Below are 144,179 nucleotides of genomic sequence, written 5' to 3'. Positions count from 1 at the left end.
TTTAAAAGGCTTGAGACATATGTAATTTCCACCTTGAAATTTCAGACTTGATTTTCCCTTACAATAATGTGCATTCATTATAATCCACATAATCATTAACATTTCCTGTAGCTGCAGGATTATTTTCCTGCTGTAGAAACATTTGCTCAAATTAAGATCCAATATCTGTTAGCGTTCAGAGATTAAACTAACACCATGACACAACACACCTTGATACAACTCACACTGCATTTACATGCATTGAAAGCAAATATTAATTACAGTGCAGTTATTCATTTTAGCATGCAAGTAAGCAAACATTAAACTATCAGCAGTATGGTTCAAATTCATTCATCATTAAACCGTTGAAGGAATTGGAAACCACTAGTTCTCTTCTCTCTGGCTGGCTTCAGACTCTGAAACAAGATTTACCCTCCCTCTCGGAAAATGTCCCTGTGTTCAATAAAATCTCTCTATTTTCTCCTTCCAGCTGTCCTGTCGGTCATCCTTCATCTGCCACATCCCAGAATAGAACAGCCCACTGGATGAATCAGATGCTCCAATGCTTCGTTCAGTGCTTGAAGGAAAACGTTATTTCTCTGTTCTCTGCTCTCTCGTTCTGAATTCTGCAACAGTCCACATGAAAGTCAATTATCCTGTTTATGTTTTTTTCAGACACTGTTAATGGACAGCCTTCTATGCATGCAGGGAAGTTTCACACAGCAAGAGGGTGAAGGCTTCAAACAGAAAAATATGAAAAAATAAAACATTGTGTTTTTACTACAGTATTCCTAGCCAGGAGTCCCTGGTGCAGAAACCACCGTGGCCCAACCAACCTAATGACCTAATTGCTTCACGGATGGCTTAGGAGGCAGAGCAGCCCAGAGAGCCCAACTCAAACCAGCCAATCTAATTGGCCATCTTGAAGCAGCTTGGCTCACAACATTCCAACTACGATGTGGAAATAAGTAGTACTTCCAGAGTACTTCTAGAGAAACAGATATAGAAGACAGAACTGTGCGAGTTATGGAATCCAAACCACAGAGACAAACATCCTACCTTGCTTCCTCATACTTCAGTGTCTAATTGTTCAATCTGATCTCTAGATCATGTTGCAAAAAAAATAATGAAGGATCTAGAATTTACTAGATAGTGAATGACGGCCTGGAGCATAGTCTTTTTAGTTCTTTCACCATTTCTCTAGTGGCTTGTGTCTCAACAGGTAGCCATGTTGATTCATGTTGTCTTCTCAGGACATCTGTGACCAAAACAAACCCTGTTAACCCCTACCCCCTACAAACCCCCCACCCTCCTTAATCCTCCCTGACCACGCGCTCCTTCTGGGGGGTCGGCTAATTCTCCTTCATCTAATTGGGGGGGGGGGGGGGGGGGCTGTTTGCAACAAAGGTGAACAGTAGAGGGAGCTCCTCCCCTCTCTCAGCCTTCTCTCCCTCTCCGGCCTCTTGTCCTTCTCTCCTTCTACTCCCTCACCTCAGAGTCCTCAAAGTTTCTGTCCAAAAGTTGTCAAAAGGGCTCCTAGGGCTGTCTGAGCCCATCTCATTATAAACTCTATTATCCCTCCATTCCTCCATCATTCCCCTCCTCTCTGACCTGAAAACATGTGGTCATTGAGACATAATCCTTCTTCTTTGGTTTAATACCTTGCACGCCACCCCGACGTCTAAGATCTGATCCGACCACCTCAGCTGTCAGAGACAGATCGATTTGAGGGTTGTTGTTAGCACCTACAGAACAATACTTCCATAAGTACATTTCTGGCAATAGGTGTGATTCTGAGAACAGGTGTGCAAAATGACCATACAAGATAAGATACAAAATGACCATACATTAAGAAATATTTGTTACAGTAGGCCTATCAGTGTTAGCCACATGTTGATTAGGCATCAATTGGACCCCCACCTCTCAATCTCAATACACTCTGCTTTCAGTGTATGTGTGCACACGTGTATGTGTGTGTGAGATAATGGGGATGGGGGGGACACAACATTATCATGGTCCAAACACACCAAGACAGTCGTGAAGAGGGCACGACAAAGCCTATTCCCCCTCAGGAGACTGAAAAGATTTGGCATGGGTCCTCAGATCCTCAAAAGGTTCTACAGCTGCACCATAGAGCGCATCCTGACTGGTTGCATCACCGCCTGGTATGGCAACTGCTCGGCCTCCGACCGCAAGGCACTACAGAGGGTAGTGCGTACGGCCCAGTACATCACTGGGGCCAAGCTTCCTGCCATCTAGGACCTCTATACCAGGCGGTGTCAGAGGAAGGCCCTAAAAATTGCCAAAGACTCCAGCCACCCTAGTCATAGACTGTTCTCTCTGCTACCGCACAGCAAGCGATAACGGAGCGCCAAGTCTAGGTCCAAAAGGCTTCTTAACAGCTTCTACCCCCAAGCCATAAGACTCCTGAACAACTAATCAAATGGCTACCCGGACTATTTGCATTGTCCCCCCCCCCCTCTTTCACACTGCTGCTACTCTCTGTTTATTATCTATGCATAGTCACTTTACCTCTACCTACATGTACATATTACCTCAATTACCTCGACTAACCTGTGCCCCCGCACATTGACTCTGTACCGGTACCCCCTGTATATAGCCTCCCTAATGTTATTTTCTTTTCTTTTATTATTTTTTTCTTTTTTACTTATCTCTTTTTTACTTCAGTTTATTTTAGTAAATACTTTAACACTTATTTTTCTTAAAACTGTATTGTTGGTTAAGGGCTTGTAAGTAAGCATTTCACTGTAAGGTCTACACCTGTTGTATTCGGCGCATGTGACAAATACAATTTGATTTGATTTGAAACCTGATCATATCACTCCCTCTATGTACACAAAAACGACCCACATTCCCCCTTCACCAACCTACAGTACCTAGCTCACCCTATAGAGTCAAAGCACATGCATTAACACATGCAATCCACACTTACATTTACTTTATAGTAAATATTTATTTACTGCCTGTAAGATAGAAATCTTTGCCTGTGCATGTGAGTGTTTAGGCTATCTGCCCCTCCCCCATCCGAAGCATAGGCTACTGTACTGACGTTACAATCGGAATTCAGAAGATAGGTAGAGACATTTTTAATTAGTGTCACGACTTCCACCGAGGCTGCCTCCCCTCCTTGTTCGGGCAGGCTTCGGTGTTCATAGTCACCAGCTTACTAGCCACTGCCGCTCCATATATCATCATTCCATTTGTCTTGTCTTGTTAATTACACACACCTGGTTCTTATCCCCTCATTAGTCCGTGTATAAGTGTTCCCTCTACCCCCCTTGTCCTTGTGGGTGATTGTTTATTCGTGAGAGTAGTGTAGCTCGGTGGAGCTACTCGTACATTGTTATTGCCGGGGTAGATATTTCCCCTGTGCCTGTTATTGTTGGAGCTACCGTTACCTTGTATTGCCAGGGTAGATTTTCCCCTGTGCCTGTTTCGTTTGTCGCTATCCAGCGCTATTTGTGTACGACGGAATAAACTCTCTGCCTGACTCCTTCTATCACACTCAGCACAGAATCACCCACCCGCTATGGAGTCAGGGGGAGAAGAGCGCATGCCTGGAGTCGTGGCACGGGTCCAGGAGCATTCCACGATGCTGTCCAGCTTGTGGGAAGCGATGGATCGGGTTCTTCAGGTCGTCCAACGCCTGGAGAGGAGAGGACCTGATCTGTCGAGACCAGCTAGCCAACCGGATTCAGCCACCTACACCCCAAAACCTGGAGGGATCCAGATGTCCCGACCACAGGCGTTCGACGGGACGGCGGCGCTCTGCCAAGGATTCCTCCTCCAACTGGAGCTTTACTTCTCCAGCATCAGGCCGGCGCCATCGGAGCGGGAGAAGGTGTCCGTTCTCATTTCCTGCCTCTCGGGGAAAGCCCTGGAGTGGGCCAACGCGGTTTGGAACGAAGGAGGAGCCGCATTGGGGGACTACGGGGAGTTCGCTCGCCTCTTTCGGGCGGTCTTCGATCACCCGCCCGAGGGTCTAGAGGCGGGCGAGCGGCTGGTCCACCTGAGGCAGGGGACGAGGACCGCGCAGGACTTCGCGTTGGAGTTTCGGGTGGAATGAGCAGGCCCTGATCTATCATTTCCGGTGCCATCTGCCGGAGGACGTCCGACGGGAGCTAGCCTGCCGGGACACCATGTTGTCTTTCACGAAACTGGTGGACATGGCCATCCGTTTGGACATCCTGCTGGCAGCCAGAGGATGTCCTGGTAGGGGTCTGCCTGTTTCCACCCCGGACGATGGAGCTGGGTGGAGCCGCCGTCCGAGAGAGCGGAGGACGACAGCGACAGTGCCACTCTGGTGGCACGAAGGGACAGTAAACCACACGTCGTAGTCAACGCACTTTTGGGCCTAGAGGCAGCAGGCAGGGCACTCTCGCATCACCCCAAGTATCGAACACCCACACTCGTTCAGAGCCCTCTGCTGTGCACTGTACCCTACCTATCCACTTTCCCGATCACATGCTAGTGTAAGACGCTAGCCGATTCAGGCGCAGCTGGGAACTTTATGGACAGGGCCTTTTCACGCCTTCAAGGCATTTCATTGGTTCCCCTATCCATTCCACTCCCCATCAGAGCACTTAATAATCGACCATTAGGGTCCGGGTTTGTAAAGGAAGTCACTGTACCAGTCACCATGATCACCCAGGAGACTCATTGTGAGCACGTTACTTTTTCGATTATTGAGTCTCCTGCTTTCCCTGGGGTATTATGTATCCATTGGCTAGGACTCCACAACCCCACCTTCTCATGGCCGCAGAGGGTTCTCACAGGGTGGTCGCGAGAGTGTCAGGGTAGGTGTCTAGGTGTTTCCGTTGGCGCAACCACGGTGGAAAGTCCAGACGGTACCTCCACCGTGCGCATTCCCCCCGAATACCATGATCTGGAGCACGCATTTTCTAAGACACAGGCGACTAAATTACCACCTCATCGGGCGGGGGATTGCGCGATAAACCTTCGGGTAGACGCTGTACCTCCCAGGAGTCATGTGTACCCCCTGTCGCAGGCTGAAACAGAGGCTATGGAAACATACGTCACCGAGTCCCTGGGCCAGGGGTATATACATCCCTCCACTTCACCCGCCTCCTCGAGTTTCTTCTTTGTGAAGAAGAAAGACGGCGGTCTGCGCCCGTGCATTGATTATCGATCACTGAACAAGGAGACTATAAGATTTAGTTATCCTCTCCCCCTCATTCCTTCAGTGATTGAGCCAATACATGGGGCACGCTTCTTCACCAAATTAGATCTCAGGAGTGCATACAACCTGGTGCGTGTTTGGGAGGGGGATGAGTGGAAGACAGCATTCAGCACAACCACGGGGCATTATGAATACCTGGTGATGCCCTATGGTTTGATGAATGCTCCATCCATCTTCCAGTCCTTTGTGAACGAGGTGTTTCGGGACATGCTTGGTCGCGGTGTGGTGGCCTACATCGATGACATCCTGGTGTATTTTGCTACGCGCGTGCCGAGCATGTGTCCCTGGTTCGCAAAGTGCTGGCCCGACTGTTGGAAAATGAACTTTATGCCAAGGCAGAGAAGTGTATGTTTTTCCAGCAGTCCATCTCCTTCCTCGGATACCGCATTACCACCTCAGGTGTGGAGATGGAGGGAGATCGCATTTCAGCCGTGTGTAATTGGTTGACTCCAACCACGGTTAAGGAGGTGCAGTGCTTCCTTGGCTTCGCCAACTACTATCGGAGGTTTATCCGGGGCTTTGGCAAGGTCGCAGCTCCCATTACATCCCTGTTGAAGGGTGGGCCGTCCCGGCTCCGCTGGTCTGCTGAGGCTGACCTGACCTTCAGCAAACTGCGGGGTCTGTTGACCTCAGCCCCGGTACTGGCCCACCCCGATCCATCACTACCGTTCGTAGTGGAAGTGGATGCGTCCAAGGTAGGGATAGGCGCTGTCCTGTCTCAACGCTCGGGCACACCACCCAAGCTCCGCCCCTGTGCCTTCTTCTCAAAGAAGCTCAGCCCGGCAGAGCAGAACTACGACGTTGGTGATCGGGAGCTGTTGGCTGTTGTCAGAGCTTTGACCGTGTGGAGGCATTGGCTCGAAGGGGCGAAACACCCTTTCCTCGTCTGGACGGACCACCGTAATCTGGAGTACATCCGGGCAGCGAGGAGGCTGAATCCTCGCAATCCTCCGGGCACCTAGGCACCTCCCAGCGGATAAGTTACAACCTTTACCAGTTCCACAACGACCATGGTCTCACCTATGTGTTGATTTTTTGACTGATCTTCCCCTCTCCCAAGGTAACACCACCATCCTGGTCATTGTGGACCGCTTTTCAAAGTCCTGCCGCCTCCTTCCTCTGCCCGGTCTCCCCACGGCCCTGCAAACTGCGGAGGCCCTGTTTACTCACGTCTTACGGCACTACGGGGTACCAGAGGATATAGTGTCCGACTGAGGTCCCCAGTTCACGTCCAAGGTCTGGAAGGCATTCATGGAACGTCTGGGGGTCTCGGTCAGCCTGACCTCTGGGTTCCGCCCCCGAGTCAAATGGGCAGGTGGAACGGGTAAATCAAGATGTGGGTAGGTTCCTGCGGTCCTACTGCCAGGACCGGCCGGGGGAGTGGTCGGTGTTCTTGCCATGGACAGAATATGCCCAGAACTCTCTCCGCCACTCCTCTACTAACCTAACGCCATTCCAATGTGTTTTAGGTTACCAACCGGTTCTGGCACCGTGGCACCAGAGCCAGACCGAGGCTCCTGCGGTGGATGACTGGTTTCTGAGTGCGGAGGAGACGTGGGACGCTGCCCACGTTCACCTCCAGCATGCCGTGCATCGTCAGAAGGCCAACGCTGACCGCCACCGCAGTGAGGCCCCGGTCTTCGTACCGGGGGATCGGGTCTGGCTCTCGACCCGGAATCTGCCTCTCCGCCTGCCCTGCCGGAAGCTGAGCCCGCGGTTTGTAGGGCCGTTCAAAGTCCTGAGGAGAATCAACGAGGTCACTTATAGGTTATTACTTCCCCCTGATTACCGTATGAACCCCTTGTTTAATGTGTCTCTCCTCAGGCCGGTGGTGGTTGGTCCGCTCCAGGAGTCTGAGGTGCGGGAGGTTCTTCCACCTCCTCTGGACATCGAGGGGGCCCCGGCGTACTCTGTCCGTTCCATCCTGGATTCGAGGCGTCGGGTGAGGGGCCTTCAGTACCTCATGGAGTGGGAGGGGTACGGTCCGGAGGAACGGTGCTGGGTCCCGGTGAGGGATATCCTCGATCCCTCCCTGTTGTGCGATTTCCACCGTCGCCATCCGGCTCGCCCTGCTCCGCGTCCTCCTGGCCGTCCCCGAGGCCAGGGTCGGCGCGCTGCTGGAGCTGCGCGTCAAGGGGGGGTACTGTCACAACTTCCGCCGAGGCTGCCTCCCATCCTTGTTCGGGCAGGCTTCGGCGTTCGTCGTCACCGGCTTACTACATTTTACATTTTTTTACATTTTAAGTCATTTAGCAGACGCTCTTATCCAGAGCGACTTACAGTTAGTGAGTGCATACATTATTATTATTATTATTATTATTATTATTTATTTATTTATATACTGGCCCCCCCGTGGGAATCGAACCCACTGAGCTACATCCCTGCCTGCCATTCCCTCCCCTACCCTGGACGACACTGGGCCAATTGTGCGCCACCCCATGGGTCTCCCGGTCGCGGCCGGCTACAACAGAGCCACTGCCGCTCCATATATCATCATTCCATTTGTCTTGTCTTGTTAATTACACACACCTGGTTCTTATCCCCTCATTAGTCTGTGTATAAGTGTTCCCTCTACCCCCCTTGTCCTTGTGGGTGATTGTTTATTCGTGAGAGTAGTGTAGCTCGGTGGAGCTACTTGTACATTGTTATTGCCGGGGTAGATATTTCCCCTGTGCCTGTTATTGTTGGAGCTACCGTTACCTTGTATTGCCAGGGTAGATTTTCCCCTGTGCCTGTTTCGTTTGTCGCTATCCAGCGCTATTTGTGTATGACGGAATAAACTCTGCATTCGGTGATTACCCTCCTGCGCCTGACTCCTTCTATCACACTCATCACAATTAGCTAGAGAATAATGGATTTTTGAATGCTAGGTAAGGATACAATAGGCCTAGTAATCACGTTCACTTTGGATTTGTTAACTACAAAAAGGTAAGACGTGTTTTAATTCTGGTGCTGCTCTGCACACACAAGGTTGTTAGGTATAGTACTTCTGTTCAGAACTAAACGATTGGAAAATAATTTTGGTTCCAACCCCTGCCTATAGCACATTCCTGCTTCACGCCCCCAAACTCTCCTGATCACTATTATACTGTAATAACTCATATGGTGTCAATATATAGCTAATCCAAACAAAAACTTAGACCGCATTTTTTAAAATCATAGACCTTATAGGTCTCTCGTGTTTCATTACCAGCATTCCACCTGGTTCTCCTCACTGCTATACCAAGCACATGTGACAGACACACACACACATTCATACACACACACACCCACACAAATGCATGCACACACACACACTCCTAACTTGCTGTTACCATGCTCATGTGAAGGCACCTGATGCTCTACCGTAACCCTGTGAACTACCATCAGAAAAACAGTCACAGTCATGGGACTCTGGGAAAATGTCTGTACCGGCGCCAGATCGGTCACATAGGTCACATACATATAGTCATATACACTGAGTGTACAAAACATTAGGAACACCTGCTCTTTCCATGACATAGACTGACCAGGTGAATCCAGGTGAAAGCTATGATCCATTATTGATGTCACCTGTTAAATCCACTTTAATCAGTGTAGATGAAGGGGAGGAGGCAGGTTAAAGAAGAGTTTTTAAGCCTTGAGACAGTTGAGACATGGATTGTGTATGTGTGCCATTCAGAAGGTGGTGAATGGGCAAGACAAAATATTTAAGTGCCTTTGAACGGGGTATGGTTTGAGTGTGTCAAGAATTGCACCGCTGCAGGGTTTTTCACGCTCAACAGTTTCCCGTATCAAGAATAGTCCACCACCCAAAGGACATCCAGCCAACTTGAAACAACTGTGGGAAGTATTGGCGTCAACATGGGCCAGCATCCCTTGTAGAGTCCATGCCTCAACGAATTGAGGCTCTTCTGAGGACAAACGGGGGTGCAACTCAATATTAGGAAGGTGTTCCTAATCATTTGTCCACTCTGTGTATATTACAAGGTTACGTATTATCACAAGGAACACTAACCCACATATTACAGTGTATGGCAAAGAGATATGTCCGAATATTCATTGAGACTGACATGATGTTATGAATGATCAAGTCTCTATATTGAAAAAAATATATCTGAGTTTATTTGACAATTTTAGAGATTTCAGTTGAGAATCTTTAGAGGTAGAAGATAGCCAAAGCTATCTATTCGAAATGTACAACGTACTTCACACGATAACTATGTTAACCCAAAAGGAAAACTACAAATTCCACAGCTAGTGAGCAAGACTGGATCAACAGGTGTCGCTCACTCACTCACAGGGGTGGACTGGGACCAGAAATCGGGTCTGGCATTTCTAACACGCAGACAATTTTTTCCGTTGAGGCCCCCACAACAGCCAATTATTTTCCTTGAGGCCTCCACACTGGCCCATTTTATTCCTTGAGGCCCCCATTATTAACCTGATAATGATAATTTTGCACAAAACAAAATCTAGATAGACAGGCCCACTAAGCTCAAAATGGACCAGCCCATCTGGCATTTGCCTGAAATGCCAGATGGCCAGTCTGCCCCTGCTCACGCTTAATCTAAAAACAAACACATGCCTGAGCCCACATTGTCAAGGCCCCTGCCATCGGTATTGAATTATACCCTAGTACAAAACATTAACGAGTTTGCCTAGAGGGTAGAAAAGACAAAACATTAGTTAGGCAAGATAAGGTAGTGTGGTTTTTGACTCACTTTCATCTGGTAGAACTCTACACAGCTCCCAGACCTGTCCCTCTCGGGTTCTTCAGGATTGCCGTCTCCCAGTAAGAGCTCCATGTCAAACTTATTTTGTACCAGTGGCATCGCCCCTGGGCATATCTCTGAGTTTCTGTGTGTGTAGACATAGGTTCAGTCACAGGTAAGTTGAGATTCAGCGAGTTTGAGATTTAGTCTGTCTAACTTCATTTCAGGAATTCCTTCCTCCTCTCTTCTTCTTCTTCTTCTTCTTCTTCTTCTTCTTCTTCTTCTTCTTCTTCTTCTTCTTCTTCTTCTTCTTCTTCTTCTTCTTCTTCTTCTTCTTCTTCTTCTCTTCTCATCTATCACCTCTCTCCCTCCCTCTCTCTCAGGTGTTCCCTACCCACACATTCACACCAACAAGTGTCTGTGTGTGTGTGCTGCCTCAGGTCCTGGTAGCAAGCAGATAGAGAGGATATCTGAAGCTGAGCCCTATTACTCAGAGTCCTCCATTAGTAGATGGAGAGAGCATGGCTCCACTCTTTGGCTTGCCTGGCTGTCTCCTGGCTCCATGCACGGTATCCCGTCCAGAGTAGCCCCACCGTGGGAGGGTGAGTCAGGCAGTGTGCAGCCCTGTCCAGACTAGCTCTGTCTGTCCCTCTCAGCTCAGCATTCTGTCAGGTGGAAGATCTGCTCACACAGGTCGGGGGGAGAGGATAGGGGAGGGGCTCAGGTGGTAGGAGGTGGGGTTTGCGGCGCCCTCCAGACATATTTAAAAAAGGAGGAAAGCAGTGAGCAAATGATTGCAAATCCCCAACACCCCCCTCTCTCCGCCACCCCTGCCTAGTTCACTCTTAACAGATTACCCTCTATCTCCAAATTCCACATGTTACTCTTCTCCACCTCTGGGTGATTTCTCATAGAACTCCTCTATAGCCAGTCAGCTCTTCAATCACTCATCTCCCCTCTCCGTGTCGTCTATTCCCTTATCTCAACCTCCTCCCGTTTATGCCTGGAGGTGAGAGAGACCAGGGAGAGGAGAGGGGAGGAGATGGAGAGGTAGAGGAGATGGGAGGGGAGATAGACTGATGGCTAAAGGCTGAGGTCAGAATAACAAACAATGGAGAATTGTCTGTCAGTGTCACCCAGGGCTGCTCCCTGTTCTTGGGCTCCTTCACACCCAGCACTGATTCAATGCCCATTCAAATTCAAATTGTCTATGTTGACATGAAAATAGATGTAATTGTTTTTTCCCAAGGAGCACAAAACACCAATGAAAGTGAAGACAGGCGGTGCTTGTCTTCTGGTTTGGCACTGCCAACTCTTTTATGCAAGTCACACGTGTTTGACTGAGAGTATGTGCTGTGTCTGTTTATTTGTCTGTCAGGCAGTATATGTATGTGTATGTGTATGTGTATGTGTATGTGTATGTGTATGTATGTGTGTGTGTGTGTCTCCATGTACTGTATGTGCATTGTGCGTGTGTTTACATGCATGTACAGTACCATACAATTCAGAACAGTGCAATGTCTCACAGAACATGTGCCAGGTTTGACAGCCAGTCTGTTGGCACAGAAACAGGGTAATAAAACACATCCTGTGTCTCTGAACCTGTCTGTCAGCAGGGAAGATTAGGGGATCGCACCAGTGCCTGCCTGCCACCAACACAATGTCAGACTGACAGCCATGGTTACGGAGGTTTAGTGTAGAAACCAAAACACACAGAGGTGCAGGAACTCTCGCTCTCTCTCCCTCCTTAACCTCTCTCTCTCTTTCTTTCTCTCTCTCCCTCTCTCCCTCCCTCCTTAACCTCTCTCTCCCTCCTTAACCTCTCTCTTTCTCTCTATCCCTCCTTAACCTCTCTCTCTTTCTCTCTGTCCCTCCTTAACCTCTCTCTCTCTTTCTTTCTCTCTCTCCCTCCCTCCTTAACCTCTCTCTCTATCCCTCCTTAACCTCTCTCTCTTTCTCTCTCTCCCTCCTTAACCTCTCTCTCTCTCTTTCTCTCCCTCCTTAACCTCTCTCTCTCTTTCTCTCTCTCCCGCCGTATCCCCCTCTCTCTCTCTCCCTCCTTAACCTCTCTCTCTCTTTCTCTCTCTCCCGCCGTATCCCCCTCTCTCTCTCTCTCTCCCTCCTTAACCTCTCTCTCTTTCTCTCTCTCCCTCCTTAACCTCTCTCTCTCTCTCCCGCCATATCCCCCTCTCTCTCGCTCTCTCTCTCCCTCCTTAACCTCTCTCTCTTTCTCTCTCTCCCTCCTTAACCTCTCTCTCTCTCTCCCGCCATATCCCCCTCTCTCTCTCTCTCTCTATCCCTCCTTAACCTCTCTCTCTCTCTCCCGCCGTATCCCCCCCTCTGTCTCTCCCTCCTTTGCTCTGCACCCATCTGTGCGTGTCTCCAGTAAAAGGTGTGAGGAGACGTTTCAGTGAAAGACAGAGGATTAGCTACTGCCACTCAGCCAGAGACATTTAGAATGGCTTCAGTCTCACTCACAGCAAAGAGCAAATAACCCTGGATAAACTAAACTAAACCAAAACAGTGAAAGAATAATCCCCAGAGGGCTAATAAGGAGGGCTAATAAAGACTAAGCTGGACGAAGAAAACGTGCACACTTTATGCAAACCTGAGTGTGAGATGTTGAGAGAACGAGGCTGGCTCTATATATAATTCTGTCACACAATAGAGATATTTATGATTGCAGGCTTTTGTTAGTGTGTTGTCATGATGCAAACATACACACTGACATTACTTTATACGGTAATGAAGCCAAGGATTCTAACCCTAGAGCCAAGGTCTCCCTGACAACACTGCAAAGTGAACATGGATGGAAGGTTTGCCAAGACCACCTGAGTATTTGATATTCACCATTCATAACGTTTCTCAGTACAGAATCATACTTTTGAATTTAACTGAAAGTAAACTAGTCAAAAATAACAGACCACTTGGCCTTAACCAGTCAGTCTTTCTAGAAGTAAACCTATTTCTGAGACAGTTGCAAGAGAAAAGATCTGTCTTGGGAAAGAAGGCCATATTTTGATGACATTTGACTGTTCTGTGTATACCGTGTTGATTAAGTACTGTACCATTAGTATAAGCAAACTCTTATCACAACATGCACATGTTTATGTTCTCCAATTTCAATGGTTTATGAAAGCAATGTGTGTGTATACGTAAGGATTACACTCTTATCAGCATGCTAAGGGACAAATATAACTGTTTATGTAGTATAGTCATTTATTGTGATGGGGATTTTCTCTGCCTTAAGTTTGGACAGTTTCACTAAATGCCAAATGCATGAAATGATGCCTAAAAACTATCCTTAAACACACATTCACACACAAATATGTACACAAAAACATGCATATTTTCTATCTCATATGCATTTCACACCAACAAGTGTCTATGTGTGTGTGCTGACTCAGGTCCTGGTAGCAAGCAGATAGAGAGGATATCTGAAGCTGAGCCCTATTACTCAGAGTCAACCCAGTATCACAGAATATTGTGAAATAGACACAAATTGCTTATTGGAAATTTGTGACTGTAAATTTTTTTGTGTGCAGTACACAATTTTGTATACAGAGCATTTCAATCACAGATAAAGACAGTAAGTTACTTAAGACAGAATCGATAGGAGGGAGGTTGGGTGGGCCTATAATGTGGAAGTCTAGCAACCTAAAGGTTGTGTGTTCGAATCTCATCATGGATAACTTTAGCATTTTCGCTAATTAGCTACTTTGCAACTACTTACTACTTTTGAGCTAACCCTAACTTTAACCCTTTAACCTAATGCCTAAACCTTTAACTACTTAGCTAGCATATTAACTAGCCCTAACCTTAACCCCTAATCTCTAAACCTTAACCCTTAGCCTAGCTAATGTTAGCCACCTAGCTAGCCTAGCTACCGTTAGCCACAACAAACTGGAATTTGTGTAATGTACACGAATGCGTTATGAAGAAAGAAAATCGTGTAATACCCACAAAATGCATTGTGATGAAAATCATGTAATTCTTCGTGTGCCTGTCATGAATTTCGAATAAGTAATTTGTGTCTATTTCACAACAAGCTGTGATAGTGTGTTGGAATTTACACAACATGCTGATGTGGAGATTTACTCTAAACAGCTTTATCATCTAGCAGCACCAGCATTCTCTCGCACCACATTTTAAATAATCACCTTTGCTCGTGTCTTTTTCACTAATGGGATCATGGCCCATTGAAGCTTTATTAATCCCTAGCAGCCAGCTGACAAGTCGTGCTAACAATGAGTTTAAAGGGAGAGGGAAATAATACATCCAATTAGGCATCTGTCTGTCTAGGCCACCCACCGCCCACGGTCACCCCACCACACCGTATTTTCATTTAAAACTCCTCATGATATTCTCATTATTTTCCCGCGGGAGAGCTAGGCCATTAGACAGAGCATGTTCTCAGACCACAGGGTGGTTGTTAGTGTAGCACTAGGCTAGCCGACCTGATTAGCACATCAGGAGACAAGCAGGCAGGGTTCCAAGGGGTCATCCGTAAGGTATGCGTTCAATCAGTTGGCTATGCTATAGAACTGTGGTGGGGTTATGAGATGTTTATGTAGCTACAGGCCAGTGGTACTATGTTTTCTTTTCATGGGTCATGTGACCCGTAACGTTGCTGGATGCAGGCCTCGCTCTGCTCCGTTGTCAGTGAATGCATGATTCACAAATCTGCAAAATGTGGACAAATTCATTATTTTATTGAAAGCGTACAGCTGAATTAGCTCTTTTTGTAAAAATTACTATCGGCTTTGAGTCAGGAAATGTGTACTTTTCAATCGAAAACATTGTTTTATATCATTATTTTATATAGCCGACTGCCACAGCAGTGGAGATGGGTAACAACTGTGCATGTGCGCCCTTGTGGGGGAAACACTGCTCACGATATGCCCTTATATGGAGCTTGATGTCACAGCTTTATTTGGTGGGAGAAGGAGCTGGTGCAAAAGTTGATAGAGTAGGCCTTTCTCAGGTAAAGTTAGTTACACAAAATGGAAAAAGAGACGGTAGCAAGAGAAGGCTGGTGTTCGGTCCCTGGCTGTACTTTATACATGAGAAAAAAGAAGAAACCCGCACACTGCTCTTGATAGTGTCACACGCTGATCTGTTTCACCTGTCTTTGTGATTGTCTCCACCACCCTCCAGGTGTCGCCCATCTTCCCCATTATCCCCAGTGTATTTATACCTGTGTTCTCTGTTTGTCTGTTGCCAGTTTGTTTTATTTCGTCAAGCCTACCAGCGATTTTCTCCTTGCGCCTGTCTTTGTCAAGTTCCTGTTTTCCCGGTTTTGACCATTCTGCCTGTCCTGACCCTGAGGCTGCCTGCCGTTCTGCACCCTGTCACACCACCCTGGATTATTGACCTCTGCCAGCCCTGACCCTGAGACTGCCTGCCGTTCTGTACCTTTTGGACTCTGATCTGGATTACTGACCTCTGCCTGCCCTTGACCTGTCGTTTGCCTGCCCCCTGTTTTTGTAATAAACTTGTGTTACTTCGACACTGTCTGCATCTGGGTCTTCTCCTGAAACGTGATAGATAGTATCACTGCTCTTTAATAAGCTTTATGTATTAAAGAGCAGTGTGCGGGTTTCTTATTTTTTCTCATCTTATTCAACTCTTACCATGCACCTGCAAAAAAGATAGCTGAGATGTGCGAGTGCCTTTTGAATTTTGCACTTTATACATGAAATCAAGGGAGGAAGGCACCAAATTTCACAGTTTTCCAGTAAAAGATACATAGAGATGCAGAAAATGGTTAGTAGCAATAAGAAATAGTAAATCCGAAGTACAAACTCCTGCCACCAACCTTACATCGCTGCGTGTGTGAAGCAAGCACTTCAGCAATGATGCATACGAATGAGATATGCGATCTGAAATTATGGGGACAGAACACCGAATGATACTTAAGCAATAAGGCCCAAGTGGGTGTGGTATATGGCCAATATACCACAAACCCCCGAGGTGCCTTATTGCTATTATAAACTGGTTACCAACAAAGTTAGAGCCATAAAAATAAATGTTTTGTCATACCCATGGTATACGGTCTGATATACCACGGCTTTCAGCCAATCAGGATTCAGGGCTTGAACCACCCAGTTTATAATAAAAGATACAGCTGTTGGCCTCCTGAGTGGCGCAGCGGTCTAAGGCACTGCATCGCGGTGTTGTGGCGTCACTACACCCTGGGCTTTTTTTTTTACATTTATTGAAAGCAGTAACTTCTCTCAATGTACTCTGAACATTTCATGACTCTATACCCAAGGAAATGTATTAAAAATAGCTTCTGTAGTTTCATAATTGTATGTTTGTTAATGGGAAAATATGGTCATTTTTTCAATTTCCTGAAAAATGTATGTTTTGGAGATAAGAGGTTTTCATCAGACAGCAACGATATGTGCCCTATGTATTTATGACAAGGGGTGTTGAGGAGACAATAGACATTGTGTCACCTTACATTGCAGAATAGAATGTCCAAAAAACATTGTGATAAATAAACATAGGCTATATAGTGGTTTGGGCTAATGTGAAAACATAAACCCACTAACGGCCCAGCGGTTTATGATAAGCAATCATTCAATAAAGTAAAGTTTAGCTACTTATTCTTTGGATAACTACCCATTTGGCGGAGCTGGAACAGGGTTGTGTCTCCAATTCCGTTTTGAAATATGGAAAATGTTTCCAGGACAACAGAGTTTTTGTGGGCAGCAAAATCTATGTGGTCGCAAAAGCAAACTAACTACTCCTCATCATCATCATCATCATCATCATCAATAAGTTCCTCCAATTCTATAAGAATTGTAGTCACATATTCAAATTCTCTGCAGCACAAACATTCCTCATTTGTTGGCATTGGAGTGCAATTGCCACAACTGCACCACCAGTCTGTGTTGATCCTGGGGATGGGTTGGGGCTCTGTCCAGCTGTTGCTGCGGCCTCGGTTTCTAAAACGGTGGCTGCCATCTGAAATTCAATTTGCCCTAATTCTTCCTCAGAATAGTCTATTCTGGCTCAAATAAATAAGGTTTGACAACATCGACGCCCCTCTAGTAGGCTACTCTTCCTCCTCACTCGCAACTCTTTCATCGTCAGCATATTCTCGGTTGTTTTTTCGCAAGAGAACTGTACTGTCTTTAGTATCCTCACTACTTCTACCCCCCCAAAAAAAATGTAATCTATGACATCGAGCATCATATAAGGGCATATCGTGCAGTTTCTACGTAGCAGGGTTTCCGACACGAGGATTCTCATGCGCAGTTGTTACCCATCTCCGCTGCTGTGGCAGTCGGCTACATAAAATAATGACATAAAATAATTGCAAATATTCTGACTCAAAGCCGCTATTACTTTTGACAAAAATAGCTAATTATTCCGTACGCTTTCAACAAAACAATGAATTTGTCCACAGTTTGCGGATTTGTGAATCATGCATTCACTGACAACGGAGCAGTGAGGCCTGCATCCAGCAACGTCACGAGTCAGGTGACCCGTTTTTGCAGCGGTCTCAGTTCTGCACTCCAGAGAGCGAGAGAGGGGGAGAGGGCAAACTCCACTGAACTACAGTGGTTTCAATGTATGGAATCACTTGGGAGATTTTGGATTTGGGTAAACTTCTCCTTTAATCTCGAAATCGTGGCCTAACTGGCCCCCAGAGCACATTAAAACCACAGCACACAAAAACAATAGTTGCGGTCTGTCAGTGTTGCAATCCCCGCCTCAGTGATTAGGCAGGCCAGGGGTATCAATCCTTCACTCACATGACCATGTTGACATAGTGATGACTGTAAGAGACAGGCGTGATCCTAAGCATGTTGAAGAAATACCACACATGCCTTATCACCCCAGATCCAATGTCAGAAAAACGACAAGTGAAAGGTTAATGTTATTCTTGGAGATGAGTGGTTTTAGCGAGGGCTTGGCAGGTGACCTGACCTCACCTGGGCCGGTCGTCATCGACAACGCTCCAGGTAAACATTCCTGAGTCATGATTGGGAGGAGAGAAGGAGGGGGGAGGGAGTCAGGGGGTGCAGTCATCCAGTAAGAGACCACACACAAAGCACTGAATGTCTGCCGTTCATCTGGCGTTCATCTACCATTCGTTCGCTTGTTCACTGCGCGGTATGTTTTTGGCATTTAAATGCCGTCTGATTTTGGCCATTACTACATGTAGAATTGCTTTGCCCTTCGGTAGAGACATTTTTACTCTGCATCAATCAGAGAAGGAGATTTATTTTAAAGAAAAAAATAGGGTACTTTTCCCAGTGACATCCACCCCCTTGCAGCTTGATAAATGAGCACGTCACACTTCATATGCAATGAATGGGATGGTAGCTAGTTAAGTGCACAGACACAATGCACACAACACTAAATCCTCATCTAAGCTAGCTATCTGGCCACTGTAACTAGTAACATTATAATTCAATCACAATGGATTAGTTTCATGAAGCAGCTGCCTGTTAGCTGCCGATCGAGTCAGTGGAGTGTCTTTAGCTAACTAGCTATGTTGTGCTAGCTAGCGAATTACATGCTAACCATTAAGCTAACCTTAGCTAGCTAGCTAGCTAGAAATGTGCCAAATTGGGCTGGCACTGGCAGTATGGGATTATGGAGAGTGAATTAAATTATTTAATCTTCATCATCTTGCTAGTTAGCTATCTAGCTGTGGCCATCTGGCTAGTATCAACAAGGGCTTTCTACAACACAAGCAGCTAAGTAGTTAGCTGACATTGGCTACGTACAACTAGCAACAAGGGGAAATGCCAAACAAAGCTTATGAAAGCAACACTACTGCCAATTTCTGGTTTGGAGTATTTTAACAAGGCTGGCGGATGATGATCTGTGCGGATCTGTGCTATGTGAAAACAAAAAAGATTGCCGGCATTCTGTTCAGAGGTGCTAAGTAGTCCTACTCTCGGCAGGCAGATGCTCGACAATCCTACCGGTCTGTCTGAGCCCTAAGGTATGCAGTCAATCAGTTGGCTATGCTATAGAACTGTAGTGGTAGTAGGTCTCTGTAGATTGATTAATGAACAAATCCACTGAACAGTTGTCTATATGCTTTGCAGAGATGGTTTGACAATACCTTTAGTCTATGAAAAGTTAGACAGTTTTGGTAAAGCTCGTGACAAAAAAAAAATGAAACACAACAATCCTTAATCTCTAAATTGTGGCCCAACTGGCCCCCAGAGCACATTAAAACCAGAGCACACCAAAACAATAGTTGCGGTCTGTCAGTGTTGAAATCTGCGCCTCAGTGATTAGGTAGGCCAGGGGTATGTATCAATCCTTCACTCACATGACCGTGTTGACATGGTGATGACTGAAAGAGATAGGAGTGATCCTGAGCACGTTGAATAAATACCACACATGCCTTATCGCCCCAGATTCAATGTCAGAAAAGCGAAAAGTGAAAGGTTAATATTATTCTTGGAGATAGGCCTAAGTGGTTTTAGCGAGAGCTAGGCTTAGCGCATGTTTAGGGATATCTCTATCTCATCTCCTCTGACCTAATCTCTACACATCTGCTCTCACATGGAGTGGAGGGCAAACACAAGAAGTGGAGGGCAAACACTGCTCTCAAATGGAGTGGAGGGCAAACACTCTCTGAGGAATCCATGTGTGCACCCCCCTGCATCCCCTTCCACTCACACACCTCTTTCTCTCATTCACCAGGCATGAGCTAGGGCTGAAGTCACATGGGACTTATTAAAACCTTATTTCATTTAACCATTCTTCAACCAGTCCTGAGGGAACCTTGAAAAACAACAGGTGAGTAGAGAAGAGAGAGCGAGAAAGAATGTGTGTATAATCTACCCATCCATTAGTCTTTTGAGTCATCTTGAGTTGTGCTCTGCATAGGAACAAAAGCCGCTGTGACTCGTGACTGTTGTGACTGTTGTTGGTACAGGGCACGTAGCAGGCTGGCACTGCCAGTAATCATACTGATCGTAATAATCTAGTAATCTGCTTCAGTTTCCAGCGCTCTCTCTCTCTCTCTCTCTCTCTCTCTCTCTCTCTCTCTCTCTCTCTCTCTCTCTCTCTCTCTCTCTCTCTCTCTCTCTCTCTCTCTCTCTCTCTCTCCTCTCTCTCTCTCTCTCTCTCTCTCCTCGATGTACTCTAGGAAGAGTAGCTGCTGTTAATGGGGATACTAATAAAATCCTAAATACTGTCTTCCTATGTATCTCCCGAACGCCCTATCTCCATCCTCCCTTCTCATTTCCTCCCTCTCTCACATCTATTAATGACATGTACACAATGTCCTCATACAGTAATTTGGGTTAGATTATCACTGCTCATGCTGCATTATGGAACACAACTGATCCCGCACATACAATTACAATTAGAACACATTTAATTTTCCATGATCTAGCATGTAATGTACTACCAAGAATCTGAGGGTGACTATAAACCCTAGAGTCTGATATCGCCAGTAGCCAATAATTCCAATTACCCATGGCCTCTGGAAGCGGACTCCCTGCTTCTGCTCTGACTTCAGTTTGCATTCACCCATATTGTGTTTTATATACACGCTAAAGTCATCACCGTCATCATTTTATTATCAGTTTATATTCTCCCTTAGCTTCGTGCTGCTAGCGTGTTGCTAACCTAATTCTGAGGCAGTAGATTCATTCCTGTTGGGTTCAATCCTCTCTCAATCCTCTCTATGGCTGGCATACAGTATGATGCAGGGTCTCATTGATCTAATTTATAACAGCCATCATCACGCCGCAAATTGGCCCCCTTTGTGAGAGAGGGTTCTCTGGCATCAGTGCTAATGGGAGAATTTGCGTCCTCTGCTAACTTGGCTAGCTCGAAGCGTGAATGAGGGCTATTCATCTGCAATGGAGACATCAGGGAAAATATTATCATAACACATACCGCTAACTGCTAATAGCCTAGCTCGCTAAAGCCAGGCAGGCAGCCATCAATAATCAGGAGGGGAGAGGATCAGCTGGCTAACCCAGCGTGATTGGTCATTAAAAACATCACAAATGTCTAAGGATGCACAGATTGATACATAACATCTGCAAAAATAAATTGATGGTTGAGTAGTCAACTTTAGTGTAGAAAAGAGACACATGGCTTGTCATCACAACATCTAGTAAATGTCAGAAGAAATTGGTCAGAAAATGTGTTTTTCACACCAATCTTGCTGATACTGGGGAAATAATTTGATCCCAATTGACCTGAAATAGCTGATTTAAAGTCACGTTTGTTCATTGTATGAGAGAGAGAGAGAGAGAGAGAGAGAGAGAGAGAGAGAGAGAGAGAGAGAGAGAGAGAGAGAGAGAGAGAGAGAGAGAGAGAGAGAGAGAGAGAGAGAGAGAGAGAGAGAGAGAGAGAGAGAGAGAAAGAGAAAGAGAAAGAGAAAGAGAAAGAGAGAGCGAGAAGGGAGCAGTCCCTTTTAGGAAATATTGCTTGCTTGTGTGTGTGTGTGTGTGTGTGTGTGTGTGTGTGTGTGTGTGTGTGTGTGTGTGGTGTGTGTATGTGCGTGTGTGTGATGATGCTGATGATGATGATGACTCAAGTCTGCTTGGAGGGCCAGCCCAGCGCCCAGCACTCCTTTTCTGTCAACTACAATCCTCCTCTCATCCTCCACTCCCTGCCAGCACGTCACATGGCCTCTCACTCTGCATCTCTTGCTCAATACTCTGGAAATACAATTTCAGCTGTGCTGTGGCCTATTTCAAAACAACACGGTCAGAAATTCCCCCCTATACAGCAGTACTCTCTCAGACTGACTAAAGTAAACTTGTCCATGAAGACCAAATAAACTGTTTTCAGATGATTGTACTAAAAATCACAATATTTGTTTGTATCGGTCGTGTGGCAGGAAATGTGTCACTTTGGATACATTGTGCTGTTTGTTAGCCTAAGGCTGGGTCCTGCCACAGATACAGCTAGATACCTCAAACTGAATTAATGGTGAAGATGGACAACGTATAAATGGGTGACATTAGGCGGTGCCTATCTTGCTCATTTGTTTGGTAGGCATAGCTGCAAGTATAGCATGGATCTGCACAACAGATGGCATTGGCCGTGGGCTCATCTTAACATTAAACCACTTTTGGGGTTGGTACCAAATGAAAAACCAAGTTTTGAGTGAGCTATCACTTTAAATCTTGTTGACAACTTGATGGATACTTCAAAGCATGTGAACTTTTCACTCATGAAGGAAAGCATGTGCAACACACTTACTGATACAGTAGTAGGCCTACATATCAAGTATATGTTGAAGTGTATGTTTAGGAGAATATTAGACAGCCAGCACATACTTCAACACACTAACCATAACAGTAAATCTCCCTGACATCACATTTACCGTACCTTGATGCACGGTAGAAATGTAGGCCATACAATGCAGGAAATGTAAAACTTGTAGTGTATTTGAGGTTTAAAAAGGCTTCTGAAGTTTGTTATTTCACTTTGAAGTTTCAGACATGATTTTCCCTTATGAAAAATGTATCAACCCCTACAAAAAATTTCCATAAATTATAATCCACACAATATTTCACCTTTCCTGTTGCTGCAGGAATATGTTCCTGCTGTAGCAAACTGGCTCGAATTAAGATCCTACATCTGTAGCTAAAAGTAATATGATAACGATTCTGTAATGTCTTACTTCAACACTGTCTGTTCTATATGACAGATTTACTGTACATGCCCCTCTGTAGCGACATGAGAATAATGTGATTTATTTGCATGTATTTTCAGAAGTTTCTTTGATGATTTTGATGTGGACAAGGGGGCACACTCACGCTCCTAGTCAAAGATACTTCATTCACAGTAAACTATTTTTTAGGCATACATTAACTTTTCACTAATGAAGGACCATGCAACATTTTGAATTATTGTCATAAATCTCTTCCCTTGCTTTAGGCCCTTGCTTTATTCAACTCTAAAAACACCCATATATGTCTGTAGTGCTTGCTCCGTAGCACATTCACATCATAACCTTGAACATATTTACACACCATTGAACATGTAACCGAGTTGATTTATGTAGGTCACTCTGTAGAATGATGTCCTTGAAGATGCCATTAGAATAAGTATACTAGGAGCATTGGGATTCTCTGGTGGAAACAGTCCTCTACTACTATAAAGCTTTCTGTCCAGCAAAGCCCAGACCAGCCAGGCCTGGCCCAGGCTGAATCCCGGCAATTCCCCTTAGCCCAGCACAGTGGATCCCAGATGGGGAATCCCTGAGCAGGAGAGGGGGGTGGTGAGGTCTGGAGACCTGTGTGTATCATGGTGAAATAGAGCAGATCTAATTCACCCAGGGGGAGGGAGGGATGGGAGAATGGAGGAATGGAGGGAGCATAGGAGAAAGAGAGATAGATACTCAGCCCCATGTTGTTGATGTTGTTTATGTTGGCTGATGACGTCTCTAGACAGTCTCCGTGTCCATGGTTATGTATAGCCGCTCTCTTTCTCTCTCTCTCTTTTTCTCCCTCTGTCCCCATATCACCCTCCCTCTCTCTCTCCTCTGCTAACCCCACACTCCCTGGATAGTTGATTAAATACCAAGTCTCCATCTGCATATGAGCTCTCTATCATAGCAAGTATGCTACTATTCATACACTATACATTTCTGTTTTATTGGAATTAAATTGGATAATTGCACATAGAAGGCAGTACTTATTAACCAAAATAAAGTGAGGCTTTGTAGAATTATATAAAACTACCACGGACAAATCAGGGTTCTTTTTTTGAAGCAATTTCCTCTGGGTATGATGGGATTCAGAAATATCTGTGGTAAGTTGGGTTTCTCTGGTTCTTTTCTGTGTTTGTGGCAGGGCTGTATTTTGGGTATATTCACATACTGTACATCCAGAAGGCACTCATCAAGTTAACCACAATCCCAGACACCTCCAGGAAGCACTAACATGTGGCCGCTCCAAAAACCAGCCAGTTGATTGGCTAAGAGGGTAGCTAAAAACAGCCCACTGATTGGCTAAGAGGAAAACAGGAAGGAGAAAGGAAGGTGGGGACAGAGATTGTATACGTTAAGAGAAATTATGATGGAGACCAAACCCAATCTTAACTATGGTTTCAAGCAAAACATTGCCTGCATGAAGGAAGACATTTTTTGTTATGTAATATCCAAGTCACATTCAACATCACACACATTGATGTGTTCTCCTCACGGAGTAATGGCCTTAGCCATCTAATTGTATTGTTTTACAGAATGAGTTGTGGAGACACCACCGAGGGGCAAATACCAACATACATGAATACTAAAGGGACACACAGTGTGAGTCAAACCTCTGAGTCTATATGACAGCAACGGAGGATGATGACATGTCTGGCTAACCTAAAGTAGCAAGCGTAGAAAGACACCAGAGCGGAGACCCCACTTCCATTTTTCAGGGAAATAGAAGTTAGGTTGAAAATACTGTATCCCTGAAAACCAGAAACATCCATTTTCTGCCAACGCTGCCAAGGGTGTACTCTGACAAACAACCACATATTGCAAACGTGGTAAGTATGACTGAGTCCAATATAGGTGCACCATCATAATGGTGATTGCACAACCCCATGCTGACATGGTCATGATGAATGCACAAGTTTTGCAAATAAAATGGTTATTCACTGCTTCTAAAGGTGTAGAGGTGTTCAATACTTATGACGGTGTTGTTCACTTCTTATGAAGGTGTATTGTCTTATCAGGTCAGGTAGCGCGGAGAATCATCTGCACTGATTGGTTGAGGGACGAGCATTGTGTAGGAGTGACGCTACCTTTGAGAAAAACAATGATGTTTAAGGTGTTATGTTGTTTATCTGGATTTAATCAAAACATCCTGTCTCAGTTACATTACAAGAGCTATGCCCGTCCCTTAACTACTTGTTTCAGATGCTGTTTATGTCCTCCTGTGTACTAAGTAAATATGGCAGAAGCTCTATGACGTAAACAGCATTCCTGCCTCCATATTATTAGCAGTGTTTGTATGTGAACTGTACGGTGGGTCAACCGGAAGTGGCACTAAGGGATGGACAGCGGGCGCTGAAACATGCTGTTCTTTTCCCATCATCCCCCAGCCTGAGTATAAAAACATGTGGCGATCTAACCCCCCTATGGTGTATCTCCTTGGCACGACCACAAGGACACTAGGTAAATCTATTATGTTTATACATTTGTTTCTCTGTGTGAGTGTGTGTGTGTGTGTGTGTGTGTGTGTGTATGTGTTTGTGTGTGTGTGTGTGTGTGTGTGTGTGTGTGTGTGTGTGTGTGTGTGTGTGTGTGTGTGTGTGTGTGTGTGTGTGTGTGTGTGTGCATGTTTTTTTATTGGGAGAAGAAGGGGCCAACCCCACTTTTCAATTGACCCTATTTGGAAGTCTTGCCTGAATCTTGCCTCTCCCTATTGTCTCCCAGCATCAGTAGCCTAGACAACAAAGGGCCAGTGCATCCTCAGCGGTATATTCTCCCATTACACAACCAATACAGGTTGTCATTGGAGAGAGAGAGAGGGGGGGGGGGGGTTAGAGAGAGAGAGAGAGAGAGAGAGAGAGAGAGAGAGAGAGAGAGAGAGAGAGAGAGAGAGAGAGAGAGAGAGAGAGAGAGAGAGAGAGAGAGAGGAGATCAGCTGGGCTGCTTCCTTCCTCAACTAAATTAATTTTAAATGCTGAGGCTTTGTGGCTGAAGCTAGCCTGTGGCTAGGAGTTAGCGGGGCTTAGCGTAACTTAGAGCTATAACCTCCACCTGTCTCCTCTCCTCTCCACAACATCCCCTCAGGGACCCTGGCTGCTGCCGCTACATGAAAGCAACCTCAGGTCAAGCATAAATGTCAGAGGAACATCGTGGAAAATATGTTATAGGGGTGGACGGTGGAGTTCTGTGGTTTTAAATGTTGAGAAATGTTGTTTGTTGCTATGTGACATTTACCCAAGAGGGAACATGTGGCGCATTAAGTAATGTAAGACTGTTTGTTTGTAGATACGTGGTAGATAAACATTGATCAGTGCTAGAACAATCTAACGAACAGCAGATTGTCCTTGAATAGCCTTCGTCAAAAGGTGAGAGGCCCAGGGATTACATTTTACATTTAAGTCATTTAGCAGACGCTCTTATTCAGAGCAATTTACAGGAGCAATTAGGGTTAAGTGCCTTGCTCAAGGGCACAGACCAACTGTATATTTGGTCTGTACCGTTAGTTCAACATTAATTTAATTGAAATGACGTGGAAACAACATTGATTCAACCAGTGTGTGCCCAGTGGGTTGTCGTCATTCTCAGTCTTTGCACTTGGTAAACAACAAAGATTGAGTAAATGACAAACAGAAAAGTCCTCTCCGACTTAGAGCAGGCAAACAGCTGGACATGATCTGACCGAAACTGGTATCAAACATCCATCTCCCCCAAGCACACATGCACACACACGTTCTCTGTCAGTGAAGAGATGTGGTTTGAGTTCTTTCTGAGTTTTGTTTGTCACATCCAGATGGCAGATGAGGCAACTATTTGGGTCAGTGATGTTTCACATTTGCTTTAATCAAAAAAAGGCCAATTACATCAACACTTGTGGGAGCTCTGAAGGAAGGGGAAGTCTTATAGGAACTAAATCACACAATCCTACCAATGTGACCAAACTATGATCACGTCACGTTTAACACACTTTCAACATAATATATTTTCCCAAAAGATGCAGCCGGCATGGGCCTAGGCACTTAACCAAAGTGTTGACTGTAGATCTGTGAAACTCTGTGTACAAAATAGACAAGTGATTTTTAGCAGATGCTACATCTTTTTAAAATCAAGCAACATGTTATATACTGTAACATTATATTTAATCTCTCTCCTTCCATTTCAATTATATTCAAAAGACTGGACACTACTTTACTGAGGGGCGGAGGTCAGCAACTGTGTACACAATGACAGCACTGGTCACGTCTTATAACAATTAAGGAAATGGCTGTTGTTATGAATTAACCATTAACATCAGGGTATGGCTATCCTCTTCTTTACAGTTTATTTGCTATTGACAGAGCTTGGCTTTTTCTATTTACAGAATTATCTGAGCAATGTGCAACTTAATTGCGCATTGATAACCCATTTAGTTGAATGCGTGGGGTCAAAATAAAAGCCCACCTAGCTAAGACTGCAAGAGAACACCTTTGAATTCCTGAAGTTATGTAGACAAGGATGAACCAGTTCAAACAGAAAGTGTGTGTCTGTGTGTGTGTGTGTGTGTGTGTGTGTGTGTGTGTGTGTGTGTGGTCAGCCCTCTATGTAGTTCCCACAACAAACAGTCTCCCATGCCTCCTCTAACCTCAGCACAAAGTGTCATGCAATGGTCTGATACCCATCTAAGGTGTAATTTATGCAAGGAATTATGTAAGGTCATTCTATTACAAATCCTAAACACCTAGCACAGTCCATAGCACATCTTATCTCTGTCACTGACACACACACACACACACACACACAGACAAACAAACACACACACACACACAGAGGTCTAGTTCAGGTTCAACACAGAGTGACGTACACACTGTATAGCCCTGTGCACATAATTTCAAGATTAACATGAGCTCCATCTCTCCCCCCGCTCTCTCTGCCCCTCTCTCTCTCCCCCCGCTCTCTCTCTCCCTCTCTCTCTCTCCCCCCGCTCTCTCTGCCCCTCTCTCTCTCCCCCCGCTCTCTCTCTGCCCCTCTCTCTCCCCCCTCTCTCTCTCTGCCCCTCTCTCTCTCCCCCCCCTCTCTCTCTCCCTCTCTCTCTCTCTCCCCCTCTCTCTCTCTCCCCCTCTCTCTCTCCCCTTCTCTCCCGAATCAACCTGCACTCATTTCACAGTCCTACTTCTTCTCATACATGTCTCCCCTCATACAGCTCATGTTTGAAGTTAGTCTAGAAATGATGTGCACAGGGATATCAGTGTGTCAGGTTTACTGCACGTCACTCTGTGTTGAACCTGAACTGGACCTGTGTATGTGTGTGTGTATAGGGAATGCACGACGGCTGTCTTTAAGCGGTCGAGCCCAGTAATCCGGTATGGCACACACACACGTTGCTGCAGGGATGAGGAGGCTCCATATGTCTTTATTAAGGCTGTTTCACAGGCTGTCAGTGTTCATTAACACACGTCCACACACACACACACGTCCACACACACAACATGTCCACACACACACACACACACACACGTCCACTCTTCCTCATACAACACCGACGCTGCTTTCCAACCCATGTGTTGTCCTACGTGCTCTCTCTACTTCTCCCTCATTTCCACTTCATTCACATTTCACACTTCTCCCACCTCTGTCAACCTGACATTTCATCCCTCTTTCACCTCTCCTCTATTCCCTCTTTCATCACACCTATTTCCATGCTTTAGTCTTTCACTCCACAGTTACGATGCTTGATCATGTTTTTAAGTGCCGTTAGTCAATAGTATCAGTTCATCTGTTTAAAGACAACGTTAATGTAACGGTGGCCATTGGTTTTCAGGGACCTGTCACCAACAAGCACTCTTCAGCCACAGGCTTGCATGGCTTATGTGTTTTGGCATCACAAATGTAGACAGACCCGTACAGAATATTCTTGTTTAGTGAACACCAATAGAACATATATTTTGGACCACATGAGTGTTATGTGCTGCATCGGGACACCTGGTTGGAACCGTAACCATACTGTAACTTTGCTGCACAATTGTGTGGTCAAAAAAGCGAGCAAAATCCAAACTGATAAATGGAGTCCCGTTATGAGGGAATAGGCCTACTGTACATGTGTTCTCCACGATGGTCTGTGGAAGCTTGGAGCATTGATGCTGCATTGGCAGAGCACTGCTCTGAGGGGGAGGATGCCTAAACATTCTGGAGACGTATGGGGGAATGGTCTAAGATCCCTCCCAATGTGTTCTACAATCTCATAAAACATTTTAGAAAAATGCTCTGTGTCGTTATCCTCCGGGGGGGAGGGGGAGTTTGCTGGTGTATTGAAAACGTGGGTGCCAATAATTTGGACCCCCCCCCCCCTGTTTTTTATTACTTGTTAAAGAAAATCTATTTCTCTGAGCAATTGCATTAGTATAAAATAATATAATTTCCCCATTTGTTTAGCATACAATATAGCTCAGTTTTGGTATTTTTTGCTAATCTTTATCAAGGGTGACAATAATTTTGGACCTGACTATACCTACTTTCTGTTATACAAATTCAAAAATTACTAACTCATGGAATTCACGTGTGTCACACGACTGTAATGACGAGCTTTGACCAGGTATCTTCTTCACACAGTATTTGAGCATTTAGAAATATAATTCAAATTCCCTGTGTTGAATAGTAAAAAACTGAATACTCAACTGAATACTAAACTGTAGTACTACACTGAACACCCACTATCCGGAGTATGACAGAGATAGGTATGCATCATCACTATGCGCCCATGGCACATTCCCTATAATTATAATTTTTTTAAAGTGGGTTGCCATTCCTCTTCATCTTTCCAATGCTATTCTGAGGGGCCATGATGTTAATATCATCACCATACTGTATGAAGCTCTGGAACCGGTAAAGCTATGTCAACAGTGTTTCTATATGTTTTTTTCTGTCCTCAGCACATGCAGAGTGAATTTCCACAGAGACTGATAAAACATGATTATGGAAATGGTACCATGTGAGGAGCCTGGTACAGGGAGACAGACCACCATGGCATTCTCTGTTTTAGCTAAAGTTTGAAGTTTACTCTTACGCAATCTTAATCAGTTAATGCCTCATCGTTCCTGACATTGACTGGGCTGTTCAGCTCTGAGGGAGGTTGCTGTTTTAGATGTGGTCCTTTTTCTGGTCTTGGTTCCAGCACCAGTCATCCTGGCTAATAATCATCTGTCTAGGCACTGTCACTGAGGCCCGGAAACTATCTGTCCTGGTCCATTAACCAGGCCCGAACATGAGGCCAGAATCAGGAATATCAGCTTCGCAGACATCCATGTCAAATTCTGTTCCCCTTGGTTAAAGTGTACATTCTGTTAAAGTTTCTCCACCATCAATTCACCTCAACATCACCTTAACAAGCCCTTATCTAACTTCTAACGTATCTATCTCCCTCCCTCTTACTGTACACATACCGTACTTCTAACATCCCTTTATTTTCATTTAGAGCTAAAGTTAACCAGGAAGAGGAAGATGTCAGCTTGACATAGAAATGTCAGTCACCTGTTCTCATCCTGTACAATGGATTAAAGTGAGCTAAAATAAATATCTATAACTTTTTTGTTGAATACTCCAACTCCTTTCTGCCTCGAATTAGTCCTTTTGGAAGTTATTCTTGGTAAACCTTGTCATGATTTGTGTCATTGTTGTTGTGCACCCTTCCTTTCCTTTGTTTGCTGAAGCACGAAGGCCCACCTGAACCCTTTAACCATTAAACACCCATATTGCAGATAGATTGTGTCTTCTATTAATGTAATTGTCTGCATCATTTCCAATCCACCATATATATATATATTTTTTTGTATATATATATTATTTTACATATATATATTTTTTAAATATATTTTCCTTCTTTATTATTTTCCCCTAACCCTATCACCCCTCCCCTAATTGGATTAAACTGATGGACAACAATACTTAGGCTTCCACTTCCAGCTCATACATACTACATACATTTCACCGACAGTATATTTTACATTAATTCTCTTTTGTTCGTTTTTAGACCCAGCCTTCAGCTACCCTCAACCCCTCCCATCTATCTCTGAAAACCATCCAGTTTTGATTTCTAGCTGCCATATATTTTAAATATACTTTAAATTAAAGATAAACACTTTTGCTAAGAGTATTATTATTTTATTGATCGATTGAATAATTACTTATCAAATCACCCAGCAGTGCTATTTGCAGAGTTAGCTCCAAGTAAATGTAGCATTTTTTCAGCCATTTCTGAACCTGCGACCAAAAACAAGCTACATATGGGCAGTACCAAAACAAGTGATCTAATGATTTCTGTCTCTTCACAGGAAAATCTGCAGAGCTGGGATGGTTGTATCCCCCATTTATACAACGGGTGGGTCTAATCCTGAATGCTGATTGGTTAAACCCGCATTCCAGACGGTGTCTATTCCACAAGTTACCACCGGTTAAATCTATGATGTTAAAATGCCTATTTGCTCTGTTCAATCTGACTGTGCAATCCACTGTCTCATCAGCCCAGCCAAGCAATTTATAAACTTGATCTCCACTATAAAAAGCATCTCACATTATCTCACATTTCTTTTAGACTAACATTTAGTTTTCAACAGCTGAGATTTGTACAAACCTTGTTGTCTGTCTCTCCGACATTTGCAACATTGTTTCAATATTAAAATTCAATCTCCAGCTGTCCCATAGTAATGAACGTGTCGGGAGTCGGAACGGGACAGACAGGCAGGCAGCGTTTCTCAGCCAGTCGAAATCAGCTAGCCAAATTTTTTATAGATATATATAAAGAAATGTCAATTGAAAAAAGGTAAAACTAAACGAAGCGCAGCTAGTTTGCAGTCTTTCCAACTTGAGTTTGAAGTGATTGTGTTAGCTGTGTTGTTGGCAAGCTCCTCAACAACAGTGTCCTGATGAGTGAGCAAATGTTCTATGCCAGGTGAAATCGCACTTCATCAGCTCATTGTTATGGATGTATCCAAATAAATGTCACTAGAAAACAGCTTAAACAAATGCAAATGCGGCTACTTTGCTGTTATTTTGGCTGCATTTTTTTTACGTGACTGTAAGTTAGCCATAGTTGGCTAGCTAGGGATAGCAAGGGATAAGAACATTGCCAGCCAGTATGGCAATGGAACATTTAGAACAAACGTCCATAGATACAGAACAAAAAGACTGAACGACTGGGTCGCGTCTCTGGCAACCGAACCGATAGAACGAATGACCAGCCGGCTTGGGTAGCAACCCTAGATTTGTGTCTCCTGAGTGGCGCAGTGGTCTAAGGCCCTGCATCGCAGTGCTAACTGTGCCACTAGAGATCCTGGTTCGAATCCAGGCTCTGTCGCAGCCGGCCGCGACCGGGAGACTCATGGGCGGCGCACAATTGGCCCAGCGTCGTCCAGGGTAGGGGAGGGAATGGCCGGCAGGGATGTAGCTCAGTTGACAGAGCATGGCGTTTGCAACGCCAGGGTTGTGGGTTCGATTCCCACGGGGGCCAGTATAAAAAAAAAAATATGTATTCACTAACTGTAAGTCGCTCTGGATAAGAGCGTCTGCTAAATGACTAAAATGTAAAAATGTAAATGTGTCAGTACTATATCTTGTGGAAGGATGAAATAGTATGAATAAATTCATCAAAATAAAGTTTTTTATGAAAATATGTCAACCATTATTTGAATATGTTGGTAACCTGTTAATAATGAACTTGAAGGCATTATCATTATTCATATGTATATACTGTATTCTATTCTATAATATTCTACTGTATCTTAGTCCATGCCGCTCTGTCTTTGCTTGTCCATATAATTCCATTCCTTACTAGATTTGTGTGTATTGGGTATATGTTGTGAAATTGTTAGATATTACTTGTTAGATATTACTGCACTGTCGGAGCTAGAAGCACAAGCATTTCGCTACACCCGCAATAACATCTGCTAAACACGTGTATGCGACAAATACAATTTGATTTGATTTGATTTGATTATCGTCTCGGGCCTAACAACACCCGTGCCAATATATCCTCCAAACACCGGCTTCTTGGGCATTATCACTTAAATATCTAACATTCTATTGGTTGCAAGAATGATGTATAATAATTTTAATTGAAAAACTCTTAAGTTTTGAATCTGGCGTTGTTTTGTGTATCAGTTCATAAACCATGTGCCATGGAATCGGTATATCAAAAATCTCCTCCCAACTATTTTCCAACCTGTATGGTGCAGCTGTCAATTTTTTGTCCTTAAATTAAACTGGTATACTTTTTTTATTTATCACAATTTTCTTCAGCCAATTTTGGTCTTTAATGCAGGGCCGACGGAGTTCAAGTAACAGACACATCTCAACATCAACTGTTCAGAGGAGACTGCGTGAATCCGGCCTTCATGGTCAAATTGCTGAAATGAAACCACTACTAAAGGACACCAATAAGAAGAAGATACTTGCTTGGGCCAAGAAACGAGCAATGGACATTAGACCGGTGGAAATCTGTTCTTTGGCCTGATTAGTCCAAATTTGAGATTTTTGGTTCCAACCGCCATGACTACCTCATGAAGCTGGTTGAGAGCATGCCAAGAGTGTTCAAAGCTGTCATCAAGGCAAAGGGTGGCTACTTTAAAGAATCTATAATGATTTGTTTAACACTTTTTTGGTTCCTACATGATTCCATATGTGTTATTTCATAGTAGTAGGAGTGTCCAAACTTTTGACTGGTACTGTATATATTTTAAAAAATCGTCTACGCATAATTTAATTTATTCCCACAATTGACGAATAATATGCGTAATAATATAAGCACCTCTACGAAGGATTGTTACCCATAACAAAAGATGTGGAATGCATACACTCACTCACCCCACCCACCTCTGCCCCTCTCTCCCCTTCCACCCATAGATCGACCTACACCCCCCCCACACACACACACACAAACACACACACGCACACACGCACACACGCAAACATGCAAATGTTCAACAGTTGTTCCATCCCTGAGCCCAACTCAAGAGAAGACTTGATGTGTGAATGTATATACAGATTGGCTGTTTAAGAAGGCAAATTGCCAAATTGAGCAGGAATGGGAAGATTTGATTAACCAATATCTAGTCCTAGCTGATGGAGCTTGGATACCCCCCTTCGCCCCAACACCCACACACGCTGGTCCCCCGTTGTGACCCATCTTCCCAAGCACCTCTGTGCAGTCAGACCGTTTGATTGTTCTATGCTGCCAGGGCCACAATAATATGCCACCTCTCTGATTGTCCGAGTGTGACTCCCTCCCCATGGGTTACTGCAGCCAGTGTTGCCAGCATTCCACTACCTGGGTGGGGTACTCCACCGGAATTCCTACCGGATAGGTGCGAGGTCGTCAAGGCTCTCATTAGCAGCTTTAAAAAAAATCCTTGTATGTTATGCTCACGCATCCGGGGCTTTGGCTTTTGGACCAACCCTGCCAGGCAGGCTCAGACTCTTGAGGGGATGGTGCTTCTTTAGTGGGTCTCTGACCGCGTTCACCTTTCTGTCATGGCTGCGTAGGCTACTTGCAGTAGGCCTATAAAACGTATAAGGACTTCTCCTTAGTGGGTGGATCGCTCAGGGTCGGTGTCTAGGATATTTTGGTTGGCACTGTTCCATCATGATAGGACTAAAATAAACAAACTATATATTTTCATAAAAAAGTGTATATCCCATATCTGCGCAAAAGTGAACTCTCGCTCTGTCACTCCTGCTCGCAGACACACATGGGCTAAAGGATTGCAATATTTACCTGGAGCTAACCCTGCAGATAGCACTACTGGGTGATCTGAAAAGTCATAGTCAATCGATCAATAACATAATAATACTTTTAGCAAAAATGTTTATTTTCAATTTACAATCTGTGGAAACAATGAGAATAGAAGGGTTCAGATCTTTTGTAAAACATCACAGTACAGTTGAAAAATATATGGCAAATAGAAATCCAATATGGATGGTGTTAAGAGATAGATGGGAGGTGTTGAATGGAGTTGAAGGATGGGACTAATAACAACTAACAACAAGATAACTAATGTAAAGCATACTGTGTCCATAATAAGTATATAGGTTATAGGTTGAGAGCTTTTGTGAAAGAGCACATTTAGAAAGATATGGCATAAAGAAGCAAACCGGATGGACATCATAAAAATGATCGGAGAGGTTGAGGGTAGAGGAAGTTCAGGAGTAAAAACAAACAAAATGGAATAATTGTAAAATTGACTGGGTCCATATAATGTATATAGTATGTATAAGCTGGAAGTAGAGGCCTAAGCATTGTTGTTCACTAGTTTACTCCAATTAGGGAAGGGGTGGTGTGGTTGGAAAGTAATAAAGGGAAATATATATATTTTTTAAGGATATGTGTGTGTGTATATATATATATATATATATATATATATACATATGTATATATATGTGTATGTGTGTATGTATGTATGATATGTGTATATATATACATATGTGTGTGTGTGTGTGTGTATATATAGTTGAAGTCGGAAGTTTACATACACCTTAGCCAAATACATTTAAACTCAGTTTTTCACAATTCCTGACATTTAATCCTAGTAAAAATTCCCTGTCTTAGGTCAGTTAGGATCACCACTTTATTTTAAGAATTTGAAATGTCAGAATAATAGTAGAGAGAATTATTTATTTCAGCTTTTATTTCTTTCATCACATTCCCAGTGGGTCAGAAGTTTATATACACTCAATTAGTATTTGGTAGCATTGCCTTTAAATTGTTTAACTTGGGTCAAACGTTTCGGGTAGGTTTCCACAAGCTTCCCACAATAAGTTGGGTGAATTTTAGCCCATTCCTCCTGACAGAGCTGGTGTAACTGAGTCAGGTTTGTTGGCCTCCTTGCTCGCACACGCCTTTTCAGTTCTGCCCGCACATTTTTTATAGGATTGAGGTCAGGGCCTTGTGACGGCCACTCCAATACCTTGACTTTGTTGTCCTTAAGCCATTTTGCCACAACTTTGGAAGTATGCTTGGGGTCATTGTCCATTTGGAAGACCCATTTGCGACCAAGCTTTAACTTCCTGACTGATGTCTTGAGATGTTGCTTCAATATATCCACATAATTTTCCTTCCTCATGATGCCATCTATTTTGTGAAGTGCACCAGTCCCTCCTGCAGCAAAGCACCCCCACAGCATGATGCTGCCACCCCCGTGCTTCACGATTGGGATGGTGTTCTTCGGCTTGCAATCGTCCCCCTTTTTCCTCCAAACATAACGATGGTCATTATGGCCAAACAGTTCTATTTTTGTTTCATCAGACCAGAAGACATTTCTCCAAAAAGTAAGATCTTTGTCCCCATGTGCAGTTGCAAACCATAGTCTGGCTATTTTATGGCGGTTTTGGAGCAGTGGCTTCTTCCTTGCTGAATGGCCTTTCAGGTTATGTCGATATAGGACTCGTTTTACTGTGGATATAGGTACTTTTGTACCTGTTTCCTCCAGCATCTTCACAAGGTCCTTTGCTGTTGTTCTGGGATTGATTTACACTTTTCGCACCAAAGTACGTTCATCTCTAGGAAACAGAACGCGTCTCCTTCCTGAGCGGTATGACGGCTGAGTGGTCCCATGGTGTTTATACTTGCATACTATTGTTTGTACAGATGAACGTGGTACCTTCAGGCGTTTGGAAATTGCTCCCAAGGATGAACCAGACTTGTGGAGGTCTACCATTTGTTTTCTGAGGTCTTGGCTGATTTATTTTTGATTTTCCCATGATGTCAAGCAAAGAGGCACTGAGTTTGAAGGTAGGCCTTGAAATACATCCACAGGTACACCTCCAATTGACTCAAATTATGTCAATTAGCCTATCAGAAGCTTCTAAAGCCATGACATCATTTTCTGGAATTTTCCAAGCTGTTTAAAGGCACAGTGAACGTAATGTATGTAAACTTCTGACCCACTGGAATTGTGATACAGTGAATTATGAGTGAAATAATCTGTCTGTAAACAATTGTTGGAAAAATTACTTGTGTCATTCACAAAGTAGATGTCCTAACTGACTTGCCAAAACTATAGTTTGTTAACAAGAAATTTGTGGAGTGGTTGAAAAACAAGTTTTAATGACTCCAACCTAAGTGTATGTAAACTTCCGACTTCAACTGTATAGCTTGTCGACTACGAGAGCACTGTACATTCTTAACAAAATACCAAAAGCTACAGCCAACTCCTCTGTGTCAATATCCTCAAAGGCTAAATAAACTGGTCCTGATTTCTGCATTGCTGAAGCATACAGTACTGTAAATACATACCTCTAGACAAAGCCCATGAGTACAATGGAGGATTTAAGTCAATGGGGCGAAAAATCACGTTGCCACTTCCTCTTTTGCTGAAAGCACAATCCACATATTTCTGGGCATGCTACCTGAATTGACAGATGGTTTTATTCCAATCTTGAAGTTGAAATGAGGGGATTAAGAAAACTTGAGCATTGGATGTGGTCGTACAGGAATCAAGTGAATGGGGCAATGTGTTGACATTATGGTCGGTCTGAAAACATGTTCTGCTCAATCTCCAGTCCTATTGACTTATATTCACAGAGAGGAGAGACCGACAGTGCCGGAGCCAGGTGCAGGAGGTATGGCTGGATTCCCATCTGGCCCAAACAAAGCAAAGACACACAAAAACGCACATCGCTCAAATATTTAGAGTCTGAAGGTTTTTTTACTCCACTGTTTTAGTCTGTTTGAAAGGAAAGAGTCTATAGAACACAAACATATTAATTCGCTGAGCCGACTATGGCTCTTGTGCAATATCTTAAAACACTCATTACATTAAAGTCTTAATGGATGTCACAGATTGAGCCGCTGCACGACACCAATGAAATAAAAATATATTTCCAGCTAACATTCAGAAAGTGTTAATCAAATCCTGTTCCCCAATAAACTGGGAATACCTCAACACGATATATCGCCATGGTAACCCATTGGTTTACAAGATGGTGGCGGTATCCAACGGGCGAGGTCATTGGTGTGGGCAGATTAGTTCCACATGTAAATGACTCAAACCCAGTTGGATGGAGAGAGACATCATCAGTCCTATATTGCGTAAACAACGGGGTGTAGTCCCAGGCTGATGGTCTATGTTAGCATCTGGCAAATATATTGCAGTAAAATCCCAAGCACACGACATCAGGGTGCAGGGGTAGAGGGAGACATTACAAGAGGCAAAAAGTGGCCTAACAGCCTCACTTAGAGGTATCGTCAACATGACCACCCCTCAAGAGAAGGCATGATTTGACAAGCTCTTCATCAGTCAGTACACAAAGAGAACTGTGTCTTACTGCCAAAGTATGTTAGTGTTGATCTTTTCATTACAGTGACATCCATCCCTCTGAGTCAGTACTACTGAGCCTGTGTGTGTGTGTGTGTGTGTGTGTGTGTGTGTGTGTGTGTGTGTGTGTGTGTGTGTGTGTGTGTGTGTGTGTGTGTGTGTGTGTGTGTGTGTGTGTGTGTGTGTGTGTGTGTGTGTGTGTGTGTGTACGTGTGTACGTGTGTACGTGTGTACGTGTGTGCATGCCTGTGTGTGTGTGTCTCCCTGTTTGGTTGAGTGCTAATGCAGCGCTGCGTCACCTAGAGCAGTGTCTTCTCTCATTAGGAAGTAGTGTGGAGCCTAGAGCCCAATGGTAGGAGCTAACCCTTAGTGGATTAACATGAGGGGACGTCCATGGTCATGAGAGTGTTAGCGAGGTTAGTGGTTATGCTAATGCCAGGAAGTCAAAGGGCCATTTAAGGCACCATATGAAATGTGACTAGGGAAGAGTGATCAGCGACAGTGAAGAGAGAGACAGGAGGCAAGATAGGGACAGAGAGGGCAAGCCTGGAGAGAGAAGAGAAGAGGGGCGGAAAAGGGATGGAGGGAGGAGAGATAGAACATCAAAGACTAGAGGGAGTGCCTGCGTAGGGCATTGGAAAACCCGGCAGGGTGAGGGGGTGACACAACGGACAAAGGAGTGAGCGTGTGTGTGTGTCCATGCATGCACCTCCAGATATCTGCCAGTCAAACCATCGCTTGGTTGAACCCATGACCTCAATTAGATATGTCTACCAAACATTGATGTCATTCATTAGAAAATCTACAAACAAACACAAGACTACCAAGCATCCAAACTGTTAGGCTACAAGTGCTGTGCGTTGTGCTCTCCATGTATTTGAGAAAAGCACAGGCTCGTGGCAAAATAAACGGAGTGCAGAGAGAGCTGGTCATAAGAGAATACAAAACCCACTACATGCTTTGATAAAGAACTTCAATTTGTCTTAATAAAAAGTATGTTATCTAATATCTATTTCCACAGAATGCCTCTTAGTTTTATATACAACCTTGGCATGCCTTTGTAGCTCAAGCCTGGGTGTAAGATTTATCTTACACAGGCCAAACATTCTCCCTAACTAGAGCTGAAGTGACTTACTGCATATCTCAGGAAGCTATTCATTACAGAGGACATGGAACCTCTTCCCTGTAGATAAGATTTCTCTCTATCCTGAAACAGACTAGAGAGAGTAGGCCGGGGCTCCATCTTCAAATGTCCAATCAGAATGACTATGATGATGGAGAAATGTATGGAACCAATAGAACCAATGCCAATGCCTTCCTTGAATTTGACATGCTTCAAGAACTATCAAGATGCAGTGGGATTTCTGTTTATAAATAGGTTATAGTGCTTGCATGGCACTTTGCCTAGCTAACCAACATTGTGGGGTTTTTTCATCACCTAAGACACATTGGAAGTGTTTTTGCAACAGAGTACTTAGTGTTTTCATCATGTGTTGTGTGTGTGATTGAGGAGGGTCTCATCTCCTGTACTGTAGGTGTGTAATTGTGAGTAGCTTTGCATGTGGTAGAGATGGCAGCTCTGTCATTGTGCTGTCAGTTGGATCTCAGTGATTCAGTGAATACACAGTTAATACATACCGACTGCATTCCTGCTGTTTATGGAAGGGAATGAGGAGGGACCAATGGCTTTTCAAATGACAAGGCTGTCAAGCTGGAATTCTGGTAATGTGTGTGTGTGTGTGCGTGTGTGTGTGTGTGTGTGTGTGTGGGTGTGTGTGTGTGACCTTCCTAGAGACACTGACGACATCTGTTGCATCATTTCTCAAAAGCGTACAGACACTCCATCTCTCTTCATTCAATGACAGAGACACAGTGTACAGTAAGGTCGAACCATTTGCACTATGATGTCCCCGGAATACAGTAGACCACATAACAGATCTGTCCCACACTCTGACCACACTCTATGTGATGATAGACACACAAAGATCATAAGCCTTGAACAAGAGTCAAGACAGACAAACCAGGCTATGAGCATCTATACTGAACATTATTGAGTAACAGCAATAATGTAGTGCCAGTAATGCCATGTGATATAGGAGGATTACATTTGATTAAATATGATTAATCTAGGTTAAGATTATGATTTGGAGAAGATATGTTGATCCTACATCTGTGCCTGAAGACAACATCTTCCCAGAGCCATGTGAAGAGATCCAGAGCTTCTACTAGAGACTGATGGATCACAGCAGAGCAGCTTATTCCAATATTCCACTGGACCATCTTACCTCACAGGCCTAACAGAGAGCCAGAGAACACATATCCCACTTGAGCCTATATCCATTCTCTTCATATCCAGCGGATTTTCCATTCATTTGTCTCATCTAGTTTGGCTGGGTCTCCACCAGACCAGGTGTAAGCCTGAGTCACAAGGCACAAGACAGCACACCACACCCCTCTATGAAGATTCATAATAAACAGTGGTCTAAGTAATATGGACTCCAATCCACTTTGGTTTATACCAGAGCAGAGCTGGGAGCTTTAGTAGACAGTGGGAGAAGGTATAAGTATAGATTAAAGGACCAATCTGTGATTGCTATATATATATTATTATTATTATTATTATTACTATTATTATTTACACTCCCCTCCATATGTATTTGGACAGTGAATCTATTAGTTTTTTGTTTTTTTGGGGGGGGGGGCCTCTATACTCCAGAATTTTAGATTTGAGATATAATGCTTCATCTTAGGTTACAGTACATAATGTCATCTTTTATTTGAGGGTATTTTCATACATATCTGATTCACTGTTTAGAAATGTAAGCACTTTATGTATCTAGTCCCCCCATTTGAAGGTGTCATAAGTATTTGGACAAATTCACTTATATTGTATTTAAGTAGTCTAAAGTTAAGTATTTGGTCCCATATTTTTTGCACGCAATGACAACATCAAGCTTGTGACTCTACAAACTTATTGGATAGATCTGGGTTTGTTTTGGTTGCGTTTCAGATTATGTTTTGCCCAATCCTGAACTGAATGGTGAATGTTTCTGAACCCTTATAAATTAATCCCGATAATGCCATGATTAAGAAAAATCATGAAGGAATCATGAATAATGATGAGTGCGATGTCGTGGGATGGAGTTAACTTTCCAGATGTTTACGGAGTAAATGGAATGGTATCAAACACATCAAACACCTGGTTTCCATGGTTTCCACGGTTTCCATGTGTTTGATACCATTCCATTTACTCTTTTCCAACCATTATTATGTGGAGGAGAGACATGTAGGCCAAATGTTCAAGTAGTGAGTCATCATCAATAACACACTGTGGTGTGAAAACCAAATCATGTTCTGCGTCAAACTGTATTTATGGACCACAATTACTGGTACACATGAAGAGTTTTGATTACAATCTATCTGCGTCTTCCAAGTTTTCTAAATAAATAGTGGTCATAATATTGATGTTGTGACTAGTGAGTCATGCATAACAATGCCTGAGAATTACATAATCAAAGAGATTACGAAGACCAACAAAAACGATAATTCTGTTTGATGAAAGTTTGTGTTTCTTACAGTACTTATAGTGAATGGAGAATCTCCGACCCCTATACCTCCTCACCTCTCTTAGTCCTATCATCCACCCATGACTCATGGCCCACAGAGCCAGGACTTCCACCACAGAGCAGCTGACAGACAAAACACACATACATTCATACTCTCTCTCTCTCTCTCTCTCTCTCTCTCTCTCTCTCTCTCTCTCTCTCTCTCTCTCTCTCTCTCTCTCTCTCTCTCTCTCTCTCTCTCTCTCTCTCTCTCTCTCTCTCTCTCTCTCTCTCTCTCTCTCTCTCTCTCTCTCTCTCTCTCTCTCTCTCTCTCTCTCTCTCTCTCTCTCTCTCTCTCTCTCTCTCTCACTCACTCACTCACTCACTCACTCACAAACACACTGAAACATACTAACTCCTTCACACACACTGGAACCCTCAGAGACGACCCCCACCTCGATCCTGAGAATGTGTATCAATGCTGAGAAGCAGGTCAAGCATTCTGAAAGTGCAGCAAAGTGAGATAATTGTCACACTGTGATTTACCCAGACGGCTTAGGGCTTACCACTCAGATCCACCCCCACTTCTAAAGACCCCACCCTCCGCACCCCCCGGCCCAGTACCATTCAAAAGGCCACTGTTTCAAAGGCAATTGTCCCCAATCAGAGGGGGCGGGGGAGTAATACCTGTTTATGACTGACAGGCTCTGGGATGGTTGGCGACAGTGTGATTAGTGCCCTGGCGATCGAAGGCCCTCTAATGTGGCTGTGTGTGTATTAGGGCCCCCGGTCACTCCTAAATACCCCCTTTAGGTCTGACTGGTACCTCCACCTCCCAGCACTGCTTTGAAGACAGGGCCAATGAAGAGTGGAGGGAATGGGGGCAGAAGGAAAGCCCTGAGAGAGAGAGGTCCAGGGGCGCTGAGGGTTCACACAGAGTAGTATGTGATGGCATTCACTTCTTCAATTCAAATTAACTTGGAGAACTTAGTTCACAACTTAAAAGAGAGCAATATTTTCCAGAAACTTCAAAATATCATCTCGCATCTAACAATATTATATACTGTACAAAGAATAAATGAATCACTGTTGGTTGTTAAGAGCCATATTGGCTTTGAAATATGAGGCTGTTCTTTAAAGACTGGATGAGTGTATTGTGGGGATACAATATGGCCCTCTGTATCTCTCCCATTACCTTTTATGCAATAAGGCCATTAGCACAGCTCATTTCCCAAAAAGAGCAATCCTGTTTGTGTCAGCTGACCTAGATTTACTGTATGTCTCTATGTTTCCTTTCCAGCCATTGGAGATATCTACAGATTTAGACTAATGAGTGGTAAAATCACAACAAAATCGTAGCACAAATCTATTTTTCTAAATACTGGTCAATACTGTATAATGTTTGTTGTTTTCATCAATACAGTAGGAGTGCCTATGCAGTTTGCGCATGGTGGAATCAAGTGCTTTCAGGTCAACAGCTCTTCCTTTTGAGTGCATGGCAAAGGGCTTTTAGAGGGGAGGACAAAGAGGCTGAAAAAGGTAAAGAGACGTTTGTTCATTCCTTGCCCCTGCTCTTTTCACGTCGTGACCGACTGGCCCAGAGAGTGGGGCGGGGGGGGGGGGGGGGGTACTTAGTACCAAACCCCAAGTCCCAGAGTCTCCTGGAGTGTCTGCTGACCTTTTCATGTGTTCCAGAGACACAGGCCTGAGCAGGGAGGCAAGTGCTGTTAGAACACCACACTGTCAATCCGATGAATCCAATGAATTATTGGGTATTGGGTATTGGGTATTGTTGGTATGAAACATGGGGTATGAAACATGAGGTGGGTGGCGCGGGGGGTTTCACCCGAGGATGGGTATTGACCCACATTTGGAGGAAAGATGGGGGGTCTTCCCCCGTCGACCCCCAAACCCCCCTGGGCAGCCCACCTCATTGGTTCATTACCCGCGGTAAGCACGCTTCTCCCCCTGCCAGTCTGTCTACAGCTAGCCCTGGTAAATACCATAGGCCAGATTCCTCCACAGACACAGACTCTACACTCTATGCATCTGTCTGATAGGATACAGTCAGTAGGGTGAACCCATGCCTCTTGTTTACCATGCTTACCCTAGGGCTGTGACGGTCATGGAATTTTGGATGACGTAATTGGTCAGCCAAATGACTGCAGCCACCGTTATAACTGTTCTAATAGCAAAAAAAATAGTGTTTTAAGATGCACATTTTCTCCTCTACTCCGCTCCTGACTACATGTGCTGCTGCTGCTGCAGGGAGGGGGGCATTGCCTAGGCAACTGAAGACTCGTTTGCTACAACACCTTGCTTGTTTCAGCAAGGAGCAACAAAGTTTCATCAGGTTGTAGAGTCCATGTTACAGCAGAAACAGACTCAACCGCACGAATGCCCGGCCGTCCCGTTTTCAGTCAGCTGTAAAACGGTTAAGAAAAAGCGGTTAAGACGGTTATTTTACTTTCATGACATCGGTTAAACGGTAATTATGCCAAACCTAGCTTATTCTACACTAGTCTGTCTGACGCCTAACTCAAAGTCTTCCTGACTTCAGAGTCTGGAAAAGCTCCTTTGATGTTGTAGTGAAGGGGGCTGTGCTTTTTTACTGATTGGTTCTCCTCTGTGTCTTTCTCATTCAAACACCCACATGGACAGCCACACACAGCTCACCAGCCTCACCTGGTTGAATGTAGGGCCTAATTTCTTTCTTTACCTCAGGCTGGTGGACGCAGGCTGAAGGGCAAAGTTGTTGTATTTGACTGTGTTTACTACATTACCTATGCCGCCTGGCCTCTCTGCTCCCGGTAACTTGTCACTTCCCTTTATTCGGCTCCATTGCACAGCTTGCGCTGCCCTCAGGCACCGGGTTTGGAATACTGCAGCTGCACACAGATCGAAGTGATGTCTCCTCAGCCCCAGTGCTGCACATTAATGAATGTATACTGTGGGAATTAAACAGTTGGTCACAATGATGAGATTTAAATATACAGACATTAGATCAATTAGGGCAATTTACATGTAAAACTCATTTTAAACTGTCTGCCCCAAAGCACTTGTTTCACCTATAGGCAATAACATTTACATGATAAACATATTCATACAATCAATTTAAATATTATTACTCATTTTAAATAGCGGGTTTATGATAAGGCTAGCCCAAAGGCATTAGCCACTGCAACATGGTGGTGAAAAATATACGCCCCATAGCAGTCCTCTCAAAATGGCTGATTGCAGTTGCCTTATGGCTGATTGGGATAGCTGGTAATTGATGAAACCGTTTTATTACTGCACCATAGGTCCCACCTGTTACATTAGGTTTAGTAAAGCCTAGCAAGTGGTTGAAAAAAATGCTTGATCTGAGTACAGAAGTGTCATATCTGTAGACTAGCATACAAACATGTTTAAAATTAATTGTTATCATTATGCACTTGAGTACAAAAAAGTGTCGTATCTGTAGACTAGCATACAAACATGTTTAAAATTAATTGTTATCATCATGTACCTAACTGTGCATAAATGTCAGCGTGTTCTGTGTGGACCACAGGACTCACAGACTACATCAGCGCAGGGTGCAGGCTGAAGGCCAGGGATTGCTATGATATGGCGCCCCCAAGTGGGAATACTGGAGAAAAAAGTTACCTTTGCTCTGCAGCCTTTTCCATCCATCCTGTCGTGTCGAGCATTTCCATCTGCTCGTGCGTGCCTGTATGAGCACGTGACATAATTGGAGGCGAAGAGGACTTTAACAGAACATTCTTTCAATCGACGCTTTGTGAACCGAAGTCGTCACGTCAGTTCAAAAATGTCAGACAGATCAACTCGAGCCGACAACCCGAACTCTGTGGTTTGTAACATATGCGGTATTGCTTACACTTTACCAGGTACATTTATTGTAATAATTATCCTTTACCAGTCCACATATTGTCATTCATGTTGTTTAAAGTTTTAGCTATATCTAGCTAACGTTACCTGTCAAATTGCACACATGTTAGCTAGCTTCGGACCACGTTGTGGCTACCCAAAGTTATACGGTCCGTTTTGTTTAGTAAACAGGAGAACTGTATTTTTACAGTAACGTTATAGCTAATAATGCACAAAATGACACGTTTATAGAATGCGTACATTTTGTTGACTTGAAGAAGCTTCTCAAGAGTTTGGTCCGGACACATCACCTCATTCTGCTATAGCCTGCCACAGTGCCAATACGTTTGGACTGGACCTTTATGGCCAGAGAGGAAGTATCTTCCAGTATCTCTGTTATGGCACAGGAAAATATTTAGTTGCAAGTTTAGGCACTTCCTTCCATCAACCTAAACTGCACAGAGCGTTATAAAATACATATGAATGCCATTCATCTTTTCAGAGGACGAAATCGTTGGCAACCTTCCCAATGTCCTCCTGTGTTCCCACATCTTCTGCACTACCTGTCTGCGCTCGCTGGAGTTTAACAATGTAATTCTGTGCCCTGAATGCAAGGTACAGTACAGTACTGGCACCTGATGTCAGCCATACAACAAACACTACATGAAACTGATGGTCACATACATAATATTTAAAAAGGGGTAAGGCTGCAAATGTAATGGTGAATGTATACATTTCCCTGTATATCTATAGGCCCTATATTTTCAACATTTTCACATTTACAGTAACATACTTTTGGTAATGTAGTGTATGTGGACACCTGCTCGTCGAACATCTCAATTCAAAATCATGGGAATTAATATGGAGTTGCCCCCCCCTTTCTGCTATAACAGTCTCCACTCTTCTGGGAAAGCTTGCCACTAGATGTTGGAATATTGCTGCGGGGACTTGCTTCCATTCAGCCACAAGAGCATTAGTGAGGTTGGGCACTAATGTTGGGCAATTAGGCCTGGCTCGCAGTCGGCGTTCCAATTCATCCCAAAGGCGTTCATGGGGTTGAGGTCAGGGCTCTGTGCAGGCCAGTCAAGTTCTTCCACACCGATCCCGACAAACTATTTCTGTATGTACCTTGCTTTGTGCATGGGGGCATTGTCATGCTGAAACAGGAAAGGGCCTTCCCCAAACTGTTGCCACAAAGATTTCCCTTCACTGGAACTAAGGGACCTAGCCCGAATCATGAAAAACAGCCCCAGACCATTATTCCTCCTACACCAAACTTTACAGTTGGCACTATGCATTGCGGCAGGTAGCGTTCTCCTGGCATCCGCCAAACCCAGATTCACCGTCTGACTGCCAGATGGTGAGGCGTGATTAATCACTCCAGAGAACGCGTTTCCACTGTTCCAGAGTCCAATGGCGGCGAGCTTTACACCACTCCAGATAACGTTTGGCATTGCTCTTGGTGATCTTAGGCTTGTGTGCGGCTGCTCGGCCATGGAAACCCATTTCATGAAGCTCCCGACCAACAGTTCTTGTGCTGACGTTGCATCCAGAGGCAGTTTGGAACTCGGTAGGTAGTGTTGCAACCGAGGACAGAATATTTTTACGCGCTTCAGCACTCGGCGGTCCCGTTCTGTGAGCTTGTGTGGCCTACCACTTCGCATCTTAGCCGTTGTTGCTTCTAGAAGTTTCCACTTCACAATAACAGCACTTACAATTGACCGGGTCAGCTCTAGCAGGGCAGAAATTTGACAAACTGACTTGTTGGAAAGGTGGCATCCTATGACAGTGCCACGTTGAAAGTCACTGAGCTCTTCAGTAAGGCCATTCTACTGCAAATGTTTGTCTATGGAGATTGCATGGCGGTGTGCTCGATTTTATACACCTGTCACCAATGAGTGTGGCTGAAATAGCCAAATCCACTAATTTGAAGGGGTGTCCACATACGTAGGTATGTATATATACACTACCGTTCAAAAGGTTGTGATCACTTAGAAATGTCCTTGTTTTCCATGAAAACATACATGAAATTAGTTTGAGTAGGAAATATAGCAAAATGAATAGGAAATGTAGTCATTGACAAGGTTAGAAATAATGATTCTTAATTGAAATGATAATTGTGTCCTTCAAACTTTGCTTTTGTCAAAGAATCCTCCATTTGCAGCAATTACAGCCTTGCAGACCTTTGGCATTCTAGTTGTCAATTTGTTGAGGTAATCTGAAGAGATTTCACCCCATGCTTCCTGAAGCACCTCCCACTAGTTGGATTGGCTTGATGGGCACTTCTTACGTACCATACGGTCAAGCTGCTCCCACAACAGCTCAATAGGGTTGAGATCCGGTGACTTTGCTGGCCACTCCATTATAGACAGAATACCAGCTGACTGCTTCTTCCCTAAATAGGTCTTGCATAGTTTGGAGCTGTGCTTTGGGTCATTGTCCTGTTGTTGGAGGAAATTGGCTCCAATCAAGCGCCGTCCACAGGGTATGGCATGGTGTTGCAAAATGGAGTGATAGCCTTCCTTCTTCAAGATCCCTTTTACCCTGTACAAATCTCCCACTTTACCACCACCAAAGCACCCCCAGACCATCACATTGCCTCCACCATGCTTGACAGATGGCATCAAGCACTCCTCCAGCATCTTTTCATTTGGTCTGCATCTCACAAATGTTATGCTTTGTGATCCGGACACCTCAAACTTCGATTCATCTGTACATAACACTTTTTTCAAATCTTCCTCTGTCCAGTGTCTGTGTTCTTTTGCCCATCTTAATCTTTTCTTTTTATTGGCCAGTCTGAGATATGGCTTTTTCTTTGCAATTCTGCCTAGAAGGTCAGCATCCCGGAGTCGCCTCTTCACTGTTGAATTTGAGACTGGTGTTTTGCGGGTACTATTTAATTAACTGCCAGTTGAGGACCTGTGAGGCGTCTGTTTCTCTAATGTATTTGTCCTCTTGCTCAGTTGTGCACCGGGGCCTCCCACTCCTCTTTCTATTCTGGTTAGAGCCAGTTTGCTCTGTTCTGTGAAGGGAGTAGTACACAGCGTTGTACGAGATCTTCAGTTTCTTGGCAATTTCTCGCATGGAATAGCCTTCATTTCTCAGAACAAGAATAAACTGACGAGTTTCAAAAGAAAGTTATTTGTTTCTGGCCATTTTGAGCCTGTAATCAAACCCACAATTGCTGATGCTCCAGATACTCAACTAGTCTCAAGAAGGCCAGTTTTATTGCTTCTTTAATCAGCACAACAGTTTTCAGCTGTGCTAACATAATTGCAAAAGGGTTTTCTAATGATCAATTAGCAAACACAACGTGCCATTGGAACACAGAACTGATGGTTGCTGATAATGGGCCTCTGTACGCCTATGTAGATATTCCATAAAAAATCAGCCGTTTCCAGCGACAATAGCCATTTACAACATTAACAATGTCTACACTGTATTTCTGATCAATTTGCTGTTATTTTAATGGACAAAGAAATTGAATTTTTTTTCAAGGACATTTCTAAGTGACCCCAAACTTTTGAACGGTTGTGTGTGTGTGTGTGTGTGTGTGTGTGTGTGTGTGTGTGTGTGTGTGTGTGTGTGCACACATATATGTCAATGCCAGTTCATACTACTTACCAGCAGGCTAAATGGCTGCAGTGTGAATAAGGAATGTAGTTGTATGAAATGCAGTGGGTGTCCCTGCAGGTTGAGTCCACTCTTCCTGAAGGAGGGGTGGAGGGACTGCAGGTGGACAGCAGAATCATCGGCCTCATCTACACAGCCAAAATGAACAAAATGAAAAGGTATATAACAATTTATTTCACACACTTATAAATACACACATGCCAGCCACCATGATTCACTTTGGCAGTTTACAGTACAGAAACGGAATTGCTGTCCAGTTGAGCTTACACACATTTTAAGAGCATGATTATAAATAGAAAACATTTTCAATGTCATTTCCCCCTATTCTAATTTAGCCGCTAACTCTGAGCTAACACTCTCTACCATTCTCCTCAGACCATTATGGATTCTTTAGTTGGGAATCAAAGAGGTTCTGTCTCGACGCTCAATGATGAACAAACACTCCAAACTGGAAATGCAGTGCATTCGGAAAGTATTCAGACCCCTTCACTTTTTCCACATTTTGTTACGTTACAGCCTTATTCTAAAATTGATTAAATTCATTTTTTCCCTCATCAATCTACACACAAAAACCCATAATGAAAAAACTGAAAACAGGTTTTTAGAAATGTTTGCAAATTTATTAAAAATAACAAACAGAAACCTTATTTACATAAATATTCAGACCCTTTGTTATGAGACTCGAAATTGCATCCTGTTTCCATTGATCATCCTTGAGATGTTTCTACAACTTGTATGGAGTCCACCTGTGGTAAATGCAATTGATTGGACATGAACAAAAACCAAAGCCATGAGGTCGAAGGAATTATCCGTAGAGCTCTGAGACAGGATTGTGTCGAGGTGTCATACCCAAGAAGACTCGAGGCTGTAATCGCTGCCAAGGGTGTTTCAACAAGGTACTGAGTAAAGGGTCTGAATACATATGTAAATGTAATATTTCAGTTTTGTATTTTTCATTATGGGGTATTGTGTGTAGATTGAGAATCCATTTTAGAATAAGGCTGTAATGTAACAATGTGGAAAAAGTCAAGGGGTCTGAATACTTTCCGAATGCACTGTTTGTAATTGTTCTCATTCTGTAGAAAACCTTTGTTTTTGTTTATTAAAACTCTGGTAGAGACAGACCAAGGCATCACAGAGTCAAATCCTCATCTTCACCTGTCAAGGAGGACACAAAACAGGTATGGTTTAACGTTAATACAAGTGTGCTTGGCCTGTCTGATCAGTAATATCCAAGCTACAGTATCTCCTGGGAGTCGGTCAGCCAAATACACAGATGCAGGGCATTATTTAAAGAATAGTGCAGAAATGGACGAATTTCCATTGTTTCTGTGTAGTAGGCGATAGATGTGTTCTGTTCTAGGGTCCAGATGTAGAGACAGCACTGAAAGCAGTAGAAGAGGCTCTGTCTCAGGCCTCCGAGAACATGGCCAATCTGGACAACATCCATCAGGTGAGAGACAACAGGACTGTCCCACATCTCCTGTCCTTCCATCTGTACTGATCCAAAAATACTATGGCCTGTTTTCCCAGACACAGATTAAGCCTAGTCCTGGACTTAAAAAAGCACATTAAATGGAGAATATCCATTGCGCATGCTTCGTAGTCCAGGACTAGGCTTAATCTGTGTCTGGGAAATCAGTCCTATATGAAAGCAAGCTGTAAGCTGTAGCATACCTGCTCTGTTGCTTTTCTCTGCAGACTCTGGTGAAAGGTCTGACGGTGCAGGTGAAGAGAGAGAAGGCCAGACTGCTGATGGAGATAGATGAGGCTATGGACAGGGCCTTCACCATCCTTAAAAGAAGGTGCACTACTCTACAACCCCCTCACACCTTCCTCTCACTAATGGGCTAGTGTGTAATGTATTTGTGGCTTCTGCTGCTTATTGTGTGTTTATTGGGCTTGGCTGTAATGCCTTTTATCAGGGCTGATCAAATAGGAGACGTATACAGTGAGTGGACCCTATATTATTTTTCTGGTTTCATGGGGGTGAGGTGTAATTCCTGCATTGTCAGGAAGGGGGCGTTGGTGGCGGAGCTGACCAACATGGAGCAGCACTTCCCGTCCAGCAGGAGGGAACTGGGCCGGGTGGAGGAGAGGATGAGGGCCCTGGACACGGCCATGCAGAAGGCCAAGCAGGTCGGACAGCACCCCTCCCTGGAGAGCTACTGCGACTTGGAGCAGGTACACACACTAAACTGCACCTTGTGGTTGTAGAGTGACACTTCAAGGAATACGAGGTGTGTGTGTGTGTGTGTGTGTGTGTGTGTGTGTGTGTGTTGAACAGTTGCTGGAGACCCTGCAGGCGCCTGTGGATGTCCAGTTGTTTGACCTGAAGTGTCTGTCTCTGGGCTCTGGACTGAGGTGAGTCAATAAAGTTGACCTGAATTACAATTTGAACCCCCGTAGCTATGTGGCCTGACCTGAACTCTGCTACTGTAGTTTGAACTCACATCTTACCTAAGTCGTGTGTGTGTGTGTGTCAGCTGCATAGCTCAGCAGGATGCACTGGGCAGGAGTCTGAAGGCGTGTCTGAAGATCAACATTGGGAATGCCAAGATGTAAGTCCTGTAATTGACTACAGATATATATTTTTCTATCTCTTTATTTACATGGTTTAACTGCCTTTTGAATTTCCCCTCAGTCTGACAGAAGAGCCAATCCACAGAGACAGAGGAGACCGAGAGAGGCCCCAGGAGCAGCAGGAGAGCCAAAGGATGATGAGGCCTCCCCCGCCCAGCACCAGAGAGCCTGTTCCCCCTCGCCAGGAGCAGGACAGCCTGAGGATGACTAGGCATACCCGGGGCCTCTCTCCCAACCCTGGCCCTCGCCCCTTCCCCAGCTCCAGCCCTGTCTCAGACTCCGGACCCAACGTCATCATAGAGGAGATTATAGAGGAGATTGAACAAGGAGGAGAAGGGGAGGACGAAGTCAGTTTGAAATCCTGCCATCAAGTCACCACAGCCTCATCCAAAACCACTGCAGCAGGGTTCTCAACTGGAGGTTAGTGACAATCTCACAGCAACATTTAGAGAGCACGTCAGTGCATGTCTGCTGAGGTAAACCGCATCCCCATTACCCATAGGATAATAATGGTGTTTCTTGGTTCCTGCTTTTAGTTGTCCCAGCCCACCGGTCTGAGCTGCAGCAGGCCAGTGAGAGACAGAGAGCCCAGAGGAGCAACAAGAAGATCCAGGAGGAGCTCCTCCATGTCAGTCAGGGGAAAGGTAGAGGAAAGGAGAGACAGACGTCTAGTCTGGACACTGTTGATCCGCACAACACACATTTCACATGATAACATGCAGAACAGTTATGTCCACGTAATCTATAACTTGATGAATAGAGACACATAGAAACTGAGTGTGTGTGTGCAGTGTTCCAGGAGTGGGTGATGGTGACCCATGTGGTGAACCCTAACCACTTCTACATCCGCCACGTGGCAGAGCAGAGGGCCTGTATTCTGCTGTCCAAGAAGATCAACTCCCTCTGCTCTGGAGAGAGAGGACTGTTCACAGCCAGCGACATACTGGAGACTGGTGAGATCACTATGTGTGTTACCTTACTGTGGGTATGTCCCTCTCTCTAGGCTCTATGATGTTTGTGAAATGAAAGCAGTGCGATGTTCCACTCTGACTAATGCGTGTTTGTGTCTCCGTCAGGCTCCACAGTGTTTGTGAAGTGGAAGGAGGGGATGTGGTGTCGGGCCACCCTGACAGAACTGTTCCAGAGAGGTCACCTGGACCCGGTCCGCAGCTGTCCTGTTCCCGAACTTCACCGTATCAGAGTCTACTTCCAGGACTACGGCTTCTGCCAGGGAATCGACATGCAGAGGTACACACACACACACACACACACGAAAAGGGATGAAAAACCTAGTAAGCATGAAAAGGGACAGAACATTGATTAATGTTTTCAGTCACCCAGGTCTGTCTTTCTCTTCCACCTCTACTTACCTTTCCCAGTGAGGAGGCAGGTCCAGACCTGTTCATCAGGGACATGAATGAGCGTCTGAGAAGAGTGGACGTGGCCGGCCAATCAGAAATGAGCCGCTGGCTCCCTCAGGCTATCAAGTGTTCCCTCAAAGACATCGTGCCTGCGGACCTGGTAAGTCGAGGACATCGTGCCTGCGGACCTGGTAAGTCGAGGACATCGTGCCTGCGGACCTGGTAAGTCGAGGACATCGTGCCTGCGGACCTGGTAAGTCGAGGACATCGTGCCTGCGGACCTGGTAAGTCGAGGACATCGTGCCTGCGGACCTGGTAAGTCGAGGACATCGTGCCTGCGGACCTGGTAAGTCGAGGACATCGTGCCTGCGGACCTGGTAAGGGGCATACATTTGCATATTGTGTATATTCGGACATAACATTTGTGTATGTCGCCATCCATCTGTTTCTTCAAGTGAAGGGCTGTATAAGTGACTAGGATGAGTTTAGATGTGTTTTCTTACCTGCATCCCCCTCCCTTCTCTCTCCCAGACTAAAGGCTGGAGTGCGGAGGCCCAGGATGAGTTTCGTCGTGTGGTGGGCTCAGCCTCAGTAGAGATGCAGGTGTTTGGTCAGGAGAGAGATGCTCTGCTGGTGGACCTGAAGAAAGCCCCCATGGACAGCGGTTCCAGCAACATGCCCATGTCCCTCCGAGAGTACCTGGTCTTCCTCGAGCTCGCCAGGTACATACATACATACATGCATGCATGCATGCATACATACATACTCAGGGTGTTTTCCAGGCCTGGAAAAGTTTTGGAAAATGATCAAATCTGAAAAGTCATGGAAATTTATGTAATCATTAATGTAATTTATTTAGGCACAGTTTTTTAATATTTTATCAGTCAAATAAAAATCCAGATGTCAGGATGGGAATGACACTTTAGCACGGCTGTGTTTACGCGCATCACCTGCATGTGTGCGAGACGAGAGCGCGAGACAGTCGAACATTGCAGCAGCAGGTAGGCCTATAAAATATGATCGAGAACAGACTAATAACTAGGTAGCCAATTCAAAACATATTGTACTAGTTAACTATTTAGTTATTATTAGCATGTATTAATGTTTTCGCAATGTCCAAAAAAACATATCACCGACACTTTTTGTTAGATTAATTTGGATTTTAAGAATAATGACTAAAGAATTTCACCCCAAACACAGTATAAATGTTAGAAATATCATGTAGTGTCAACCCACTAACAGAGGGGGCGTTACTAACCATTCAAGGGGGAAGGCGGGAACTGTTTAAGAAAGCCACCTAAAGGTGGGAGGAGCATAGTGTCTTTGTTTGTCAAGGGGTATAAAAACAGTATGTTTGCGTTTTTGAGCAGAGCTCTCCTTGAATAAATTTACCGATAATTACTTGTGGATTGTGGACCTTGAATCATTGATGATTAAAACCAGAGCTTTACAACCTCTGGTAATGATTCAAGCTAAGGTTGAATTAGAGATAGAAATTCACATGACACTTTTTTTGAACGATTCATTTAAACGATTATTTTTTATGAAACTAACGATACGCTTCACCATTGTAGTAGTTGGGATTCGGTTCAAACGCAGTGAATCAAAATAAGAATTTGTGAATCGTGAACAGTAATTTTAGGAAAAAGGATTAGATGTAGCCTTTCTTTTGGATTATGTGGCTTCAAAACGTGTAGATACTTCCAGTTGATTTGGGCATCCAATGTATGGGACATTGCAACTCAATAGATGCTAGTCAGCCTGCAAAGTAAACACTTCTAAGGTAACTCAAATAAATTAGAAAAGGTCAATTTCCTGAAGAAAATGTGTGGGCTTGCTTTAGCCGAATAAAAAGATTTGTAGCCTACCAAAGCCATTTGATCTTTTGATATATTGAATGAGCAAATTATTTCAAAAGGCATAAAACATATTTGGTTGCAATGTTATACATCAAGGGTGGTCAACCATCCTCCAGGAGAGCTAATGGGTGGGCAGGCTTTTATTCCAGTCCCCCTCTAACAAACCACATTTTAGAAATTAGCTGCTGAACCGGACCTTGATAAACTGTCTCTGTGTTTGAGCAGGGCTTGATCAAAAGCCTGCACACCCAGTAGCTCTCCAGACTGACCATGTGTTTTATACAGTTGCCTAACAGGTATTCTACTTTGGGGGGGGTTAAGTGCCTTGCACAACAACAGGAGATGGTACATGGGAACAGAGAGCAGCCTCCCAGTGTCGATACCACATTACACATACTTTTTTATACGTATATAGAGACGCCGCCAATTGTTGGTCATGGAAATTTGGTTAAAAGTCACAGAAGTCTTGAAATTCCATCTGTCAAAATGTGTATGAACCCTGCATACTGTACATATCCAGTGTTTCCCCTATATGCATTTTGCAGAAGGCTGCATCAGTTTCTTCCTTGTTGCCATGGATAACCAGTAGTAATATGTTCGTTCTGCTGCTGTAGGTTTTACTCTCCGGTGGCGTGGAATGCCAAGACTGTGCCGTGTGGCAGGAGGCCTCTCCAGTTCTACCCTCCTGTCTTCCCTCGTACCAACGTAGAGCTCAATGCTGTGGTGTCCCACATAGACACACCCTCACACTTCTACATCCAACTGGTGGGCTACACATTCCACACGCGCACATACGTGAAAGCATTATCAGCTGATATTCCAGTGCCCTCTCTAACTCCTCCCCCTCGCTGGTGAAGCGCAGGTTGACAACATGGAGTTCCTGCTGCTGACAGCCAAGCTGCAGGAGTGTTACAGCTATGACTGCCCCAGCAGGGGGACCAGAGGAGAGGACCAGGACCTGGAGGTCTACTGTCCTATCCTGGATCAGGCCTGTGTGGCACGCTTTGACGACAAGGTCTGGTACAGGGCCCATGTCATAGGTCAGTACACAGTGTCTGTTGCGGTGCGGTGACTGAATTACAGCCACACCGGCAGTCATGAGTCATGACCGCAGTCAAATTCCACGTGACCGCTGAGTCATGGTAATCTCCTCCTATTCTGCTCTCTGTAGGCCTACATGAATGGCGCTGATGCGTAAGGTAGTATAACTAACTCCCTAATGAATGGCTTGGTACTCAGGGCTCTATTGTCCCTCTAATCTGAAAGATGAGGATAAATGGTGATGGGAGTTAGCGGTCCCATTCCAAAATGGCCCCGGGGCTTTCCCAGACGGACACAATATGCACAAGTACATTTTTGTAACATAGAGACCCGTTTGGGTCCACAACCTTGCACGAGAAAATCCAATTGTTTTGGTACTTTATTAAGCGGAAAGGAGAGGGAGAGAAACAGAGCGAGCATGGCGCTAGGGAGGAGGGGGCGTGCGGTGTGTTCGTGCGCAGTGAGTGACATGGGAGCAGGCACAGAAAGAGCGCGACGGCAAGCACTGTTAACCCGCGCTAGTATACTTACTTCTTGCTGGTTATTTATCATCCCACCTGATTAAATAGTACCTGTCTTGACTGCATCAAACCAAGAGAAGCTAGCAAGCTAGGCTAATTGAGGCTAGCCTACATAACGTTACTGCGCTTCTCCCCTTCCTTCAGTTACAAATAACTCCATTCAGATTAGTAAGGAGCAGCCTACCTGCTTTTGGTTGTTGTAGCCTTCTCATTTCACTTTTAATTCTGTCATTTTAATTCCATCTTCTATTGATTAGATATATCCTAACTTGCTTGCCACACAAGCAGAGCAGCAATGCAATTTTATCTCTCTCCGCGGGAAGCGCAAGGAATAGAGCGCATGCCTTTTTTGTGACTTTTTCTTAAATCGTCAATATAGTCACATGCAGTCCATATGTTTTTATTTCTAAGACATTTTAAGGTTTGTAGGCCTATCACAACTAAAGTTACCAGTTAACTCTAAATTAAGCTTACAGGACCTGTTTCAAATGATCACTTTCACGCTCAACACAGAACAGCCGCTCCATGTGCACACTCGTCTGCAATCGTTTGAGAATAATATTATTTATATTATATACAGCGATGTTCACTTATATTCTTCTTACTATAAAATCATATTTTATTTATATATATATATATATATATATCTCGTATGCGTGGAAGCCAGGAGATGCTAAACGTGTTTAAGTTAACGGTCAATTACCGTGAGACTAGCAGTCATTGGCATGATGGTTACCGACTGACAACATTTTATGTCTGCCACAGCCCCTAGGTACACTCATTGAGGTCACAATGTTTTTATTTTTTAAGGTATTGTCCCCTTAGATCAGTGGTTCTCAAACCTCTCCTGGGGGCCTACCACCGTTCCATGTATTTGATCTATTCCAGAACTAGCACATCCTAATTTCAAATTGTCAACTAATTATCAAGCCCTTGACTAAGTGAAATCAGGTGAGCTAGTTCAGGGTTACAACAAAATAGTGAAATGTCTGGGGATCCCGAGGAGAGGTTTGATAACCACTGCCTTAGATAAAAAAGTATATGCAAACCCCAAAAATGTATGGAAAAGTGTCTACCTAAAGACTAGAATGTAAATGTTATTGTGTGTGTAGGTATTCCCGGGGGCAGGAAGGTGGAAGTCCAGTTTGTAGACTTTGGCAACAAGAAGATTCTGTCAGTCAACGACCTGAGGAAGATCAAGGATGAGTTCTTTGCCCTCCCAGCCATGGTGAGGTCACGCTACACTAGAGTATGTTGGATGGAGGATTAATAAGGCTGACTGTATCCATATACCATCCCAGCATTAACTGCTAGGGTTGGTGGACAGGGCAGGGCACTCATATTAATCAACTGGCTCTCACATTACCTCTTCCCCCCCCCCACCCAGGCCATCCAGTGCTACCTGGCTGATGTGATTCCTCTGGAAGAGGCTGAGATGTGGAGCGACATGTGTACAGAGAAGTTCAAGAGTCTTGCTGACCAGAGACTGGTGACCGCTGTGGCCACAGCTAAGACAGGTAGAACTGGAGAGTTTTCCTTTCACACAGAACTGTCTTGGCATCCCACGACAACCGTGGAGACTTATGTAGTTGATTGATTAATTGTGTGTGTGTCTTCTGAACCACAGAGGCTGGTCGAAGGGGCAGGGGTCTGCCAGTCAGGCTGTTTGAGACCAGTGATTCCAGCGAGCCGTTAGCAAACATCGGAGATCTGCTGGTCAATGACCAGCTGGCCTGCTTCAAGAAGGGGTGAGTGTGTGTCTGTCATCTCACTGCGGGATACTTCATGGGTGAAACAAATAACAAATCTTATGTGGATACCTGCACACACAGATGTGGGTATGGTTTCCAAAAGGAGACGTTTTGTTTTACCCCATCTCCCTTCTCAGCATCAAATCTAAGGACACCCAGGCCCCGGTGGTAGACACCACAGTGTGGGACCCTCCATTCGAGGGTCTTCTGGGTGAGTCTGAGCCAGCCCCTGCCTCGCTGGGCCAGGAGACCCCAGAGCAGGACCCCCAAGAGATCCAGCCCTACCTGATGCTGCCTTCCAACCTGAAGGACATGAAGGTCCGGGTGACCCACGTGGTCTCACCCGGGAGCTTCTACGTCCAGCTGCTACAGATGGACACCCAGCTCAAGAGGTCAGCCAGTGGGGGTGGAGAGGAGGGCAAGGAGGGACAGAGAATGGCTTACTGAAGCCTCACTGAATCCAGCAGAGAATCCTAGGCTGCATTCACACAGGAATCTTGTAACTGTAGAGTGGATTGACACAGACATTGACTTTATTGAACTTGATTTTCTTTAGAATGTGTGACTTTAGAATGAGACTCTGATGAGAGGTCAGTGTCGCTTAGTTTCTCTCTCTCTCTTTTTTTTGTTCAGGGTGTATGAGTTGTTGAAGCAGGAGTATGCCCGTACAGAGCCAGAGGAGATGGAGTGGAAGGCAGACATGTACTGTGCTGCCTACAACAACGGGGTCTGGGAGAGGGGCCAGCTCTGCTCTCCTGTTTCCCTCGGCTACATTGCTGAGGTAACACACGAGCACACACACCTATCCTTTAAGAGCCACAGAAGTGGACTAGGAGTGGATTTAGAAGTAAAAACATTGTAGCAGCCGATTTGTCATTACTGTTTCATCAGTGATTGACAGACGGGTTCATCCAGCTGTAACTGCAGTGTGGTGTTCTGTCTCCACATGGTGTTAGGTGGTACGCTGTGATTTTGGCAACAAGGTGAAACTCCACGTGAACAACCTGAGACCACTGCTGCCCAGTCTGGTTGGCTGTCAGGTGCTGGAGTGTTCCCTCAGTGACATTAGGTGAACACACACACACACACACACACACACACACACACACACATGCAGGTAAATGAAGGGCCGACCTCAAACACTGATGATACCTGGCAAAATGTCCTGAATAGTAGGCCTTTCACTGAAATAGATTCTGACAGGTTTCCTCAGGGCATGAGCTGTTTCTCACACCTATCCTAATGGTGGAGCAAGGGGCATGCTATCCTCCTTAGACCTCAGTTCAAATCTACTCTCACTCTCTCTCACACACTCACTCGCTCAATTTCTTTCTCTCCCTCTCAGACCTGCGGGTGGTCGTTCCACCTGGACAGCCACAGCATGTGATTTCATCTCCTACTACCTGACAGGAGCCATGGCCATCATGACCATCAAGGTGACGCCACATCACACACCTTCTCCTAGCCCTACCACTTTCCGTAGCCCTTAACCACTTCCCCTAGTCCCCACAGTTCTGTGAACACCAAGCAAAGAGGACTGGGGGTGGAGCTAGAGCCTAGTCTCTGATGCCTCACTCTTGAGTGTTGCATATTTGACCATCCATGGTTTTACATGTACCAACCTTTTCCTCTTCTCTCCAGGAAAACACAGAGCAGCGTCCGGTGCCGGTCTCTCTGTACTGCTCCAACCGGGCCGGGCAAGACGTCAGCATCGCAGACTTCCTGGTTAGTGAGGGCCTCGCCCTGAAAGAGAGGAAGCCACGGTGAGTAACAGAACTCTGTGTGTGGATGTATGTTTCACAGTTCAGTATAAGATAATTCAGAGGACCCATGTCTATCTGCTGGCTCTACATATCTCCCTGTGTCCTGTGCTACAGAGCGTCCCCCATGCCTAAACTAGAGGAGTTATCAGACTCCAAGTTCAAGGGCCTTCAAAACAGGACACCTAACACAGAAAACCAGCCCACTGCCCCTATGCCTCCCAAGCCGGCCCCCCGTACCAATCCCTCCCCAGAGAAGGTGAAGACCCATGCCTACTGCCCCCCTGAGCTGCCCCACTGTGGACGCACTCAGATGACCATCTCTGCCATCGGAGAGGACGGACTCATCTACGCCATGACTCACCACGCAGGTACTCTCCTTTCTACTCCTGTTTACCCCTGCTCCCTCTACCTCTCTCTCTTTCTCCCACATACACATACACTGAGTGTAGAAATTATGACACACCGACTTTCCATGACATAGACTGACCAGGTGAATCCAGGTGAAAGCTATGATCCCTTATTGATGTCACTTAAATCTACTTCAATCAGTGTAGATGAATGGGAGGAGACAGGTTAAAGAAGGATTTTTAAGCCTTGAGACAATTGAGACATGGATTGTGTACAGTGGGGGAAAAAAGTATTTAGTCAGCCACCAATTGTGCAAGTTCTCCCACTTAAAAAGATGAGAGAGGCCTGTAATTTTCATCATAGGTACACGTCAACTATGACAGACATATTGAGAATTTTTTTCTCCAGAAAATCACATTGTAGGATTTTTTATGAATTTATTTGCAAATTATGGTGGAAAATAAGTATTTGGTCAATAACAAAAGTTTCTCAATAGTTTGTTATATACCCTTTGTTGGCAATGACACAGGTCAAACGTTTTCTGTAAGTCTTCACAAGGTTTTCACACACTGTTGCTGGTATTTTGGCCCATTCCTCCATGCAGATCTCCTCTAGAGCAGTGATGTTTTGGGGCTGTTGCTGGGCAACACGGACTTTCAACTCCCTCCAAAGATTTTCTATGGGGTTGAGATCTGGAGACTGGCTAGGCCACTCCAGGACCTTGAAATGCTTCTTACGAAGCCACTCCTTCGTTGCCCGGGCGGTGTGTTTGGGATCATTGTCATGCTGAAAGACCCAGCCACGTTTTATCTTCAATGCCCTTGCTGATGGAAGGAGGTTTTCACTCAAAATCTCACGATACATGGCCCCATTCATTCTTTCCTTTACACGGATCAGTCGTCCTGGTCCCTTTGCAGAAAAACAGCCCCAAAGCATGATGTTTCCACCCCCATGCTTCACAGTAGGTATGGTGTTCTTTGGATGCAACTCAGCATTCTTTGTCCTCCAAACACGACGAGTTGAGTTTTTACCAAAAAGTTCTATTTTGGTTTCATCTGACCATATGACATTCTCCCAATCCTCTTCTGGATCATCTAAATGCACTCTAGCAAACTTCAGACGGGCCTGGACATGTACTGGCTTAAGCAGGGGGACACGTCTGGCACTGCAGGATTTGAGTCCCTGGTGGCGTAGTGTGTTACTGATGGTAGGCTTTGTTACTTTGGTCCCAGCTCTCTGCAGGTCATTCACTAGGTCCCCCCGTGTGGTTCTGGGATTTTTTCTCACCGTTCTTGTGATCATTTTGACCCCACGGGGTGAGATCTTGCGTGGAGCCCCAGATCGAGGGAGATTATCAGTGGTCTTGTATGTCTTCCATTTCCTAATAATTGCTCCCACAGTTGATTTCTTCAAACCAAGCTGCTTACCTATTGCAGATTCAGTCTTCCCAGCCTGGTGCAGGTCTACAATTTTGTTTCTGGTGTCCTTTGACAGCTCTTTGGTCTTGGCCATAGTGGAGTTTGGAGTGTGACTGTTTGAGGTTGTGGACAGGTGTCTTTTATACTGATAACAAGTTCAAACAGGTGCCATTAATACAGGTAACGAGTGGAGGACAGAGGAGCCTCTTAAAGAAGAAGTTACAGGTCTGTGAGAGCCAGAAATCTTGCTTGTTTGTAGGTGACCAAATACTTATTTTCCACCATAATTTGCTAATAAATTCATTAAAAATCCTACAATGTGATTTTCTGGATTTTTTTCCCCTCAATTTGTCTGTCATAGTTGACGTGTACCTATGATGAAAATTACAGGCCTCTCTCATCTTTTTAAGTGGGAGAACTTGCACAATTGGTGGCTGACTAAATACTTTTTTTCTCCACTGTATATGTGGCATTCAGAGGGTGAATGGACAAGACAAAATATTTAAGTGCCTTTGAACTGGGTATGGTAGTAGGTGCCAGGTGCACCGGTTTTTGTGAAGAACTGCAACGTTGCTGGGTTTTCACACTCAACAGTTTCCCGTGTGGGTCAAGAATGGTCCACCACCCAAAGGATATCCAGCTAACTTGACACAACTGTGGGAAGAATTGGAGTCAACATGGGCCAGAATCTCTGTGGAACCCTTTCGACACCTTGTAGAGTCCATGACCCGACGAATTGAGGCTGTTCTGAGGGAAGAAGAGGGGGGGTGCAACTAGTGCTGTGGCGGTCATGAAATCTTTCAGCCGGTGATTGTCAAACAACTGCCGGTCTCACAGTAATTTACCGTTAACATTTACATCTACATCAGTTAGCAGACGCTCTTATCCAGGGCAACTTACACATTTTGTCAGCCGGTGATTGTCAAGCAAATAACCTCCAGTCTCACTGTAAATTACCGTTAATTAACTTAAAAACATTTAGCATCTCCTGGCTTCCATGCATAGCTACAAGCCACTGATGCAGACCTTTTGGAACATCTACATTTAAAAAAAGTCCAATAAATCAATTTAATATAGCCTACACCATCACAATAAATCCATTTTGGACAGGTCTAAAGAAACATGATATGAAGAAAATGTAGTCTATTTCAGAAGAACAGAATAGCATACTCTTGAGTTGGCCCTGATCTGGCTATGCCAGATGGCTGTGGGCTACACTAGATAATTTATCAGACAAGATTTGTTTAGAATTCCGTGGCATCGTTTTATATTATTTTATAGTAATGAAGAATACAATAGAACAAAGCTGAATAAAAAAGAAAGGACATTTTCTCCAAATGATTTGAGGGAGTGCGCACATGCGGCTATTCTGTGTTGAGCGGTTAACAAAGAAACAGGTCCTCCTATATGCTTAATTTAGAGTTATTTATGCAACTTTAGTTGTGATACAAACGTTGGGCTATATGTTTTGATTTGTAAAAAAAATTATAAGGCTCCATGATGCGACTCTAATGATGATTTGAAAAAAGTTGCATGAGTAGGGCTTTTGCGGTGACCGTATTACCGCCACACCGGTAATGAAGGCAGTCAAATTCCTAAACAGTCACGGTAATTAGGCTTCTCCAAGCTCTGATTCTGCTGATGGTCATTAGTAGCCTACCAAACCTTCTGCCAGGTACTCGGCACTCTATTGTCCCTCTAATCACTCTGACATCAATGCAAATGTAATCGAAAATGTAATCAAACACTTAATGAGAGCCCATGAGCTCATGTTCCACAACATTTCTATAGGCTATGGAATTGTGTGAGAACATCGTGATGGCCTCTATTAAAAAGAGGAGGATCCCATCAGCTTTCTATAGGCTAGGCCTACTATATATTTTTTTCTCAACTTTCCTAATATTAATCACATTGCTTCTCTTTAAAACAGGAGTATAGCCTACCTGGCTGGCATGAAAATGAACCACGGGAAAAGCGGTCCTCCAGTCGCTATTTAAGTGCATAGATGACATGTCTTTTTTCCCCTGCCCCTGTTTCGAGACGGGTGCATGATAATGGTCCATTCTAAATCAAAACAAATTTCACACACAAATTATTTAGTGTATATGTAAAGACAAGATTAAATCAAGAATAGTCTGAGTGACAATATTAGCCTATCACTTGTGAATTATATATTTTTGCGACTTATAATCAGTCGCACACCTCGTAGCCTAGCCCAGTGATATAATTTTTAAAAATACATTATTTTGAAAGGATACCGCTTATTGTAGCTGACTTAACACATGCAGTGCGTCCGCAGTGGTGAAATGGCTAGCTACGTTCGGACTCGGGAGGGTTTTCACGCTGCACTCATTCACTGACCAATACAATAACGTTTTCGCCCCACACACACTGATCCAATGAAATGACAGATTTCTCGACACACACAAGCATTTCGCTACACCCGCAATAACATCTGCTGAATATGTGTATGTGACCAATAAACATTTGATTTGACACACTGATCCAATAAAAATGTCATTCTGCAACATTGTTTTGTTTTAAATGTGACACTTCCAATCAGATAATACAGTTCTTCTGACAGCTAGCTTGATTGACAGCTAACTATGCAGATGTGTTCTGCAGGCATTGCACATGTGGATAGTTAGCTGTCATTTAACTCATGTAGGCTAGCTGTCAGAGTAAAATAATGGAGACGTTTTTAAAACGTGCAGCTCCCTCCTCTACTACGGTCTCCTGAGTGGCGCAGTGGTCTAAGTCACTGCATCGCAGTGCTAACTGTGCCACTAGAGATCCTGGTTCGAATCCAGGCTCTGTCGCAGCCGGCCGCGACCAGGAGACTCATGGGCGGCGCACAATTGGCCCAGCGTCGTCCAGGGTAGGGGAGGGAATGGCCGGCAGGGATGTAGCTCAGTTGATAGAGCATGGCGTTTGCAACGCCAGGGTTGTGGGTTCGATTCCCACGGGGGGCCAGTATAAAAAAATATGTATTCACTAACTGTAAGTCGCTCTGGATAAGAGCGTCTGCTAAATGAATAAAATGTAAATGTAATGTAATACTGCTGCTTCCAATGTCAACAACAAGGCTGACAACTCAGTCCCTGTCAAGAAGAGAAAATATGACCCTGACTTCATCAAATATGGTTTTGCATATATAGAAGACAGTCGGGATGAGTGTAGACAGCAGTGGGTCCTATGCAACGAGCTGTTAGCTAATGAGAGCATGAAACCCTCCTAAATGAAAAGGCATCTGGGCACCAAGCATCCAAGGCACAAAGATAAGACAGCTGACTTTTTTAAAAAGGAAATGTCAATATCTGGAGGCCTCACAAGATTCATTGAACAACGTATGCACGGTACAAGGAAATGCACTTCGCATCATACCTTGTGGCCCAGCGTATTGCTAAGTGCAAAAAAGCCCATACCAGCGCAGAGGATCTCATACTCCCTGCTGCGATTGATATGTGCACTGAAATCGTGGGAGAGTCAGCCGCCAACAAACTTAAAACCATACCTCTATCCAATGACACCATGAGGAGGAGAATCCATGACATGTCTGAGGACAACTCGCCAGACATCAGAGTGCATCAGTGCAAATGGCCAGATGTGTTCTGCAGGCATTGCACATGTGGATAGTTAGCTGTCATTTAACTCATGTAGGCTAGCTGTCAGAGTAAAATAATGGAGACGTTTTTAAAACGTGCAGCTCCCTCCTCTACTACGGTCTCCTGAGTGGCGCAGTGGTCTAAGTCACTGCATCGCAGTGCTAACTGTGCCACTAGAGATCCTGGTTCGAATCCAGGCTCTGTCGCAGCCGGCCGCGACCAGGAGACTCATGGGCGGCGCACAATTGGCCCAGCGTCGTCCAGGGTAGGGGAGGGAATGGCCGGCAGGGATGTAGCTCAGTTGATAGAGCATGGCGTTTGCAACGCCAGGGTTGTGGGTTCGATTCCCACGGGGGGCCAGTATAAAAAAATATGTATTCACTAACTGTAAGTCGCTCTGGATAAGAGCGTCTGCTAAATGAATAAAACGTAAATGTAATGTAATACTGCTGCTTCCAATGTCAACAACAAGGCTGACAACTCAGTCCCTGTCAAGAAGAGAAAATATGACCCTGACTTCATCAAATATGGTTTTGCATATATAGAAGACAGTCGGGATGAGTGTAGACAGCAGTGGGTCCTATGCAACGAGCTGTTAGCTAATGAGAGCATGAAACCCTCCTAAATGAAAAGGCATCTGGGCACCAAGCATCCAAGGCACAAAGATAAGACAGCTGACTTTTTTAAAAAGGAAATGTCAATATCTGGAGGCCTCACAAGATTCATTGAACAACGTATGCACGGTACAAGGAAATGCACTTCGCATCATACCTTGTGGCCCAGCGTATTGCTAAGTGCAAAAAAGCCCATACCAGCGCAGAGGATCTCATACTCCCTGCTGCGATTGATATGTGCACTGAAATCGTGGGAGAGTCAGCCGCCAACAAACTTAAAACCATACCTCTATCCAATGACACCATGAGGAGGAGAATCCATGACATGTCTGAGGACAACTCGCCAGACATCAGAGTGCATCAGTGCAAATGGCCATTACGCATTGCAGCTTGATGAATCCACAGATGTGGCTAGCCATGCAATGCTAATGGTCTATGTCAGACACGTCTGGGATAATAACTTTGAGGAGCAGTTCCTTTTTAGTGCTGATTAGCCCACCACCACCACTGCAGAGGCTGTCTTTAATACAATGGATATGTACCTGGCTCCGTGGGACTGGCCTGGGATGGGTGCGTCGGTGTGACCACTGATGGGGTAGCTGCCATGACGGGAAAGCACCCTGGAGTAGTAAAGCGGATCCTGGAGAGAGCACTGAGTGCAACGTTGAACCACTGCTTCCTACACAGGGAGGCATTGGCAGTGAAGTACATTGTGCCTGAGCTCCACACCACTTTCCAGAATGTTATCAAGTGTGTCAACTATATCAAAAAGAGTTCCACGAAAAGCAGGTGTTTCCAGGCCTTCTGCAGGAATATGGGGAGCGAGCACCAGCAGGTGCTTTATCATGCAGAGGTCTGCTGGCTTTCCAGGGGTAAAGTGTTGGGTTGCTTTTATGAGCTTCGAACATTTCGATTGTGAGGAATGGCTCGCGCAGTTGGATATTTTTGATCATCTGAATTCGCTCAATGTGTCAATGCAAGGGAGGGGGCACAATCGATTTGAACAGAGGGACAAAGTGGATGCCTTCAAGATGACGCTTACCGTTTGGACATGTTTGTAACGGGAGGATTGACATGTTGCCCGACGCTGATTACGACATTCAGAATCTGATCAACATAGCGCACACAAAAAAATATAGAAATAAAAATCCTTAAACAGCTTCTTTAAAAGCTGCAGGGAAAATTTTGCGACGACTTCCCGGAGGAGAACAGGAGACTAGACAACTGGACACGGGACCCCTTTCGAGTGGAGATGGGAAGCGTCATGTTGCCAAGCAACGAAAAGGATCTGCTGGTGTTGTCATTGATCGCGGACTGCGCATGCGGTTCCCGGAAATGACACTGGCACAGTTCTGGTGCAGCATAATGGGAGAGTATCCTGCTCTCGACTCTCATGCAATCAGAATCATGCTGCCGTTCAGCACTCACAGCACTCCGGGCCAAGGGCACAACGGTCACTGGTCGGAAAAGGCATGGATCTTTTTTGGGTGCATTACGGCCACACAAAGGGGATGCCGCCGTGAAATTCAAGGCATTATCAAGTGCTTATCAAATTGTGGATGAGAGACTGATGAAGTGTGTACAGCCTGCGCAAACGACTTTTTTCAAATCATTTTTTCAAATTAGTCACATCATGCAGCCTTATGATGTATTAAAATTCAAAACATATAGCCCAACGTTTGTAGAACAACTAAAGTTACATTAATAACTAAATTAAGCATATATGAGTACCTATTTCTTTGTTAACCGCTCAACAAAGAATAGCCGAATGTGCGCACTCCCTCAAATCGTTTGGAGAAAATATCCTTTCTATTTTATTCAGCTTTGTTCAATTGTATTTTTCATACTATAAAATAATGCCACGGAATTCTAAGTAAATCTTGTCTGCTAAATGAACTAGTTTAGCCCACAGCCATTTGGCATAGCCAGATCGGGGCCTAACATACGGACAACTCAGTATGCTATTCTGTTCTTCTGAAATAGACTACATGTTCTTAATATCATGCTTCTTTAGACCTGTCCAAAATAAATAGTGGATTTATTGTGAAGGTGTAGGCTATATTGCATGGATTTTATTAGACTTTTTTAAATGTAGATGTTCCAAATGTCTCCATCAGTGGCTTGTAGGCTATGTGTGGAAGACAGGAGATGCTAAATGTGTTTATGTTAATTACCGTGAGACCGACAGTTATTTGCTTGACAATCACCGGCTGATGAAATTTCGGGACCGCCACAGCCGTAGGCATGAGCTCTGCTTTGTTTCTTGAGCAGGCTGCGCACACACATCAGTCTCTCATTCACAATTTGACAAGCACTTGATAATATTCTCACCAGGCCTCGAATTTCCCGGCGGCATCCCCCTTGTGTGGCTGTAATGCCCCCTAAAAAAATGATTGCCTTTTGTGGCCGTTGTGCCCTTGGGCTGAATATTACAATTCCCGGCTGCCAATCGCCATGCTCCGAAGCACCTCTCACTCACATGGCTCTCTCATGATATCTCAATTCTTATTAGCCAATGCCCGTCATGTGATTGGGTCCTTCTCACAGGCATCTGAGTTCCGAAGGAGGCTACAAGTGAAGAGCGACACATCGGGGTCGCAACTGCACCCGTCCTTATCGAATTCCGAGGCGCATATTGAAGATGTTAGAAGAACTCTCCACATTTTACTTTTCGTCAGCCAACAAGATGAGTAGGCCTAACGAACAGTAAAAGCACTAGCCTATGTCAATCTACTATCCCCATAGTACAACAGTTGACCTATTCTGTGCGAGAAATACATATTCCAAACAAATTCTGGGACAGTTGTTGGATGCGATCGATCCCAAATTAATAGAACCACTAGCATCAAAAAACCTTTGAAAAGCAATGAGGCTGATGCAACAGATAAGAACGTTTAGCTTAAAATGTTGATAAACTATTAGGCTATTTGTTCACATAAGCGCAGCAATGCACACACGGCAGTAGGCTATAATTTTTTTATTTTTTATTTTTTTATTTCACCTTTATTTAACCAGGTAAACCAGTTGAGAACAAGTTCTCATTTACAACTGCGACCTGGCCAAGATAAAGCAAAGCAGTGCGATAAAAAAACAACAACACAGAGTTACATATGGGGTAAAACAAAACAAAGTCAAAAATCAAAAATACAGAAACAGAAGTACATATATATACAGTGTGTGCAAATTTAGCAAGTTATGGAGGTAAGGCAATAAAATAGGCTATAGTGCAAAATAATTACAATTTAGTATTAACACTGGAATGATGTGCAAGAGATGATGTGCAAATAGAGATACTGGGGTACAAATGAGCAAAATAAATAACAATATAGGGATGAGGTAGTTGGGCGGGCTAATTTCAGATGGGCTGTGTACAGGTGCAGTGATCGGTAAGGTGCTCTGACAACTGATGCTTAAAGTTAGTGAGGGAGATAAGTGTCTCCAGCTTCAGAGATTTTTGCAATTTGTTCCAGTCATTGGCAGCAGAGAACTGGAAGGAATTTCGGCCAAAGGAGGTGTTGGCTTTGGGGATGACCAGTGAGATATACGCATTGAAGAATGTTCCAAAATGCAATCAATTAGCGGAAAAACACCATTCTTAAAAGTGACTGCAGCATAATGTGTTTTAATTTTTAGAAGTTATTTGGTTGTGATACAAACCTAATCAACATACAGTGCATTCGGAAAGGATTCAGACCCCTTGACTTTGTCCACATTTCAAATCAAGTTTGATTTGTCACATACACGTGTTTAGCAGATGTTATAGCGGGTGTAGCGAAATGCTTGTGCTTCTAGCTCCAACAGTGCAGTAATATCTAACAATTTCACAACATATACCTAATACACACAAAACTAGTAAGGAATGGGATTTAAGAATATATACTTATATGGACAAGCAATGACAGAGCGGCATGGACTAAGATACAGTAGAATATTATAGAATAGAATGCATTGGAATGCATACATATGAGATGACTAGTGCAAGATATGTAAACATTATTAAAGTGACTAGTGTTCCATTTCTTAAAGTGGCCATTGATTTCAATAGGCAGTAGCAGCCTCTAATGTGCTAGTGATGGCTATTTAACAGTCTGATGGCCTTGAGATAGAAGCTGTTTTTCATTCTCTCGGTCCCAGCTTTGATGCACCTGTACTGACCTCACCTTCTGGATGATAGCGGGGTGAACAGGCAGTGGCTCGGGTGGTTGATGTCCTTGATGATCTTTTTGGCCTTCCTGTGACATCGGGTGCTGTATGTGTCTTGGAGGGCGGGTGGTTTGCCCCCGGTAATGCGTTCGGCAGACCGCACCACCCTCTGGAGAGCCCTGCGGTTGTGGGCGGTGCAGTTGCCGTACCAGGCGGTGATACAGCCCGATAGGATGCTCTCAATTGTGCATCTGTAAAAGTTTGTGGGTTTTAGGTGCTAAGCCAAATTTCTTCAGCCTCCTGAGGTTGAAGAGGCTCTGTTGCGCCTTCTTCACCACACTGTCTGCGTGGGTGGTCCATTTCAGTTTGTTGGTGATGTGTACGCCAAGGAACTTGAAGCTTTCCACTGCGGTCCCGTCAATGTGGATAGGGGGGTGCACCCGCTGCTGTTTCCTGAAGTCCACAATCATCTCCTTTGTTTTGTTGATGTTGAGTGAGAGGTTATTTTCCTGGCACCACACTCCCAGAGCCCTCACCTCCTCCCTGTAGGCGGTCTCCTCATTGTTGGTAATCAAGCCTACTACTGTTGTGTCGTCTGCAAACTTGATGATTGAGTTGGAGGCGTGCTTGGCCACGCAGTCATGGGTGAACAGGGAGTACTGGAGGGGGCTGAGCATGCACCCTTGTGGGGCCCCAGTGTTGAGGATCGGCGAAGTGGAGATGTTGTTTCCTACCTTCACCACCTGGGGGCGGCCCGTCAGGAAGTCCAGGACCCAGTTGCACAGGGCGGGGTTCAGACCCAGGGCCTCAACCTTAATGATGAGCTTGGAGGGTACTATGGTGTTGAATGCTGAGCTATAGTCAATGAACAGCATTCTTACATAGGTATTCCTCTTGTCCAGATGGGATTGTGCAGTGTGATGGCGATTGCATCGTCTGTGGATCTATTGGGGCGGTAAGCAAATTGAAGTGGGTCTAAGGTGACAGGTAAGGTAGAGGTGATATGATCCTTGACTAGTCTTTCAAAGCACTTCATGATGACAGAGGTGAGTGCTACAGTGCGATAGTCATTTAGTTCAGTTACCTTTGCTTTCTTGGGTACAGGAACAATGGTGGCCATCTTGAAGCATGTGGGAACAGCAGACTGGGAAAGGGAGAGATTGAATATGTCCATAAACACACCAGCCAGCTGGTTTGCGCATGCTCTGAGGACGCGGCTAGGGATGCCGTCTGGGCCGGCAGCCTTGCGGGGGTTAACATGCTTAAATGTCTTAATCACGTCGGCCATGGAGAAGGAGAGGCCACATTCCTTGGTAGTGGGCCTCGTCAGTGGCACTGTGTTATCCTCAAAGCGGGCTAAGAAGGTGTTCAGCTTGTCTGGAAGCGAGATGTCTGTGTTGGCGACGTGGCTGGTTTTCTTTTTGTAGTCCATGATTGTCTGTAGACCCTGCCACATACGTCTCGTGTCTGAGCTGTTGAATTGCGACTCCACTTTGTCTCTATACTGATGTTTTGCCAGTTTAATTGCGGAGTGAGTAGCTACACTGTTTTTATTCTGCCATATTCCCAGTCACCTTGCCATGGTTGAATGCGGTGGTTCGCGCTTTTAGATTTGTGCGAATGCTGCCGTCTATCCACTGTTTCTGGTTAGGGTAGGTTTTAATAGTCACAGTGGGCACAACATCACCTATACACTTCCTGATAAACTCAGTCACTGTTTCAGTGTATTCATCTAAATTATTTTTGGAAGCTACCCGGAACATATCCCAGTCCGCGTGATCAAAACGATCTTGAAGCGTGGATTTCGATTGGTCAGACCAGCATTGAATAGTCCTTAGCACGGGTACTTCCTGTTTGAGTTTCTGCCTATAGGAAGGGAGAAGCAAAATGGAGTCGTGGTCAGATTTGCCGAAAGGAGGGCAGGGGAGGGCCTTATAACCATCCCGGAAGTTTGAATAGCAATGGTCGAGTATTTTAGCAGCGCGAGTACAACAGTTGATATGTTGATAGAACTTCGGCAGCCTAGTCCTCAAATTTGCTTTGTTAAAATCCCCGGCTACAATAAATGTAGCCTCAGGATATGTGGTTTCCAGTTTGCATAAAGTCCAGTGAAGTTTTTTGAGGGCCGTTGTGGTATCGGTTTGAGGGGGGATATACACAGCCGTGACTATAACCAAAGAAAATTATCTTGGGAGATAATACGGTCTGCATTTTTTATTGTGAGATATTCTAGGTCGGGTGAACAGAAGGACTTGAGTTCCTCTGTTACTACAATTACACCATGAGTCGTTAATCATGAAACACACACCACCGCCCTTCTGCTTCCCGGAGAGATATTTATTCCTGTCTGTGCGATGAACTGAGAACCCATCTGGCTGGACCGATTTCGACAGAATATCCCAAGAGAGCCATGTTTCCGTGAAACAGAGTATGTTACAGGCCTTGATGTCTCTCTGGAAATAAATCCTTGCCTGTAGTTCGTCGACTTTGTTAACCAAAGATTGAACATTAGCGAGTAGGATACTTGGAAGTGGTGGGTGGTATGCGCGCCTCCTAAGTCGAACCAGCAGGCCGCTCCGAGTGCCTCTCCTCCGCCGGCGATGTTTTGGGTCAGCCGCTGGAATCAGTTCAGTTGCCCTGGGGAAAGCAAACAAAGGATCTGCTTCGGGAAAGTCGTATTCCTGGTCGTAATGCTGGTGAGTTACCGCCGCTCTGATATCCAATAGTTTTTCCCGGCTGTATGTAATGATGCAAAACACTTTCTGAGCTAATAACGTAAAAAATAATACATACAAAAAAAAAATACTGCAAAGTTTCCTAAGAGCTAGTCGCGAGGCCGCCATCTTCGTCGGCGCCAGGATCACTTTTGTTACGTTACAGCTTTATTCTAAAATGGATTACATTTTTTTTATCCTCATCAATCTACACACAATACCCCATAATGACAAAGCAAAAACTTGTTTTTATAGATTTTTGCAAATGTAAAAAAAAAATGAAAAGAAACAGCAATACCTATTTACATAAATATTCAGACCCTTTGCTATGAGACTGGGACCTTATAGAGACACACCTGTCTCTATAAGGTCCCACAGTTGACGGTGCACGTCAGAGCAAAAACCAAGCCATGAGGACGAAGGAATTATCCGAAGAGCTCCGAGACAGGATTGTGTCGAGGCACAGATCTGGGGAAGGGTACCAAAACATTTCTGCAGCATTGAAGGGCCCCAAGAACACAGTGGCCTCCATCATTCTTAAATGGAAGAAGTTTGGAACCACCAAGACTCTTCCTAGAGCTGGCCACCCGGCCAAACTGAGCAATCGGGGGAGAAGGGCCTTGGTCAGGGAGGTGACAAAGAACCTGATGGTCACTCTGAGAGAGCTCCAGAGTTCCTCTGTGGAGATGGGAGAACCTTCCAGAAGGACAACCATCTCTGCAGCACTCCACCAATCAGGCCTTTATGGTAGAGTGGCCAGACAGATGCCACTCCTCAGTAAAAGGCACATGACCGCCCGCTTGGAGTCGCCAAAAGGCTCTAAGACCATGAGAAACTAGATTTTCTGGTCTGATGAAACCAAGATTGAACTCATTGGCCTGAATGCAAAGCGACACGTCTGGAGGAATCCTGGCTCCATCCCTACGGTGAAGCATGGTGGGGGCATCATCATGCTGTGGGGATGTTTTTCAGCGGCAGGGACTTTGTGTCTAGTCAGGATCGAGGGAAAGATGAACGGAGCAAAGTACAGAGAGATCCTTGATGAAAACCTGCTTCAGAGCGCTCAGGATCTGACTGGGGCGACGGTTCACCTTCCAACAGGAAAATGACACTAAGCACACAGCCAAGACAACGCAGGAGTGGCATCGGGAAAAGTCTCTGAATGTCCTTGAGTGGCCCAGCCAGAGCGTGGACTTGAACCCCGATCGAACATCTCTGGAGAGACCTGAAAATAGATGTGCAGCAATGCTCCCAATCCAACCTGACAGAGCTTGAGAGGATCTACAGAGAAGAATGGGATAAACTCCCCAAATATAGGTGTGGCAAGCTTGTAGCGTCATACCCAAGAAGACTCGAGGCTGCCAAAAGTGCTTCAACAAAGTACTGAGTAAGCGTCTGAATACTTATGTAAATGTGATATTTCAGCTGTTTTCTTTTTATACATTTGAAAAAAAATCTAAAAACCTGTTTTTGCTTTGTCGTTATGGGCTATTGTGTGTAGATTGATGAGGAAAAACAATTTAATCCATTTTAGAATAAAGCTGTAACGTTACAAAATGTGGAAAAGGTCAAGGGGTCTGAATACTTTCCGAATGCTAGGATACATGAGGTGTGTGACTGATTTGAAAAAGTTGAGAAAGAAAAGGCATGTGCTGTTTCTTGCCTTACTGCACATGCTGGGCATCATTCACAAGTGAAATACTAATATTGTCACCCATCAGACTGTTAATTTAATCTTGTCTTAACATATGCTAAATAATATAGTGTGAAATTAGTTTCGATTTAGAATGGACCATTATCATGCACCTGTCTCGGAACAGGGGCAGGGGAAAAAAGACATGTAATCTATGCCTTAAATAGCGAGTGGAGGATGCTTTTCCCGTGGTTCATTTTCATGCCAGCCAGGTAGGCTATACTCCTGTTTTAAAGAGAAGCAATGTGCTTAATATTAGGAAAGTTGAGAAATAAATATAGTAGGCCTAGCCTATAGAAAGCTGATGGGATCCTCTTTAATAGAGTATACATCTGGCCCTTCATTGGACACTGTGTTAACAAACCTCCAAACGAGCTTCAATGCCATACAACACTCCTTCAGTAGCCTCCAACTGCTCTTAAACACTAGTAAAACTAAATGCATGCTTTTCAATCGAACGCTGCTGGCACCCGCCCACCCGACTAGAATCACCACTCTCGACGGGTCTGACCTAGAGTATGTGGACAACTACAAATACCTAGGTGTCTGGTTAGACTGTAAACTCTCCTTCCAGACTCACATAAAGAATCTCCAATCCAAAGTTAAATCTAGAATCGGCTTCCTATTTCGCAACAAAGCCTCCTTCACTCATGCTGCCAAACATGCCCTCGTAAAACTGACTATCCTACCGATCCTTGACTTCGGCGATGTCATTTACAAAATAGCCTCCAACACTCTACTCAGCAAATTGGATGTAGTCTATCACAGTGCCATCCGTTTTGTCTCCAAAGCCCCATACACTACCCACCACTGTGACCTGTACGCTCTTGTTGGCTGGTCCTCACTACATGTTCGTCGTCAAACCCACTGGCTCCAGGCCATCTATAAATCACTGCTAGGCAAATCCCCGCCTTATCTTAGCTCATTGGTCACCATAGCAGCACCCACCCGTAGTCTGCGCTCCAGCAGGTATATCTCACTGGTCATTCCCAAAGCCAACACCTCCTTTGGCCGCCATTCCTTCCAGTTCTCTGCTGCCAATGACTGGAACGGATTGCAAAAATCTCTGAAGCTGGAGACTCTTATCTCCCTCACTAACTTTAAGCATCAGTTGTCAGAGCACCTTACCGATCACTGCACCTGTACACAGCCCATCTGAAATTAGCCCACCCAACTACCTCATCCCTATATTGTTATTTATTTTGCTATTTTGCACCCCAGTATCTCTATTTGCACATAATCTCTTGCACATCTAGCATTCCAGTGTTAATACTATTGTAATTATTTTGCACTATAGCCTATTTATTGCCTTACCTCCATAACTTGCTACATTTGCACACACTGTATATATATTTTCTGTTGTATTTTTGACTTTATGTTTTTTTACCCCATATGTAACTCTGTGTTGTTTTTATCGCACTGCTTTGCTTTATCTTGGCCAGGTCGCAGTTGTAAATGAGAACTTGTTCTCAACTGGCTTACCTGGTTAAATAAAGGTGAAATAAAAATATATAAAAAATTAGAGGGACAATAGAGTGCTGAGTACCAGGCAGTTAGCAAGTTTGGTAGGCTACTAATGACCATCAGCAGAATCAGAGCTTGGAGAAGCCTAATTACCATGGAATTTGACTGCGGTCATGACTCGTGAATGCCGGTGTGGCGGTAATACGGTCACCGTAACAGCCCTAGTTGACACTCAATATTAGGAAGGTGTTCCTAATGTTTTGTACACTCAGTGTACATGCATAACTACTTTGTTTGTCAGGGCGCCAGTTTGAGCAGCTGCGGGAGCGTCTACAGCAGCACATAAAGACCCTGCCCAGGCTGAAGCCCTATACCTGGAAGAGTGTCCTGGGCTGTGCTGTCATGGGCTCTGACATGCTCTGGTACAGAGGAGAGGTGCTGGAGGTCATCGGAGGTCACGTTAAGGTACAGACACTTTTTGTGAAAAGATGAATACTGGGATTTTGAACAGTTTTATACAAGTTATGTCTACACATATGGTAAACTTACGAGACCCCAACCTATACGTGTGTGTGTTCCAGGTGCGCTACGTGGACCAGGGTCTAGTGGAGAACATCCCAGTGTGTCACGTCTACCCCACGGTGCTGTGTGAGGACATTCCCCAGCTCTGTATGCCCTGCCAGCTGCACGGAGTCATCCCTGTGAGTGGACTAGACTTCAGAATCGCAGTTTTTCAGTGTTCCATCTTAGTAGCTTCCTCTCCTTCATCTGCAGTGATCTGAAAACTCAGAATAGGTGTAAGCAGTAACTTGGAGGGGGCTGAAAAGGAATCTTCTACAAGGTGAGGTCTGACCCCCCCCCCCCCCCCCGTCTGTCTCTGTGTTCAGGTGGGCAGGACGTGGCAGTGGGATGCTGTGGCTCTGCTGAAAGAGCTGCTGCTAAACCGCTGTGTGGACATGCAGGTCATGGTGAGGTGGACACTACACACACACACTCAAAGATGGTATGTTAGTGCTTGGGGGAGATGAGGTGATCCTGTCAGTTTGAGTAAGTGTAAGTGTCTTAGTATAAGCTGCAGGCAAGGCCCTGTATCAGTTGTGCATGGACTCACTGACCTGATGTATGATGAAATGTGACAAAAATGACTGTGTGTGTTAGGAACTGCCTGAGGACCCTCTGGGCTGTCTGACAGTACAGATCTCTCTGGATGGCATGACTCTAAGCAGAATCATGGTTCACCACCAACACGCCTCTGTAGACCAGGCTATTGCAGCCACGCAGGAGGTAGGGAGGGGTGGGTATGTTACATTAACATTAACCTGGTTTCAATCCTTCCTCTTTTTTTGAAGAAGTCTTGATCCAACACAATTGTCTAAATCAACGTCTGTGATTTTCCTCAGGAGCTGGTGGTGTCATCTCGCCTAGATCTAGACGACTGGGACATTGACACAGAGGTACGTTGGTTATTCAGTGCCATCTGCATAAGATGTTGTTTGAAATTGCCAGTATGCACACTGCGATATAACCTGCCAATTACATTTGTTTATTTGAGTGTGAGATTGTCAGTCATCCCCACTGCTCTGCTGTGTTGTCCTGTCCTATGTAAAGGGGTTGGAGGACCCAGAGCCAGTACTAAGGGTGTTCTCATACCCAGACCTGCCTGAGAAAGGAGAACGCTTCCGGGTCAGGATCAAACACCTCCGGACCCCCAACGAGGTACTACTACTTCCCTACCCAACTGTAATGTCAACTCTGAAATGATTTGTTATGCCTTTGCAATATTTTTCACTTTCTCTACTGTGTGTGTGTTGGAGGTGTTCCTGTACCCCTTAGATGGCAGTAGTTGTGAGGAGTCTGGTGGGGAGAGTCTGGAGGAAGCTCTGAAGAGAGTCCATGACAGGATGGACCGTCTGGCCATGCTCTCGGACTTCTCCATTGGTAAACCACAAGCACTTTCCATGGACTAAACTTCACACTTAACCCTTAATGCTTTTACTAAATCATTTTCATAGGGTCTTGTAACAGGGACTTATAACGAGCTAGTTGGAGTGGTAATGTGCTGACTTGTTGATCCTGTGTGTCCATCTCTCCAGAGGCCCCGTGTCTGGCAGAGTACAGTGATGGGAAGTACTACCGGGCCAAGCTGCTGGGCTTCGCTGGCCTCAACCCTGTCAAGGTCCTGGTCAGACACGTGGACTTTGGCTCTGACGACACCCTGCCCACACACAAGTAAGACTCATACTTCACCGTTGCCCAATTCTACTGGAGATTGGAGCATAAGTAAATCCCATTTTTGTGCAGATTGTCTATTATATTGACAAGATAGTAAAATGACCGCTCTAACAATGGAAATACATGTCCTCAAAGATGGAAGGCAGGCTGAAAGAAGGCGAGATCAGGTGGGACCATTCTAGCCAATGAGAGGGCAGATATGCATGTGAACAACAGGCAATAGAGAGAGCAGTGGTTCCCAACCCTTTTCGGTTACTGTACCACCAACTGAATTTTGGCCTGCCCGGAATACCCCTGATTTACCCCCTCGTGCATTTTACCAGTAAGCCTATGGTCTCATTAGTCTTCTCAAGTACCTAGTACCCCTGGTTGGGAACCGTAGAGATGGAGGACTCATCTTTGTATCTGTGCCATTATAGTGTCTGACAGCATGGGCAGTGCCATTGAGGCCATCTCCATTTTAAAGTAATCAATTTTCATTGGCTGATTGCTCCCAACTCATAGAAATCCCCACCCTGTTGACTACTTTAAAATGGTGGAAGTCCTCAATGGCAATGTCCACGCTAAAATGGGTTACGGCCATGACTCCTCTCTCTATGACAACAGGCAAAAAGTAGTTTTTTTCAATGTTGCTGAAATGCGTTGTGCGTCCATTTATATCAGTGCATTCGTAACAACCTAACCATTTCGAAACTTCTATTAGGTCAAATAAGCCCCACATAGCAAATTACATTTTTCTGTTGACCAAATTGACACACTCATTGACCTCCATATAAAAATTCCTTACTTATTTTCGTGGACAGATTTTGGGTGGAGTAAAAACCTCTGGCTTTTCCTCTTCCTCTCTGGTTATGGGAGGTAATATGGTGGGGTTTTTTCTCCCGTCAGGCTGCGTCAGATCCCGGCCCATCTCCTGCGGTTCCCCTGTAAGGCCATCAAGGTGCGGGTGGCGGGCTTCAGACCCCCCCGCCTCAACCTGGAGAAGGAGCGCCTGTCCTACCGGCCAGAGTGGAGCATGAAGGCTGCCCTGGAGATGATCGACCTGCTGCACAGCTGCTGCACCGCATCCGTTACCGTGAGCAACATCTGCCTTTAGTTACCCCCGTCATATCAGTGGCAGCCATAAGAAGCTGGATAGACAATGACACATTAAGTGTGGTCATGGTTATGATAGTGGATTATTGGCTTTCAGCGTCACTGTGGTCTCTGCACAACAAGGGCGATAGCAGCAGAATTGTTGTGTGTGTATTGTGGTTACTCACAGTATACCGTTCACATACCATTCATCCAATAAGGTCATTGTGAGATGGTAATCTTGGTGCTGTTGGTCATCTTCGCCAATCATGATAATGAAGCTATAGTGTAGTTTTAGTGATAATGGTGTTTCCTGGTTGTCTCAGGCCACTGAACCTGAGCTGTCTGTGTTCCTGTATGACGAGGATGGAGCTCTGGTCTACCTGCCTCTGGTGGAGAAAGGACTGGCTGACTTTGACTGAGACACACTACAGCAAGAGAGAAAGGTGGGTTTGGCTCTCACTCCGGAGTAGTGTTGCACGGTATACCGGTAATATCACCGTACCAAAACGTCATGATACCAACGTTTTAGAATACCGTAGTACCATATGATACTACCACATTTTTCAGCCCTACCGATCTAAAAAAACATCTGGTGCTGTTTATAACATTCTTTAGTTACTGTTGCTTAATAAAAGATAACTATAGTCTCTTGCGTCAGTCCAATAATGTCCACATGTGGCAGCTGTAATCAGCCAGCCGCATCCCCTACCAGCCTTCACTCACCTGTTTCTCTCTGTCCGCTCTTCCTGCGCATCTATTCCTCCATCAGTTTTTCAAATATAATTTGGCTGTGAAGGCGCGCGGAGATGCAGATCTGTTGTTACATTTGTACATTTAATACATTGGAGCAAGGCGCAGAGTGAGCAAAGTTGATACATTGTATAATTTCATTGCCTGATATGACCAAGAGCACAAGCCAGTCTGAGTAGGCTTTGCAAGTTCGCTGTCACGTAGCCTCTGAGCACCGCTTCGCGACAGGTGTGCTTGCAGCTTTACAGCAAAGAAAACTGTCTCTAGCCCAAACGGTTCCAAAAATATGACCCATATTTGCAGAGCTACTTTTTTTTCCCTTCCTGCACGCATTTTATATAATTTAACAAACCATGTCACCGGCCGTTTTAAACTAATCCTGGATTGCTAATTATTGGTTTGATAACAAACATTGTTCAGTCATGTTACCTAGCTAGCTAACAACCTGCTAACTTGACAGTAGGTCTAGGCAAATTTGATTGGCACAGGAAGAAAGTAAAGGGTCTGCTACTCATGAGATGTGCTTCAAAGGCAAGTATGGATAGCTACAGCCCAATATGGCAACCGGAGTATGGGCGAGTGGGTGTGTCGAATGGAATGGAGTGGGTATGGAAAGCGAATCAGCTAATCTTGCGTGGCTGTTTGGGCTGCACGACTAGTCGATAAGCCGGGTAACTAACATAGCCATTTCATTCCTACCATGATTTTATTTCAAGTAGGATAGTAGCCTACACAATAAATAACTAGTATTGATAACCATACAGATGCATACAGTCTACTACTCAATGGGGAGGGCATGAACGGCAACAACACCGCGACACAGTACTCTTCGCTCCTGCTTGACAAACACTACTGTCCAGCAACAGTGTGGGAAGTAGCTACCTAGTAGCCAATATCAGGGTGACAGTCACAGTAAGCATACAACATATTGGGATGCACTACTTCTCAAGGTAGGATTCATATAGGCCTAATGTAAACCTAAACTATATCAGAAATTCTTTCTGGTGCTCCTTAAATTCTGTTCGGTGCCTAACGCTTTTAAAGTTGGGAGCAGTGGGTTTGTGGGAGAGTGAGTGGTTTGAGGGAGACTGTTTGTTTCATGCAGCGTTTTCCCCTTGCTGCCACAATGACATGCAGGATATTATGCATGTACGTATCTTCCTTCCATTCCTCCAGCGGAATCACAGGTAGGCTTTTGCAAATCATCCATTCTATGCAGTATTCTTTTATACAGTTAATTAATTACGTGTTGTATTGAGTAGAAGTGTGAATGAATATCAGCTACAGGTTTTTTTGCGTAGCGCATAACGTTTAGAAAACGGGAACAAGCATCCGGGGGCATCATATCGTTAGTAACAACACTACTCAGGAGTGCTTTTCAAAGAAAGTGTAAAAATCTGTTAACACTAATCAGTTTGTTCAAGTGAGCGACGTCAAGTCTTTCTGTAGTCTGAATGTTATCCAGTACACTTGGTAACCTTTCTCTCCTTTGACCCCTCCAGATATCTGCTGTGATGTGGACGGGTTCCCTGTTCGTTCTGCATTGTGAGAGAATGCTGCCTTGAATATACAGTACATGTAAATCTTGAACATTGTTTTATTTAAAGTTTAGATGTTTATTTAGCAGAATGTAGCTTTATTTTCTAACTGAAATACTGTCTGTATGAAGGGTACAGAAGTATTCATTGTTTTCATTTAAAACTGCTTCAATGTCTCAATACACTCCCTGAATGTGCGCAGTGATTTGATAAACATTTTATTTTACAAAATACATGTACAATCAGCATGTATTAAACATTTTTACAAATAAAACAGCCACTCGCACTACATTAAACTCACACAAACAAATGTTCAATTGTGATTCAGCCTTAGCGTAAACAGTCCTAGGGCCTGTTGTCCATGACAACGTTGCCGTACTTGTCTTTGACTCTGAGGCGTCCGGTGGGGTAGCTGGTCTCTTGTCTGCCGTCTGTATAGACGGTCTTCAAAGTGCCATCTGGGTACTCCCTCCTTTTATAGTCTGCTGTGTGGACCTCCTTCTGGCCTGTGTTGAACTGGATCTCCTTACTGCCATCCCTGGAGGAGAGGAGAATGTGAACATGAGGACAGTGGTGAAAGATACGAGAGAGACGCACTTAAACCACCCCTAAAACCACTGACTTCACGAAAGAGACATACAGATATTGGGAACTCTTCATTTTATCAGATCAGATGCATGTCAGTGTAGAGAACATGGATAGATACAGACACAGATGTAAGCTCCATGGACTTACAGGTTAACTTGTATGATGGTCCCGTCAGTGAGCACACTCTCCTCCGTCCCATCTGGATACAGGTTCTTCACTGTCTGGTCAGGGAATGTGATTTCCTTACGACCATCAGGGAAATGCTTCTCTGCAGAAGGAAATGAGGACTTCTTATACACGTTTTGGGTCAGAACAGGGTGGTAGAGAAGGGGGGAAATTAAGTTGATTAATTAAATGTTTCCATTGAATAAATGCAATCGATCAAGTCCCACCGGTCTGGTTGTTGGGGAACTGCAGAACCTCAATGCCGTCAGGATAGGTGGTGTGAGTGGTCTGGGCATCAGCATAGTAGTAGATCTGTAAGAGGACCACATTAGTTAAGACCCTACCACACAGCTCGGGGATTCATTTGTTTAATATCCCATTTAAGATATCTGCACCACTGATTAAGAAAGGTGTTGAACCAAGGCCAGGGAAGGGTCACTGTCAGTAACTCACCACTCTCTGGTCGGCCATGACCTGCTTGATGTCCCCGTTGAAGAAGGTGACTTTGGCTGTCAGTCCGTCTGCTAACACCTCCTTCCTGGTCCCATTGGGAAAGATGATAAGTCTCCCGCCACAGGCCAGCACCCTCTCCATCTTAGACAGGAACACATACCCCAGTCAATGTAGAGCACTTTCAGATCCTGGAAAAGCACTACATACAGTACCAATCAAAAGTTTGGACACCTACTCATTCAAGGGTTTCTCTTTATTTTTACTATTTTCTACATTGTAGAATAATAGTGGAAACAAACTATGAAATTACACATGTAATCATGTAGTAACCAAAAAAGTGTTAAACAAATCAAAATATTTGAGATTATTCAAAGGAGAGACGCTTTGCACACGCTTGGCATTATCTCAACCAGCTTCATGAGGTAGTCACCTGGAATTCATTTCAATTAACAGGTGTGCCTTGTTAAAAGTGAATTTGTGCAATTTCCTTCCTCAATGCGTTTGAGCCAATCAGTTGTGTTCTGACAAGGTAGGGGTAGAATACAGCAAATAGCGCTATTTGGTAAAAGACCAAGTCCATATTATGGCAAGAACTGCTCAAATAAGCAAAGAAACGACTGTCCATCATTACTTTACTTTAAGACATGGTCAGTCAATTTGGGAAATTAAGAACTTTTAAAGTTTCTTCAAGTGCAGTCGCAAAAACCATCAAGCGCTATGATGAAACTGTGTCTCTTGAGGACCGCCACAGGAAAGGAAGACCCAGAGTTACAGCTGCTGCAGAGGATAAGTTAATTAGAGTTAACTGCACCTCAGATTGCAGCCCAAATAAATGCTTCACAGAGTTCAAGTAACAGACTGCGCGAATCAGGCATTCATGGTCGAATTGCTGCAAAGAAACCACTACTAAAGGACACCAATATCTAAAATTGGGATGAGTTGGACTGCAGAGTGAAGGAAAAGCAGCCAACAAGTGCTCAGCATATGTGGGAGCTCCTTCAAGACTGTTGGAAAAACATTCCTCATGAAGCTGGTTGAGAGAATGCCAAGAGTGTGCAAAGCTGTCAAGGCAAAGGGTGGCTACTTTGAAGAATATTTGAACACTTCTTTGGTTACTACATGATTCCATATGTGTTATTTCATAGTTTTGATGTCTTCAATATTATTCTACAACATAGAAAATAGTAAAAATAAAGAAAAACACTTGAATGAGTAGGTGTCCAAACTTTTGACTGGTACTGTAAATCCATTAATACAATCCAGTCATATACACTGAGTGTACAAAACATTAGGAACACCTTTTTCCATGAGACTGACCAGGTGAAAGCTATGATTCCTTATTGATGTAATCTGTTAAATCCACTTCAATTAGTGTAGATTAAGGGTAGGAGACAGGTTAAAGAAGGATTTTTAAGCCTTCAGACATGGATTGTGTATGTGTGCCATTCAGAGGGTGAGTGGGCAAGACAAAAGATTTAAGTGCCTTTGAACGGGGTATGGTATATGTGCCTGGCGCACCGGTTGTGTGTCAAGAACTGCAACGCTGCTGGGTTTTTCACGCTCAACAGTTTCCTGTTTGTTTCAAGAATGGTCCACCACCCAAAGGACATCCAGCCAACTTGACACAACTGTGGGAAGCATTGGAGTCAACATGGGCCAGCATCCCTGTGGAACACATTCGACACCTTGAGTCGATGCTGTTCTGATGGCAAAAAGGGGGTGCAACTCAATATTAGGAAGGTGTTCCTAGTGTTTTGTAGACTCCGTGTGCATTATTTAGAAAGTTGGGTCAATGCGGTTTCTGTCTGATCGTTCCGAGAGCGCCACTATCTCCTCCATAGCTGTTGCTAAGTGATAATTGATGCTTCCACCTTGTGTTGTTTATTACTGATAGGTTTTGAAAACTATGAAGATGTCCAGTGAAAGCAGATATGCAATTTGTTGACGACAACACAGTACTGCCTTGGATACCCATTATCACGAATGCTAATCAATAACAACGCCTGTTAAATTCGCTGCTCCATTTTGCTTGTTTACAGTAATTTCATAGGGAATTGTCGGTGGCGCTCTCGTATTGTTATATCAACATTGAGAATAAAGGCGCAAACATGCCGTCCGTTCTAAAACCGGGCCGAACTCTTAATAAAATGTATGGCTCTGAGACAATACCTGCTTTGAGTGACAAACTGAATTCAAAAGTATTTTCACAAAATTCCCTCCCAATCCTCATCCCCCCTCACCTTTCCATCAGGATGGATGATGACATCCTGACTTAGCTTTTGCTGCTCTTTGACCTCTGTGGACTCAGTCTGTAGACCTCGACCCCTCTGTGGGTAAAAACAGTCTACATTCAAACACCACAACAACAATGGTGGTGTATACACAGAGATCCTATTAAATTACTAATAGTAATATTATGTAATTCTATGGGTGTATAGCATTATGGAGGTTATTTCATTAAATCATTAAAAAGGCTAGTGATTTATGTCAGATTTACATTTTAGTCATTTAGCAGATGCTCTTATCCAGAGCGACTTACAGTTAGTGAGTGCATACTTTTTCATACTGGCCCCCCGTGGGAAACGAACCCACAACCCTGGCGTTGCAAGCACCATGCTCTACCAACTGAGCTACAGCTGCTAGTGAACGTGCTACTGTAGGTAGCATCACTGGCCAGCAAATTACAGAGCTGGTGAACTGGGTAGCGCAAATGTTAAATTAAGGTAGCCTGCCACCTGTGCGACTAACATTAGCCAACTAGATACTGACCACCAATCTACAGACGCGACAATCAGAGTTGCAACTAAATGCTTTGAATGGTGCTATTATGGTTATGCTTACACGCTAGTACGGTATAAAATGCACCCCTTGGCACGTTCACTAGCGGAGTGAGGATTCCTTGTACCGGTAGTTGGCATCTGTGGTAATCCTTTTTAGACTAGGGGACGAAGACGCCGATCAAGGCTACAACCAACTCCGTATTCATGCTGCTAACACACGGCATCCCAATTTGCTACAACTGCATCCGTTATAAAGAGCATTTTGGGATTAAATGTGAACGATGAAGGCTGTGTGGCCGTAACTCACAGGGGACAGGTTGTGTGAGTGGTCGTGGCTCTGTGCTGGGTGGTGACTTCTGGTCAAAGAAGATGGTTGTTCCTCTGAGCTGTAACTGTGAGCGGGACCGGGTGCTGCGGCTGGTGTAGGGGCTGACCTCTTTAGGATGCCCCTGATACCTTCTGTTAAAGATAGACAACACAATGTAGAACAATACCTCCACATATAACTGAATAAATAAATAGCATTTCTTGATTTAACTCCCTTTGTTGAGTCCATGGAAAGTATCATGATTAGTCCATATGTAGCTGCATTCCTTGTACCTTGAATGGCAGGGCTGCCTCTACAGGAGATACTGCTCTGTGGTGGGCTGCTCCTCACTGTGTCAGGACTCTGAACACACAAACACACACTGCATTAGTCCAACAAATGACAGAATTTATAACCGTCGTGTTGAATTCAGAACACAGAGAATAAAACAGGAAAATCACAAAATGGTGGTAGTAGTAAATCTGTAAACTCACTGCTGATTTGAGGTCCCTGGCTCCAAAAGCAATGTTGCTGTCCAACGGCCCGGGTCCCTCCCGCTCTCTCTCCTTCTCCCGCCTGTCTTCCTCTCTGTCGCTGTCCGTCCCAGTCTTCCTCCAGGTGCTGAGGCGTAGTTTCTCCAGGGTGCGGACCTCGTCTCTTAGGGCGCTGTTGTCTGAGCTCAGGGAGTCTATCTGCTGCCGGAGACGGCTGTGTGTGGTGGACCAGCGGCTCTCTCTCCGCTTCAGCTCCTCCTGCAGGGAACTCTGCTGCTGCTTCAGGGCCTGAGGGGTACGAGGCAGGGTCGTTGGGGGATACAAGACCTGTGTGTGTGTCTGCGACAGGTAGCCTAATGGTTAAGAGCATTGGGACAGTAAGCGAAAGGTCGCTGGTTCGAATCCCCGAGCCGACTACGTGAAAAATCTGTTGCTGTGCCCTTGAGCAAGGCAATTGCTCCTGTAAGTCGCTCTGGATAAGAGCGTCTACTAAATGACTCAAATGTAAAAATGTGTCTCACCTGGATCTCATCGCGCTCCCTCTTGTCTGGTATGGCCCTGGCGGCGGAGGCGTGCTTCTCAAACACCTTGCGTTCCTTCTGTAGCTTCTTAGTCTCCTCCCTCTTGAACTCTTCAAACCGGGCCAGCTCCTCAGCCTTCCACTGCTCAAACTCTGCCCTCTCCTTCCTGGAATAGAGACAAAATCAATGTTTTTCAGACACTTTTATACCCAATATTAATCAATTTAATATGGGGGTTACTAAATATTCATTTTGTAACAATGCCATTGAATGAGGGGAAAACTGTCCCATTCCAGTTCAGACCAGATGGTTGATACCTGAGATATTCCTGGTTTTTCTCGTTCTCCAGTCTGAGTCTGGCCAGGGCAGCATTCTCTGTCCTGAATCGTTCTATCTCCAGCTCCATCTCCACCAGCCTCTCCCTCAGCTGCCAGGACTGCTGCTGCTGGCCTGACCACACACACACAGAGTTTAATGCTGGTGCGACCAACTTTGGAAGGGAAAAAAAGTTGGAGAGCTGCTGTTGAGGTGCTCCCCTGGGTTAAGAGTGTGTTTGCACTGTCTCTCTCACCTGGTCCATCCTCAGTCTTCCTAGGCTCTGGTTGAGGTGGAGGAGGGACCTGGGTCTTGGGCTTCAGTGAGGGGAACAGCCTGGCCATAAGTTGGGAGGCGGGAGGAGGATCTGGCTCCTGGTTGGCTGCTGTGATAACTGACACTCTCTCCAGCTCCACCCCTTTGGCCACAGCCACCTTTCTATTCAGCATCCTCTCTGGGGGTGAGATGTCGTTTCCTGTTACTGTGAGAGTGTGGCTGTTTCCTGTAGCAGCGCCTTTTGTTCTGCTGTGGTCCTCAACGATGCTGCCAGCCTCCTCCAGGTCATTCCAGGTGTCATCGTCATCAAACACCAACCGACCCTCGCGTTCCCCCTCTTCTCTGTCATTCAATAGGGTGGAGTCGTCAAGTTCACTCTCCCCACCCCCCTCTGCCTGGCCTGAACCCCCCTCTCTGTCCTGATATGACCTCTTGTCGTATGGAGGGTTGGATGTGGGGAGCGGGTTTTCCCAGAGGTTGCTGGGAAGTATAGTTTGGTACGGCGGTCGGGCTACTTCCTCCCGATCCCCAAATTCAGACCTACTGTGGAATGAGACATCAGAGATTTCCTCATGTTGTTTGCGGTCACTCACTTCATCTTCCTCCTCAGTGGCTTTGCTGTTTTCCCTCATCACAACCTCCTTTGCCCTCACAGCAGATACTCCTGGTGATTCAGAGGAGCTGGTCCCTGTGCCTAGGCCACTTTTACTGGTGCCTCCGCTGTGAACCCCTTTAGTTGGCGAGGGTTTGGGGGATTTGATTGGAGTGGAGGACAGGCGTTGCGGGTGGCGCCCCCAGCTGCCATGGAGGGGGTGTTGCTGGTCCAGCTGCAGCACCTGTAGGTTTACATTTAATAAGCAACTGTGTAGGATTCATTTGTGAAACATCCCCCAAAAATGTATGCCATACATTATAAAAAGACATTACAAACCTTCATGACGAAGGATGAGTTGGAGGAGAAAGAGAGCTCCTCGGCTGCCTGCTCCAGCAGCTCAAACTCTCCCAGCTCCACACACTCCTTGTGATGGTCACAGTCCCAGCGCTGCAGCTTCTCCTGAAATGACAGCTCAAAGGAATACTCTGGAACAACGCCTGGTTTTCCCTCTGCTGCGCCATCCGGTCTCAGTGGACCAATTCCATTCCTCTGCAGGGCCCCAGTCCTCTCCTCAAGCCCAAACTGTTTAGTTACAGCTGCAGGAGTTCTATTCACAGGCTGAGAAGTCCCACCCACCTTGTTACTAATCACCTCCCTAGGTCTCAGAAGGTCAGATGTCGCCATGTTCGGTCTGTGGTGACTGCCCAGGACTCCAGGTCTCACTGAGTCTGGCTGGGCTGTCTTGCTCTCTGGTCTGCCACTGTCCAGGAGGGGTGAGCAGGGATCTCTGGGTCTGTTCTCCTTGTTGAGCACAGAAGTCTTGCGCTGTATGGGTGGCCACTGACTGACCCTCTGGGTGGGCTTGGACTCTGAGGTCCAACGGGTGCTGACCTTGCCCTGGGGTTTGGGGTCTTTTTGGGGTCTCCGACTGTTGGGTAAAGGAGCTTTGCCTCTGTTGGCGAATCTGGAGAGGCCCTCCCCTCGCCTCAGGAAGGCCCTTTTGGGATTGGCTCTTGGACTGGCTCCCTCAACTGCCTCTGGGCTCTGTTGGGATGGAGAGACAGCTTAGCATTAGCAATGTTGCATGCCCCCCAAAAAAGGGAATGGTACTGTAGCTCCAAAGACCACCATACCTAAATCGACCTCAAACTTGTCACTTGGGTGAGCTACCCTTTTAGTCTATCTACAGCCCATATTTAGTGTAGTGTAGCGATGATAGGGTTAGTCTCTGACCTGCTGCTGCTGGGTGGTCTTCAGTCTCTGCTCCTCCAGTCTCAGCTGTTCCTCCAGGAGCTCCTCAAACGTCTGCTTCTGCCCCTCTATTCCTGGTTTAATGGGTCTGGAGTAGAGCATATAAACACATAGCTAAATCACTTTGTAGTCTGTACTGTAAGTTGACTGAGAATAGTGAAATAAATCATGTTTAGATGTTTATCTCAAATATGAAATTAAACATTTACCTGTCCTGTGAGTTTAGTTCACTGTCATCTCCTCTGTATGCTTTGCAGTCTTCAGTCATAGTGGGAGCAAAATGGGGGGATAACGTGACTTCTTCCATCTCCTCATTATCACCCATATGATCAGCATCCCCACTCAGCTGATGTTTGTGTGGACTGCTCCATGCTTCTGTCCCTGTGTGAGTTACAACAGAGTTTGAGTCAATGCTCATGTAAAAGCACTTTTAAATGCTTTTAAGCACCTGGGCACATTTGACATTTTAGACATTTAGCAGACGCTCTTATCCAGATCGACTTACAGTTAGCGCCTCCCGCTTAAGGTATCTAGGTGAGACAACCACATATCACAGTCATGGTAAGTACATTTTCCCCCAGTAAGCACTTTTCCTACCCAGTGTTTGGTCCTGATACTCTCCCTCCTGCTCCTGGCCCCTTGGAGGCTGCTGGAAGGTAGGACCCTGTCTCCAAAGCTGGGAAGACACAGGCCCTTGTGGGGGGGCTATAGGGAAGCTCTGGGCTGTTGGGGGTCTGTGAGAGAGGGGGGCGTCCCCCAATAGAGTGCCCTCTCCCCAGTCTGTTCCCGTCAACCTGGAGGTCTCTATGTAATCTGTGGGAAACCACACAGTCTTGTCAAACTCAATAACTGGAGCTTCCTGCTCCATCCAGCCTGCTCAGTAATACCACCGGAATAACATCAATGACACAGCAATAACAGGGAATGTGAGCGTGTTTTCAGTACCTGCTCCATCCTGTTGAGCCACATGCACCATGCTCAGTAGCCCCTGTTGCTCCTCCTGGAGACGGACCAGCTCCTCCAGCTGGTAGGCTCTCAGCTGCTCCTGCATGTGCTGCTGCCACTGCCTCAGCTAAAACATGGCACATTACAGTACCAATAAGCACTGCTTCAAAATACAGCACACAACATCAATAATCAGTGCCTCAATTACAACAAAGCATTTGCCTAGATAACAGCACTACGGGCTGCAGTGCTTATGTCCTTGTTGTACAACACTAGACATACAGTTGAAGTCGGAAGTTTACATACACTTAGGTTGGAGTCATTAAAACTCATTTTTCAACCACTGCACAAATGTCTTGTTAACAAACTATAGTTTTGGCAAGTTGGTTAGGACATCTACTTTGCATGACACAAGTAATTTTTCCAACAATTGTTTACAGACAGATTATTTCACTGTATCACAATTCCAGTGGGTCAGAAGTTTACATACACTAAGTTGACTGTGCCTTTAAAAATTCCAGAAAATGATGTCATGGCTTTAGAAGATTCTGATAGGCTAATTGACATCATTTGAGTCAATTGGAGGTGTACCTGTGGATTTATTTCAAGGCCTACCTTCAAACTCAGTGCCTCTTTGCTTGACATCATGGGAAAAATCAAAAGAAATCAGCCAAGACCTCAGAAAAAAATGTGTAGACCTGCACAAGTCTGGTTCATCCTTGGGAGCAATTTCCAAACGCCTGAAGGTACCACGTTCATCTGTACAAACAATAGTACGCAAGTATAAACACCATGGGACCACACAGCCGTCATACCGCTCAGGAAGGAGACACGTTCTGTCTCCTAGAGATGAACGTACTTTGGTGCGAAAAGTGCAAATCAATCCCAGAACAACAGCAAAGGACCTTGTGAAGATGCTGGAGGAAACAGGTAAAAAAGTATCTATAACCACAGTAAATCAAGTCCTATATCGACATAACCTGAAAGGCCGCTCAGCAAGGAAGAAGCCACTGCTCCAAAACCGCCATAAAAAAGCCAGACTACGGTTTGCAACTGCACATGGGGACAAAGATCTTACTTTTTGGAGAAATGTCCTCTGGTCTGATGAAACAAAAATATAACTGTTTGGCCATAATGACCATTGTTATGTTTGGAGGAAAAAGGGGGTTGCTTGCAAGCCGAAGAACACCATCCCAACCGTGAAGCACGGGGGTGGCAGCATCATGCTGTGGGGGTGCTTTGCTGCAGGAGGGACTGGTGCACTTCACAAAATAGATGGCATCATGAGTAAGGGAAATTATGTGGATATATTGAAGCAACATCTCAAGACATCAGTCAGGAAGTTAAAGCTTGGTCGCAAATGAGTCTTCCAAATGGACAATGACCCCAAGCATACTTCCAAAGTTGTGGCAAAATGGCTTAAGGACAACAAAGTCAAGGTATTGGAGTGGCCATCACAAAGCCTTGACCTCAATCATATAGAACATTTGTGGGCAGAACTGAAAATGCAAGGAGGCCTACAAACCTGACTCAGTTACACCAGCTCTGTCAGGAGGAATAGGTGAAAATTCACCCAACTTATTGTGGGAAGCTTGTGGAAGGCTACCTGAAACGTTTGACCCAAGTTAAACAATTTAAAGGCAATGCTACCAAATACTAATTGAGTGCATGTAAACTTCTGACCCACTGGGAATGTGATGAAATAAATAAAAGCTGAAATAAATCTCTACTATTATTCTGACATTTCACATTCTTAAAATAAAGTGGTGATCCTAACTGACATAAAACAGGGACTTTTTACTAGGATTAAATGTTCGGAATTGTTAAAAATTGAGTTTAAATGTATTTGGCTAAGGCGTATGTAAACTTCCGACTTCTACTGTAGGCCTACCTACCTGGAAATGACAAGCCATTCCAAACAGTCATTTTAGTCATCATCATCTCAAATATTTTATGAAGCCATTCAATCATGTTTTTTTTCTTACCTGTTCGAGTTCCAGTATCAGGGGAAGGTCCCGAGACTGCTTTACCAACTTCTCCATACTGTCCATCTCTCCATGTAATGTCAACCCTTGAGACGCCGCTGTCTGCAGTCCAGCAAACTGTCTTTCAGACAAAGGCCTATCCCCAGGTCGCTGGTTCTGTTTGCTCAATTCTGTCCCGGACTCAGCATCATGGACGAGAGAATTTACACTGAGACAACTGCTGCTACTGGAGACCGGGAGTGGAACGAATTGAGAGGCGAAGGAGTCGTCCACGACCCTGGACCCCCAGACAGAGCGGTGTCGAAGAGACTCAGCCAGGTCTAGGGAGGGGTTCAGGATAACCCCGGCACTGGAGCTGCTTGGCATCCATCGGGCTAGGAAGTTTGTTTGGGACTGCTGAGCCTGCAACCCAACTGGAGATGACATGAAGGTACTCTCCAGACAGGGCTAATCCGAGATTAAATCAGATTTTAGAGACAGGTCAAGAGTAAGAAGGTGTGCCTCATTCAGCATGCACGATCAAGTGGCTAACTACCTAATTTAGCTAGTTATGCATGTCACAGTGTAACGTTAGTTAGGCTTTAGATACAAAAAATGACAGTTTAAAAGGACTGTTGTTGGCAACAGCTTACTACCTAAGTAACGGTACAGTATAGTTTGCCAACTGTGCATTTCCATTGTGCATTTTACACTAGTTGCAAGAAGTTGTAGATCCCTGAATTGTAAAGTACCTGTAACTAACATGACATATTGTGTGCTAAATGACATATGTTTTATAATGTTGGAAACAACAGATAACTACAACAGCTTGGTTAGCAGGCTAACGCGTTACCTGCCACTGCATTGACAACGCCTTGGTTTGGCTAACTAGCAAGCTTGCAACAAAGTTTTACCATGTGGCAAGTAAGACAAAAGTTGTGCTTTAATTATATAATGATGGATACATAGCGAACATGCATAACGTACCTTGTTTACATGCGACAAGTACATGTATCCAATGTATTTTCGTTTTGAAAGCACACAACAAATGGGAGTTTCGCGATTTCGAAGCGTGCCGCCACACCAAAACAAAGCCCGCGAGAGAGAGACAAATAGGTCGCATTGTAATCTGGGTAATGTAGTAACTAAGGTTAAATTAATGACCCGGAAGGTGTTTTCAAACACAATTCCAATTGGTCAATTTGAAGTTTCAAGAAGTTCAAACGCATTTGTACTTTTGAACGAATTTGACCATTATCGGAACGTTTTCTTGATAATGGAGATAGTACTATGCAATACCCACGGTAAATGTGTATATTGTTTGCTTTGACATAGTCAGTGTTATATTGTCATAATGATTATCTTGTTATTCGTGCCTGCTGAAACGAGATGCTTTTCTGAAACGTATGCTGGCTTGCTACTGTAGCTATCTAACGTTAGCAGTTTGGGAACATGGCTCAATGGTGTTTTCTTCATCTCTTGGGGTAGAATATGATGCTAGCCACCTGCCTAATAATAATATTAACATCATTGAGCTATCATATCAGCCAATAACGGTGATAACGTTAGTAAGAGAAAGACGTGTTTTACTGAATATGAACTCATGTTTTCATCTATTTGACTTTACACTAACCAGGCAGCACATGCATGCTGAAGACAGGAGTGAAAGAAGGGCCAAATAAGGGTAAAAGCTTCTACTTGTGCGGGGAGCGTCAACAGGGGTCTCCCTGTGATTTCACCCAAGTAGCAGGGTAAGTGGTTCTCTCATGTCAGTTCATTGATGCATGTTTCTCTTTACTCCTGGAGACATTTCACATGAAGAGCACTAGCTACATCCCAACTGATATCTGACAGTGGCATTCTCAAAAGACATCTAACAAAGTACAGGACTTATACAATAGTCATTTACTGATATGACTGGTCTGTTTTATGGCTATTGTTAGTATCCCGGCCTCCCACTGCCTGCTTCATGAGGATTCTACGGTGGAACTCCAGACTCTCATCCGCAGTCAGCAGCAGCAGGGCTACAGGTATGTCTGTGTGCATGCGTGTGGATGCTACAGGTATGTCTGTGTGCATGCGTGTGGATGCTTCCTCTAACTTTAGCTATGATCTATGGTTTGCGTTCAGGTGTATTATCATACTGTGTCTCACTCTATTCTCTTCTCAGGTTGTACTACCGATGTGTTTTGGGGAAGAAAGCAGGTCAGAGGTGGTGTGGCAATGTTCCCTGGACTGCGGTAAGCACGTCTAACTACTGGTAATGATGAACATACAGTATGCATTGCCTAGTTCATAGCCTATTACTGTCATGGCAAGCACTTGTTGAATGTGTTTCAAAATGGCTGACTAGTGCTCCACCCCTGCAGCCAGAGGCAGAGAAATGCAGCCCACTGTCTGACAGACAGCTGCAGCCCTCCAGCCTGCCCCCAGAGAGAAATCCATTCAAGGCCCCAGGCAAGACCGACCAGACGTCAGAGTGGAGGAGACTCCAAGATGGAGGGAGACTGGAGGATGAGGGCGAAGGAAAGAATGAGAAAGGTGGAGAGAATGAGAGGCATCACAAGAGTGTAGGTAAAGAAAGCGAACATGGTCGAGGTATGGGGAAGGAGGAGAGGGGGATGTCGAGTCCCTCTGAGTCTTGGAGAGACAAACAGCTTCCAGCAGGGATGAAGATAAAGAAGAGAGTATCAGTTGAGGAGAATAAGAAAAGTGCTGAAACATCACCTGAGGAGAAAGAAAAGACTGCCAAGGAGACGAAAGACAAAAACAAGAACTCAAACAAACACAGCCAAAGAGAGGCTGAGAAAAGCCCGAAGCCCCAGGATACAGAGGACACACACAAAGCCTCAAAGGGTCGTCATGGATACTCTCCACGAGAGCCACCAATCAATAGCCTCAAAGAGTCTGGAAAGCATGCTGGGAAAAAGCCAAGCCCAGAGAGGAAGAAGAGCAGCTACTCCGACTCAAATGGCACTACCTCTAAAGACGCCCAGGCACCTAAGAGCACAGAGAAGACCAAAACCCCAATCCCACAATGCGATAAACCAGCGCAGCGACTTTCCACTCCAACAACTGAACAGGATAAGGAGGCAGAGAAAATGACTGCTTCATCATCACAGCAGAGCCAGGACAAGTCCCATCGTGGGAACCAGTTTGGAGAGTGGAGTTCTGATGAAGATGATGTCCAGTTTGTGTCGGTTCAGCCAGGTACACAGACGACGACTCTAGTACCAGTGGCCCTGGTCCAGAAAGCCCTGACATCCTTCCCAGGGTTCCAGCCTGCCTCTCAGGTCAAAGGTCAGCAGGAGGACCCCAGGGCCCTGCACAGCCAACTCACCGCTCAGCTCACACAGAAGAAGGTGAGGGACACCCGTGTGTGTGTGTGTGTGTGTGTGTCAGAATGTACACTGAAATAAATAGTTCATATTTAACTCTCCTTCCCTCTCTCAGGCCACTCTGTCGGTGGTGAATATGTCTGCTCTGCCCGATAAAGGAGAGAGGTTGAAGAGTCAGGTCAAAGACCTGGAGGAGGCACTGGAGTCTCTCAACCTCACCACTTCCACTGAGCCAGGTAAGACCCTAGCTAGATGCTGGACTGTTTGGCTAACCACAACATTGCCTACTGTATTGTCATTGTAGGTACTTCAAACACAATTGAATGTTTGTAATTTAACGGTCTGTTTTTAGAGCCTCAGGGTGGCGATGGTGATGCCAAACCGATGCCCACTCCCAGCCAGTACAACCCATTCAGCTGCCCGGGAGGCACCATCCTCCTGCCCATTGCTCCTGCCCCCCCCCAGTACCAGGCCTCCACCAGCCCAATGGGGCTGCAGCTCAGCCAGGGATACACTCAGATGTATGGAGGTATAGAACAGGGCCACACACACACACTTGGTATTCTTGTATCCTGCTCTAGTCAGATAATCTTCTGTCTGTCCCTGATTGTCCAGTGAACCCCCAGAGCCAAGCGTTCTATGGAGGCAGGATGACAGACAACCGTCTGCTAGCGGTGAAGAATGCCACCTCTGAGGCCATTGACCACCTCCACAGCTCCTTGGAGTCCTGCCCCGACCCCGACACTGAGGTTACGGACCCCAAAGGCATCAAGGCAAGACATCCTTGTACACTACTCAATGCCTCAACCTTTCTAAACCTCATATTGTATATACTCTTGTCTATGGGTATGGTACCCTAATCTGCTGTGATGTTGTGGTCGTTATCATTGGTCAGGTGCCTCTACTGGCCCATCAGAGACGTGCCCTGGCCTGGCTGTTGTGGAGAGAGACACAGAAACCCTGTGGAGGGATCCTGGGTAAGGTCAACCAGCCTGTATGTGTAGTTGCTTTGATTGCAGCAGCCCCAGGGGTTTTGTAAGGAGTTGAATGCCCAGAGTATTTCAGAAACGTTCAGAAAATGCTTTAACAACATTTCTCCCCTAATCCTCAGCTGATGACATGGGCCTGGGGAAAACCCTCACCATGATCGCTCTCATTCTGGCCCAGAAGAAGAAGAAGAAGGAGGAGGAGGAGGAGGAGGAAGAGGAAGACACTAAATTGGAAGGCTGGATCTCCAAAAATGGTAATATCAAATGGCATCTTCTCATGTAATTATTAACTCGTATTCTGATATATTTGGTCATGTACAGTTGAAGTCGGAAGTTACATAGACCTTAGCCAAATACATTTAATCTCAGTTTTTCACAATTCCTGACATTTAATCCTAGTAAAAAATTCCCTGTCTTAGGTCAGTTAAGATCACCACTTTATTTTAAGAATGTGAAATGTCAGAATAATAGTAGAGAAAATGATTTATTTCAGCTTTTATTTCTTCCATCACATTCCCAGTGGGTCAGAAGTTTACATACACTCAATTAGTATTTGGTAGCATTGCCTTTAAATTGTTTAACTTGGGTCAAACGTTTCAGGTAGCCTTCCACAAGCTTCCCACAATAAGTTGGGTGAATTTTGGCCCATTCCTCCTGACAGAGCTGGTGTAACTAAGTCAGGTTTGTAGGCCTCCTTGCTCGCACACGCTTTTTCAGTTCTGCCCACAAATGTTCTATAGGATTGAGGTCAGCGCTTTATGATGGCCACTCCAATACCTTGACTTTGTTGTCCTTAAGCCATTTTGCCGCAACTTTGGAAGGATGCTTGGGGTCATTGTCCATTTGGAAGACCCATTTGCAACCAAGCTTTAACTTCCTGACTGTTGTCTTGAGATGTTGCTTCAATATATCCACATAATTTTCCTTCCTCATGATGCCATCTATTTTGTGAAGTGCACCAGTCCTTCCTGCAGCAAAGCACCCCCACAGCATGATGCTGCCACCCCCGTGCTTCACGGTTGGGATGGTGTTCTTCGGCTTGCAAGTCGACCCCTTTTTCCTCCAAACATAACGATGGTCATTATGGCCAAACAGTTCTATTTTTGTTTCATCAGACCAGAGGACATTTCTCCAAAAAGTACGATCTTTGTCCCCATGTGCAGTTGCAAACCGTAGCCTGGCTTTTTTATGGCGGTTTTGGAGCAGTGGCTTCTTCCTTGCTGAGCGGCCTTTCAGGTTATGTCGATATAGGACTTGTTTTACAGTGGAAATAGATACTTTTGTACCTGTTTCCTCCAGCATCTTCACAAGGTCCTTTGCTGTTGTTCTGGGATTGATTCGCACTTTTCGCACCAAGGTACGTTCATCTCTAAGAGACAGAACGCTTCTCCTTCCTGAGCGGTATGACGGCTGCGTGGTCCCATGGTGTTTATACTTGCGTACTATTGTTTGTACAGATGAACGTGTTACCTTCAGGCGTTTGGAAATTGCTCCCAAGGATGAACCAGACTTGTGCAGGTCAATATATTTTCTGAGGTCTTGGCTGATTACTTTTGATTTTCCCATGATGTCAAGCAAAGAGGCACTGAGTTTGAAGGTAGGCCTTGAAATACATCCACAGGTACACCTCCAATTGACTCAAATGATGTCAATTAGCCTATCAGAATCTTCTAAAGCCATGACATCGTTTTCTGGAATTTTTAAAGGCACAGTCAACTTAGTGTATGTAAACTTCTGACCCACTGGAATTGTGATACAGTGAATTATAAGTGAAATAATCTGTCTGTAAACAATTGTTGGAAAAATTACTTGTGTCATGCACAAAGTAGATGTCCTAACCGACTTGTCAAAACTATAGTTTAACAAGAAATTTGTGGAGTGGTTGAAAAACGAGTTTTAATGACTCCAACCTAAGTGTATGTAAACTTCAGACTTCAACTGTATGTAAACAATGTGTATATATATATAATGTATTTAGTAACTTGTCTATGATATATTTGTTATACCCTGTATTGTGTTGCAGACTCTAGCCTGGTGGTGTCTCAGGGCACTCTGATCATCTGCCCTGCCTCTTTGGTTCATCACTGGAAGAAGGAGATTGAGAGACACGTCAAGAGCAGCCGACTCAGTATCTACCTGTACCACGGGCCCAACCGCCAGAAGAACGCCAAAGTGTAAGGGGGACACACCCGAGTCATCTGCTTCTCTGAGTTTAACACAATTGTGTCACCTAAAAGACTCTCACACTGTCAAGTGTACAAGTTGATTTTGGCACACATTTTATTTGTTTTCTATTTCCTGCTCTCTGATAGGCTGGCTGAGCATGATGTGGTGGTGACCACCTACAGCCTTGTCTCCAAGGAGGTCCCAGTCCAGAAGGAGGACGCAGAGAAACCTAGCAAGGACTCTGAGGATGCGGTAAGAATAAACGCACAGAGATAAACAGTGTGTAATGTATTTATGGTGCTAATGATGCTACGACGACGTCCCATCTCGCTCCCTCTCCCCAGCCATCAGCCCTGCCTCCTCTGATGCGGGTGGCCTGGGCCCGCATTGTGCTGGACGAGGCCCACAACATCAAGAACCCCAAGGTACAGACCTCCTTGGCTGTGTGTAAGCTGAGGGCCATGGCCAGGTGGGCTGTTACTGGGACCCCCATCCAGAACAACCTACTGGATATGTACGCCCTGCTCAAGTAAGTCCATCCATATCTTACTCTACCCTTATATTACACACATCATTACATATTGGACATGTCCAATAACAATACACCCCCTCCACAGAATCCTCTGGGAAAGTCTCTGTCTGTGTTTGTCAGGTTTCTGCGCTGCGCCCCATTTGATGAGTACAAGCTGTGGAAAACCCAGGTAGACAACGGCTCTAAGAGAGGAGGAGAGAGACTTAACATTCTGACCAGAACTCTGCTGCTCCGACGCACCAAAGACCAGATGGACTCTACCGGAAAACCTCTGGTACATGACACACACACACACTTTAGTCCCGTGTAGCTCAGTTGGTAGAGCATGGCGTTTGCAACGCCAGGGTTGTGGGTTCGATTCCCACGGGGGGCCAGTATGAAAATGTATGCACTCACTAACTGTATGTCGCTCTGGATAAGAGCGTCTGCTAAATGACTAAAATGTAAATGTAATGTGGATTATGAGCTGACTTGATTTCCTTCTTCATTTTCCAGGTGAATCTGCCAGATCGGACCTGTGAGGTGCATCGCCTGAAGCTGTCTGAAGAGGAGCAGTCTGTTTACGATGTGGTGTTCGCACAGTCCAGGTAACAACTGTCTGATTGGTATCAGAAACCTCTCTCTCTGGGTCTATGGCTTATGACACCTGGATGACTGATTCTTTGAACTTTTTCTCCTAGGTCCACTCTGCAGAACTATCTGAAGAGACATGAGGGCGACACCGGTAAAAAGGGAGACAACTCCAATCCCTTCGACAAGGGTAAGGGAGGTCAACTTTCTTTCTGTTTAAAAAGGTATCTGTTTGTGTGTCTTTGAACAGAATACCAATGTGTGTTCTTATTGTGTATGTGTGTCGTCGTCGTCGTCGTCGTACTTCCCCCCCAGTGGCCCGGGAGTTTGGAGTGTCCCAGACGGACTCTGTGTCCTCGTCCCAGGGCCCCACCAGCACTGTTCACATCCTGTCTCTATTGCTCCGACTCAGACAGAGCTGCTGCCATCTGTCTCTGTTGAAGAAGGTACACACACACTTCTACCTGCGCTCCTCTCTTTGATCTCTGGGGTCTATGGAACAGGCATCTGTTGTTTTTACCTGCTGCTCTTCTCTGTGTGTGTCTTGCTCTACAGACTCTGGGTAAGTTTGTCTTTACCTGGTGTTCTCTTTGTGTCTTATTCAAAGACCCTGGATCCGTCTGAGCTGCAGGGGGATGGGATCACTCTCTCCCTTGAGGAGCAGCTCAATGCCCTGTGCCTCTCCTCCGAGCCCTCAGGCCCCGACCTCAAAGCCACCGTGTCCCTCAACGGGAGCCAATTCGCCTCCGATCTCTTCGAGGACACCCACGAGAGCACCAAGGTGATGCCAACTGCCCCTCTGTACACTAAAATGTTTGTTTTAATATGGTTATCCTGTAATCTATATACTCTACTACCTGCTTTATTCTCTTCATGTTCTTGTTTCAGATCGCTGCCATTCTCACAGAGCTAAAGGAGATCAGGCAGCAGAGTGAGGCTCAGAAAAGGTATAACCACACACTTAAATGTAGCCCGTTCAGACTACAAATGTTTGATGTCATCTGGATGATGTAGTCCTGGTCAGACATACAGTGGGGGAAAAAAGTATTTAGTCAGCCACCAATTGTGCAAGTTCTCCCACTTAAAAAGATGAGAGGCCTGTAATTTTCATCATAGGTACACGTCAACTATGACAGACAAAATGAGGAAAAAAAATCCAGAAAATCACATTGTAGGATTTTTAATGAATTTATTTGCAAATTATGGTGGAAAATAAGTATTTGGTCAATAACAAAAGTTTCTCAATACTTTGTTATATACCCTTTGTTGGCAATGACACAGGTCAAACGTTTTCTGTAAGTCTTCACAAGATTTTCACACACTGTTGCTGGTATTTTGGCCCATTCCTCCATGCAGATCTCCTCTAGAGCAGTGATGTTTTGGGGCTGTCGCTGGGCAACACAGACTTTAAACTCCCTCCAAAGATTTCCTATGGGGTTGAGATCTGGAGACTGGCTAGGCCACTCCAGGACCTTGAAATGCTTCTTACGAAGCCACTCCTTCGTTGCCCGGGCGGTGTGTTTGGGATCATTGTCATGCTGAAAGACCCAGCCACGTTTCATCTTCAATGCCCTTGCTGATGGAAGGAGGTTTTCACTCAAAATTTCACGATACATGGCCCTATTCATTCTTTCCTTTACACGGATCAGTCGTCCTGGTCCCTTTGCAGAAAAACAGCCCCAAAGCATGATGTTTCCACCCCCATGCTTCACAGTAGGTATGGTGTTCTTTGGATGCAACTCAGCATTCTTTGTCCTCCAAACACGACGAGTTGAGTTTTTACCAAAAAGTTATATTTTGGTTTCATCTGACCATATGACATTCTCCCAATCCTCTTCTGGATCATCCAAATGCACTCTAGCAAACTTCAGACGGGCCTGGACATGTACTGGCTTAAGCAGGGGGACACGTCTGGCACTGCAGGATTTGAGTCCCTGGCGGCGTAGTGTGTTACTGATGGTAGGCTTTGTTACTTTGGTCCCAGCTCTCTGCAGGTCATTCACTAGGTCCCCCCGTGTGGTTCTGGGATTTTTGCTCACCGTTCTTGTGATCATTTTGACCCCACGGGGTGAGATCTTGCGTGGAGCCCCAGATCGAGGGAGATTATCAGTGGTCTTGTATGTCTTCCATTTCATAATAATTGCTCCCACAGTTGATTTCTTAAAACCAAGCTGCTTACCTATTGCAGATTCAGTCTTCCCAGCCTGGTGCAGGTCTAAAATTTTGTTTCTGGTGTCCTTTGACAGCTCTTTGGTCTTGGCCATAGTGGAGTTTGGAGTGTGAATGTTTGAGGTTGTGGACAGGTGTCTTTTATACTGATAACAAGTTCAAACAGGTGCCATTAATACAGGTAACGAGTGGAAGAAGTTACAGGTCTGTGAGAGCCAGAAATCTGGCTTGTTTGTACGTGACCAAATACTTATTTTCCACCATAATTTGCAAATAAATTCATTAAAAATCCTACAATGTGATTTTCTGGATTTTTTTCCCCTCAATTTGTCTGTCATATTTGACGTGTACCTATGATGAAAATTACAGGCCTCTCTCATCTTTTTAAGTGGGAGAACTTGCACAATTGGTGGCTGACTAAATATGTTTTTCCCCCACTGTATATAGAAGAGCTTGATAGACAACTAAAGTCCATGACGAATAAAGGTTTATTGGTAATAGAAAATGTTTCCCTCACGGTAGGGTGGGGTATGCAAAATAGGTCAACGTTCAGCACCTCTATCTCCTATCACCTCTGGCCTGCTGGCTCCCCTTCCTCTGCGGAAGCATAGTTCCCGCTCAGCCCAGTCAAAACTGTTCGCTGCTCTGGCACCCCAATGGTGGAACAAGCTCCCTCACGACGCCAGGACAGCGGAGTCACTCACCACCTTCCGGAGACATTTGAAACCCCACCTCTTTAAGGAATACCTGGGATAGGATAAAGTAATCCTTCTACCCCCCCCCCCCCCCCCCCCAAAAAAAAAAAAAACAATTGTAAAGTGGTTATCCCACTGGCTATAGGGTGAATGCACCAATTTGTAAGTCGCTCTGGATAAGAGCGTCTGCTAAATGACGTAAATGTAATGTAAATGAATGTTTTGGCATTCAGGTTCAAAAAGTCACTTTCTGACCACTTCCACCATGGTTAAACATGTTTGGAAGGTTTCGTTCAAATCTGAAGGGGTGCAGTCAGAAAGTGATTGAATGCATGTGTCGTTATGTTGTAGTTTGATTGTACAATAATCATATAAGATAATCATCCATTGTCTTTGTCTGTCAGTGTGATCGTGTCCCAGTGGACCAGCATGCTTCGCGTCGTGGCCGTCCACCTGAGGAGAATGGGCCTGAGCTTCGCTGTCATCGACGGCACTGTCAACCCCAAACGCCGCATGGACCTGGTCGAGGAGTTCAACACCAACCCTAAAGGACCACAGGTATCGTATGGACAACCGTGACCATAAAATACAGTGAAAGGCTCTACCTACTGTAAGCTTTGGATACAGTGTAGGGGCAGAGTTTAGACAATGTTTCTGTTTTGTGTTTCTAGGTGATGCTGGTGTCTCTGTGTGCTGGAGGAGTGGGCATTAACCTGGTTGGAGGGAACCACCTCTTCCTCATGGACATGCACTGGTGAGACCCACAACACACACACCCATCCACCACTACCAGCTGAGTGTTCTTTATTGATTTATACTGTGGTTTTGTCAGGAACCCAGCTCTAGAGGACCAGGCCTGTGACCGCATCTACAGAGTGGGTCAGCACCGAGACGTCACCATTCACAGGTAAGAGCATGCTTGGTTGCAAAGATACTGTAGGAAAATCACATTGACATATTTCGAGGTTGTGCCCTGTTGGATAAAGCTTAGATAAAGACATTGTATAAAGCTGATGTGAGTGATTTACACAGGCATGTGTGTCCCTGTAGGTTTGTGTGTGAGGGCACAGTGGAGGATAAGATCTCCACTCTGCAGGAGAAGAAGAAGGAGCTCGCACAGAAGGTGCTGTCAGGGACTGGAGCCTCCTTCACCAAGCTCTCCCTGGCTGACCTCAGGGTCATCTTTGGGGTCTGACGACCAGGAAGTTAGGGTGGTGGGGGCAGCCAGACTGAGGACCAGGTAGTATGCTAGATTTATGTTATGGTTGTAAAAGGTTCACACTTGCTGTATATATGAATCTGGTTGATGAAAACCCCCCTTTGCTCTTGTTGGCTACTGAGCCCTACACTACATATTGGCACACAGTGTGGCTAATGTGGTTGGCACTACTTTGCTGTAATGCGCTGGAATGCTTTGCTGCTACTATTCTCTATATGGTCTTCTGGCAGGTTGCAGAACCTCAGGCCTACTAACTGTGTACTGTTTTATTTCCCATATCCTGCGCTCTGTTTTCACATACTGTATTCCATGTGTTATGACAAGGGCCTTGAGTTTCTCCTGGTCAGGTCACATGGTATTTTCATTGAATACATTTAAGTGTAATTTATAGGACTGACTTGTATCTCTGCTGGGTCATGTTATTTCTAATCCTAATTATTTTTTACATGTTATGTTGTGTCTGTAAACTGCTAGTGTTTGATTATGATGACTTCCTCAAGGATGTGGATGTTTTTGAATAAAATATTATTCATTACAGTTGATCAAACTGCTTATTTGGAGTATGAAAAGTTGCATGAATTACGTAAAAACAATCACTGCAATGGGTGAAAATATGTATTTTTAGATTTTGAATTAATAACAAAAATAAACAAAAAGTTGCTGTTTTAACAGAAAGCATCCTAAATAATCCACCAGTGAAAATGACCCAGGGTCTTCATAAATCACTATGAGAATCATTTTTAGTGGCAAATAGCAGATAATGATCCATCTGACTGGTGATTCCCCAGTTTTGTTATGAATAATACAGACAATACAATCAGTAATCATACAAATGTACAGCCAGATGTATTACAAAAGTAGGTGTTATGACTTTGGCTGTTTGAAAATATCCTGGTTAAAACCATACCCAGTTCCAAGTTTTTCGAACCTGAGATGATGGAATGATTGTCCCACTGAATGAGAAAGTCCCTAAACCACCAGTCAAATTATTTAGAATAAAACTCAGGCATGTTAACTCAGACAAGTACATACAGGGGAGGGGTCATGGAGTAATATTTAATTCTTAACAACACTAGAAATATACAATTTCATGAAATACACATTGCTCAAGCTAAAATGTTCAGTAGCGTTAGGCTACCGGCAATATTAATCAATTTGCTGATGTTTTAAGTTATGTAAAATCTGGTGCTCAACATTTTTGGATTTGCCTTTTTCTGAGGTTGCTGACTGATATTGCTTACATTCAACCACCTTTCTCACCTTGCAAAACCAGGGGTTATTAACAACCAATATTTTCCACTGGCAATAACATTTTGTAAGGAAACTTTACATGTTAATTATGTGATTTATTTTACATTTCTCGTGATGAGAAAACATTCCTCTTCCGACCTGTCAGAGCAGTCTTCCGGAGGTTCTGTCTCATGATAATAGTTCTGATCAGTCTGTAAGGATGCTTCATCTGAACATCCATGTTCATCTTGATGCTCCAAGCCTCCATTCTGGGGTCCACTCTGAGAGCCTCCATTAATGCTTTCTTCACTCCGAGGTCATCCACTCTGTGTGCCTTCACTCAAGAGTGTGTTCATCCTATGAGCGTTCTGATTCTAGTTGATGCATTGCTCTGTCCTCTTCCTCCTTGTCTTTTTGTCTTCAGCCTCTTCATAGTACACATCATACAGATATTCCCGATATGACTTGCCTCTGGATGTTACCAAAACCCACGCAGCCAAGATAACTGTCAAAATACTCAATCCTAATGTCTGAAAGTAATGAGGATATTCATAATTAGAAAATTATTTCCCATAAGCTACAGTACATTAATTAAATAGGTTACTTACCCGAGAATACATTACATAGCGACGGAATGTTGCTGCTTCTTCTTTTGTCCAGTCTTTTGGATCTTTGCATGATAGTTGCTCTTTGGTGTTTACAGATAGGCAACACACGAACCAGTCTCCATCAATGAGTGCTGTTATCACCCATAAAAGTCCAGCTGATAATGACCTCAGGAAAAGCATTGCGCAACGAACAAAACTGCATTCACCTCTACAGATTTTCATGCGCTGTGGGTCCATCAGCATCAGGGCAAAAAACAATATAAGAAAAGGCAGCAACATATAAAATATGCAGGCTATTTTGTTATAATACGGCTGACAAGGACAGGTGAAGTCCAGTTTGAAAATGTACTGGAAAATGATGAAAAAGGCAACAATGCCAAAAGCACTGTAGCCTGTAGCAAACAACTTAATAAATAATTCAGAGTTTAGGAGTGGGTGATCATGCGCTGGCATATCAGCTCAAATAAGGACACTTCCTCAGGGTCAAAAAGATGTATGGAGATCTGTGTATCATGCGATGGTTCTTTTTATAGCTATAGCTTAAAAGGTGGGGTTACTGGGGTAAGATGCCGTATTTCCCCTTATGGAAACTGGCCTAAGACATTTTCGATACAGCCCACAGGTTTCACTTACTTGCTACAATTTGCCAGTGGTATGCATTCTTCTCACCTGTATGTTTTTGTTTTTAAAAGGCAACACTCAGTTTTACTTTCTTTTTGAATGCTTGATTAACTTTTCTCCCCTTTATAGTGAAATATTACATCAAACAACAACTTAAAAAGGGCCAATCCCAACTAACTGCAGTTGAGATTATATTAAAAGTACGTACCCTATGCATAGTGCAAGTGATTTGAGATTATTATAACAATTGTAAAGATCTCCAGAGACACGCAACCTTTGCTTGCTATCTTGACCATGCCTGCTTTCTATGATTACATAAGAGTACATTATAGTTACAGTACTCTCAATGTGGCCATGGATGTGTTACTCATTAGGCTATTTACTGTATTACAAAAGTAATATTGAATTGTGTATGGTTGAGAACGCAACAAAATAAACTTTTAAAGGAGATGCATCTACTGCTTGGATAGTTTATTCTGAGCCACTAGCTTAATCCTCTTAACTTTTATTTTTGGTTGAGTTGGAGACGTGAATCCAACATATCATCTGTTAACTTGTCGACAAGTTAACAGGCTATTTACTATTGCAAAAGTTATTTTGAACTGTGTTTAGTTGACAACGCAACCAAATATCAAAATGTATCTTCTACTTAGATAGTTCCATCTGTGCCACTGACTTGTCTGGCTTTAATTCCAGTTTGACTACAAATTAATCATTGATATGTTCGATTCACGTCTCCATCTCAACCAAAAATCTACGTTAAAGAATAGGACTAAATCAAATCAAACTTTTGCTATGAGAGATGGGTTTATTTACAGAGCAATTCAGTTGAGCAATTCTTGTTGACATATCAGTGCAACGTAATGTAGTGTGACCTAGGTTATTCTGAATGTTTGAAGCCCACATTATCAACAATTTGAGACAGAAATCACTCTTATGGGATAGACTTTTCACACAGCCTCACAATATAGCACATGCTTTTCTACAGTCTAGCCAACTATGGAAGGTTTGTTTTAATCTGATCATGTTTTCTTTATACAGTGAGGTCAGTATATATGACACATTTTAGTTGTTTTGGCTCTGTACTCCAGCACTTTGGATTTGAAATGATAACATGACTGAGGTTAAACTGCAGACTATTGGCGTTAATTTGAGGGTATTTTCATTCATATAACAGAACTTTTAGCAGTCCCCCCATTTTAGGGTACCAAAAGTATTTGGACAAATTCACTTACACAGAGTATACCAAACATTAAGAACACCTTAATATTGAGTTGCAGGCCCCCCTTTTGCCCTCAGAACAGCCTCAATTATTTGAAAGCGTTCCACAGGGATGCTGGCCCATGTTGACTCCAATGCTTCCCACAGTTGTGTCCTTTTGGGTGGTGGACATTCTTGATACACACGGGAAACTGTTGAGCGTGAAAAACCCAGCAGCGTTGCAGTTCTTGACACAAACCGGTGCACCTGGCACCTACTACCATACCCGGTTCAAAGGCACTTACATTTTTTGTCTTGCTCATTCACCATCTGAATGTCACAGATACAAAATGCATGTCTCAAGGCTTAAAAATCATGATTTAACCTGTCTCCTCCCCTTCATCTACACTGATTGAAGTGGATTTAACAAGTGACATCAATAAGGGATCATAGCTTTCACCTGGATTCACCTGGTCAGTCTATGTCATGGAAAGAGCAGGTGTTTTTAATGTTTTGTACACATATGTGTATTAAAGTAGTCAAAAGTTTACTATTTGGTTTCATATTCCAAGCACCAAATGACTAAATCAAGCTTGTGACTCTACAAACTGTTTGGATGCATTTGCAGTTTGTTTCGGTTGTGATTGATTATTTTGTGCCCAATAGAAATGAATGGTAAATAATGTATTGTGTAATTTTTGTCAGTTTTATTGTAAATAAGAATATAATGTTTCTGAATACTGCTACATTAATGTGGATGCTACCATGATTACGGATAATCATGAATGAATCGTGAATAATAATGAGAGAAAAGGTTAGAGGCACAAATAGGGCTGTGGTGGTCATGAAATTTTGTCAGCCGGTGATTGTCATGCAAATAACCTCCGGTTTCACTGTAAATGACCGTTAATTAACAAACACGTTTAGCATCTCCTGGCTTCCCCGCGTATCCTACAAGCCACTGATGCAGACCCTTGGAACATCTACATTTTAAAAAGTCTAAATCCATTTAATATATCCTACACCATCACAATAAAGCCATTATTTATTTTAGGTCTAAAGAAACATGATATGAAGAAAATGTAGTCTATTTCAGAAGAACAGAATAGCATACTATGAGTTGTCCTTATGTTAGGCCCTGATCTGGCTATGCCATATGGCTGTGTACTACACTAGTTAATTTAGCAGACAAGATTTGCTTAGAATTCTGTGGCATTATATTATTTTATAGTATGAAAAATACAATTGAACATAGCTGAATAAAATAGAAAGGATATTTTCTCCAAATGATTTCCAAGGGAGTGCGTACATGCGGCTATTCTGTGTTGACCTATACGCTTAATTTAGTTATTTATGCAACTTTAGTTGTGATACAAACATTGGGCTATATGTATAGATGTTTTAAACATTCTAATGATGATTTGAAAAAAGTCCCATGAAAGGCATGAGCTCTGCTTTGTTTGAGCAGGCTGCACACACTTAATCAGTCTCTCATTCACAATTTGACAAGCACTTGATAATATTCTCACCAGGCCTCACATTTACCCGGCGGCATCCCCCTTGTTTTCACGGGACATCCTTTGTGTGCAGGCGCTTGCACACATTTAGGCGGCTCATGAGTTTCAAGTTTGGGGAAGCTTATAATTTATCCTACTATTTCTACCGATCTGCATGCCAGTTATGAATATTTATAAATGCACATTTTCGGGGAACAGTTTTAAATTTCAATAATAAAGTTTTTGTTTCTCTAAATCATTGTCCTGTGGTTAATCATACAAATCTGAAGTAAAATGATAAATCTAAAAGTTCAAATTCAACTATGGCAGAGCACTAGCCTCTGCCATATGGACACATTGATCTACTGTGATCCATTGGCGGCTAAAGAAATTAGAGCATAGAACTCAGACATAGCCTATAGGCCAATGCAGCAGTAGGCCTATAACTTCCATCATCAAGTAAGTAAAATACATAGGCCTAAAGCCGAAAATGTTAAACAGTAGAAAATATCCTGATGAAAATGCCGGTTCTTTCAATCACATTCATCTCTAGTGATGTTCAACATTATATGAAATTATCACAAGGTCCGGCCCAAAGCTGTCGCTAACGAACTTGCAACATTGTATGAACTAGCCTATTTTCCTGAGCCACTGGATATATCGGAAAATCAGATCATGATATTTTGCTCTTTCATACCGAGGCTTGGTGATTATCGAGGCCAGCTGTGTTTGAAAGATTTTTCAAATACTGAGGAACTATCATTCGCAATGGATGTTAGAAAAACTGACTGTTGACTTGTGTGAGGAAGAAAAAATTAGCGCTGTATGTGGTGAGTTAAGACAAACAGAAATAAGACATTGCCTAATGGGAACTTTCCTACACATCTTCGCCACACCCCCCCTCCCCTTCTTGATGCAAATGTTTTAATTATACGCGACACATTATCTTCACACATATTTTAGACGCTTTTCACTGACAGCCGCCACTCAATCAGCTAGACCTATTGCCACGGGCACTACCCAAATTGCGGGCTTCCCAAACACACTTGTGATTGCGGGCTTCCCAAACACACCAAATGATTAGCCAATCGTACTACACCGGCTCTGACGCTTGTCGGGTGTGGCAGGGCTTGCAAACTATTACAGACTACAAAGTTAAGCGCAGCCACGAGCTGCCCAGTGACACGAGCCTACCAGACGAGCTAAATTACTTCTATGCTCGCTTCGAGGCAAGCAACACGCTCTCCATAGCGGATGTGTAAGACCTTTTGATAGAATAATTACTAATGACTAATTATTACACCCTGAAACTGTGAAATGTTAGAATGTGTGAGTGTAGGACCAGTAAAGATTGACATTGTGTTACTATTTAGCAATGCGAGTAGGAGTTAGACCAGACAACAAAGGACAAGGAGAGCTGTCTACAGACAACTGAGAAACCAAGATAAAGAGGCCTCCCAATTTAGGGAGGAGAGAAACCGTTAGACTTGGAAGAGTGTATGAAATATGGTGCAGGATATTGTGAGGACGGCAATAACTAAGGAATGCAGCCTGCCCGACCAGGGAGTAGATTATGATAAGAACGTGTGTGTGTGTGTGTGTGTGTGTGTGTGTGTGTGTGTGTGACCTGATGGTTAGGAGAGCAGAGGAAAACATGAGCTAAACCCATGTACAGTGGAAAAATGCAGCCCGCCTAAAGCGGGGTGGGATTTTTGTATGACGTGTGTGTATAAAAGATGGACTCTGAAATTGTGATAACAGAATTCTCTGAATAAAGACCTGGCTATTGCACTGAGGCTCTGTCCGTTTCTTGATCCAAAAGCCTTACAACCTTTTGGGAGACGCACAGAGACACCGAAAATTTTAGTTAATAAATTATCTTAACACCTTTAAACAGGTCAACATTCACAAGGCCGCAGGGCCAGATGGATTACCAGGATGTGTAATACCTACATGTTTCAAGCAGACCACCATAGTCCCTGTGCCCAAGAACACTAAGGTAACCTGCCTAAATGACTACCGACCCATAGCTCTCACATTTGTAGCCATGAAGTGCTTTGAAAGGCTGGTCATGGCTCACATCAACACCATTATCCCAGAAACCCTAGACCCACTCCAATTTGCATACCGCCACCAACAGATCCACAGATGATGCAATCTCTATTGATAAAAAATGTACTCCACACTTCCCTTTCCCACCTGGACAAAAGAAACACCTACATGAGAATGCTATTCATTGACTACAGCTCAGCGTTCAACACCATAGTGCCCTCAAAGCTCATCACTAAGCTAAGGACCCTGGGACTAAACACCTCCCTCTGCAACTGGATCCTGGACTTCCTGACGGGCCGCCCCCAGGTGGTAAGGGTAGGTAACAACACATCTGCAATGCTGATCCTCAACACGGGGGCCCTTCAGCGGTGCGTGCTCAGTCCCCTCCTGTACTCCCTGTTCACCCATGACTGCATGGCCAGGCATGACTCCAACATTAAGTTTGCCGACGACACAACAGTGGTAGGCCTGATATCCGACAACAATGAGGCAGCCTATAGGGAGGTGGTCAGAGACCTGGCCGTGCGGTGCCAGGATAACAACCTCTCCCTCTACGTGATCAAGACAAAGGAGATGATTGTGGACTACAGGAAAAAGAGGACCGAGCATGCCCCCATTCTCATCGACGGGGCTGTAGTGGAGCAGGTTGAGAGCTTCAAGTTCCTTGGTGTCCACATCACCAACAAACTATCATGGTCCAAACGTAACCCTAATTGCTCCTGTAAATCGCTCTGGATAAGAGCGTCTGCTAAATTTTAAAAAATCGTGAAGAGGGCAGGACAAAGCATATTCCCCCTCAGGAGACTGAAAAGATTTGGCATGGGTCCTCAGATCCTCAAAAAGTTCTACAGCTGCACCATTGAGAGAATCCTGACTGGTTGCATCACTGCCTGGTATGGCAACTGCTCAGCCTCCGACCGCAAGGCACTACAGAGGGTAGTGCGTACGGCCCAGTACATCACTGGGGCCAAGCTACCTGCCATCTAGGACCTCTATACCAGGCGGTGTCAGAGGAAGGCCCTAAAAATTGTCAAAGACTCCAGCCACCCTAGTCATAGACTGTTCTCTCTGCTACCGCACGGCAAGCGGTACCGGAGCGCCAAGTCTAGGTCCAAAAGGCTTCTTTTGGACTTCGTTTACACTGCTGCTACTCTGTTTATTATCTATGCATAGTCACTTTACCTCTAGCTAAATGTACATATTACCTCGACTAACCTGTGCCCCCGCACATTGACTCTGTACAGGTACCCCCTGTATATAGCCTGGCTACTGTTATTTTACTGCTGCTCTTTAATTATGTTATTTAAATTTTTTACTTAACTTATTTTTCTTAAAATTGCATTGTTGGATAAGGGCTTGTAAGTAAGCATTTCACTGTAAGGTCTACCTGTTGTATTCAGCACATATGACAAATACTATTTTATTTTGATTTGATGCAATCAACAGCTATTTTAAAAAGAGAAGCTAATGATCCTCTGTGGCTAAGTCATACTCCCTGGTGAAGTATTTTTAAAGATTTTATTTAGACAGGAGTAATTATATAATTTGAGAAACATCTATTTACTTTAGGGCAATCCATCAGCATCCTAACAGTGCACTGTGCACCCGCCAACTTTCGGCTGCGTTTCAAACTCATTAAAAGACACACTCTCCTCCACTTACCCTCGCCTTATGCCCTTGGGGGAATCCCCGTCGTCGGTCCAAATTATTAGCCAAGCAAGGGATGTCGGCAACGTAAGCACCCCAGCCCTCGTTTTTGATCGAGTTTGCGAGTGTACAATTATGTTCTCTATCGTGGAGCTCCGCCCCATAGGGGAGCTCTGCTCCTAGTGGTTTACCCTCTGCCCTAAGGCAGCATCAGCCTGAGACAAAATTATGCACACACCTGCAGCCAATAGGAGTACAGGTGTCCCTATAAGAGGGGATGCCTCCCCTCAATCAGCCTCCCTTTATCTTCAGCGACTGGACTAGACTGAAGAAGCCAAGAATAGACGAAGAGAAGACTCAGGACGAAGAAAACGCCGTCGATTTTCCAGATCATCGACGTCGTCCTACAATGAGCACACCAAGCTTACCCATAGGGTAAGTATTTAACAAAAGCTCTTTTCAGAGCTCAATGTCGCTGTTCCCCTTGGCGGCTGTCACCCCCCCCCCCCGACATATGTTTCGTGGGTTGAGGGACACAGCACGCCAGGGACGGCCTCATTAATACCCCACTATGCGCCAGCTGCGCCCTCCTTTTTTGAAGGAGTGGAAGCAGCGTTGGGCATTTTTAGGGAGGATATTCCTCTTGAGGATGTGCTATCAATGTTAGTCTCAGCTTCTGAGGCATCATCTGAAGGCGCTGACTCAGGAGATGACAGGGCTATTGGGGAAGAAATGAATATTCTATTGGAACAATTCATTACACTGACCCAGATTAACACCCCTTTTCCTTCAGGAAATTGTGAGGTCATTACATCCCTGGATGATGACGCCACAGCCTCTCTGTGCTCTGAATTTTCAGATCTCATTGAGTGGGCTGCTAAACAGTGGGAGATTAAGCTGCCCCCATTCCCTCCAACCCGGAAGTTGATATGATGAAGGGCGGCCGTTACTCTCGCTACAGCTTGGCGTCAGACGGCGGCCTCCAGCAGCAAGGGAGCGGGCCTTGCTACGTTCACGGAGGGCCTGATTACTACGGTTACGGGCGTAACCAACGTATCGGCGACCCCGTTTCTCTCAGAACGCGCTGATAATAACCACACTGAGTGTGGCTCAGCCCACCAGGAGTGCAGAGCTGAGCACACACAGGAGGTGAAGATAAAAGGGTATCAAGGCGCCGCCTTTGTGTTACCTCATAGAGACCTCACGTCACAGACTTCTAGGAGTGCTGTAGTGAGCGTCTCACACAGCAGGCTGCAGTCTCAGCCAGAGAATGGCATGATGACGCGACCTATATCTGGGGACGGCGCCCTGTCTCAGGCTAGTGCCTTAGTCAGGGCGGCTCAGAACCGTGCTGCGTTCAAGGAGGGCCGGAATACTAGAGTTACGGGTGTAACCAACGTATCGGCGCCCCCTGTTCTCACAGAACGTATTGATTCTCACCACTCTGTATGTAGCTCGACTCACCAGAGGTGTGTAACTGAGCATACACAGGAGGCGAATGTGAGCAAGGTATTAGGGCACAGCCCTGTGTTACCGAGGAGAGACCTCATGTCACAGACTCCTAGGAGCTCTGTAGAGAGAGTCTCACACGACAGATTGCAGTCTCGGTCAGAGTATGACATGATGACGCGATCTACATATGGGGATGTCGCCCTGTCTCAGGCTAATGCCTTAGTCAGTGCAGTACAGACTCATACTGCGTTCAAGGAGGGCCGGAATACTAGAGTTACAGGACGTAACCAACGTATCGGCGCCCCCGTTTAACACAGAACGCAATGATACCCACTACTCTGAGTGTAGCTCAGCCCACCAAGAGTGCGCAGCTGAGCAGACTCATGTGACTAGTGATAAAGAGGTATCATGGCGCCACCTTGTGGTACCAGTTAGAAGGTGCCCAGTGTATTGGCCCACTTCTCTCTGAACGCGCCATTACTCACCACACTGAGTGTAGTTCAGCCCACCAGAGGTGCAGAGCTGAACGCACACAGGAGGTGAAAGGAGAAAAGATACCAAGACGGGGTCTCAAAGAGACCTCACATTACAGACTCCAAGGAGTATTGTAGTGAGTGCCTCTCAGAGTAGGCTACAGCCTCAGTCAGGTGACATGAGGACACAGCCACTGTTTGGGGATGGCGCACTATCGTAGACTAGGGTCTCGGTTAGTGCGATTCAGACCCACGCTGCGTTCACGGAGGGCCAGATTACGAAGGTTACGAGAATAACTGACGTATCTGAGCCCCACTTCTCACATAACGCGCTAATACTCACACTGAGTGTGATTCAACCCACCAGGGGTGCAGAGTTGAACACACACAGAAGTGAAGGCTAAGAAGGTATCAAGGCGCCGCCTTGGGTTACTTCATAGAGACCTCATATTGCAGACTCCTAGGAGTGTTGTAGTGAGTGGCTCTAATAGCGAATTGCAGGCATCTACGATGACGCAATCGCTTACTGGGGATGGTGCCCTGTCGCAGGCTGTGGCCTCGGTCAGTGCAATTCAGACCCGTGTTGCGTTCACGAAGGGCAGGATTTCGACGGTTACGAGATTAACTGACGTTTCTGCCCCCCCTTTGGGTTCAGAACGCACCAATGTTTCCTCTCCCTTTCATGGGAGGCCCGCCTTGGGCTGTTCCACCTCCTCAGTGTCCATAGAGGAATACAGGTCCTTCCTACTGAATGTACCACAGCTTCGCGCTCGGCCACTTTCTCTGCATTGCTGACAGTGGCAGCGAAGCTGCACCCTCTCACGCTGGCTAGAACAGACGTTGCAGAATGGTTATGCTCTCCAATTCCATCGGACCCCACCCCCATTCAGGGGAGTGGTGGAGACGGTGATGAAAACGCCCGAAAAAGTGACCGTTATGGTTTCAGAGATTACGTAACTTTTGGCGAAGGAGGCGGTCACAGTGGTTCCCCAGGAGCAAAGGAACAAGGGGCTATATTCACCCTACTTCCTAGTGCCCAAAAAGACGGGGGGAATGAGGCCGATATTGGATTTACGCATTCTCAACGAGAGCGTAACCAAACGGCCCTTTCGAATGCTAACGACAAAACGTCTACTGGAATGTGTCCAGAAAGGAGACTTTTGTACGAGCATAGACCTAAAGGACGTGTACTTTCATGTGCCGGTACAGCCGCGTCACAGGAAGTTTCTGCGATTCGCTTTTCAAGGGGTGGCGTACGAATACGAGGATGCCATTTGGGTACGCCCTGGCACCTCGCATGTTTTCCAAGTGTGTAGAGGCGGCATTGGAGCCGTTGCGTCGTCAGGGAATACGGCTATTAGCCTACCTAGACGACCTACTGGTTCTCGCCCCGTCAGCAGAGCTGACGTTCATTCACACGACACAGACAGTGATTCATTTCACGCGTCTGGGGTTCGCTGTGAATTGGAATAAGAGCACGCCCTGGCCCAGTCATCAGATTGTCTACCTGGGGATACAGCTAGACACTGTAATGATGAGGACTCTAATCCCCCTTAAAATGTTATTTTGAAGACACTGCTGCTCGCTTTGACCACTGCTAAACGTGTCAGTGATTGTGGGCTCTTTCGACGAGATCCGACTGCTTGGCCATTTATGGTGATTGAGCAGGACGGTGTTAAGTCTTTACCCGGTATTTATACCTGAGGTTATTAAGAGCTTATATAGATTACAGACCGTAGAGCTGTGGGCCTTCTCTCCCTCTCGCCAGGTTGAGAGGAGAGAGGAACGGCTCTATCGCCTGTGCCCAGTGCGCGCCTTGGCCCGCTACGTGGAGCGCAAGGCGGTGATTAGGTCATCGCCTCAGCTGCTTTTTGTGTGTCACGGTGCGGCTGCACTCGGTAGACCACATTATAAACAGCGTCTGTCTCATTGGGTTTGTAAGACATTGAGACGGTTTATGAGGTGGCAGGGCGGCAATTGCCTTTGGGTAGAAGAGCCCAACCCACTCGTGGAGTAGCGGCTTCTATTACCTTTTCAGAGGAACATGTGTAGAGGATAATTGCGCAGCGGCGTCTTGATTGTCACTGTCTCCTTTTATCCATTTCTACCTGTTAGATATGTCTTCTAACTCTCTGGTTCAGTCTGCACTCAGTGTAGCTGATGGAAGGACTGGAACTAAGGAAAAAAGATGCAGGACCAGGGGGCTGGGTTCCCATTAGGCCGGCTTTTTTCTGAGAGAGACATGACTCCTGACTGAGGTTATCAGTACAGTAGAGGTAATGTATTTTGACCTGCCCACCAGTGTATAACTGTGTTGGAGCGGGAAGATGAGGGAAATAGTTTTTGTAACCTTGTATTACATTACTGTTAAACTCAAGTATTACGTTCCTGCCCACTAGTTTTGGGTTTCCTTGAACTAGGGGCAGCGGGTTACTGAAGGCACAGTGTTCAGCGACATTTTGTGTTGCGACACTGTAGTACCAGTAGTTATAGGGATATTAGAGTATTAACTGTCTGCTGTGTTCAGTTCAGTTTTTAGCTCATGTCCTCAATTCTAGAGATGTCTTTTAACTCTCCCGTTCAGTTTGTACTCAGCGTAGCTGATGGGAAGACGTGAACTAAGAGAAAAGAATGCAGGACTGTAGGGGCTGGTCTCCATCAGGTCCGCTCTTTTTCTAGGAGAGAGACATATATGGCATGACTCCTGACTGACGTGTTTCAGTACAGTAGTAGGCATGTTATTGATCGGCCCACCAGTGCATAACTGGGTTGGGGCGGAATGATGAGGGAAATAGGGTTTGTAACTTTGTTTACATTACTATTAGACCGGTCATATATATTGACGGAATTGTGACGTCATTTATCTGCTTGTTCAGATTAGTATGACTCATGTTCTGGAGTCTACCCACAAATCTTTGGGGATCCATAGATTGAGTGTGTGGATTACCGAATTCACAGTGTAGAGTGACACTGTGTGTCATTCCATTAGTGATCGGTTTTGTTTTGACAGGATATGGAGGCACCATCTATCTGCTAGTTCAGATTAGTATGGTTCATGTTCTGGATACTACCCACCAATCTTTGGGCATCCATAGATTGAGTGTGGTGGGTTACCGTATACACATTGTAGAGTGACACTGTGTGTCACTCCATTAGTGGGCGGTATGGTTGTAACAGGATATCTGTGCAGCGGCGTCGTGGTCGTCACCGTCTCCATTTATCCGTTTCTATCTCTTGGATATGTCTTTTAACTCTTTGGCTCGGTCTGTACTCAGCGTAGCTGAAGGGAGACCTTGAGCTAGAAGGAGAGGAAAAGCAGGACTGTGGACACAGGTTTCCATCAGGTACGCTTTGGATAGGAAGACATGTTTTGTAGATATGCCTTTTAACTCTTTCGTTCGATCTGTACTCGGCATAGCTGAAGGGAGATCTTGAGCTAGAAGAAGAGGAAAAGCAGGACTGTGGACATAGGTTTCCATCAGGTCCGCTTTGGATAGGAAGGCATGTTTTTTGGCATGACTCCTGACTGACTGGTTCAGTACAGTAGAGGGCATGTATTGATCTGCCCACCAGTGATTCACTGGAGTGAGGCGGAATGATGGGGGATAATAGTAGTAACTTGGTTACGATACTATTGGATCTGTCATAACAATGTAATGGAATGTGAGGTCATCTATCTGCTTGTTCAGTTTAGTATGACTCATGTTCTGTTTTCTGCCCACTAATCTCTGGGGTTCCATTGAGTGAGTGAGGCGGTCTACTGTGTACACAATGTAGAGTGACACTTGGTGTCATTCCATTAGTGGTCGGTAGTTTTTTCACAGGATATCGAGGCACATCTATCTGCTAGTACAGATTAGTATGGCTTCTATTCTGGTGATCTGCCCACTAGTCATTGGCATTGCCATTGGACTAGGTGGGGCGGGTCTTTAACCGATGACGCGGTATATTGTGACGCCCGTATGGGTTCAGTAGTTGCAGTATTGCGGGACTTGGTTGCAGCCATTGCTAGGCCTGACCTTTTCATTTTGATGGGAAGTGTTGGGCTCGGCAGGGAGTACATTTTGGAGCGCTACGCTCCGCCTTAAACCACTAGGAGCAGAGCTCCCCTATGGGGCGGAGCTCCACGATATAGAACGATTAGTTACCGGAGTGTAACTCCAGTTCTATGAGTGGAGCGGAGCCCCATATGACTTAAGGCCCTGCCGACCCTCTCTAGTCTCGCTGAAGATAAATATCTCGGGAGGCTGATTGAGGGGAGGCATCCCCTCTTATAGGGACACCTGTACTCCTATTGGCTGCAGGTGTGTGCATCATTTTGTCTCAGGCTGATGCTGCCTTAGGGCAGAGGGTAAACCACTAGGAGCAGAGCTCCCCTATGGGGCTCCGCTCCACTCATAGAACTGGAGTTACACTCCGGTAACTAATCGTTCACTCCGGGACCTGAAACGCCTCATAATTCAATTCCGCTAAGAAAAGACTGCCAAAACGTAAAACCAACATTAATATGGAGAAGTCAACATACAAGTGTAAGTAAAAACGAATGTAAATAATTTACAAATTGTGATACTAATGCACATGACGGCTCAAACGCATACAAGTAATTATGTTTTTGTTTGGTTAGCTTTTGGAAACGTTAGCTTGCGCATAAAACGTTCCCTTACATCACTCTTATACATTGTAATTTTCGATTTACCTGATATAGTCGGATGGCTAAGATTCGATGTCTGCGGATGTGTTGTCTTCTAGCCAAGATATGAAACGCAATCATAATTGACTGTAGCGCATATAAGGTACACACACCAGCTACCAGTGGTTCCATGATGACTGAAACACAACCGTGGGATGAATGAGTGACACATCGGCCAAAAGCGGGCTTCCCTCGCTCCGCTCTACAAGTGTCAACTCGTCAGACGTTATTAAACGTCATCAGAAGTGTCTACTTAATTTGAGGGGAGAGGATGTGTCTTTTAAGTGTTTGGAATGCAGCCTTTCCTTTCCAATTCGTAAGAGGCTGATAACAGATATCTGTAGGCTATAGAATGACGAGATGCCTTCGCCCTAACAATGGGAGTCTGTCCCAAAGGTGGGAAGGCAGGCGACAAGTTTAGGTCTGAAAATTATCCAATAGAAACGCCTTGACTTTATAATGGACAGATTTTGGCGATAGTGAGCCTTCTCGCTTCGCCACTTCCTCTCTGCTGAAACTATATTACCGGAGAAAGCATCCGAGCGAGCGATATTAGGAAAGTAGAGAAATAAATATAGTAGGCCTAGCCTATAGAAACCTGATGGGATCCTCTTTTTAATAGAGGCCATCAAAACTATTTTGATGTTAGAGTGATTAGAGGGACAATAGAGTGCTGAGTTGCATGCGGTTAGCAGGTTTGGTAGGCTACTAATGATCATCAGCAGAATCAGAGCTTGGAGAAGTCTAGTTACCATGACTAAACGGTCACGTGGAATTTGACTGGGGTCATGACTTGTGACTGCTGGTGTGGTGGTAATATGGTCACCATAACAGCCCTAGGCACAAAGATCATAACCCCCCCCCCAAAAAAAATGCTAACCTCTCATCATTACCAATGACAGGTGAGGTTGGCATGATTCCAAAAGGGTTCTTCAGCTGTCCCCATAGGAGAACCCTTTTTGGTTACAGGGAGAACCCTTTTGCGTTCCATGTAGAACCCTCTGTGGAAAGAGTCCTATATGGAACCTAAAGGGTTGTTCAAAGGGTTCTCCTATGGGGACAGCCGAAGATCCCTTTTAGGTTCTAGATAGCACCTTTTTTTCTAAGAGTACAGTCATTACCCCAATATCAGTGAAAATGATAGACACTGCTTGTGAGAGAACATCTGTTATTTAAATACAACATTGAAATAAACACAAAAAGATGTTGGTGACTCAAGGGTCTTTATGAGAAACTCTTTGACTTGAACTGTCACATTATTTCCAGGGCCAGATTAGCAAGGGAGGATGTTTTGTGCAGGTGTTTTCATTCTGACATGTGCATGTGTTTCTGAGAAACACACCGCTTCCTGCCCACACAGAGAGGACGTTTTCATGACGCTCTGCAGCGCATCGTGGTCTCATGGCCTACTCTCTTTAATTTGGGTCAGATCTTATTTTTCCACTGAGCAAAAATGACGTTTTGTGTTCAGGCTACGTTTAAAACAGTTCAAAACTTTGAGTTGAAGCCATGCATGCAAGGTGAACATATGTTGTTAAGAATATCTTAATGCTTGCTGTATATAAGTTATGAATGTTCCTTTTTGTAAAATGCATTTATGGTCTGAGGGGGTGAGCAAAGGAACAACATTGTTTTGGTGAATATATATCACATAGCTGCCTGTATCTCTACCTTATAAAAGGAAATGCCAGATAGGCCCACTGGGCTAAAATTGGACCAGCCCATCTAACTTATTTATTTGGCGCAAAATGATCATCATCTGGCTAATACTGGGGGCCTAAAGGAAAAAATAAAGGGCCGGTGTGTTAGAAATGCCAGGGCCGATTTCTGGTCCCAGTCCGCCGCTGTTTACCATTCAGATAATTCTGTGCCCAAAATAAATGAAACACAACCAAAACAAACTGCAAATGCATCCAACTAGTTTCTAGAGTCACAAGCTTGATGTAGTCATTGTGTGTTAGGAATATGGGACCAAATACTACACTTTTGACTACTTCAATACACATTGATAAGGAATAATAATAAGAAGATCACATTGACCATTTCCTTATTTCTCTCCTTTGAAAGGGTATGATTGTGAAACAGAGACATCTTCTTTTCTAGCAGTTGTCTGGTGAGGGGTGGAATGAGACAGAAATGTTGTTGCTGTGAATGTCTGCTTGAGAGAAATGCCAGTCTCCAGAGTGTTGTTCTGATACTCTCAATCTGAAACTTTATATAAAAAGCGCAAATATGAAAATATATGTTGACTAATAAACTTGTTTATACATGGTCAGACTCGCTCAGGTGGAACAAACTTAAACTTGCGCCTTTTTTTCCAATGCTGAATTCAATGTAATTGAGAAAACATAAAAAAGTATCAATGGATTTTTTCGCAAAAAGTAATCCAAGAAGTAATCGTCTAGTTTTTCAAAAGTATCTGTCATCTGATTACAATATTTTTGCTGGTAACGTAACTGATTACAAAAATAAATAAAACATTAATGTAATCCGATTACAAACTCCCCAACCCCTGCCTGTCTGTCTATGTGTCTGTCTGCAGGCCTCTGTCTGTCTGTCTGTCTGTCTGAGCACACAGTACAGTATGTGCTGAAACCAAGTACTGAAGGTCATGATCATTCTTTCAAACAGCTTCAACAGGTAGATTTTTGTTTTTCCATCAGCAAGAACCATAGATTTTTTGTGTTGCTTTCTCTTGTGGTGTGCTTGCCTATCTGGGTGGTTAAATGTACTATCAATCTTCAGTGCAGAAGTAGCCGTAATGCGATTGCTTTCTTTGGGTCTTTATCAAAAGTGAAAGTTATAGGCTACGCCTAATCATCAGTGTATGCACACTCACACACAGTGGCTGAAATCTGGCTTGCCTACTACTTACTTAAACTGCATACTATGTACTATTTACACTGCGTAAAATTGCCTGTTTCCGAGTTTGTACATGTAAGTCAGAATATCTTTAATGATAAGAAGTAGAAGCTTGGTATAGAGAAGTCAGAATAAAAACAGAGCTTGACCAGTCTTGATTAGTCGGCTCTGGGAGGTCATTGATTTTTACACGTTAATAGGCCCTAACACCATGTCTATTGTACTCATGTCACACTCCAGTTCAGCTCAGCAGGCAATGTACTCCAAACATTTATTTAGTAGGCCTATAACCTAGTTCATACATTTTTAAAACATCTTAATAAGAATGATGGACTATAAAGTCAATGGAGTCTATATTCATACAATCATCAATTAAAGATCCAATATCAAATCAAACATTATTTGAAGTGCATTTAAAAAAGCAACACACTTAAAACAATACAATGAAAATACAAGCACGGTAATAAAAATGACATGTCTTCAAAGAATATAAAACACAAAGGCGTCATTGATTAAAGACCAAGCTAAAAAGGCTTGTTGACAAATGGGATTTTAACCCCTCATGCCCCTTGATTTCTCATAGTTTCACCTCCAAGTAGCCTAATGCCTAAAAAGCGCCCTGCATGAAACTGGTACTACCATAGTTACGGTCTCTGTAGTCCTGGCAAACTGCACTTTATACCGGCAATATGCACAGCGCTTCATAATTATCTGAACTGGAATAAACTGTGCCTTATACAGATTTCAATGCCTTGCCCTAAACCTCAACAGTGGGCTTGAAATGATATTGATTTGGATGTTTCAGGAAACAATTTACACGAGCCATGACATGAGAAATGCGTGTGTTCCATATGGACCAACAAGCACATCACAAGAGAACAACTGTGTTACTATGCCTGGTGTTAGCTCTACATCTGGTTGAATGTGTGGTAGACCCGTCTGTCTGGCAGTGGCAAATCACTCTGCAAGTACACATGAGGAACCAAAACGTATTCTACTTTGATCAGTGCTTATAACTTCTCCCAGCATGTCTACCTCATCATGTTCTGTCAGCTGTACAATGGTGAGATCCTTGTTTGGATACATTAATGTGAAGACACTATACAGATCATTCCTTTCTTCACTTGCTATGACAAACAGCTGTTTAGGGGGCAGGCAAATTATGTCTGAGCTCAATGCAAATTCAACAATGCTCAGTTCCTTATTCTCACTCTGATCAATGGCATGTAAGTACTTGGCACCATCAGGACCTACATGTATGTAATCGCTCATGACCGCCTGGCCAGACCATGCTCTTAACCTCTTGGGCAGTTAAAACCTTTTTCATTAACTGAACTGAGATGTTGTGATTGTTGGTCTTCTGTTTACCTATGAAACCATTTTCTCGCTCAAATGGAAAGCACCAGAAACCATATACTGGACCATAGTTCAAAACGCATTTCTTCAAGTGACTATGGATGTGCATATTTGGTGTGCAATACTGTTTTCCATAGAACATTGCAAAGCTCTCACAGAACTGTTGCGAATGGCGATGAGCCTCTCCAACTCGCTCCATTGTGATACATCTTGTACATAAGATGTTACAGGCTTTGACAAAATAGGTCCAGCAATCATAATGGGCATCCTCCATAAGTCCCTTAAGCGTGAATAAGGAGTAAACGCATGTCAAATTGTTCCGTTCTTGTACATTGAAATTAGAAAAAGTTGATGAGATTTTAGCGGGTAGTTGGCCTATGTCTGTACGTGCTTTCAGTGCATCAACTTTAAGTGGAATATTTCTTAGTATTCCATCATCCAGCACACCAATATTCTTCCAGACGGTAGAAACATGTTTTGCTGTCCCCAGTAAAAGACTATGCATAGGGCCCACTAAATCCATGCCCTATGGTCATGAAATATGGCTATTTAAAAAGCTCAGAGAATCTGGCCTCAGTTTCAGTCTCTGTTCTCCTCTCTGCCTTGGTCTTCGCATGTGTCAACATACTCCCTTGCATTTTGTTAACGTTGTCCGTTCAATGCATGATGGAGTAATCTGCTTTTTCACCCCATTTCCAGGGAAATGTCTGTAGCCATTTGTTGCAGCTTGACCTGGATCTGTGTTGTTGAACAGATAAAAAGATGGTGGTGAAAGTAGGCTACATGAAAGTTTAAAAAACATCACACTAACAAAAAAACGTTTCTAATAAAAGTTTCTAATAGAATTACATTGAAAATAAACAGGGGCCTGAAAAGCCAGGCAAAATAATTGCCAGTTTTATAAATTGTTATCATATAGGCCTATTACACTAGTAGTTGGAGAATAGGCTACTGGGGGACGAGATTATGAATGCTTTTACAGATACAAGTGACTCTGTAATATTAAAACACACACATATACCATGTTCATCCTGCCAAAATAACTCCTAGGTCTGTTCTTGCTGCAATGGCAATTCCTCGGGAAAGGTGGCTGTGTCTTGCCGTTCAACTGTCTTTATAGTGTATTTGTTTAATAAATATGTATTGCACTGTTGAGTAGAGCTTGCAATTTTTTGTTTTGTTATTTCATTACTTATTTTTTGGAAGGGGTTTGGGATTTTTTTTTTAAACGTATGTCTTATGTTGTACATTATTATTATTATTATTAATATATATAGTTATTTTTTTCATTAGAGATGTATTTTATAATTTGACTTTTGAACACTTGTGCTTCTTTTTGACAAATAAAAGCATGTTTATATAGTAAGCACTTGGCCTTTCCTTGATTTAGTGACAGAATTAGCACCCATTAGTGTTAACACCCCATGGTTCCCCTTATCCAACAGTCGGTGGAGAAACCAGCTTTTGAGTGTTCAGAGAGAAAACACTTAATTAAGCTCTTCCGACTGGCATGGAAGTGGCTAGTCTTCAGAGGTGTAAGGATAATTAGGAGTCTGAAACTAGGGGATTTGGTGCTGTGTTAGCACGTACTGTTTAGTGAAAAGTATCCAGTATGCCACGGCCGAAACATACTACTTTTGGTGCGTTCAAGACAACTGGGAATTCTGAAACAAAACGAGCTCAGACTAAGAAGAATCATGGCGGCGGTGATCTTCAGGTCGGAGAAGTCGGAGCTCTAGGATGATGCTAGAGTTTTACTTGTATTTTTAGCCATCGGTGATGAAGTTGACAAGCCACTGAAGGAATTGACAACAGATACTCCAAATATACATATTTTTTACTATAAATATTTTTCAATACAAATATTTGTAAAATATGGAAGATGATTCATTTGAAAATCCCCAATACAGAGCTCATTCACTTAGACCAGACAGTCCAAGTGAATAAGGAAGAAGCCATTCTATTGGGCCTGGATGCTGAGAAGGCATTCGGTTCTGTCAGATGGGCCCATCTCTATAAGGTCTTATGTAGATTTAGATTTAGATTTCATGAGGACATTCAAGCGTTTCAGGCATGATAGACCATCAGCAAGAATTCAAATCAATGGTAACCTCTCAAACCCAATTATATTACAACGGGGTTGTAGACGAGGATGCCCTGTGTACCCCCTCCTCGTCGTCCTACTTATAGAACCCCCGAGTCAATGGATTAGACAAAATAATAACATCAAAGGGATAGATACAGCGGGAGGAGAGCAGAAATTGGCATTATTTGCTGATGATGTGTTGATTTTTCTGGGACAACCTACACAATGATTCCTAGAACCGATATCACTTCTGGAAGTGTATGGGTCCCTCTCAGGTTATATCCTGAATGTACAGAAATCTCAAGTTATTACATTCAACTACTACTCCCTGGCAGACATCAGGGACAAGTGTGGTCTGAAATGGGATGCAGAGTCTATGAAATACCTACCTAAAGACATTGCAAAACTGTCAATCGTTAACTACGGCCCCTAAATTCCAAATTCAAAGCAGATATCTTAAACTGGAACCTTATCCCCTTCCTTAGCATGAGCACTAGGATTGTCAGTTAAGATTAATATATTACCACGTTTACTATATCTCTTCCAGACTCTCCTAGTAGAGGTGCCTGTGCAGCAATTCATGGAATGGGACAAGTTAATCTCCAGATACATATGGCAAGGGAAAAAGCCTAGAATCAGATGTAAAACCTTGCAGTTATCAAAAGGGAATGGAGGAATGGCTCTCCCATGTCTAAGAGAATACTACTATGCAGCACAGATAAGGCCACTGGTGTGCTGGTGCAACCCAGTCTACACAGCAAGGTGGAAGGACATTAAGTGTGGAACTACAAAGGGAGTCCCATTACAGGCTATGATAGCAGATAGGAAGTTGATAGACAACCTCATAGATAAAGAGAATCATTGGATCAACATACCTTTGAAGATTTAGCATGAGATAGTTAAAAAGAATCATTTGAAAGATTCAGAGAAAATACTAAGACGGTGTGCCTATGATACCAATTTTGCTCCCAGTAGAATAGATAACCGGTTTAAAGGATGGGCAACAAGAGGCCTCTCAGCCTACTGTACTTTTTTGTACACAGGGGGGGTGCTCCAAAGCTTCCAAGTACTAAGAGAGAGCCAAGGATTAGAAGGTCAATATTTCTATAGATATCTCCAAATGCGTCATCGCATTGATGAAATCATAAAGGAGGAGGATTCGGAGACTATAGAACATGGCATATTAAAAATATTGATATCTGCTTACAAATCTGAACCATTGCAGCAAAATTATCTCTAGAGTATACAATGGCTGTTAAAGTCCAAATCTGAAAATACACTATACATGAAGGAGAAATGGGAATGGGAGGGGAACATGGTTATTTCTGTGGAGGAGTGAGAAACCTTATGCCAATCATATTCAGTGAAAATGAACAAGCTCATTTACTTGCAGGGAATTTGGATGGAAAAATATTATGCGATTCTTTACCACTCCTCTGCAGAAAATACTTCAGGGTAATGGAACGGGATGTTGGAGATTATGTGGATCTAATGAGGCAAACCATTACCACATATTTTAGGAATGTCCTAAGCTTGTCCCATACTGGCAGAACATGCATACAGTGGGGAAAAAAAGTATTTAGTCAGTCACCAATTGTGCAAGTTCTCCCACTTAAAAAGATGAGAGAGGCCTGTAATTTTCATCATAGGTACATGTCAACTATGACAGACAAGTTGAGAAAAAAAAATCTCCAGAAAATTACATTGTAGGATTTTTAATGAATTTATTTGCAAATTAAGCTCTATTCTGTTTCTATTTATCCTAAAACAACTCCCTAGTCCTTGCAGATGAAAAGCATACCCATAACATGATGCAGCCACCACCATGCTTGAAAATATGAAGAGTGGTACTGTAAGAAATGCTATTTTTATAAATAGCATATTGCTATTACATTGCTATAACTAATTCCTTTTTCAAGACAAGTTTTGTCAAGAACTCAAAGGCACATATATTGCAGAAAACATGTTCTGCATTGCACAAGAGGCACATGATGCTGAACACACACACACACACACTCAGAGACAGAATGCTGACACCAACCTTGCATAGACATTGATGAAACAGGTAACGCCTGACCACAGGGTGTTAGGGTCATTGCTGATTATAGACAATAACATCTCGTGACTTTTGCAAAGATGCACTCACACACACAGACTTACTCAAGATAAGAGATAACTAAACGCACACACCAAATCTCCTACTTTGCTGAACATTCGGAACAAAGGGCCTGAGCTACAGTGAGTAGATCTCCTAGACCCAATCACAGAGGACGACGCTCGAACAGCATGGACCAACCAGAAGACCAGATCTGCCAGACTCAACCTACTTTACTAAACTGTATAAAACATGTGTGCACTGTGTTTTCGGGGCTCTTTCTGAAGGTTCCCTATGAGCTGAAAGAACGAGACCGTGCACGTTTTGTACCAGATATCTTTACTCTGAATAAACTGCCGTTTGTCATACAATTTACCACCTAGTCTGAATCGATCCTTGACCGGCTCACCCTTCTCCATATCCCGTTATCAACAGTACTCAGTGATGTGTTGTGTTGGATTTGTCCGAAACATAATGCTTTGTATTCAGGACATAAAGTTAATTTCTTTACCACTGCTAAATAATGTAAATGTAATGTTTTGCAGTTTTACTTTAGTGCCTTATTGCAAACAGGATATTTTTTATTCTGCCATTTAGGTTAGTATTGTGGAGTAACTACAATGTTGTTGATCCATCCTCAGTTGTTTTCTCCTATCACAGCAATTAAACTGATGCAAACTCAAAATAGAATACATTTCAACTCCATATCTGACATAGTACAGGTGTCTTTTTTTAAGCGTTTACTTTTGTTTCAAAGTAGATTTATTTAAGACTATCAAGAAACACTGTGTGACCCTGATTTGGCCACTGCAGTAAAATGTTAAAGTCACCATTGGCCTCATGGTGAAATCCCTGAGTGGGTTCCTTCCTCTCCGGCAACTGAGTTAGGAAGGAGGCCTGTATCTTTGTAGTGACTGGGTGTATTGATACGCCCAGTGATTGATACCCAAAGTGTAATTAATAACTTCACCATGCACAAAGGGATATTCAATGTTTTTAAAGTTTTTTTTTTACCCATCTACCAATAGGTGCCCTTCTTACTGAGGCATTGGAAAACCTCCCTTGTCTTTGTGGTTGAATCGGTGTTCGAAATTCACTGCTCGACTGAGGGTCCTTACTGATAATTGTATGTGTGGGGTACAGAGATGAGGTAGTCATTCAAGAATCATGTTAAACACCATTATTGCACACAGAGTGCGTCCATGCAACTTATTATGTGACTTGTAAGCACAGTCTTACTCCTGAAAGTATAACTTATTGACTCAAGACATTTCAGCTATTCACTTTTTATTAAATTTGTACAAATGTATTAATTTGTAAAAAATCCACTTTGACATTATGGAGTATTGTGTGTAGGTCAGTGACACAACATCTCAATGTAATCCATTTTAAATTCAGGCTGTAACAACAAAATGTGGAAAAGGTCAAGGGGTGTGAATACTTTCTTAAGGCACTGTATATCTTCACACTTACATGAATGTGCTGATGAAGCATAATAAATAGATGGGAAAGTGTTGTTAGCAAAGTAGGACCACAGCACAGCAATACATGTCAAGATCACATACAGTAGTGTACCGTGTATTTTTGCTCATGGTTCTCCCACTTCTTTTTCACCCATGCAGGTGACAGCTCCCCCTCCAGCTCACACTCCTTTACATAGATCCTGAAAAGACATAAGATGTTTTTTATTTCACCTTTATTTAACCAGGTGAGCCAGTTGAGAACAAGTTCTCATTTACAACTGCGACCTGGCCAAGATAAAGCAAAGCAGTGCGATAAAAACAACACAGAGTTACATATGGGGTAAACAAAACATAAAGTCAAAAATACAACAGAAAATATATATACAGTGTGTGCAAATGTAGCAAGTTATGGAGGTAAGGCAATAAATAGGCCATAGTGCAAAATAATTAAAATGTAGTATTAACACTGGAATGATAGATGTGCAAGAGATGATGTGCAAATAGAGATACTGGGGTGCAAATGAGCAAAATAAATAACAATATGGGGATGAGGTAGTTGGGAGGGCTAATTTCAGATGGGCTGTGTACAGGTGCAGTGATCGGTAAGGTGCTCTGACAACTGATGCTTAAAGTTAGTGAGGGAGATAAGAGTCTCCAGCTTCAGATATTTTTGCAGTTCGTTCCAGTCATTGGCAGTAGAGAACTGGAAGGAATGGCTGCCAAAGGAGGTGTTGGCTTTGGGGATGACCAGTGAGATATACCTGCTGGAGCGCATACTACGGGTGGGTGTTGCTATGGTGACCAATGAGCTAAGATAAGGCGGGGATTTGCCTAGCAGTGATTTATAGATGACATGGAGCCAGTGGGTTTGGCGACGAATATGTAGTGAGGACCAGCCAACAAGAGCGTACAGGTCACAGTGGTGGGTAGTATATGGGGCTTTGGTGACAAAACGGATGGCACTGTGATAGACTACATCCAATTTGCTGAGTAGAGTGTTGGAGGTGAAGTCAAGGATCGGTAGGATAGTCAGTTTTACGAGGGCATGTTTGGCAGCATGAGTGAAGGAGGCTTTGTTGCGAAATAGGAAGCCAATTCTAGATTTAACTTTGGATTGGAGATGCTTAATGTGTGTCTGGAAGGAGAGTTTACAGTCTAACCAGACACCTAGGTATTTGTAGTTGTCCACATACTCTAGGTCAGACCCCCGAGAGTAGTGATTCTAGTCGGGTGGGCAGGTGCCAGCAGCGTTTGATTGAAGAGCATGCATTTAAGAGAAGTTGGAGGCTACGGAAAGAGTGTTGTATGGCATTGAAGCTCGTTTGGAGGTTTGTTAACACAGTGTCCAATGAAGGGCCAGATGTATACAAAATGGTGTCGTCTGCATAGAGGTGGATCTGAGAGTCACCAGCAGCAAGAGCGACATCATTGATATACACAGAGAAAAGAGTCGGCCCGAGAATTGAACCCTGTGGCACCCCCATAGAGACTGCCATAGGTCCAGACAACAGGCCCTCCGATTTGACACATTGAACTCTATCTGAGAAGTAGTTGGTGAACCAGGCGAGGCAGTCATTTGAGAAACCAAGGCTATTTAGTCTGCCAATAAGAATGCGGTGGTTGACAGAGTCGAAAGCCTTGGCCAGGTCGATGAAGACGGCTGCACAGTACTGTCTATTATCGATCGCGGTTATAATATCATTTAGGACCTTGAGCATGGCTGAGGTGCACCCATGACCAGCTCGGAAACCGGATTGCATAGCGGAGAAGGTACGGTGGGATTCGAAATGGTCGGTGATCTGTTTGTTAACTTGGCTTTCAAAAACTTCCGAAAGGCAGGGCAGGATGGATATAGGTCTGTAACAGTTTGGATCTAGAGAATTTTACAACAGGATAGATCTCACCAGATTGTTGCATGAGAGGGATATCTGGCCTGATCGCGATTTCCTTACAACGGGTACAATTTCATGGCATCCTCCAAAACCGACAACACAGGAATCCTTTGTCACAGGAGTAAAAATCCACAATAATGAGCAAAAATTATTCCCTCTGAATGGTTAATCTTGGCTGCTTAAAAGGTTGTCCACAGAAAAAGAACCTCAGCCAGGTACATGCCAAACATTTCCCCAAACTGCCCTCCTATTCTTAAAGGGACATGCCTTCTTAAAGGGATAGTCCACCACAAGGACAATGGTGGCCATCTTAGCTTTGCCAGTACAAATAACACAGTCAGAGCTGGCAAATACATAATATAACAGTATGAAAATGAAAATACATATAAAGGTTTAACCTTGCAAGGTTTTTAAAAACTTTAAACCAGACATAATTATATTTCTATGTGCCTATCACCTCACACTTGTGGCAGCATCACAGGTAGGCCTGATCACCGACGACAATGAGACAGCATATAGGGAGGAGCTCAGAAACCTGGCAGAGTGGTGCCAGGACAACAATCTCTCCCTCAACATGGGCAAGACAAAGGAGTTTATCGTGGACCACAGGAAACGGAGGGCCGAACACGCCCCCATTCACATCGACGGGGCTGTAGTGGAGCGGGTAGAGATCTTTAAGTTCCTCGGTGTCCACATCACTAAGGACCTATCATGGTCCAAACACACCAACACAGTCATGAAGAGGGCACGACAACACCTCTTCCCCATCAGGAGGCTGAAAAGATTTGGCAAGGGCCCTCAGATCCTTAAAACATTCTACAGCTGCAACATTGAGAGCATCTTGACTGTCCGCATCACCGCTTGATATGGCAACTGCTCGGCATCTGACCGCAAGGCGCTACAGAGGGTAATGCCTACGGCCCAGTACATTACTGGGGCCGAAAGGGACAGATTAAGAAATCAACCCCTTCAAATGTATAATAAAGCCATAATAAATAAAAAATGATGTGGCATAGGCTACAGTTGAGCAGAGGTGTTTTTAGGATTTCCACACATGGGGAACATTTGTTAGCATGGTCCTGAAAAAAATTGAAATAAAAAAAATGAATTTAATGCAATGCTACATCATTTACATGACAGAAGACATTAGCTGAATGTTCTTTAATACCACACAAATGACCAAAATGAGTGGCTACTCTGACAAACGAAGATCAATCTGGTCTTGAATTCAAACAAACAAAAACCCAGGCTAATGAAACGACACACAGATTATACAATATTAGGAGGCAATATACAGTATATATATATGAATTTTATCAATATATTCGCCTTTATTTACCCCCAACAAATGAAATTCTAATTAGCTGCTAATGTGGCTATCATAAAGAACTACAAATGCCATGATGATCTGGATGAGAGGCAAAGGTAAGAATCTCTGGATTAGCTATCTAATGTTAGCTAAATGTAGTAATGAATCTGGCCGCGACAGGGAGACCCATGGGGCGGCGCACAATTGGCCCAGCGTCGTCCAGGTTAGGGGTGGGTTTGGCCGGCAGGGATGTTCTTGTCCCATCGCGCACTAGCGACTCCTGTGGCGGGCCGGGCGCAGTGCACGCTGACTCTGTCGCCAGGTGTTTCCTCCGACACATTGGTGCGGCTGGCTTCCGGGTTAAGCGGGCCCTGTAGTCCCCTGTAGCTCAGTTGGTAGAGCATGGCGCTTGCAACGCCAGGGTTGTGGGTTCGTTTCCCACGGGAGGCCAGTATGAAAATGTATGCACTCACTAACTGTAAAGTCGCTCTGGATAAGAGCGTCTGCTAAATGACTAAAATGTAAAATGTAAGAAGCAGTGCTGCTCGGTTGGGTTGTGTTTCGGAGGATGCACGGCTCTCGACCTTCGCCTCTCCTGTGTCCGTACAGGAGTTGCAGCGATGGGACAAGACTGTAACTACCAATTGTATACCATGAAATTGGGGAGAAAAAAGGGGGTAAAATACCAACAAATTTTTTTTTTAGTAATGAATAAATTGGCTACATTTCTTTAAATGGACAATTCTGTGAACTGTCTTAGGCAAGTTTTAAATTGACACAATACCTGTTAGCAAAGGTGTCAGCTAGAGATGAAATGCAGGAGTTGCAGGGATTTGTAGACTTACATGTCTACTTTGATGCTAATTAGCATTTTTTTTTACCTGAGAGTAAATTGATAAAAGTCACTTTGTCCGAAAGAGATTTACAAAATGTATCAAAATGTCACGCCAGGGTTAGCCTACACAAAACACAGCCCTTATTTTAAGTGTTTCTAAAATCTCCTATGGGAAAAATGAATGGTGGAAAAATGATTGGAACCATTTCCCTGTTTGAGCGCTAGTTTTTATGGGTATTATGACACCTCCACTGTGGGGCTCTATGGGATTTTCTATCCTGTGATATCCCTTGAACCGGGACCATGTTATACCTCCCCTCACTCGCCCATACTGCGGTCGCCATATTGGGATGCAGCTGCCCCCTTCTCCTCTGGGCGGCCGAAGCCGCAGTTTATCGCTGTATAGTCTATACCATAGACGTCTATACGCCCTGTAATTCTTCCTAATGGGCGCGCCGGCCCTGGCTATCTGACATAAAACAATGTTCATCACCATATTTGGTGGTGAGAAGCAGTTCTAAAAGGATGCTTCAGATTTATACACCCAGCGAGCGGTAAGACATCTGGCTCTTTCTTTCTGTGATAGTCTTGTGCAGTGGCATTTATTTTTTACGCCTACAGAGGGCAGTTATATGTCGCTCTCGCGTAAGTGGGCGTGTCGTTATGTTCTGTACCTGGAAGTAGCAACAACTGGGAACTCGGGATGCCAACCGCTGTTAAACCTCATCGAAGAAGAACTGGGAACTCGGAAATCTCCTACTTCCTACTTCAGTACGTTCAAAACAACTGGGAACTCGGAAAAAACGAGTTCCGACTGGGAAAATTTGATTTGAAAGGTCATCCAACTCGGAATTCTAACTCTGGAACTCGGGCCTCTTTCTAGAGCTCCGACTTTCAGACCTGAAGATTGACCTCGTATTTTTCTGAGTGTAATGTTCTCAACACTGCAAGAAAGCAATAGTCGGACGTCTACTCGAGTTTACGGTAAAATAGTTAGCTACAGATGTTCTATACAGATTTGAATGTGTAGCATTGTTGGGGTACCTACGCATTAACGACCTAAACTCCACTCCATGGTGAAGAAAGTACGCATCTGCTTCGATTTTCATTTGACAAACAGGTTGTAGTTACTTGTACACCATGTCAACTTGACAAGAGAGCGTATATTACAATGTTTGCGCTCATTTACTTTCAAATGCATAAAAGTGAGACTAAAATGTGTTTCTTATAATTTAATAGCCTACTTCATTTATTCAGGTAGCTATGGCTCTGTTTGACAACTGTTCTGTGGTTTTGGAGCTGAAGAATGTGCCTTATAAGGAGAAGAAGAGACTGAAGCTGGCAATAACAGAGAATGGGGGCAGCATTTCCTATGTGGTCAATAAACAGGTCAGGTTGATAGTGACACAGAAACACTTGAATATCTCACCTTCATTGGTCAGATTAAAACATGTTGGAGGGATTGATGCTTTCTGTCTTTCATACTCTCTCTCCCTCCCCTTCCTCCTTTCCTTCCTCCCCCACCTCTCTCTCTCCCCCACAGTGCACTCTGATAGTGACAAGCAGCGTGTCCAGTCTGAGCTCCAGCCGGGTGCGGAATGTGAAGAAGCACCAAATTCCAGTAGTAGGGGTGGAGTATGTGTCACGCTGCCTGGAAAAGGGAGTCCTGCTGCCTGTAGAGGAGTACCGCCTTTCCCCCCCTCCCTCTACCCCTCCCTCTACCCCTCCCTCTACCCCTCCCTCTACCCCTCCCTCTACCCCTCCCTCTACCCCTCCCTCTACCCCTCCCTCTACCCCTCCCTCTACCCCTCCCTCTACCCCTCCCTCTACCCCTCCCTCTACCCCTCCCTCTACCCCTCCCTCTCTCTTCACACCCAGACCGGCCTCACCCTCTCCCTCTCAGTCAGGTAGAAACCAAACTTTTCCTCTTCTAAGGTCCACAACTCTGACATTGTCCCAAATTCCTATATGCTTTATTGGTAAAAAAATATATACAAAGTTACACAAAAATTATGCCACCATTCCCTTGAATTCAGGCATGTATATTTCCCACGGAAAGCGTCTTGCGCATACAGCAAGCAGAGCAAGGGTTTATCATCTTTAGGCATTCTCCTTTGACACAATCACAATGGGGGTGTCTCCATAGACAACATGTTGACTCATTTACCCAGAGCAGAGTCTTGAGTTAATCAGGAGGCTGCTTTTGCTAACAGTTGCGTCTTAACTGATAAAGGCTCCGTGTGCTCACTATTGGTGTGTCTTTGCATATGTTGTCATGTGTTTGAAAAATGATGCTCTTTTGACAAGGGTGTGTGTGTTTGTGTCATTTAAAAAAGAACTGGACTTTGACAGAGGGTGTGTACTGTGTGTGTCGTGTGTGTTTAAAGTTCTGAAGGTGACGAGCCAGCCGGCTGCAGAACAGAAGTCTGAAGTTCAGTCACTCACTCTGAATGCTGTCAATCAAGCCGAGAGGGCAAAGAATCCAAAGAGAACTGGAACTTACCTGGGCAAATTCAAGTGTGTACCTACTGTACACTCACCTGCCAATCACTGCTGGACTACAGTATATGTCATACCTTCCCTCCTGACTATAACCTGTCATGGCCTCACATTAGATTACACAGGCCTTATACCAGAGTACTAACAAATTGAATAACCTAGGTTATCTATTTGTTGTATGCAACCCATGTAATTGACCTACAGTAATGTAGTAACAAGCTACATGATTAGTTTTGTGTTTTTATTTTCATTTAGAGTGTACACTGAAAGTGACAATGATCTTCCAACATATCCAACACATTTCCAAGTGGCCAAATACTCCATTTTTGAAAAGGTAAGACCACCCATAGACGTCATACAGTGTATTTAGCTCACGTCATCTTTACTTGCTGATCCTGTTTTGTGACATACCTGTCTTTACCTGGTTGTTTAGTGTATGTGTATCATACTATACGGCGTGTGTACCTGTGTGTTTTCTAGGCTAACAGCAGCACATGGTCGGTGTTGGAGCTGCAGAGTAGCAGAGGAAAGGGAGGACAGCAGCAGTACCGTGTAGTGAGGTACTGGAGAGAGGACCATGGTGCTAAGGTGAGCTCATGTCTTAGGTCATTGATTCACTGGGATCCATTGGCTAGTTATCCATAAAATGAGGTACGATTATGATTTGGGTGAATTATCCCTCTATGCCTTGACCACAGAATGTAGAAAATGGCTGTTTTCACATACAGTATGTGGACCCTGGTATGATTCTGGAGATTATGAATTTGAGGTTAAACTGTGAATTGTCCTCTGTTTGTCTGTCAGTCAGAAGCTGTGCAAGACAAGCAGGTGTTCTTCTCTGTCTCAGAGGAGGCTGTGAAGGTCTATCAGACTCTCAGGAAGGAGCTGCAGGTCAGAGGCCTCACACTGAGGACCACCCTCCCTCCAGAGGTTCCGGACCTGGGCTCTGCCAGCCTGCAGCAGGTCAGACACTCCCCCTAATGTATAGACACACAGTCTCTTAAAATACAGACAGACATGACATATTATATCAGATTTGCACTTTTCGACCCATTTCCTGAGAAATAACCTAATAGATGTTGGCACCCCACTGTGAGATTTAGATTATGTGATTCTGCACTGTAGTATAGTAATCAGTGCTGTGATTGGCAGTCAGGGGTGGTTGATTAACATGTGTTATAATTTACAGCTGCTGCTGGAGGAGAAGCTGAGCTGCAGCACCCTATCACAGGAAGTGGGTGTGTTCGTGGAGCTGCTCTGGGCAGAGGCCCTTGGTTGTCTGGACAACGTCCTCAAGGTTCCATTCACCAGCCTCAGTCTCAACGATGTAAGTGAGATGTGGTTGGCTCTCACTGTTCATAATGCATACTGTATTAACCTGTCTATCTGTCTGTCTGTTGGTGTCTGAGTGCTTGTGTTCACTAAAGCTGTGTTGTTGTTGTGTGTAGGTGAGCAGGGCTGAAGGGCTGCTGCTACAGGTCCAGAGGAGGCTGAGACAGGGGGAGGGGCCAGACACTGAGGTGGTCTCGCTGATGGAGGAGGTCTACACCCTCCTGCCCCACAAAACGGACCTGTCCCGCCTCCCCGTCCACACTAAACTTATCTCATCACAGCTGGACCTCTGCCAGGTAACACACACACACAAACACCATGTTCTTTTTTAGCAGAATGAGTACTGCACAGGGTAGTGCTGCACTCTACCAACCAATTATTGACTTTCTCCCCAATAAAATAGACCCCTACATCTTTATTCTAAACTGTTTAAATAAAAAGAAAAATGTGAGGAGGACGTCTCTCCATTCTCATCTTTTTTGAAAGAAGAAGAGAACAAGAATGAACTGCGTGTTTAACACGACTCTCTGTTGTAGTTAATCAGAGATGTGTTGAATGTCAGCGAGGTCACGCTGAGAAGCACTGCCCCTTCCTGTCTCGGGAAGTACCGCGCCCTGAGGTGCAGCATTGAAAGAGTTCCCCCTGGTCCTGAGTTTCTGTCTGTCACCGAACTGCTACAGGACAGGTACAGACCCACTGCAGTGTGTGTGTGTGTGTGTGTGTGCGCGCGGGCGTGCGTGCCTAACTCTCTCCATCTCTCTCCTACAGACAGGTGCAGATCCTGCAGGTTCTGAAAGTAAGCAGAGAGGTGGAGCTACAGATGTTTAGGGAGGGGCTTGGAAACATTAAGCCCCTCCTCCACTCCTCTAGCCCCAGCAGCTTTGTGGGGATCTTGTCTCGGTGAACACACACACCCACACACACCTGAGTTTGACATATTGTACATCACTGACGTGGTATATTATCAATTCAATTCTCTGTCTCTAGGGGTCTGTTACTGCCCAGGGTTGGAGTGGAGCATCATGGAATTGAGAGAACAGACATTGGGAATTTGGGCGGTGGCATCTATTTCAGTGATTCAATGAGGTCAGTAGACAACATCATATGCCAGATAAGTTATCAGCAACAGTGTGAATATTGTCATTGTATTCTCTGTGTGTATCCTCAGTACCAGTTTGAGGTACTCTAAGCCCAGTGTGACGGACGGCAGTCGGCTGCTGCTGGTGTGTGACGTGGCGTTGGGGCGCTGTACGGACCTCCAGAAGAGGGACAGCAGCCTGACTCACGCCCCCGAGGGATACCACAGTGTACATGGGGTCCGCTGTACCCCCAAGACACCCTCTGAGTTTGAGGTCACCCTTTTTATATTCTGTACCTGGCTGTATTTGTTCAGTGCTAATGCTGACATTGTAATGTTTAGATCGTGTGGGATGGTGTCTGTGTGTGTTACTGATGTGTATATATATATGTGTGTGTGTTCCAGGATGAAGAGTACGTCGTGTACAGCCCGGAGCAGGTGAGGCTGCAGTATGTGGTTCAGTTCAGACTGGAGGAGGACCAGCTGAAAGACTTCCAGCCCACCATAGATACTTCCTCTACCGTGCTGCCACTTCCTGTCTCTCCCTCTGACCTCTGTAAGAATTCAATTCAACAACTCTTTATCATAAACATACAAACAAACACAGGACCGTACGTCAACAGCAGACCCAATTAACAAGGGAATAGGAAGGTCAATGAGCAACAATATAGACTAGATTTAGAATATGTACTTTTGCTTGTTCTGAGGCTGTTATTGATGACCTGTCTGTGTGTAGTGTCCTGTGGTGAGGATGAGGAGGGTGTTGGGAGGTGTAAAAACCCTCTAGAGGAGGTGACTGCCGGCCTGCTGGACACTTCTGGACAACCACTCCCTCTACAGGCCGTCCACGTCAGGGCCAAGTTGATGGATCTGCTCTGCCAGGTACCACTGGACTATACTTGATTTGACTGGGCTGGATTGGACTGGATTGGAATTGACTGGACTTGAATGGAATGGGCTGGATTGGACTGGAATAGAATGGGCTGGATTGGACTGGAATAGAATGGGCTGGATTGGATTGGACTGGAGCAAACATCACTGAGTTTTACTTGACTGGACTGGACTGTTTACCTTTATTGTACCATGACATAAGTCCCTCAGTAACAGGCCTCTCTCTTATTGGCTACCAGGTCATCATCTTCCAGACATACACCAATCAGAGAACAGCCCCCATCGAAGCCAAATACGTCTTCCCATTGGATGATTCTGCTGCTGTGTGTGGCTTTGAGGCCTTCATCAATGGGAAGCATGTAGTGGGACAGGTAATTCACCCCCACCCTCTCAGCAGCACACAGTGATCCGTTCTGCATGTGTAGTATTGTGTTGTGAGCTGTTATGTCCTTCTGTCCCAGGTGAAGGAGAAGCAGCAGGCACGTAAAGAGTATAAACAGGCTGTAGAGAGAGGCCATGGAGCTTACCTAATGGACCAGGATGCACCTGTACGTCTCTCCCTACCTCCTCACCTCTCTGCAGACACACACTTTGTTACTTTACATTGACCAGGAAATAGAATGTGCTCTCTTTAGTACGCTATGTCATATCGAGAGTTTGGGACTATAAGGTTCTATCTGCAAAAAGATGATTCTGAGATAATTGGCTTTAAAGTTCTGAACCCTCATTGGTTTGAATGGTGTCAGCAACTTTTTAATGTCTTGTATTCTTTTGAACTTAACAACATGAATTGGGGTATTTAGAGTACTATATAGGTAGAGAACATTGAACAGAACAAGGCTATGTCAATAACTAAATTAGGGAAAAAATGCAGATAGAACCTTAGTCCCAAGCTCTTGATAGACTAAGGTCTCGTATCATTCTTTTAAATCAGGTAATGATGATTCTATGGTTGAAATACAATCTCTGGTTTCAGTCTTTCTTATCATGTCTTGAGTCATAATGGTGATGTCATCTTTGTGTTCCCTCAGGATGTGTTTACCATCAGCGTTGGGAACCTGCCTGCCAGTGCCACCGTCCTGATCAAAGTCACCTTCGTCACCGAGCTCGTCGTCATGGAGGGCCTGATCAACTTCTCGCTGCCCGGTAGTGTGGTGCCATGGCAACAGAGCTCGGCGCTCAACCAGAGGACTCAGGTAGGAGGGACTGGATAGATGGATTGATTTATTTACATGCTATTAATGATGTGTTCAGGTTTGCGTCATGCATGTGTCGTTGTGTGTCTCTCTCTCAGGTGACTTTGGAGAAGGTGTGTGTGACCAACCTGGATTTCCAGGGGTGAGTGTTCCTCTATGCCAGCCCTGGAGGGATGGGGACACCAGTCCTGTATCCTTATATTTACCTCTGATATTCCCTCTTCTACGGTACATCCACATGCTGACCTGTAGTGTCTGTCTGTCTCTCCACATGCTGACCTGTAGTGTCTGTCTGTCTCTCCACATGCTGACCTGTAGTGTCTGTCTGTCTCTCCACATGCTGACCTGTAGTGTCTGTCTGTCTCTCCACATGCTGACCTGTAGTGTCTGTCTGTCCCTCCACATGCTGACCTGTAGTGTCTGTCTGTCTCTCCACATGCTGACCTGTAGTGTCTGTCTGTCTCTCCACATGCTGACCTGTAGTGTCTGTCTGTCTCTCCACATGCTGACCTGTAGTGTCTGTCTGTCTCTCCCCATACTGACCTGTAGTGTCTGTCTGTCTCTCCACATGCTGACCTGTAGTGTCTGTCTGTCTCTCCACATGCTGACCTGTAGTGTCTGTCTGTCTCTCCACAATCTGACCTGTAGTGTCTGTCTGTCTCTCCCCATACTGACCTGTAGTGTCTGTCTGTCTCTCCACATGCTGACCTGTAGTGTCTGTCTGTCTCTCCACAATCTGACCTGTAGTGTCTGTCTGTCTCTCCCCATACTGACCTGTAGTGTCTGTCTGTCTCTCCACATGCTGACCTGTAGTGTCTGTCTGTCTCTCCACATGCTGACCTGTAGTGTCTGTCTGTCTCTCCACATGCTGACCTGTAGTGTCTGTCTGTCTCTCCATATGCTGACCTGTAGTGTCTGTCTGTCTCTCCACATGCTGACCTGTAGTGTCTGTCTGTCTCTCCACAATCTGACCTGTAGTGTCTGTCTGTCTCTCCCCATACTGACCTGTAGTGTCTGTCTGTCTCTCCACATGCTGACCTGTAGTGTCTGTCTGTCTCTCCACATGCTGACCTGTAGTGTCTGTCTGTCTCTCCACATGCTGACCTGTAGTGTCTGTCTGTCTCTCCACAATCTGACCTGTAGTGTCTGTCTGTCTCTCCCCATACTGACCTGTAGTGTCTGTCTGTCTCTCCACATGCTGACCTGTATTGTCTGTCTGTCTCTCCACATGCTGACCTGTAGTGTCTGTCTGTCTCTCCACATGCTGACCTGTAGTGTCTGTCTGTCTCTCCACATGCTGACCTGTAGTGTCTGTCTGTCTCTCCACATGCTGACCTGTAGTGTCTGTCTGTCTCTCCACATGCTGACCTGTAGTGTCTGTCTGTCTCTCCACATGCTGACCTGTAGTGTCTGTCTGTCTCTCCACATGCTGACCTGTAGTGTCTGTCTGTCTCTCCCCATACTGACCTGTGTGTTTTTCTCTCCTCAGGGCGTTCAGTCTGGACATGTGTATTGAAATGCCCAATGAGATCATCAACCTGCGCTGTCTCACCCACAAAGTCAAGATCAAGGTAACTCAGCAGAACGAGCTGTGTGTGTGCATGCTTGAGTGTGTGTCTGTGCTTCCGTATATGTGCGTGCGTGTGTAAAGGTGTGTGTAACAGTGTGTGTGTTGTGTTAACCCCAGAGGACAGACTGTAAGGCGGTGGTGAGGACGTGTCCAGGTGAGACTCTGGGCCCAGATGGGTTCCTGCTCTGCTTCAGTCTGGCTCAGATCCACCTGCCCAGGATGTGGGTGGAGAAACACCCAGACAAAGAAAGCCAGGTCAGTCTCTCTATACTGTACATCTGTCCCTCAAAAATACGGCCTGGTCAGTATCCCTCTCCATCTCTCCTTCCCTCATTGTCCATTCATATCCATCTCTTTACATTTTCCTTCTCCCCAGGCCTGTATGTTGGTGTTCTACCCAGACTTTGAGCCCAGCCCCAGTTCCATGTCTGACCCCAGTGAAGTTATCATTCTGTTGGACTCGTCTGAGTCCATGAGAGGAGAAGCTCTCCAGAATGCCAGGAGAATTGCCCTGCAGCTCCTCAATACCCTGGACCACCACAGCGTCCGAGTCAACGTCATCTCCTTTGGCTCAGGTGGGCTCCCATTCAACCAGTCTTCAAACTGAGCTAAATCAACTTCTAAATCTTCTAAATCAATCTCATGTATCATGTTGTTTGCATACACTTTGTTAGTGGGGTACTTGGTTTTTTGCTTTACGTCAGACTGAAGAGTTTGACAGTAAGAGGCTGTAGCCTTTCCCCCATACTCATCTGTCTGGATGTGGTTGTGTCTTACAGACCAGCAGGAGGCTTTCCTCTCTGCCCACCCTCTAGTCGAGGCCCTCAAACCAGCCAAGAAGTTCATCATGGTGAGTGCTGACGGACAGACCCAGGGGCCAATAACAATCCTTTATCATTAGTCTCTAGAATATTAGGGACACATTGTTTTTCAGAGCATATAAATAGGTAACTATTTATATGCTGTGTATCGTGTCCATGTAAATGTTGTACTTGGTCATGTTCTTATTCCCCTGTATCTCAGTTGGTAGAGCATGGCACTTGCAACGTCAGGGTTGTGAGTTCATTTCCCACGGGGGGCCAGTATGAAAATGTATGCACTCACTAACTGTAAGTCGCTCTGGATAAGGGCTTCTGCTAAATGACTAAAATGTAAATGTAAATATTCCCTGTGCTATACTTTCCCCTGTTGTTGATGTTAGTCCTCCCAACCTGTTGGGGGCAGCACCGAGCTGTGGAGGCCCCTGCGCAGCCTGAGTCTGCTGCCTCCGTCGCAGGGTGTGAGGAACCTGCTGCTGCTGTCAGACGGCCACGTCCAGAACCAGGCGCTGACCATGCAGCTGGTCAGAGAGCATTGCCAGCACAGCCGCCTCTTCACCTGCGGCCTCAGCCCAACAGCCAATCGCCACATGTTGCGGGCCCTGGCCCAGGCAGGGGGAGGGGCCTATGAGTTCTTTGACACAAAGACAAAGCACACCTGGATAGAGAAGGTAACAACACACTTTTACACTGATCTCTCCTTTGTCATCAGATATCTAGATATTATCTTTGGTTCCACACAACTCAACCACACAACATGAGGTCAACTTGGGTGAACTATCCCTTTAAACACCCGTTTGCGTCCGTGTTTGTGTCAGGTGGCGTGTCAGGTGAAGCGCATGGTGTCTCCAGGCTGCAGCTCTGTGTCTGTGAAGTGGCAGCAGTTTAACCCCTCAGCATCCCCCCCTGTCCAGGCCCCCTCTCAGCTCCACGCACTCTTCTCTGATTGCCACACCCTGGTCTACGGCTTTGTGCAACACTGTACACAGGTATACTGTCATTGAGGTGTGTGTGTGTATGTGTGTGCCAGGATTTCCGTTAGGAAAATGTGGTGCCGGACATTTGACCGGCAGCATTTTAATTTACCGGACATTTGAGAAATGTACAGAACCCATATGTATTGGGTGTGTAACCTGATTAGGGCGTCCACCCACAGTGCTCAGAATGACAGAAATCACATTTTAGATTATAGTAATTCATATTAACAGAACATGCAAGTTGAGGATGCAACGATGTGCAGTCCTTACTACAGTTTGAAGATGTTAAAATAACTCCACATCAATTGTTCCCTCAGAAACAAATAGCAAAATCACTAGATTATGTCAATCTACTATCCCCCCATAGTAAAAAAGTTGACCTATTCTATTGGTCTTCTGGTCGAGAAAGAAATGGCCTATTCCAAACTGACTCTGGGACAGTTGTGGGACGATAGATCCCAAATTCATACAACCAGTAGCCCTAGGCTACATAAACCTTCAAAAGTCTGATGCAACAGATCAGAACGTTTAGCTTAAAATGTTAATAAACTATTGTTTCTATGTGCGGATGTTCGTTCCATAATGCAATTAGCGGGAAAACACTGTTGTCAAAAGGGCACTGCACATGCGAACGGTTTCATGTGACAGAGATTAAAATATCCGTTCGAAATTTAGAAAGGGGAGATTTAATATGCAACAACTAGCATGGGTTGACTAGGATTTTGCCTTTGGCTACTGGACAATGAAACTGATTTTGGTTAGGCTACTTTGA

General features: G+C 44.6%; 4 protein-coding genes across 7 annotated transcripts in view; 3 read left to right on the top strand and 1 right to left on the bottom strand.

Annotated features, from left to right (window-relative positions):
• Positions 1-45,180: 45,180 nt before the first annotated feature.
• On the top strand, positions 45,181-81,392 carry rnf17 (ring finger protein 17; the record flags this gene model as incomplete). The annotated part of the gene is made up of 37 exons (XM_084179346.1): positions 45,181-45,259; positions 45,742-45,854; positions 48,933-49,030; positions 49,990-50,053; positions 50,236-50,325; positions 50,574-50,677; positions 50,888-51,056; positions 51,160-51,236; positions 51,359-51,433; positions 51,517-51,875; positions 51,992-52,099; positions 52,247-52,408; positions 52,532-52,703; positions 52,835-52,976; positions 53,348-53,538; positions 55,290-55,440; positions 55,538-55,715; positions 57,350-57,465; positions 57,625-57,754; positions 57,865-57,985; positions 58,126-58,380; positions 58,622-58,769; positions 58,945-59,057; positions 59,334-59,424; positions 59,630-59,751; positions 59,866-60,119; positions 76,052-76,215; positions 76,332-76,451; positions 76,638-76,718; positions 76,909-77,034; positions 77,151-77,204; positions 77,359-77,466; positions 77,565-77,688; positions 77,844-77,979; positions 78,871-79,057; positions 79,383-79,502; positions 81,312-81,392. 36 exons carry the CDS (start codon positions 45,181-45,183, stop codon positions 79,476-79,478), a joined length of 4,878 nt encoding a protein of 1,625 aa, XP_084035472.1. The 3' UTR covers positions 79,479-79,502; positions 81,312-81,392.
• A 158-nt stretch (positions 81,393-81,550) lies between these two features.
• LOC311143800 (centrosomal P4.1-associated protein-like) lies at positions 81,551-92,388 on the bottom strand (the record flags this gene model as incomplete). The annotated part of the gene is made up of 16 exons (XM_084179681.1): positions 81,551-81,885; positions 82,083-82,203; positions 82,328-82,412; positions 82,554-82,694; positions 84,794-84,880; positions 85,641-85,792; positions 85,934-86,003; positions 86,135-86,422; positions 86,656-86,821; positions 86,973-87,105; positions 87,227-88,082; positions 88,178-88,885; positions 89,075-89,180; positions 89,710-89,905; positions 90,038-90,164; positions 92,023-92,388. The coding sequence occupies 16 exons, from the start codon at positions 92,386-92,388 to the stop codon at positions 81,693-81,695; spliced, it is 3,795 nt and encodes a 1,264-aa protein (XP_084035807.1). The 3' UTR covers positions 81,551-81,692.
• An 823-nt stretch (positions 92,389-93,211) lies between these two features.
• Positions 93,212-104,219, top strand: ttf2 (transcription termination factor, RNA polymerase II). The gene is made up of 23 exons (XM_084179487.1): positions 93,212-93,305; positions 93,638-93,752; positions 93,945-94,031; positions 94,172-94,241; positions 94,371-95,363; positions 95,455-95,575; positions 95,692-95,868; positions 95,955-96,112; positions 96,235-96,316; positions 96,451-96,582; positions 98,352-98,502; positions 98,641-98,746; positions 98,839-99,023; positions 99,147-99,300; positions 99,522-99,613; positions 99,707-99,786; positions 99,912-100,042; positions 100,204-100,377; positions 100,485-100,543; positions 102,865-103,018; positions 103,132-103,214; positions 103,293-103,367; positions 103,511-104,219. Exons 1-23 carry the CDS (start codon positions 93,278-93,280, stop codon positions 103,653-103,655), a joined length of 3,552 nt encoding a protein of 1,183 aa, XP_084035613.1. The 5' UTR covers positions 93,212-93,277; the 3' UTR covers positions 103,656-104,219.
• A 29,507-nt stretch (positions 104,220-133,726) lies between these two features.
• parp4 (poly (ADP-ribose) polymerase family, member 4) overlaps positions 133,727-144,179 on the top strand; it is a 16,632-nt gene continuing 6,179 nt past the window's right edge. The window contains exons 1-26 of one of the 4 annotated variants that reach the window (XM_084179485.1): positions 133,727-133,817; positions 134,304-134,435; positions 134,590-134,766; positions 134,911-134,953; positions 135,434-135,563; positions 135,801-135,879; positions 136,026-136,133; positions 136,350-136,508; positions 136,735-136,872; positions 136,994-137,173; positions 137,414-137,562; positions 137,646-137,777; positions 137,865-137,963; positions 138,046-138,229; positions 138,361-138,511; positions 138,692-138,837; positions 139,086-139,217; positions 139,308-139,394; positions 139,878-140,042; positions 140,141-140,184; positions 141,532-141,613; positions 141,730-141,867; positions 141,989-142,187; positions 142,392-142,462; positions 142,814-143,101; positions 143,249-143,419. In XM_084179485.1, the coding sequence (XP_084035611.1) occupies positions 134,310-134,435; positions 134,590-134,766; positions 134,911-134,953; positions 135,434-135,563; positions 135,801-135,879; positions 136,026-136,133; positions 136,350-136,508; positions 136,735-136,872; positions 136,994-137,173; positions 137,414-137,562; positions 137,646-137,777; positions 137,865-137,963; positions 138,046-138,229; positions 138,361-138,511; positions 138,692-138,837; positions 139,086-139,217; positions 139,308-139,394; positions 139,878-140,042; positions 140,141-140,184; positions 141,532-141,613; positions 141,730-141,867; positions 141,989-142,187; positions 142,392-142,462; positions 142,814-143,101; positions 143,249-143,419 (3,378 nt within the window). In that variant the 5' untranslated portion in view covers positions 133,727-133,817; positions 134,304-134,309. Of the gene's footprint in view, positions 134,031-134,090; positions 134,167-134,303; positions 134,436-134,589; positions 134,767-134,910; positions 134,954-135,433; positions 135,564-135,800; positions 135,880-136,025; positions 136,134-136,349; positions 136,509-136,734; positions 136,873-136,993; positions 137,174-137,413; positions 137,563-137,645; positions 137,778-137,864; positions 137,964-138,045; positions 138,230-138,360; positions 138,512-138,691; positions 138,838-139,085; positions 139,218-139,307; positions 139,395-139,877; positions 140,043-140,140; positions 140,185-141,531; positions 141,614-141,729; positions 141,868-141,988; positions 142,188-142,391; positions 142,463-142,813; positions 143,102-143,248; positions 143,420-144,179 lie in introns of those variants that run through there. The other 3 variants (XM_084179483.1, XM_084179484.1, XM_084179486.1) reach the window with 3 other exon arrangements.

This window comes from Coregonus lavaretus (assembly GCF_964263955.1).
Source record: "Coregonus lavaretus genome assembly, chromosome: 16".
NCBI classification, from domain to species: domain Eukaryota; kingdom Metazoa; phylum Chordata; class Actinopteri; order Salmoniformes; family Salmonidae; genus Coregonus; species Coregonus lavaretus.
This window is presented reverse-complemented; position numbering and strand designations above follow the sequence as displayed.

What these genes read in the sequence shown, in the direction of transcription:
- ttf2 (XM_084179487.1), top strand. Translation starts at nt 93,278, where the DNA reads ATGGAGATAGTACTATGCAATACCCACG. An exon ending in GCAAGGACTCTGAGGATGCG is followed by an intron (nt 98,747 to 98,838) that starts GTAAGAATAAAC and finishes CCCTCTCCCCAG; the next exon opens with CCATCAGCCCTGCCTCCTCT. An exon ending in ACACCCACGAGAGCACCAAG is followed by an intron (nt 100,378 to 100,484) that starts GTGATGCCAACT and finishes TTCTTGTTTCAG; the next exon opens with ATCGCTGCCATTCTCACAGA.